This window comes from Mobula hypostoma, chromosome 10 (assembly GCF_963921235.1).
Source record: "Mobula hypostoma chromosome 10, sMobHyp1.1, whole genome shotgun sequence".
Taxonomy (NCBI): domain Eukaryota; kingdom Metazoa; phylum Chordata; class Chondrichthyes; order Myliobatiformes; family Myliobatidae; genus Mobula; species Mobula hypostoma.
The window spans coordinates 127598155-127742333 of record NC_086106.1 but is presented as its reverse complement, the minus strand read 5'-3'; positions in this window follow the sequence as shown (position 1 = coordinate 127742333).

Here is a 144179-nt window from a genome sequence, read left to right as displayed (position 1 = left end):
TAGAGATGCTGCTTGGCCTGCTGCATTCACCAGCCACTTTTATGTGTGTTGCTTGGTATCCTGGTAAATCTTTTTTGCATCCTCTCTTAATCATCCTTATCGTTCCTATAATGAGATGACCAGATCTGAACACAATATTCCGTGTGGTCCAGAAGGTAGTTTGATTAGTTTGCAGGTGAGAAAGCCAGTGCAGCAGAAGTAATGGATGGAAGGAAAAGAGGAGAGGAGGACACCACTCAGGCACTTAATACTTCTCTTCAATCAATTACCTCATAGCAGATTTACAGCTCAAATCCATTTGTCTGTCTTGATTCCATATGATGATTTGGACCAGTTCCCAGAAATTTGGACTTTAGGTTTGGAGAAATAATTTTAAATCCTACTATGGTAGCTGGAGAATCTAAATGTCAAATCCAAGAGGGCAGAGGTTTAGAGTGAGAGAGGGAAAGCTTAAAGCAGATGTGTGAGGCAAGTGTTTGTAGACAGAGAGTGCCAGTGCTTGGAACACACTGCCAGGGAAATAGTGGAAAGGTATGATGATGACATTTAAGGGGCAGACCTATAAACAGAAAGGGAATGCACCCGCTAGAGTTTAGAAGACTGTGGGGGGATCTCATTGAAACCTTTTCAATATTGAATATTGAAAGGCCTAGATAGAGCGGATGTGGAGACAATATTTCCGATAGTAGAGGAGTCTGACCAGAGGGCTCAGCCTCAGAAGAGCTGAACAGAACAGAAAACTGGAGAATCTCTTCATCTAGACAGTGGTGAATTTATGGAATCCATTGACACATATTAGATTAGATTAGATTCAACTTTATTGTCATTATGCCGAGTACAGATACAAAGCCAATGAAATGCAGTTTGCATCTAACCAGAAATGCAAAGAATAGTGTTATTTACAAAATAATTGTGAATAAAAAGTAAGTGCTACAGCACACAAATATAAAAGTACTGAGACAGTACAATATGGATGCAATACTGCTTATCGCTGTGATGTGAGGTTCAGTAGGGTCACAGCCTCAGGGAAGAAGCTCTTCCTGTGCCTGCTGGTGCGGGAGCAGAGGCTCCTGTAGCACCTACCGGATGAGAGGAGAGTAAAATGTCCATAGTTAGGGTGAGATGCATCCTTGATAATGCTTTTCACCCTGCGCAGGCAGCGTTTATGGTAGATGTTCTCAATGGGGGGCAATTGGGTGTCGATAATCCGCTGGGCAGTTTTCACCACACGCTGGAGTGCTTTGTGGTCCGATACGGGACAATTGCCATACCACACTGAGATGCAGTTGGTGAGTATGCTCTCAATGATGCAGCAGTAAAAGTGCGTCAGTATCCTGGGACAGAGGTGAGCTTTCTTGATGCTCTGCAGGAAATAAAGGCGCTGTTGTGCCTTTTTGACCAGGGTGGAGGAGTTCAGGGACCAGGTGAGATCCTCGGAAATGTGGACACTAAGGAATTTGAAGCTTGATACACGCTCCACTACAGCTCCGTTGATGGGGACGTGATGTAGATGGGAATGTGAATGTGGCTCCTAGCATGCCTGAAGTTCACAATGATCTCCTTGGTGTCCTGGGTGTTAAGGGCCAGGTTGTTGTCGGCACATCACGCGGCCAGGTGTTAGACCTCGTCCCTGTAGGCTGTCTCGTCATCCCCTCTGATCAGGCCAACCACCATACTGTCGTTTGCGAACTTGATTATGGAGTTAGAACCATGTACAGGAACGCAGTCATAGGTGAAAAGGGAGTACAGAAGAGGGCTCAGCACACAGCCTTGAGGCACGCCGGTGTTCAGCGTGAGGGTGGAGGAGGAGAGGTTGTCTAACTTAACAGATTGGGGTCTGTTAGTCAGAAAGTCCAAGGTCCAATTGCAGAGGGATGAGCTGATACCAAGCTGGTGAAGTTTGGCGATCAGCTTGGAGGGGATCACAGTATTGAATGCCAAACTAAAGTCAATGAACAGCATTCTGACATAAGAGTTGGGGCTGTCCAGGTGGGTCAGGGCAGAGTGAAGTGCCGTGGAGATGGCGTCCTCTGTTGACCTGTTGGTGAGATCGGGTAGTGGGCAGACATGATTTCAGATGTGATAGAACCAGTCTCTCAAAGCACTTTGCAATGATGGGGGTGAGTGCAACTGGGCGGAAGTCATTCAGGCCCGTGGCAGTGGAATGCCTCAGCACTGGCACGATGGTGGCGATCTTGAAGCTTGTGGGGACAACTGCCTGGGCCAGGGACAGATTAAAAATGTCCGTGAAGACCCCAGCCAACTGCCCTGCACAGACTCTGAGCACATGGCCAGGTATTCCATCCGGACCAGCTGTCTTCCGTACATTCACCCTGCTCAGGGTGGCACAAACATCGGAGGTGGAAAGTGAGAGAGGCAGTTCACCAGGTGAGAGATCCGCTCTGAGGGTGACCTCCTTGTTCTCTCGGTCAAAGCGAGCGTAGAAGTAATTGAGCTCATCAGGGAGGGAAGCAGAGCTGGAAGGGGGCACAGTAATAGGTGGTTTGAAGTCTGTAATGACCTGTGTGCCATGGCACATGCGCCGGGGGATATGGTGTGGAAGCCAAGTTATTGAGAACATTTAAGGCAGACATTGATAGGTTCTTGATTAGTCAAAGGTTATGGGGAGAAGGCAACACCCTTTCCAGTTCACTTATCACTCAAATTGATCTACTGATGATGCAATAGACTCTGCCCTCCATTCTGTCCTGTCCCATGGAGAAAATGGGGTTTCATATGCCAGACTGCGCTTTACGGACTTCAGTTTGGTGTTCAACACCATCATACTCCATCACACTCCAGAAGCTGGTGGAGAAACTGTCCTCGCTGGTTCTTCACACCTCTCTCTGCAATTGGATACTGAACTTCTTAACAGTAAGGCCACAGTCAGTCCCTGTGGGCACCAACGTCCCTTGTCCGATTACGCTGAGCACAGGCGCTCCCCAAGATGGTGAACTCAGCCTGCTGTTGTTCACACTGCTGATGCACGACTGGGTCGCAGGAGCCAGATCAAGCCGTATCATTGCGCTTCTTTCTTTCTCAATCTTTTTATTAAGTTTCAGATTAATATACATAACAATATTAATGATACAAGGAGATCGGTGTAACACTAATAACGGTTAACGTAGACAAATGTAATTCGAGTAAAATATATAATTCAAGCCTCCCAATCACTGAGTAATTGAACATGAAAAAAGAATTTTATAAAGAACCCCCTAAACTAAAATAAAACAAAACAAAACTGGGATGTCCTATTCCTTTGGATTTTTCATTAACTCCACTCCTCCGTAGATAAACAAAAGATTTTTTAAAAAGAGTTCTGATAGGGACAGCTTACATCATATGAAAATGTTGAATAAATGATCTCCAGGTTTCTGCAAATTTAACTGAAGAATCAACCATATCACACCAAATTTTTTCCAGGTTTAAACATAATATAGTTTGAGAAAACCATTGAGAAGTAGTAGGAGGATCAGAATCTTTCCAGTTAAGTAAGATGGATGTTTTAGTCTATTAGTGTAACAAATGCAATCAAACAGCAAGCTGAAAAGGATAAATGACCAACATCTGTCACTGGTAATCCAAAAATTGCAGTAATAGGGTGAAGTTTTACATTAATACACAAAACTGTTGAAATAATATCAAAAATACCTTTCCAATATTTATCTAAAAGAGGGCAGAGAGGCCACCTCAGAGTTACATCTATTACACACAGGATTTCGATGTCAGTAAAAATGAACTAATTTATCCTTAGACATATGAGCCCTGTGGATTATTTTAAATTGTATCAGTGTATGTCTGGCACACATTGAGGAAGTATTAACCAGTTGAAGAATTTTCTCCCATTTCTCTATAGGTAAAGATACCTGAAGTTCTCTTTCCCATTCATTTTTTTTATTTTATCAGATGTTTTTTCACAATTAAATCATACAAAACTGCTATTAAGCGCTTCTGATAAGGATTTTGTAATATTAGTTGGATGGAATATTGGAAAGTTAGGTAAAATACCATTCAAAAAACTTCTAATCTGCAGATATCTGAAAAAATGTGAACTAGGCAACTTATATTTATTACATAATTGTTCAAACGACATGAAACAATTATCCATGGATAAATCATGAAAGCATGCTATTCCCCTCATTTTCCATAAGGAAAAAGCTTGATAAATACCAGAAGGTTGAAAGAAAAAAATAGATATAATAGGACTAGATAAATTAAATTTGTTCAATCCAAAAAATTTACGAAATTGAAACCACATTTGTATTGTATGTTTAATTATTGGATTAATTATTTGTATATTCAGTTTGGTTAATGCAAATGGGAGCGAAGCTCCTAAAATAGAAACTAATGAGAACCCCTGCACAGACTTGCCCTCCAGGTTCACCCATCATGGACAATGAGTTTTATCCCAATCTTGCATCCAAAACATTAAATATTGGATATTTATTGCCCAATAATTAAATCTAAAATTCAGCAATGCTAAACCACCGTCCTTTTTTGATCTCTGTAGATATTTCTTACTCAATCTAGGATTTTTATTCTGCCATATATATGAAGAAATTTTAGAATCAATAATACCAAAAAAGGATTTAGAGATAAAAATTGGTACAGTCATTTTAATAGCATTAATTCGAGCAATCAATGATAAGGATAGTGGGGACCAGTTAGTAAACAACTTTTTAACATGGTCAATTAAGGGTAGAATGTTGACTTTAAATACATCTTTATATTTTTTTAAGTAATTTTGACACCCAAATAAGTGAAATAATCAGTAATTAATTCAAATGGCAATTGTCTATAAATTGGAACTTGCATATTTAATGAAAAAAGCTCACTCTTATTAAGATTTAGTTTATAACCAGAAAAACTACTAAACTGAGCTAATAGTGATAAAACTGCCGGGATGGATTTCTCTGGGTTTGAGGTATATAGTAACAAGTCATCTGCAGACAATGATACCCTTATGCATCTCCGTCCCACAAGTAATTCCAAATATACTAAGTGAATCACGAAAGGCAATTGCCAAAGGTTCCAAAGCCATATCAAATAACAAAGGACTTAACAGACAACCCTGTCAAGTACCTCTAAAAAGCCTAAGAAAGGGGGGATCTCTGATTATTGGTAACTACGGAAGCCAAAGGTGAATGATATATCAATTCAATCCAAGAAATAAATGTTGGGCTAAAGCTGAATCTCTCAAGCACATTAAATAAATATTTCCATTCAACTCTGTCAAATGCCTTCTCGGCATCAAGCGAAATAATACATTCCAGAACTTTAGATGAAGGAGTATACTATGCAATGTTCATTAATCTCCTAACATTGAAATACGAAAAGTGATTTTTAATAAATCCTGTCTGGTCATCAGAAATGATTTGTGGTAGTATCTTTTCCAATCTATTTGTTATTATTTTAGAAAAAATTCTGGAATCTACATTCAACAAAGATATAGGTCTATATGATGCACAATCAGTAAGGTCTTTATCCCTGTTAGGAATTAAAGAAATGGATGCTTCATAAAAGGATAGCGGTAATTTACCTACAAGTAAGGCATCCTTAAAAATTTTACATAGCCATGGTGAAAGTAAATTTGAAAAAGATTTATAAAATTCTACTGTAAATCCATCAAAATCTGGTGTTTTTCCAGTATTCATTGCAAAAATTGCTTTCTTAATATCATCTTCCGTAATGGATGCATCTAGTTCTAAGCGTTCATTAAGTGGTAATTTAGGAATGTTCAATTTCCTGAAAAATTCATGCATAATGGTAGACTCTTCAGAAAATTCTGATTGATATACGTAGAGAGGTATAAAATTCTTGAAAAGATTTATCAATTTTGTCATGATCAATCGTCAAGGTACCATCCCATTTAGAAACTTTACTAATCAAACGTTTCGCCGAAACATCTTTCAGTTGGTCTGCCAATAATTTACCTGATTTATCACCATGTATATAAAATTGACTCTTAGCTTTAAGTAACTGATTTTCAATCGGGGAAGTTAATAATATGTTGCATCTGAAATTCAACCCTCTTTTTATAGAGTTCTAGATTAGGAACAACAGACTACTTTTTATCAATTTCTTTAATCTTATCAACCAATGTACATATTTCATTATTAATTCAGTTTTTTGAATCCAGCAGAATATGAAATAATTTGCCCACAAATATATACTTTAAAAATATCCTACAATATTCCACTGGAAATTTCATCCATAGAATTAGTTGAAAAGAAAAAATCAATTTGTTCTTTAATAAAATTGGCAAAATTTGAATCCTGAAGTAAAGTGGAATTGAGCCTCCATTGTCTAGCACTAGAAATTATGTCAGTGAATTTAATTGATAGTTTCAGAGGTGCATGATCAGAAATAGTAATTGCATCATATTCATATGCAATAATAGATGAAACTAATTGAGAATCAATAAAAAAAATCAATTCTCGAATAACTATAATATACATGGGAACAAAATGAGAGCTCTTTCTCATTAAGATGTAAAAGCCCCCAAACATCTAAGATCCTGGACTCAACTAAAAAGGAATTAATAAAAACAGTGGATTTGTTTGGAGATATTTGATTAGGGGCAGACCTATCCATCAAAGGTTTCAAGAAACAATTAAAGTCTCCACCCATTATCAATTTATATTCATTTAAATTAGGAAAAGATTTAAATAAACGCTAAAAAAAAGTCAGGATAGTCAGTATTTATATTATAGGCATCCGTTAGTCTCATGAGACTATGGATTTGCGCAAGGTTGTATGGAAGACCAGCAGTTGCCCATGCTGCAAGTCTCCCCTCTTTACGCCACTGATGTTGTCCAAGGGAAGGGCATTAGGACCCATACAGCTTGGCACTGGTGTCATCACAGAGCAATATGTGCTTAAGTGTCTTGCTCAAGGACACACACGCTGCCTCAGCCAAGGCTCCAACTAGCAACCTTCAAATCACTAGACGAACGCCTTAACCACTTGGCCACATGCCAACACAGTATTTGGTGCATAAATATTAACCAAAACAACTTTTTGATTATAAAGTAAGCCAGTGATTAACAAAAAATCTACCATTCGGGTCTGAAATTGTTTCATAATGAACAAATGAAATCGAGGAGTTTATAAAAATAGAGACTCCTTTTACCTTAGATTGTGAATTAGAATGATACTCTTTTTCCTTCCAAAACCTAAAAATACATTGATTATCCACCTTCCTCACATGAGTCTCCTGAGCAAAGATAATCTGAGCATTCAGTCTATGAAAGACATTAAAAATCTTCTTCCAATTAAGTGGATGATTCAAACCATTTACATTCAATGAAACAAAATTACATTATCCATTTTACTACAATAAGCCAAATAGTATGCAAAGGGTTAACCTTACTGCACGGGAAACCCATGACTCAGGAAGAGGAAAAAGTTTAAAGAGGAACCGGAATCTACGACACTTCAGACATATTTGTAGTTTCAGAACATCTCAATTGGAAAATACTAATCTAAAAGAAATACCCTATCCACTAGCCTGAAAAAAAAACTGGCCACAGCCAGCCAGTATGATAACTAATCCCAAATACATTACCCCCAACTCTCATGAAGACATAACTCCAAATGGAAGGAATGTAACAAACTACACACAGACAAAACATTATGAGAGAAATATCAAGAAAAGGACAAAACAAATATTGAAAAAAAAGAACCCAGTCATTGAGAGACATTTTGAAAGGCAAAATCTTGAAAAATGAAACAAAGTACAATCTTACTAATATTTCAAAAAAAAACAGTCAAGTCAAAATATTAAATGAAAAGTTAAAAATACTTACATAAAATAAAAAAGAGAAAAGAAATCTTAACATAAAAGCATAATAAACATCTATACTCCAAGAAAAATACAAGTATAATCCAACCAAGAATGAGAATTCCCAAACTTTAAAGGCAAATCTACACATTAGTTTTAAACTAATAGACAACTACTTTCAAACATGAGAAAGCAGCAAATTTATTAAACAGTTGAAAATTAGTCAAGCTCTTCAAGAAATTGACGTGCCTCCGTCACTGATCTAAACCATTTACTTGATTTATCTGGCAAAACAACCCTTAAACCTGCAGGGTGTAACAACGCAGGGTATAATTTCTTTTGGTATAATTCCGACATCACTGACTTAAAAAGAGACCTCTCTTGTAACAACTCTGCACTAAAATCTTCCACCAAACCAAATTTGAGATCCTCATACTCAATGACTCCTTTCCGATGTGCATCTCGAATTAACTGCTCCTTAGTATGCGCATAGTGGAATCGTAGAACAACTGCTCTGGGTTTTAAATCTTTCAGAGATTTAGAACGATGAGCGCGATCTAGTATAGGGGTGTTAGAAAACACTTCAGTACCGAATACCTCCATTAAAAATTGAGCAAAAAACTTAGTGGGATCGCCACTTTCAATATCCTCACGAAGTCCAATAATCCGTAGATTCTGTCTACGACTGTGATTTTTCCAGGTCAATAATCTTGGCTTTATATCGTTCCAGCATTTGAGTGGTCGAGAGTACTTTCTTCTCCAACGAGCTCAGTCTGCGGTCTCTTTGTCTGCCATTTTCATCAAGATCTGAAATTAGTTGTTGTTGCTTTTCATTCTCACATTTAATTGCTCCGTGTTGATCTTCAATGTTGTTTAACTTTATCTCGAGATTAGAAAATATTTTATCAAATTTATCAAGTTTGCCATCCGAAAGCCTGGATATAATTTCGAAAGTCAGTTGAGCCTGTTTAGATTGTTTAGGGTCACCTCCTTCTCCTCCATTTCCACTGTCGGCTTCCTTGCTCTCGGTTCGTGCCTTTTTCCCTCTGGTTGCCATTTCCAAATATTAAAAATTAAAATTCAAGCATACAAAAATATTGTAAAGACTTCAATGTGAATACTAAACAGGTGGTAAATAAATGTAAAAAAGAATGGAGCAAAGTCAAGTGCGACTTACTCCATCTAGTGCTTCAACAGAGTCTTCGTATCATTAAGTTTGAGGATGACACAGTAGTAGTTGGCCGATGAACGATGACGAGATGGAGTACCGGGAGGAAGTTGAGTGGCACGTGGATTGGTGTGAGAAGAACTACCTAAGCCTGAACATGGAGAAGACAAAGGAAATCATTGTGGACTTCAGGATGGTGCAGACAAACCATCGCCCTCTGCTAATACATGGCTCTTCTGTAGATAGAGTTAATTTCCTCAAGTTCCTGAGAGTTGACATCATGGATGACCTCACCTGGTCCCATAATAGCACCTCCTTACCTCCTTGACAAGAAGGCACAGCAACGCCTCTATTTCCTAAGAAGATTGAGGTAAGCGAGGCTGCTCTCCACCCCCCACCCCCTCCCATCTTAACTACATTTTACAGGACTACTTCTGGGAGCGTTTTGAGAAGTTGTATCACCATCTAGTATGGGTGCAATCAAGCACTGGACTAGAAGTCCCTACAAAGAACTGTGAGAACAGCTGAGGGGATCATAGGAGTCTCCCTACCATCCATCGAGGGTATTTATAAGGAGTGCTGCACACACAGGGACATTAATATCATTAAGGATCCTACCCATCCATCCAGCATTCTCTTGGACTTTCTACCATCAGGCAGAAGACTACGAAGCATAAAACCAAGACAGTCAGGATGAGAAACAGTCCCTTGCCCCAGGCCATTAGGTTTCTGAACTCCTGGCTGCATTGTATTAGGAGTGTCAGTGGTTAATCTGTTCCATAATTTACAAAATTTAATATAAATGCACTTCAGTTTGTTATTTATGTGAGATTCATCTGTAGGTTTTATCCTTACCTTCATAAGTTATCATGTGTTATGTGTGTTATGTGCTTTACATCCTGGTTCAAAGAAATATTGTCACATTTCTGTAAACATTATCTGGTTATAGATGTTATATAAATGTATATAATTAAATAACAATAAACTTGACTTGACTTGTCTTGAGAAACCAAGATGGAATGGTGAAGTAGACTCAATGGGTGGAATGTCCTATTTCTACTCCTAGGTCTTATGATCTTATGCTCTATATTGACCATGTACAGGAAGATGGGATTAGTTTAAATGCCATAATTGTTGGCATAAACATCGTGAGCTGAAGTGTCTGCTCCTGTGCTGTACCGGTCTTTGTTTATGTACCTATGCTCTAAGATTGAATTGACCAGAGTGGAACACAGGTGCTGGTAGTGCTAACATGGAACTATAGTAGTCCTGATGATGGGTCTCGACCTGAAATGTCAATAGTTCATTCCTATCCATAGATGCTGCCTGACCTACTGAGTTCTCCCAGAATTTTGTGTATGTTAATTTGAATTCCCAGCATCTGCAGAAGCTCTTTTGATTATGGAACTCTGCAATTACTGCAAAACCACAGCTAGTCCATGATCTCAATAAAGGAAGGAGATTTGCTGTTCTTACCTTGGTCCAGCTCTCTGAAATAGCATAGCAAGCTGCAAGGAATTCAGTTAGTGCAAACGCTATAACAGCTCAGAACATCATCTGTAAGGAGCTTCTACGTTCCTCCCTGTGTACTCAGAGGTTTCCTCCCATTTTCCAAAGATGTACCAGTTAGTAGGTTAATTGGTCATTGTAAATTGTTCTTTGATAAAGTTAAAATTAATAAAGGGGTTGCTGTGTGGCACAGATCATTGGGCTGGAAGAGTCTGTTCCGTGCTGTATCTCTAAATAAAAAATAAACATAATTAACCGCTCTCTGAGGATTTAACCTGAGCATGTTGTTCTAATGCAGGTCTATTAGTTTAACAGTAATTTTACAATAACCATAATGTGTAAAATAAGATCATGTTGCTATAAATGAGTTTCCTATTTCCTACATTCCCCGTGCTGGGCCAGTTGGGTTGCAGTCACAGTCAAAGTGAAAGTATTTGTGTTTTAGAAGAATGGTGGGGGGGGGGGGGATCTCACTGAAACCTATCAGATTTTGTAAGGCCTAGATGGAATGGATGTGGAGAGGGCTACAGTGGGTATCCTACATTGGGTGAGTCTCGGACCAGAGGGCACAGCCTCAGAATAGGACGTCCCTTTAGAACAGTGATGAGCAGAAATTTCTTTAGTCAGAGGGTGGTGAATCTGTGGAATTCATTGTCACAGACAATTGTGGAGGCCAAGTCATTGGGTATATTTCAATTGTGATTGATCAGTTCTTGATTAGTCAGGGCATTAAAGTTTATGGAGAGAAGGCAGATGAATGGGGTTGAGAAGGATAATAAATCAGTCACGATGGAATGGCAGAGAAGACTTGATGGGCTGAATGGCCTGATTCTGCTCCTATGTCTTATGGTCCTATGGACTTACTTTGACTTTGACTCTGAAGTTTGACTTTTTCTTCAAATTAGTGTGCATTGGCCAGTTGGGCTGAAGGGCTAGTTTCACTGACTACCCAGAAGTCGATAAACCTGTCAGCTGGTCCTTGAACCATCTGCTAATCAGCATGAAAGATCTCAGAACAAGTAGATCAGAACAAAACTCTGCATTCTTACAAAGCACGATGGTGTACTTCAGATCAGGAGAAGGAGCTTCAGCATCAATTCCACATTCAGCAAACATAAGTACTAAAGAAAAATGCATTCATGACTATGATCACCTAGAAATGTTGAACAAAGAACACCTCCACCATTACCAGTGACTAATTCAATTTAATTAATTCCATGTGATATTGAAAAACTGCATAGGAATACCACATACATAATGAAATGAAAATAAAGCCAGCCCTGGTGTATTGACCTTCAAATCCCTGTCAAAAAGTAAAAAACATCCAGTGATCTAATATCTTTTAATACAAGAGGTTCTTCAAGTGCTGGAAATCCAGAGCAACACACACAAAACGCAGGAGGAACTCAGCAGGTCAGGCAGCTCCAATGGAATGAATAAACAGTTATAGTTTCAACCCAAGACCCTTCATCAGGAGTTGGCCTGAAACATTGACTGTTTATTCATTTCCAGAGATGCTGCCTGACCTGCTGAGTTCCTCTAGCATTTTGTGTGTAATGTCCTTAAAGGTAGCTTTGATCACCTACTGACTGGAAAGATTGAAAGTGTGCAGAGAAGAATAGCAAAGATATTGCAAGGACTTGAAGTCCTGAGTTATAGTGAAAGGTTGAAGAGGTTAGAATTTTATTCCCTGGAGCACAGGAGAATTAGGAGAGATTTGATAGAGGTATATACAATTATGAGGGAAATGGAAAGGGTAAGTGCAAGCAGACTTTCTCCATTGAGGTTGGATGAAGAACTAGAGGTCATAGATTGGGGGTGAAAGGTGAAATTCAGAGTTCAGCAGAGGAGGACAAAGGGCTTAATTAGGAAGGGGAAAAAAGATTATGAGAGAAAACTGGCAGAGAACATAAAAACGGACTGTAAAAGCTTTTATAGATATGTAAAAAGGAAAAGACTGATAAAGACAAATGTAGGTCCCCTGCAAACAGAAACAGGTGAATTGATTATGGGGAGCAAGGACATGGCAGACCAATTGAATAATTACTTTGGTTCTGTCTTCACTAAGGAGGACATAAATAATCTTCCAGAAATAGTAAGGGACAGAGGGTCCAGTGAGATGGAGGAACTGAGCGAAATACATGTTAGTAGGGAAGTGGTGTTAGGTAAATTGAAGGGATTGAAGGCAGATAAATCCCCAGGGCCAGATGGTCTGCATCCCAGAGTGCTTAAGGAAGTGGCCCAAGAAATAGTGGATGCATTAGTGATAATTTTTCAAAACTCGTTAGATTCTGGATTAGTTCCTGAGGATTGGAGGGTGGCTAATGTAACCCCACTTTTTAAAAAAGGAGGGAGAGAGAAACCGGGGAATTATAGGCCGGTTAGCCTAACGTCGGTGGTGGGGAAACTGCTGGAGTCAGTTATCAAGGATGTGATAACAGCACATTTGGAAAGCGGTGAAATGATCGGACAAAGTCAGCATGGATTTGTGAAAGGAAAATCATGTCTGACGAATCTCATAGAATTTTTTGAGGATGTAACTAGTAGAGTGGATAGGGGAGAACCAGTGGATGTGGTATATTTGGATTTTCAAAAGGCTTTTGACAAGGTCCCACATAGGAGATTAGTGTGCAAACTTAAAGCACACGGTATTGGGGGTAAGGTATTGGTGTGGGTGGAGAATTGGTTAGCAGACAGGAAGCAAAGAGTGGGAATAAACGGGACCTTTTCAGAATGGCAGGCGGTGACTAGTGGGGTACCGCAAGGCTCAGTGCTGGGACCCCAGTTGTTTACAATATATATTAATGACTTGGATGAGGGAATTAAATGCAGCATCTCCAAGTTTGCGGATGACACGAAGCTGGGTGGCAGTGTTAGCAGTGAGGAGGATGCTAAGAGGATGCAGGGTGACTTGGATAGGTTGGGTGAGTGGGCAAACTCATGGCAGATGCAATTTAATGTGGATAAATGTGAAGTTATCCACTTTGGTGGCAAAAATAGGAAAACAGATTATTATCTGAATGGTGGCCGATTAGGAAAAGGGGAGGTGCAACGAGACCTGGGTGTCATTATACACCAGTCATTGAAAGTGGGCATGCAGGTACAGCAGGCGGTGAAAAAGGCGAACGGTATGCTGGCATTTATAGCGAGAGGATTCGAGTACAGGAGCAGGGAGGTACTACTGCAGTTGTACAAGGCCTTGGTGAGACCACACCTGGAGTATTGTGTGCAGTTTTGGTCCCCTAATCTGAGGAAAGACATCTTTGCCATAGAGGGAGTACAAAGAAGGTTCACCAGATTGATTCCTGGGATGGCAGGTCTTTCATATGAAGAAAGACTGGATGAACTGGGCTTATACTCGTTGGAATTTAGAAGATTGAGGGGGGATCTGATTGAAACGTATAAGATCCTAAAGGGATTGGACAGGCTAGATGCAGGAAGATTGTTCCCGATGTTGGGGAGGTCTAGAACGAGGGGTCACAGTTTGAGGATAGAGGGGAAGCCTTTTAGGACCGAGGTTAGGAAAAACTTCTTCACACAGAGAGTGGTGAATCTGTGGAATTCTCTGCCACAGCAAACTGTTGAGGCCAGTTCATTAGCTATGTTTAAAAGGAAGTTAGATATGGCCCTTGTGGCTACAGGGGTCAGGGGGTATGGAGGGAAGGCTGGGTTCTGAGTTGGATGATCAGCCATGATCATAATAAATGGCGGTGCAGGCTCGAAGGGCCGAATGGCCTACTCCTGCACCTATTTTCTATGTTTCTATGTTTCTATGAAATATTTAGGTGGAATCTGAGGGGGAGCTTCTTCGCTCATAGGCTGGTGTAAGTGTGGATTAAGCTTCTAGTGGAAGTGGTAGCTGTGGATTTGACTGCAACATTTATCAGCAAATTGGATAGGTACATCGATGTGGAGGATGTGGAGGACTATGGTTCAGGTGCAGGTCAATGTGACTAGGCTCAAACAAGAGAAAATCTGCAGAATCTGGAAACCCAAGCAACACACACTCAATGTTGGAGGAACTCAGCAGGCCAAGCAGTGTCTTTGGAAAAGAGTACAGTTGACATATTGGGCTGAGATCCTTCAGCAGGATGTGACTAGGGTAATCAGTTTGGCATGAACTATCTGAGTTGAAGGGTCTTTTTCTGTGCTGTAGTGCTCCATAATGCTATGACTCCAATATAGTTGAAAGCCATAACAGCATAAGAAATAGAAGCAGGAGTAGGCCATCTGGCCCATTGAGTCTGTTCCTCCATTCAATAAGATCATGGCTGATCTGGCCATGGACTCATCTCCATCCACCTGCCTTTGCCCCATAACCCTTAATTCCTCTACTATGCAAAAATCTATCCAACATTGTCTTAAATATGTTTACTGAGGTAGCCTCCACTGCTTCATTGGGCAGAGAATTCCACAAATTCACCACTCTCTGGGAAAAGCATAATATCTATCCTAAATCTACTCCCCCGAATCTTGAGGCTATGTACTCAACATCTCACCTACCAGTGGAAACAACTTTTCTGCCTCTATCTTATCTATCCCTTTCATAATTTTATATGTTTCTATAAGATCTGCTCTCATTCTTCTGAATTCCATTGAGTACAGTCCCAGATGACTCAATCTCTCCTCATAGTCTAACCCCCTCACCTCTGGAATCAACCTGGTGAACCTCCTCTGCACCACAGTCAAAGCCTCAGTAAAGCTTCAAGTAGGGAGACTAGAACTGCACACAGTATTCCAGGTGCGGCTTCACTGGTACCTTGTACAGTTGCCTGTTCTTAAATTCAATTGCTCTAGCCATGAAGGCCAACATTCCATTTGCTTTCTTGATAGACTGCTATAGCTGCAAACCAACCTTTTGTGATTCATGCACAAACACTCCCAAGTCCCTCTGCACAGCAGTATGTTGCAATTTTTTACCATTTAAATAATAATCTGCTCTTTAAATTTTCCTTCCAAAATGGATGACCTCAAATTTGCCAACATTGAACTCCATCTGCCAGACCTTTGGCCACTCACTTAACAATAGACAATAGACAATAGGTGCAGGAGTAGGCCATTCGGCCCTTCGAGCCAGCACCACCATTCACTATGATCATGGCTGATCATCCACAATCAGTACCCTGTTCCTGCCTTCTCCCCATATCCCTTGACTCCACTATCTTTAAGAGCTCTATCAAACTCTTTCTTGAAAGAATCCAGAGAATTGGCCTCCTCTGCCTTCTGAGGCAGAGCATTCCACAGATCCACAACCCTCTGTGTGAAAAAGTTTTTCCCCAACTCCGTTCTAAATGGTCTGCCCCTCATTCTTAAACTGTGGCCTCTGGTTCTGGACTCCCCCAACATCGGAAACATGTTTCCTGCCTCTAGCGTGTCCAATCCCTTAATAATCTTATATGTTTCAATCAGGTCCCCTTTTTGCCTTCTAAATTCCGGTGTATACAAGCCCAGTCACTCCAATCTTTCAACATACGACATTCCCGCCATCCCTGGAATTAACCCAGTGAACCTATGCTGTACTCCCTCCATAGCAAGAATGTCCTTCCTCAAATTTGGAGACCAAAACTGCGCGCAATACTCCAGGTGAGGTCTCACCAGGGCCTTGTACAACTGCAGAAGGACCTCTTTGCTCCTATACTCAACTCCCCTTGTTATGAAGGCCAACATGCCATTAGCTTTCTTCATTGCCTGCTGTACCTGTAAGCTTACTTTCAGTGACTGATGAACAAGAACACCCAGATCTCATTGTACTTCCCCTTTTCCTAACTTGACACCATTCAGATAGTAATCTGCCTTCCTGTTCTTGCCACCAAAGTGGATAGCCTCACATTTATCAACATTAAACCGCATCTGCCATGCATCTGCCCACTCACCCAACCTGTTCAAGTCACATAACATCCTCCTCACATTTCATACTGTCACTCAGCTTTGTGTCATCTGCAAATTTTCTAATGTTACTTTTAATCCCTTCATCTAAATCATTAATGTATACTGTAAATAGCTGCGGTCCCAGCACCGAGCCTTGCGGTACTCCACTAGTCACTGCCCGCCATTCTGAAAAGGACCCGTTAATCCCTACTCTTTGTTTCCTGTCTGCCAACCAATTTTCTATTCATGTCAGTACCCTACCCCCAATACCCTGTTGGTCTAATCTTGCCCACTAACCTCCTATGTGGGACTTTATCAAAGTCTTTCTGAAAGTCCAGGTACATTACACCCACTGGCTTTCCCATGTCCATTTTCATAGTTACATCCTCAAAAAATTCCAGAAGATTAGTCAAGCATGATTTCCCCTTCATAAATCCATGCTGACTCGGACCTATCCTGCTACTGCTATCCAAATATGCTGCTATTACATCTTTTATAATTGACTCCAGCATCTTCCCCACCACTGATGTCAGACTAACTGGTCTATAATTGCCTGTTTTCTCTCTCCCTCCTTTCTTAAAAAGTGGGATAATATTAGCTACCCTCCAATCTGCAGGAACTGATCCTGAATCTATAGAACATTGGAAAATGATTACCAATGTGTCCATGATTTCTAGAGCCACCTCATTAAGTACCCTGGGATGCAGACCATCAGGCCCTGGGGATTTATCTACCTTCAGTCCCATCAGTTTACTCAACACTATTTTCTGCCTAATGCGAATTTCCTTCTGTTCCTCCATTACCCTATGTCCTCTGGCCACTATTACATCTGGGAGATTGTTTGTGTCTTCCCTAGTGAAGACAGATCCAAAGTACCTGTTCAGCTCATCTGCCATTAACCTATCTATATCTCTCTGTAACTCCCCATTGCTTCTGCACAATTTGCTTTTCCACTCAATTTAGTTTCCTCAGCAAACTTAGATACACTAAACTCGGTCCCCTCATCCAGATTGTTAATATATATTGTGCACAGTTGCGCACCCAGCACCAACCCCTGAGGCACACCGCTGACCACTGATTGCCAACCAGAGTAATACACATGTATTTCAACTCTGCTTTCTATTAGTTAACCAATCCTCTATCCGTGCTAATACATCACCCCCAGCTCTATGCATCCTTATCTTATAAATAAGTCTTTTATGTGGCACCTTATTAAACACCCTCTGGAAATCCAAGTAAATAACGTCCACCAGTTCCCCTCTATCCACTGCGCTCATTATTTCCTCAAAGAACTCCAGTAAGTTTGTCAAACAGGACCTGCCTTTGCTGAATCCATGCTGCCTCTGCCTGATGGATCCATTTATTTAATCACAGCTTCAAACATTTTCCCAACTACAGATGCTAAACTAATTGGCCGATAGTTACCTGCCTTTTGCCGACATGATTTTTTGAAGAGTGGTGTGACACTTGGCATCTTCCAATCAGCCAGGACCTGCCCAGAGAACAGAGAATTTTGGAAACTCATCACTAAAGCCTTTACTATAACTTCTGCCATTTCTTTTTGTGCCTGGGATGCAATCCATCAGGACCAGGGATGATTTAGGCCCATTCAGGCCTACCTTCAGGCCCACAAGTTTGCTCAGCACTACCTCTTTAGTGATAGCTATGATATTGGGTTCCTCACCTGCCATCGCATCCAAAACATCTCTCTTTGGCATATTAGATGTGTCCTCCACTGTGAAGACTGACACAAAATAGTCACTCAAAGCTTTGGCCATTTCTTCATTACCCAATATCAATTCCCCTTTCTCATCCTCCAAGGGACCTACATTCACTTTAGCCATCTTGTTTTGCTTTATAAATTATAAAAGCTTTTACTCTCTGTTTCTTTTCATAACCTAGCTTTCCTTTCTTTACTGCTCGCTTAGTGGTACTTTGTTACTTTAAAGTTTTCCCAATCTTCCATTTTCCCACTACTCTTGGCAACCTTGTATGTACAAGCTTTTAGTTTGATGCCTTCTTTTATTTCCTTTGTTATCCAAGGCTCGCTCTCCTCACCCTTACTGTCCTTGCTTTTAACTGGAATGTACTTTTGTTGAGCAGCTCTTAAGCGGCATGTTCAGTTGCATAAGAAATACTTGTCTTAATACGGTATCTACGTCAAGGAGCAAAATAAATGTCACTGTTGCTCCAGAGCCTTTGAAGGTGACAATTTCTACTGTTTACTTAATACAATATTGCTTCAAGAAGAATAAAAGCAAATAACTCTCCCAGAATTGATGCCATGCTCAAGGATATGCAGTCAAAACCTTTTTAGATTTGTTAGTGACTAAACGTGAACACCGTTCAAATTTTCTGTTGATTTCATGAATTTCCTGACAAGTTAGTCACTTGGGAGGCTCAGTTCCCTGGGTAGAATGTTCATCGTGCTCTGATTAATAACCTAGCATTTCATTCCCATCTTCACTAGACAGCGCAATCATTAACCGTAGTTAAAGCCTGCTTTAAAGTTGCAATTTAAAATGAGCACACTAATTAACATGGTAGGCTTTAAAAATCTGGGTATGTAAAGATGCTTGTGTTCAGTTCTCACGGTTTGATCTGCTGAGAACCTAAATATTGTAACTAAATAATTATCCAGATTTCTATTTAAAGCTCAACTTCTTGCTGAATACTTGGGTTATTCCAGAGCAACACAAAAAATGGTGGAAGAACTCAGGCTCAGTGGGGAAGGAGAGGAAGGGATCAAGTTGTAGGAGGAAGCCACTCAGTAATGATTGCAGCATATACCACCCCAGAGTGCCACCTGAGTGGCAACAGGTCTATTGATGTGTACAAGTACAATAGAAAAGTACAGAAAGCGTTGCCTAAGAATGAAAAGGCATTCAATAGTCTATTCTCGTAAGTATTTTTTTATTCCGAATAAAGTTTATTTTTGCTTACTTGCTTACTCTCCATTATGCCACTGCTGTTTAGAATAGTAATAAAGGTCCTCCTTCACTGTCTGTCCTTGGTCATCTTCTCTATTGTGCCCCAGGTGTGATTCAGGGTCCTCATTTTTACCTCTATGTGACGGTGCTATGTTGTCTTTGGTCTCCCGCATTTCCTCCACCTTTCACGGATCCATTGAAGTGTTGTCTTCATGATGGAGTTGTCCAATCCATCACGTGCCCAATCCATCTCTAACGTTTCCTCATGATGATTGTGGCCATATCCTTCTGATGACACTGAAGGAGTAGGACGCTGTTGGAGATCTTTCTTGGCGAGAAAATATGGCCAGAAATAACAAAAATAACAAAATAAAGAAAGCAACACACACAAAATGCTGGTGGAACGCAGCAGGCCAGGCAGCATCTATAGGAAGAGGTACAGTCGATGTTTCGGGTCGAGACCCTTTGTCAGGACTAACTGAAAAAAGAGATAGTAAGAGATTTGAAAGTGGGAGGGGGAGGGGGAGATCCGAAATGACAGGAGAAGACAGGAGGGGGAGGGATGGAGCCAAGAGCTGGGAAGTTGATTGGCAAAAGGGATGCAAGGCAGGAGAAGCGGGAGTATCATGGGATGGAAGGCCTTGGAAGAAAGAAAGGGGGAGGGGAGCACCAGAGGAAGATGGAGAACAGGCAAGGAGCTATAGTGAGAGGGAAAGAGATAAAATAAACAAACAAACAAGCAAACAAACAAACACACAAACAAATAAAAATAAATAAGGGATGGGGTAAGAAGGGGAGGAGGAGCATTAACAGAAGTTAGAGAAATCAATGCTCATGCCATCAGTTTGGAGGCTACCCAGACAGAATATAAGGTGTTGTTCCTCCAGCCTGAGTGTGGCTTCATCTTGACAGTAGAGGAGGCCATGGATTGCATCCCTTTTGCCAATCAACTTTCCAGCTCTTGGCTTCATCCATCCCCCTCCTGTCTTCCCCTATCATTTAGGGTCTCCGCTCCCCCTCCCACATTCAAATCTCTTACGAGCTCTTTTTTCTGTTAGTCCTGACGAAGGGTCTCAACCCGAAATGTCAACTGTACTTCTTCTTATAAATGCTGCCCGGCCTGCTGCATTCACCAGCATTTTGTGTGTGTTGCTTGAATTTCCAGCATCTGCAGATTTTCTCGTGTTTACGTTTTTAAAATAAAGAAGTATATTTTGTTAAATAAGAAAACCCAGCAGATCGAGCAACATCTGTGGAGATGAATGAACAGTCAGAATCAGAATCAGGTTTATTATCACCGGCATGTGATGCGTTGGGCCGAGACCCTTCTTCAGGATTGGAAATGAAGGGGGCAGAAACCAGAATTAGGTGGTGTGGAGAAAAGATGAAGTACAAGCTGGCTGGTGACAGGTGAAGCCAGGTTTCTCCTTATCTCCCTTAGCACTATGATAATAATCTCATGAAGTATTTTTTAACCCTTCACTCTTTGAAAGATGTATGTGCAAGTGTTGATCATGGCAAAGAGCAATCTCTCTAAGTTGTTGGACTGTCTATTGACAGTCAAAAAAGACCTAGCAAAAATCTGGGTGAATATTTTGGATATTCACTTCATAAAACCACTACAGGCTATAGATTGGAGATTGCATAACCGCTGAGGTGACAAATTAGAACTGGAATTGTAAATTGGTAAGTTATTTTTTTTATTGTCCATGATACACTGAGATACTTTACTTTATTGTCGCCAAATAATTGATACTAGAATGTACAATCATCACATCGATATTTGATTCTGCGCTTTCCGCTCCCTGGATTACAAATAGATAGTAGGTATTAAAAATTTAAATTATAAATCATAAATAGAAAATAGAAAAATGCAAAGTAAGGTAGTGCAAAAAGACCGAGAGTCAGGTCCGTATATTTGGAGGGTACGGCCCAGATCGGGGTTAGGATCCGTTCAGCAGTCTTATCACAGTTAGAAAGAAGCTGTTCCCAAATATGGCTGTACGAGTCTTCAAGCTCCTAAGCCTTCTCCCGGAGGGAACAAGGACGAAAGGTGTGTTGGCTGGGTGGGTCGTGTCCTTGATTATCCTGGCAGCACTGCTTCGACAGCGTGCGGTGTAAAATGAGTCCAAGGACGGAAGATATAGTGAAAAAATTTTCTTGCATGCTGTTCAGACAGATTATTTCTTCACATCAATGCATTGATGTAGTAGAAGGGAAAAGCAATAACAAATGGCAAAATATAGTAGAGTATTACAGTTACAGAGAAAGTGCAGTACAGGCAGACAAAAAAGTGCAAGACCATAACAAGGTAGATTGTGAGGCCAATAATTCAGTAGAGTAAGATGAATTCTTGGCCTCACAATCTACCTTGGTATGGTCTTAAGGAACCATTCAGTAATCTTACAACAGCAGGATAGAAGTTGTCCTTGAGCCTGGTGTTACTTGCTTTAAGGCTTTTGTATCCTCTGCCCGGTGGAAGGATAGGGGAACAAGTAAAGAATGTCCAGGGTGAGAAGGTTCTTTGACTATGTTAGCTGTTTTCCCAAAACAGAAGACAGGATTTTATCATGATAGTATGGTCAAAACATGTTCGGGAAGTAAGATTTCTGACCAGATTAAATGGAGACTAGAGACATTGGCAGAGCAGGGATTCCTCACCGCTTTTATGCTATGGACAATTACCATCAAGCAAGGGGTCTGTGGATCCCAGTTTGTGAACCCCTGGCTGGTAGAAGGTGAGAAAGTGGACTTCAGAGACAAGATCACCCATGATATTATTAAATAGCAGAGAAAAGCTTGACAGACTTTACGAATGACTCTTGCTCCAATTCCTTTTTCTGTCATAGTTCTTATATCTAGATGTATTATTGAAATGCACTTACATTTTAGTTGTGTCTTTTGCGTTGACATCAATCTTGCAATTTGTTGAATAAGGACAATTTCACTATCTGTTAATCAACTCACCCACTCAATGTTTCAGGAACAGCTTTTCCCCCTCCACCATCAGATTTCTGAATAGACAATGAGTCCATGAACACCACCTCATTAGTTTTGCTCTCTTTTTCACGACCAATTTAATTTTGTTTTATATGTTTCTTATTGTAATTTATAGAATAAATTTCAATGGCTGTTTGAGTGGTGTCACAGCAACAACCTTGCACTCAAAGTCAGTAAGATCAAAAAAATTGATTGTGGACTTCAGAAAGGGTGAGATGAGGGATCACACACCAGTCCTCATAGAGGGATCAGAAGTAGGAAAGGTGAGGAATTTCACATTCCTGGGTGTTAACATCTGTAAGGATCTATCCTGGGCCCAACATATTGATGCAGTTACAAAGAAGGCATGACAATAGCTTTATTTCATTTGGATTTTGAGAAGATTTAGTATGTCACCAAAGACAGTGGGTGAATTTCTACAGACATACTAGGGTGAGCATTTTAACTGGCTGCATCACCATATGGCATGGAGGGGCCACTGCACAGTATCGAAATAAGCTGTGGAAATTTGTAAACTCAGTCGGCTCTTTCAAATCAGTATTTAGTAAATGCACCTTTGGCAGCAATTACAGCCTTTATTACAGCAATTACAGTCTGTGTGGATAGGTCTCTATCAGCTTTGCACATTGGACATTGCAATTTTTTCCCACTCTTCTTTGCAATACTGCTCAAGCTCTAACTGATTGCATGGGGATCATGAGTAAACAGCCTTTTTCAAATCCAGCCGCAAATGCTCAATTGAATTGAGGTCCGGACTCTGACTTGGACACCCAGGACATTAACTTCATTGTTTTGAAGCCATTCCTGAGCAGCTTTGGCTTTAAGCTTGGGGTCAAGTATCAGTTCTCTTGCACACTGCATCAAGGTTTTCCTCCAGGGCTTCTCTGTATTTTGCTGTATTCATTTTCTCTGAACTCTACACCCCAGCCTGTAATAGCATCATCACTATGCTACCATGGGTATGTCCTCAAATAAAACCAACAGCGAGCAATGAAGAGCTTTCGGCAGCGGAAGTGGATAATGCAAATTGGTAGATGTCAAAATCTGGTACTGCTCCAGGAAATCAGCAGGTCAAGCAGCATTTGTAGAGGGAATAGACAGTCAATGCTTTTGATCGAGATCCTTCCATTCCAGAAGATCCTACAGTCCAGTCCAGCAGGGCTCTCCACAATATTATTTTTCAGCTTCTGTTCTCCCTGATATCCCTCAACCAGTTTCACATTACTGGTTTTACAGCTTGCTTTATGAAAATTGGCTGCCATGGTCACAATGTGCTGCCGACTGCAACTACCCAATGGGGAAAGCATCAGAGGCAGACTGTGGATGTGGTGTGTGGTCCTAATGATTGTCTTAGACATTTTTCTTGAAATCGCAAGATCCTGTTGGACATTGGTAAAATGGTGTACTGCAAGTCCAGCTCACTCGTTCGTTGTTGTGACCAACGGCAGGGGATCTGCGTGTCCTCGTTGTTGTGTGGGTCAGGCTCTCATGCCGTGGGGTCACCTGTTGCAGCTGCACAGCGGAGGAGACAGCAGAGGCAGTGTGACACGGTGTCTGTGCTGGGGTGGGGGTTGGTCCTCCTGACAGTCTTGCCCCCTAGTGTTCGGTCGAAGATCGAATTGCGTTGTCTGCAGATGCACTAACACCTGATGAAGACTGCAACGTGCTTGTTTTTTCAAAAGTGTGGCTCCAGGACAACATCTCATGCACTATCAATCTACACACCATGATACTCAGGGAATTGGACTATATCATTTCATTTTTTGTGACTGCTCTTGTAACTCTCTGTGCTATACCTGCCTTATGCCATATGCATTTGTTGGTACTGTGTTCATACCTTGGCCCTGGAACGCTGTTTCATTTGGCTGTATTCATGTGTATGGCTGAATGACAATTAAACTGGAACTTGAAGCATCTTAGGATAACCTCAAGCAACACACATAAAAATTGCTGGTGAATGCAGCAGACCAGGCAGCATCTACAGGAAGAGGTATAGTCGACATTTCAGTATTTGCCAATCAACTTCCCAGCTCTCAGTTCCATCCCTCTCCCTCCTGTCATCTCCTATCATTTCGGATCTCCCCCTCCCCCTCCCTCTTTCAAATCTCTTACTATCTCTTCTTTCAGTTCATCCTGACGAGGGGTCTCTGCCCAAAACGTCGACTGTACCTCTTCCTAGAGATGCTGCCTGGCCAGCTGCGTTCACCAGCAATTTTTATGTGTGTTGCTTGAAATTCCAGCATCTGCAGATTTCCTCGTGTTTAGGACAACCTCAAGTTGCTTTCGAAAAAGGAGGTTTCATATTATTTTACACTGACATCATTGATACTGTATCTGCAGAAACAACATGAGGTAAGTTATTACTAAAGCTTCAGTGGTAATGTTAAAGTCAAAGTCAAAGTGAATTTATTATCAAAGCACTATTATGTCACCATATACAACCCTGTGATTCATTCTCTTGCAGGCCTTCACAGTAGAACAAAGAAATACAATAGAATCAGTGAAAAATTATGCATAAATAAAGAACTGACAAGCAGCCAATGTGCAAAAGGAGATGAACTGTGCAAATACAAAATAACAAATAATAACAATAATTATTATTAATAATAAAATTGGTAGAAGTCATGATCCTTCCACTTTCCAATAGTTACTTTATTAGATTTCTGAATGCCAGTTCAAGCCAGAAAAGGATTTACCAGAATCCACTTAAATGTAAAATTCCTCACCTGAGGGAGAATGGGAGAAACTTTAATATTGAGAGGCTGGGTCGAGGAATTGGAAGTGCTATGAATTATGCTGACTGTAATAAGCTTCAGAATATTGCCAACAGTTTATTGTGCATATCAGATGGCCTTGCCTCAGAACTTCTCAACAACAAGAATTCAACAAAAATATGATGCTGCAGTTGCAGTAAGTCAATAATATAATCAGAGAAAACTGGATTTATTCAGCAGGTCAGGCAGTATCCCTGGAGTTAATGCCTGTGGCTGATAAATCTTTTACAGAAGTAAGCTATGCAAATTAGGATGTACTACTTTAACATCTTAATCATGGGACTGAGAAGTCTCCTATAAGACTATTGATTGTTGATGCAAACAGAACATTTCACTATACGTTTTATTGTACACTTAACAAATAAACTTTATTTTTAAATGGTTCACCAGTATGCTAAGATGGACTCTTGACCTCACAATCTACCTCATCTATGACCTTGCACCTTATTGTTTATCTGTATTGCACTTTCCAGGTAGATTATACATTTACTTCTGCATTCTTGTTGTTTTATCTTGTTCTACCTCAGAATAACGTAAAGATTTGATTTATATGAACAATGTCCAAGTCATGCTTTTCGCTCTGTCCTTACATGTGGCAGTAATAAACCAATTCAAATGTATTGTCATCTGAGTCTCTCTGTCTCCCTTCCTCTGTCTCCCTCTCTCCCTTTCTCCCCTCTCCCTCTGTCCCCTCCCTGTCTCTCTCTCTCTCTCTCTCTCTCTCTCTCTCTGTCTCTCTTTCTCCTTCTCTCTGCATTATTTATATATATGATAGCATTGTGTCTGGATGGCGTGAATCCCAAGGTCCTGAAGGAGTGTGCTGAACAGCTGTGTGGAGTTCTCCTGAGCATTTTCAGTCTGAGACTCCTAGAAAGGATTGCAACTATGTGGAAAACACCATGTGTGGTCCCTGCAAAGGGCCAAGCAAATGCAAAAGTCCTGAATGACTTCTTTCCTGTGGCCCTGATTTCACATATCATGAAGACCTTAGAAAGGCTGGTCCTGGCTCACCTCCAACCCTGGTCAGATCAGCCTTCGATCCCTTGCAGTTTGCCTATTAGGAGTTCATTAGAGTTGATAATGCTGTCATCTACCTGCTGAACAAAGCTTACTCCCATTTGGATAAGCGGGGCAGCACCGTGAAGATCATGCTTTTTTTGATTTATCAAGTGCCTTCAAAACCATACAACCTTCATTGCTGGGAACAAAGCTGTATTCAATGCAGGTTGGCACTTCTATTGCATCCTGAATAATAGACTACCTGACTGGCAGACCACAATTTGTGCAGCTTCAGTGCTGTGTGTCAGACATGGCTATAAGCAGCACTGGTGCCCCACAGGAGACTATATTGGCTCCCTTCCTGCTTACCCTGTATATCGCAGACTTTGAGTCATGTCATCTTGGGTGTACACATCGAGGATTGGAGGATAAATACAGGGCCCTAGTGGAGGACTTTGTCAAATGGTGCAAGCTGAATCATCTGCAGCTCAGCACCAGTATGACAAAGGAGGTGGTGATGGATTTTAGAAAGACTAAGCCTGCTCTGCTCCCTGCTACTATTGATGGTGAGGAAGTGGATGTGATGAGAACCTGCAAGTACCTGGGGTGCATCTATATTGCCAGACTTGAGTGGAGCTCCAACACAGAGGCTGTGTACAAAAAGGATCAGATTTGACTCTATTTCCTGAGGAGAGTAAGGTCCTTTGGAGTATGCAGGCCTCTCCTTCATATGTTCTACTGGTCTGTTGTCACCAGTACAATCTCTTATGTACTGGGACAATGGCATGAACATGGGTGATGCCAACAGGCTAAACAAAAATTGATCAGAAAGGCTGGCTGTTGTAGGAACCAAAATGGACACACTGAGCGCTATATGAGATCATTCTCACATTTGGCCATGAGATTCTATAATAAGTCAGCCTATAGCCGGGGAAGTGGTGACCCCCTCCTGTTAAACTGTTTGACGTAACTTATTTTTCATTCTTTCCTATTTCTCTTCTAATACTTGTATATCTGTGCACTTGAAATGCCACTGTAATTTCCTCTGGGATCAATAAAATATCTAACTATCTATCTATCTTTAGGCAGTCTTTGCTTTCCATTGAGAGAGATGGACTAATTTATTCCAAGTTAACCAGCGGACAGTTTTATGCATGGTAGATTAAATTTTAGTCATTTCAAATAATATTACTTTACTGACATGGAATAAATTGCTAATTTCTTAAACCTATTTTCAGTTATATTAATTAAAACATAGACAACTTATAGCATTAATATATTACAGAATATTTTAAAACAATATTCTGGTTTATATTCAGACTCTTTTATTTAACACATACATCAAAATATACAGTCAGTGACCCCTATATTAGTTACCTCGGGTACCTAATAAAGTGGTCACTCAGTGTATATTCATGGTCTTCTGCTGCTACAGCTATTTTGTACAGAGAAGAGGAGAAATTTTGTTAACCAGAAGGTTGTGAATTTGTGGAATTCATTGCTACAGATAGCTGAGAAGGCAAGGTCATTCGGTATATTTAAAGCAGAGGTTGAAAGGTTCTTGATTAGCCAGAGAGTCCAGGGCTATGGAGAGAAGGATGGAGAATGGGGTTGAGTGGGATAATAAATCAGCCTTGATGGAATAACAGATCAGACTCAAAAGGCTGAAGGGCTTAATTCTGTTCCTATGTCATAAGGCTCACAGTTTACTAATCCTAGCACGTATGTCTTTTGAATGTGGGAGGAAACTGGAACATCTGGAGGAAATGCACAGAGTTACAGGGAGAATGTACAAACTCCTTACAGACAGAAGGAAAATTAAACCCCCAGTCACGAGCAGCCTACAGAGAAGAAGTCATCACCCTGACACAGTGGTGTCAAGAAAACAACCTCTCCCTCAATGTCGCAAAAACAAAGGAGCTGGTTGTGGATTACAGGAGGAATGGAGATGGGCTAACCCATATTGACATCAATGGATCTGGGGTTGAGAGGGTGAACAGCTTCAAATTCCTCGGTGTACACATTACTGAGAACCTCACTTGGTCTGTACATACCGGCTGTGTGGTGAAAAAAGCACAAATTTCACCTCAGATGGTTAAAGAAATTTGGCATGAGTCCCCGATTCCAAAGGACTTTCTACAGGGGCACAATTGAGAGCATCTTGACCAGCTGTATCACTGCCTGGTATGGGAACTGTACTTCCCTCAGTCACAGGGCTCTGCAGATGTGAACTTCCCACTGGTCAGGACAGGTGCGTAAAAAGAGCCTGAAGGTTCATTGGGGACCCGAGCCACCCCAACCACAAACTGTTCCAGTTGCTAATTCATTTGGGAAACGGTACCTCAGCATTAAAGCCAGGACCAGCAGGCTCTGGGACAGCTTCTTCCACCAAGTCATTAGACTGATTAACTTATGCTGACACTATTATGTTTCTAAGCTATATTGATTGTTTGTTGCATATCTTACTGTACATACTATTTATTACAAGTTACTATAATTTTCACTTTGCACGTTCAGATGGAGATGTACCATAAAGATTTTTACTCCTCCTGCATGTAAGAAATAAAGTTAGTTCAATACACGTCGATGGGAGTAGGCAGTTTAAATGGTTCAGCACAGACTACATGGGCTGAAGTGCCTGTTTCTGTGCTGTAGTTTTTTATAATGCTATGACACTAAGCCCCTTAGCACTGTCCCACCCATACATAAACACTGTCCTCTAACCCCAGGGCAGCCCGTTTGCCGGCATTCAGCCTCCAGTGGACTCGGACTCACAGACACTGGGCTTTGACTTCATCAGAATTCGCAGAGACTCACAGAAACTCTCAGATGTCAGCTAAAGTAATCAAAAAACGCCGTTTTATGTTTATTTTTGGATTTTTGGAATTACTTTTTAAATATGACCAATCAGATTTGTTGATGATAGATGTTCCTTTCAATAACCATGAACGTGATAAGAATGTAATAAACAGGAGCAGGAATTGTCTGTCCTGCCTCTTGAGTCTGCTCTGTATTTCAATAAGATCCTGCCTGATCTGATCTTGATCACAGCTCTAATTTCCGACCAACTCTTCAGACCCCTTGACGCTCCTAAGAATTAAAGTCTGCTCTCTCAGTAATGTTTTCAAAGGTTAGGAATTCTTTCTGGGTTACAAAATTTCAATGAATCTTAAGAATTTTTTTCCTCACTCATCTTCAAAGCATGACTCCCTATTCTGAAATTATGATCTATTGCTTTGCCCATGAGAAGAAATAATTTTTCAGCATGAAATTGTCAAGTCTCCTCAGAATTACATGGTTCAAGAAAATAATTTCTCAAACTGTTAACTTCCAATAAATGTAGTTTATCTTGCTCTATTTTCCCCAGTCATTTTATACCCATGGATCAACACTACTTTTCAGAATCAGTATCAGATTTATTGTCATTGACTTCTATGATATGAATTTTGCTGTTTTGCAGCAGTGCAAAGATATAAAGCTGCCATATATTACATAATAAATAAATAGTGCAAAAGAACGGAATCATGAGCTAGCGTTCAGGGATTCATGGACAGTTCAGAAATCTGATGGCAGTCTGGAAGACAATTTTTCCTGAGACATTGAGTGTGTGTCTTCAGGCTTCTGCACCACCTCGAAAAGTGCCCATGTCCTGGATAGAGAGATCCTCAAAGATAGATGCTGCTTTTTTGCGGCACTTGAGGTCTCTTGAAGACGTCCTCAGTTGTGGGGAGCCTTGTGCCTGTGTTGGAGTTGGCTATCTACGACCTCTGCAGCCTCTTGTGATCCTTTGCATTGGAGGCTCCATATTATGCTACGATGCAACTGGTTAGAATCCTCTCCATTGTACACCTATTGAAGTTTGTAAGAAAACTTCTTAAACAAAAGATTTCATGAAATGGTGAAGAATCTGCTTTAAATGTTCTGGATTAACCTGGAGTCCTGATCTATTCAAGATTCAAGATTGTTTAATGTAAGTCCCTTTACAGAAGTTTAAAGGAGAACAAAATAATTGTTACTGTGGATCCAATCAGCCAAAAAAAGAGAACACAATAAAAACTAATAAATACTCAAAAATATAAATACGTAAGATAGCTTATACACATGGGTGGATTGCTTGCCTATAAACTGATGCCGGGCACAGGAGTGTCTGTACATAAGGTACAGGAATGAGTCAAGAAATGATAAAGTAGTGGCGGGGGGGGGGGGGTGTCAGTGAGTGGAGGTGTTGATCAGCTTTACTGCTTGGGGAAAGTAATTGTTTTTGAGTCTGCTGATCCTGGCATGGATGCTATGTAGCCTCCTCCCTGATGGGAGTGGGACAAACAGTCCAGGAGTGGGTATCTGAACATACAATTAATGACTTTATTGCCACACTAAAAAAAAGCCCTGTCCTTAAGCATGATGTCTGCTGAAAGATGGTTCAATGTAAAACTTCTTTATACTGACTTGGTTTCATTAATGTTCCTTCATATTTTTAATTGGAGAATATTATAATTATCACCATTTATTGTATGTGGGCTAGAAGGTGATTTTGTAGGTATTCTGCTTGTGGATTCACCATCTCTGCCAAATTAAGACTTTCACTTCACACCATGTGTCAATGATTCTAGTAAGCAACTGAGCATGAAGAAATTAGTTTGCTGACCTCTGTAAATCTCAGTCAATAATCCAGCCAATGTAATTTTATGCTCTCCGGTGGTGACTTTAGCTACCAGCCAGAAGCAAGCACTCATGGAAGGAGAGATAAAACATAAAATACCCTGCAGTTGTGACAGTACAGTCAAAGTGTCATACAACATTACAGCCAAGACAATGGCCCTTCAGCCCATCTAATCCATGCCAAACTGTTATTCTGTCCAGTCCAAGAAGTTAAGGGGAAGAAGTTCCCCTTAAAATATTTCACTTTTCATCCTTAACCCACAACTTCTAGTTCTGTTCTCACCCTACCTCAGTGGAAAAATCCTAATTGCATTTACCCTATCTATACCACTCATAATGTGGCATACATTTATCAAATCTCCCCTCATTTTCCGATGTTCCAGGGAATAAAATCCTAACCTATTCAATCTTTCCTTATAACTCAGGTCCTCCAGACCTGGCAACATCCTTGTAAAATTTCTCTGTACTCTTTTAACCTTGTTTACATCTTTCCTGTCGATAGGTGACCAAAGCTGCACACAATACTCCAAATGAGGTCTCACCAACATCTTGTAGAACTTCAAACTAACATCCCAAATCCTGTACTCCATACTTTGATTTATGAAGGCAATGTACCAAAAGCTCTCTTTATGACCCTCTCAACATGCGGCGTCATTTATATGGATCTGTATTTCCAGAGCTATTTCTTTTGCCACACTCCTCAGTGCCACACCGCTCACTGTGTAAATCCCCTGCTGGAATGATCTCCCAATTTGACCTGCCAGATCTGCTGGGTGCCTCAAGCATTTTTGTAGAGTCACAGAGTACTAAAGCAAAGAAACAAGACCTTTGGCCCATCTAGTCCATGCTGAACTGTTATTCTGACTAGCCCCGTTGACCTGCACCTGGAGCATGGCCCTCCATATAATGGTGCCATGTTTTTACCAGTCGAGTCCAGTAACAAGATGTCCACTGGATGGTTACATATGCATTATTTTGCTGTTGATCAGAATCACCAATAAAAACTGCTAAGACAGTCTATTCCACTCAGTTATCCTTCATATTAATTTACCTGTGACTGTTGTTTTTGTTTGTCCCACATTGCCAGCATTGTTTTTCTGTTTTCTCTCCTCTCTCATGATTCATCTCTCTCTCCATTCAGACCAGCAATGAAAAACTCTCTGTTTTGGCAAGAGCTACCTTCCCCCCATATAAGCCTTCTTCTTTCTCTCCACTGCTCACCCTCTGCACCTTGAAACACATTTATGCTTTCCTACTTTTTCATAAGACCATAAGGTAATAAGACATAGGGGCAGAATTAGGCCATTCAGTCCATCCAGTCTGCTCTGCAATTCCATCATGGCTGATTTACTATCTCTCTCAACCCCATTCTCCTCCCTTCTCCACATAGCCTTTGATGTCCTGACTAATCAAGAACCAGTCAACCTCCACTTTAAATATAACAAATGATTTGGCCTCCACAGCTGCCTGGGGCACTACATTTTACAGATTCACTACCCTCTAGCTAAAGAAATTCTTCCTCATCTCTGTTCTAAAGAGACGTCCTTCTATTCTGTGCCCTTAGATCCTTCACTAAAGATACAGAAGCAGAAATAGGCTATTTGACCCATTAAGTCTGATCCACCATTTCATTATGGTTGATCCTTTTCCTTCTTAGCCACAATCTCCTATCTTCTTGTCATAATCCCTCTTGTCTTAATTAATGAAGAATCTATCAGCCTCTGAGTCATAGAATCGTAGAGACATAGAGCCATAGAGAGGTACGACATAGAGACAAGCTCTTCCTGCCATATAGTCTATGCTGAAGCCAATTAAACTGCCTGCTTCCAATGACTTGCACTGGGGCCATAGCCCTTCATATCCTTATTATATACGTAACCATCCAAACTTCTCTTAAATGTTGAAATCGAGCTTACATGGACCACTTGTGATGGTAGTTCATTCCACCCTTCCACGACCTTCTGAGTAAATAAGTTTCCCCTCTTGTTCCCCTTAAAATTCTCAACTTTCACCCTTAAGCCATGACCTCTGGTTGTGGTCCCATCCAACCTCAGTGGAAAAAGCCTGCTTGCATTTACCCTATCTATAGCTTTCATTTCGTATACCCCTATCAAATTTCTTCTCAATATTCTGTGAACAAAAGAATAAAACCTAACCTATTCAGTTCAATTTTTTCTTGTAGCTCAGGTCCTTCTTGTAAATTTTCTTTTGCACTCTTTAAACCTTGTTTACATCTTCACTGTATGTAAGTGAACAAAACTGAACAAAATGTTCCAAATTAGGCCTCACCAATGTCTTAAACAACTTCAACATCCCATCTTCTGTTCTCAATACTTTGACTTATGAAGGCCTATGTGCCAAAAGCTTTCTTTATGATCCTATCTACCTGTGATGCCACTTTCAATGAATTATGGGCTTATATTCCCAGATCCTTTTGTTGTGAAACACTCCTCAGAGCCCTACCGTTCCCTGTGTAAGACCTACCCTGGTTGGTCCTACAGAAGTGGAAAACCTCACACTTATCTGCATTAAGTTCCAACTGCTATTTTTCCAACTAATGCAGATCCCTCTGCAATCCATGATAGCCTTCCTCACTGCCCACTACACGCCAAACTTGGTGACATCTGCAAATTTGTGATCCAGTTAACCACATTATCATCCAGATCATTGATCTGGACGATAAATAACAAAAGACCCAGCACCAATCCCTGTGGCACACCACGAGTCACAGTTCTCCTGTCAGAGAGGCAACCTTCTGTGACCACTGTCTGCTTTCTCCCAAAAAACCAATGCCTAATCCAATTTACTATCTCAGCTTGAATGCCAAGCAACTGAACCTTCTTGACCAGCTTCCCATGCAGGACCTTGTCAAACGCCTTGCTAAAGTTCATGTAGACAACATCCACTGCCTTGTCTGCATCCACTTTCCTGGTAACATCCTCGAAAAACTCATGGTAGGTTAGACATGACCTACCATATGCAAAGCTATGCTGACTCCCCTTAATCAGTCTATATCCATCCAAGTGCTTATATATTCGGTCACTTAGAATACTTTCCAATAACTTTCCCACAACTCACTGAGCTATAATTTCCTGGTTTCTGATTAGAGCCTTTTTTAGCCAATAGAACAACATTGGTACCTCTGGTACCTCTACTATCTCTAATGATGTTTTTGATATCTCTGCTAGGGTCCTGGCAGTTTCTGAACTTGCCTCCTGTAGGGCCCACGGGAACACCTTGTCAGGTCCTGGGGATTTATCCAACCTGATATGCCTCAGGATAATAAATACCTCCTCCTTTGTAATCTGTACAGGATCCATGGAGTTGAAACCGCTTTGCCTCACTTCTATAGACTCTGTATCAATCTCCCAAGTAAATACAGATATCAAGAATGCATTTAAGATCTCCCTCAGCTGCTTTGGCTCCACACATGGATTAATATTCTGGTCTTTCAGGGGACAAATTTTGTCCCTTTTAATCCTTTTGCTCTAAACATACTTGTAGAACCACTTAGTATTCTCCTTCACCTTGTCTGCAAGAGCAACTTCATGCCTTCTTTTAGGCTTCCTTATTTACTTCTTAAAGTGTTCTCTTGCATTTATTGTCCTCCATAATCACCTTATTTGTTCCTGCTTGCCTGTACCTGCTATGTGCCTCCTTTTTCTGTTAACCATGGCTTCTTCTGGTCAAGATGACACCAACATATAACTCTCCCTTGGTCAACATCTTCCAGATAGCTCATAGAAATATCTTTTTAACTACTTTTACATAGTTTTTTTTTAACCTTAAATGTGTTTCTGGGAGTATTAGAGGCTGCAATTTACAGTTTGGAGATCGTTTGAGTGATCCAGCACTTTGTTGACTCTGAAAAGATTCCAGGAAGCAAGCACATACTTCGACAGCCTTGATGTGAAGAAACTTTGAGACGGAGCATGAGCCAATGTTTGACTCCATTTGCTGGTTAAATCAGAATTTTGCTGGCCACCTCGACTGGCTATTCTGTCATATGCATTGACGACCATAGAAAACCAACCTGTGCAGTGAGAAAAATATCAGAGGTCTCATCTAGGGAGCATTGAAGTGTTGCTCTGTGATCTAAATCATTTACATAGAATTACTATAATTAACAGCTTTAAAGGTCTGTTTCAAGCTGTATTGTCTCAGAAAGAGAAGCTCACCTTTGCAGTGTAGATTTAATGCAGCTTCTTCATATGAAGCTATTGCACAGGATCAGAGAAAGCTGTAGATGGTTGTTAACTCTGCCAGTTCCATCATGGGCACTAGCCTGCCCACCAGCAAAGGCATCTTTAATAGGTGGTGCCTCAAGAAGGTGGCATCCATCATTCAAGACCCTCACCATCCAGGTCATGCCCTCTTCTCAATGCTATTATCAGTGAGGATATGCAGGAGCCTGAAGACCTACTAGGTTTCATCAACAACCACATGCTCAGTTCTTCCATCCTGAGGTACATTGTTAGTTCTTGATTGCCAAACTTAGAATTGACCCCTTTATACTAATCTGTGTTCTCAGCAAGTTGACAGTGTATCCAACATCTAAATTTTAGGGAGATTTTACTTCTAATATGCAGAAGATGAAGATCACTGTCTGATGAACAGTGTGGGCATGCTATGTTGATTTGAATTGAATTGACTTTAGTTCTTACATCCTTCACGTACATGAGGAGTAAAAATCTTTACATTATGTCTCTCTCTGAATGTGCAATGTGCAATCATAGTAATTTATAATAAATAGAACAGTCAATGTAACATAGAAATACACTCAAATTAGTGTGAGTTAAGCTGTCTGATGGCCTGGTGGAACAAGCTGTCCCAGAGACTGTTGTTCCTGGCTTTTATACTGTGATACTGTTTCCCAGATGACAGCAAATTTGAGTGAACTTTGTCTTTTCTCTTTGGAGCGACTGAGGATGAGAGGTGAACTGATAGAGGTGTATAAGATGATGAGAGGCATTGATCGTGTGGATAGTCAGAGGCTTTTTCCCAGGACTGAAATGACTGCCACAAGAGGGCACAGGTTTAAGGTGATTGGGAGTAGGTACAGAGGAGATGTCAGGGGTAAGTTTTTTACACAGAGAGTGGTGAGTGTGTGGAATGGGCTGCTAGCAATGGTGGTGGAGGCGGATATGATAGGGCCCTTTAGGAGACTTTTGGATAGGTACATGGAGCTTAGAAAAAGAGAGGGCTATGGATAACCCTAGTAATTTCTAAGGTAGGGACATTTTCGGCACAACTTTGTGGACCGAAGGCCTGTATTGTGCTGTAAGTTTCCTATGTTTCTATTTCTAATTGGAATAGATTGGGGTGACTCTGGTCTCAGTGATCCTTGGGGCCCATTTTTCATACCTGTCTTTGTAAATGTCCTGAATCATGGGAAGTTCACAGCCACAGTTGTGCTGGCCTGTCCGCACCACCCTCTGCAGAATCCTGTGATTAAGGGAGGTACAGTTCCCATACCAGGCAGTGATGCAGCCAGTCAGGATGCTCTCAATTGTGCCCCTGTAGAAAGTTCTAAGGATTTGGAGGCCCATACCAAACTTCCCCAACCACCTGAGGTGAAAGAGGTGCTGTTGTGCCTTTTTCACCACACAGCTGGTGTGTACAGACCACGTGAGCTCCTCGGTGATGTACTTGCCGAGGAACTTAAAGCTGTTTACCGTCTCAACCCCAGATCCATTTATGTCAATAGGGTTTAGCCTGTCTCCATTATTCCTGTAATCCACAACCAGCTCCTTTGTTCTTGCGACATCGAGGAAGAAGTTGTTTTCTTGATGGTGCTAGAATGTGTAGTGATACTTGCAGGTTGCCCTCACCACTTCCTTGGACATGTAGATTGTTAACGTAGATAGCACATTTCACTATATGCTTCAATGTACGAATGATAAATTCAGCTGTGTTAAGATTAGGCTTCTGAGTCCGATTAGTATTAGGGCAAAGACTGCTTGGATAGGTAACGGATTCGTCCCCCAGGATGTAAGATTACAGAACTCCCTGCCACCACCCAGTTCTCAGCACGTATGAAGCACCAGTAATGTTTACCGTTTACTTTTTAACTTGTATTGTAAATGCACCTTTGGCTAAATGTTAATCATATGGCATATATTTTATTATTTGTGGTAATATTACTTTGTGTTGAGTGTGAGTTATACGGACTGTGTTGTGCAGCTTTGTTTGGAGGAATATTGGTTCATTTGCTGGTAAACATGTTGGATGAGAAATAAATGCGAACTTGAACTTGAATCTGTTGCTTTTAAAAGTTATGGCTTAGACGACAGCTATTAATTGTTTAGTCACGTTCTAGTAAACTAAAGATTAGCTTAGCAATGCTGACATTGCAGAAATATTCACAATTAGATATGATATTTTCCCAATAATTTGAAAGCCTATTCATTATCACCAAAATAATTTAATTTGTTTAATCTTCCATTTGACAAAATGAGGCAAGATTATGCAAATAGGAAAATTCAAAAATTGCCCAGAGAAAGCTTACTAATTAAACCTTGGAGACAGAGGTAAAATTCCTACAGATTCTTACATTACTCTCACTCTCTAGTCCCTTAGTTGCCTATCATTCTCCCTCCTTTCACCTGGATCCACCTATCACCTGCCAGCTTTTGTTCCACACCTTCCCTCCACCTTTTTTAGACAACTACTCCCCTCTTTCTTTCTATCCTAAGAAGGGTCTCAACTTTGAAGCATTGACTGTCAATTTTCCTCCATGAATGCTGCCTGTCTCGTTGAGTATCTATCTACAATATTTTTTTTGTGTTGCTCAAAATATTGTATCTTTTTATTTTGTCCACATTCAGTGACACAATTATCATATAAAAATGGACCTTAATTGCCTTCAAATATTGCATGGTTTATTTGTTTACCGTACAGCATGATAAAAGTTTCCCCGATCTAACAAACCTGGGTCACCCATTTATTCCCATGAGACCAATTTATTCCCATGTGACCCATATGTCTTTGGAATGTGGGAGGAAACGGGAGCACCCAGGGAAACCCACACAGTCATGGGGAGAAAGTACCAACTCCTGGGCCTCTGGCACTGTAAAACAGTACACCAACGTGCCACTCTCATTTTGCCTTAAAGTAAAGATTACAGATTCTCAATAAAGATAAAACATATCTATTAACAGTTACCTTCAAATTTTGAAAATAGCTATAATTAACTACGTATGAATGTAATTGGGTGGCCAGGTGGAGATATGTCTCTACCAATCTCCTTCCCTCCACTGGCCTACAGGTCACCCTTGGGCAAGGTGTAGCACCTGCTCAGTCCCCCAATCAGGGTCACTTGACGCTATGGAGCAGATGGTGGATGGTCGCATGAGTAGCTGGTGCATATCACATGTCCTGGTTATGTGACCACTGATGACAGGCAGACAATCTCTGAAGAGTATTGATAATTTGCTGGGGTCACCAGTCTTGTAGAAGACACTGCCTAGAAGAAGGCAATGACAAACCACTTCTGTAGAAAAATTTTCCAAGAACATAACTGCCCACATGATATGATATGGCACAAAATGATGATGGCGATGTTGAATGACATAGCTTAAAGAACACAAAGGTTGAATGGAAGGCTAATTTGATGAATGGCTTACATTACATTCAATTTGTGTATGAAAACTAAAATATAAAGTAAGTAGATGATCCATTTGGACTCTGTACAGGACATTACTTAATTAAACTGAGGTCTTTAATGGAGCAGGAACTTCCTAATTTTCCTCCACATCTGATCAAATGTCCATTTGAGCAACACCTGTAATGCTTTATGATGATATTGGTTTCTCAAGGTCAATCTCATCTCCTGATCGCTGCTTCAGTTATTTTCTGATAATCCAGCCAGGGACAGACAGCAGCTAATTGAGCTGTCAATGCGATGTGATGTATTTTGACAGTGAGCCTGATCTGCAAGTTAATTACAGGTCGGAACTAAAACACCCGTCTCTTGGTCACAAAACAGTTGACACAAAGCAAATCGCTGCTGCAATCAGCTCAGCCCTGAAAGAGCGTGGGCTTGCAGCTGGAATGTGGACAAGCAGAAAGAGGAGAAAATCAGCTGATCAATCAGCCCAGCTTTCCAGTTTGCCTGAAGCACATTACTGCCGATAAATCAGTAATGAATTCTAGATTGCGTTGAATCAATATTGGTGTCTTCTCACAAGCCAACACACCCAAGCTCTGGTTCAATGTATTTAGAACGTAGAACAGTACAGCACAGGAACAGGCCTTTGGACCAAAATGCGGTGCCTAACCAATTAAATTAGTAATCAAATGATAATCTAAATTTATGACTTCTGCCCACCCAATGCCCATATCCTATCATTTTCCTCATATTTATGTGCCGATTTAAAAGTCTCTTAAAAATTTCTAGTGTATCTGCCTCTACCACTACTCTAGGCAGTGCATTCCAGGCACCCACCACTCTGTGTAAACTCTGTGTAAATGCCCCACCTCCCCCTCGTACCCCATCCGTTATTTATTTTTATACACACATTCTTTTTCTCACTCTCCTTTTTCTCCCTCTGTCCCTCTGACTATACCCCTTGCCCATCCTCCGGTTCCCCCCCTTTGTCTTTCTCCCCGGACCTCCTGTCCCATGACCCTCTTGTATCCCTTTTTGCCAATCACCTGTCCAGCTCTTGGCTCCATCCCTCCCCCTCCTGTCGTCTCCTATCATTTTGGATCTCCCCCTCCCCCTCCCACTTTCAAATCTCTTACTAGCTCTTCTTTCAGTTAGTCCTGACGGAGGGTCTCGGCCTGAAACGTCGACTGTACCTCTTCCTAGAGATGCTGCCTGGCCTGCTGCGTTCACCAGTGTGTTGTGTAAAAACCTTTCTGCCTCTACCACCACTTCGAGCAATGCATTTCAGGTAAAAAAAAAACCTGCCCCTCACATCTCCTCTGAAATACCCCCTTCTCACCTTAAATGCATGCCCTCTCATATCAGATATTTCAACCCTTGGAAAAACAATTTGTCTATCTACTCTATCTATGCCTCTCATAATCTTATTAACTTCTATCAGATCTCCCCTCAGCCCCTACGTCTCTAGAGAAAACTACCCTGCCAGAATTTAGCTTCATCAGGCAAGCCACAATATTCAGGGCACCAGCTTCCTACATAAATCTCATCTTCTCAGCTTATTTTATTATATTGGATTATATTGTCACGTGTACAGAGGTACATTAAACAATGTTTGTTGGCTCTGGGATTATACACGCTGGCGTTTAGAAAAATGAGGTGGGATCTCAGTGAAACCCATCAAACATTGAAAGGCCCAGAAAGAATGAATATAGACAGGATGTTTCCTACAGTGGGGGACTCCAGGACCAGAGGGCACAGCCTGAGAACAGAGGGACATTTATTAGAATAAAATGAGGAGGAATTTCTTTAGACAGAGAATGGTGAATCTGTGGAATTTATTGCTATAGATGACTGTAGCAATAAATGCCAAGTCATTGGGTATATTTAAAGCAGAGGTTGATAGGTTCTTGATTAGTAAGGGTGTCAAAGGTTATGGGGAGAAGGCAGGAGAATGGGTATGGCAGAGATCATAAATCAGCTATTTTGGAACAGCAGAGTGGACTCAATGGGCTGAATGGCCTAATTCAGCTCCTAGCCTGATGGTCTAACAGTATGTCTTGTATACTCTTCATACAGATCAAATCATCACAGTAGTGCATTGAGGTAGAACCAGGTGAAATAAAAGCAGAATGCCTGGCTTCTTCCCCCTTTCTTACCAGTCTTGAAGAAGGGTCTCAGCTCAAGTTGTCCACAGTTTATTCTTTTCCGTTGATGCTGCTTGACCTGCTGAGTTCCTCCAGCATTTTGTGTGGATAAATTATGCGTTGCTCAGTCCCGTCATCTGAAAGATAAACATTCTGAAAGATATATCCACCAGGAATAAGTTGATGTTTATATTTTGTGGATTGCAGCTGAGCTTAAGGAGACAGATGTTCAGTTCAGTTTCACTGGGGATGAGAGTCCAAGAGATTTCTGCTGTGCTGTCATTCTTCATAATATTGGAGTCAGTTCTAATGAAGTAAATGAGTGTTGATTGTAATCTGATGTTCCTCAAAGATATGCAAATTGAAGATTACAATTGTGCCATCTTCCTGCTTCACAATGCATGTCTTCATTAAAATCAGAAACATCTCTCTCACTAATCTTCCAAGTTCAAAGTTTAAAGTAAATTAACCTTATGAAAGTGTTTGAATCCACATTGGCATCTGAAAAGCAGCAAGCAACAGTATCACTCCCCCGCACTCTCCACTGTGTGCTGGTTCCTGCTTTACAGAGAAAAAAACAACTTCTCTAGCACTTCTAAAGCACAGTACACATTCTTTGAAAGCATCTTAAAAGTCAGTGAAGTACTTTGTAAAAGCTGCTTACAGTTGTAATGTAGGAAGTCTGAGAGCCATAGCAGAATTTCACACAAAACCTTACCATGATGTCTATTTTGGGGATATTAATTGAGGGGGGTAACGGATTGGAGATATGTTCATCCTTGGGCAAGGTATAGCACTTGCCTAGCCCCTTTGATCAGGGTCACTTGAAGCCGTGGGTGGACGTGATGGATGGTCCTTTGAGCAGCTGGTGCATATCACAATTTCTGGTTATGCGACCACTAACGCCAAGCAGACAATCCTGAAGAGAATAGATAATGGCTGGGATCACCTGTCTTATAAAGACACTGCTCAGAAGAAGGCAATTGCAAACCACTTCTGTAGAAATATTTGTCATGACCAAATTACTTGAGGGCTCCACGTCCACACACATAGAAATATCCAGCATGGAAGCAGACACTTCGGCCCACAAGGTCCATGCTGAACAAGGTACTCATCCAAGCTTGTCCCACCTGCTCATATCTGGCCCATCTCTCTCTAAACTCTTCCTATCTTTCCACCTGTTCAATGCTCTTTTAAAGGTTATTATTGTACCTGCCTCAACCATTTCCTTTGCCAGCTTGTTGCATATAAGAGGCATCCTTTGTGTAAAAGAAATTGCTAATCAAGTTCTGATTAAATTGCTCATCTCTCACCATCTAATTCAGATGTTCCCAATCTTTGTTATGCAATGGACCACAACCATTAACCATTTTGGGAATCCCTGTTCTAATTCTTGATCCTATAAAAGTTCGGGAAAGGTTATTGTTTGGGGTTCAATTTTCCATTTAGTGATCTTAGATTTGTTTGACTTTTGCTTCTGTCTTTTTTGCTTATCTCTTATAGAGGAATGGCTGACAGGCAGGAGGCAGTGAGTGGGAATATAAGGGGTCTTTTCTGATTAGTTCTGAGTGGTGTTCCTCAGGGGTCAGTATTGGGACCACTACTTTTCACATTGTTTGTCAATAATCTGCATAATTAAGTTGATGGCTTTGTGGCAAGTTTGCAGATGATACGAAGATCGGAGGAGGGACAGGTAGTGCTGAGGAAACAATACGATAGCAACAGGACTTAGACAAATCGGAAGAACGGACAAAAGAGTGGCAGATGGAATACAACGTTGGAAAATGTACGATAATGCACTTTGGTAAAAAGGAACAATAGTGCAGACTATCATCTAAATGAGGAGAGGGTTCAAACATGAGAGGTGCAGAGGGACTTAGGAGTCCTCATGCAAGACTCTCAGAAGGTCAATTTACAGGTTGAGTCTGTAGTAAAGAAGACAAATGCAATTTTGGTGTGTATTCCGATGGGTAAAAGCAAGGAGATAATGCTGAGCCCTTATAAGACACTAGTCAGGCCGCACTTGGAGTACTGTCAAACAGCACCAAATATCAGAAAGGATGTGTTGTCATTGGAGAGAGCCCAGAGGAGGTTCACGAGGATGATTCTGGGAATGAAGGCATTAACATATGAGGAGTTCTTGGCAGCCTTGGACCTGTACTCACTGGAATTTAAAAGAATGTGTGGGGATCTTATTGAAGCCTACCAAATGTTGAAAGAACTACTTAGGGTGGATGTGGAGAGGATGTTTCCTATGATGGGAATATCCAAAACTAGAGGGCAGAGCCTTGAAACTGATGGGCGACCTGTTAGAACAGAAGTAAGGAGGAATATTTTTAGCCAGAGAATAGTGAACCTGAGGAATGCTCTGCCACAAATCATGGTGGAATCCAAGTCCAAGGGTATGTTTAAGACAGAAGTTGGTAGTTTCCTGATTGGCCAGAGCATCAAAGGATATGGAAACAAGGCAAGTGTATGGGGTTGGGTAGGATCCGGGATCATCCATGATGGAAAGGTGGAGCAGAGTCAATGGGTTGAGTGGTCTAGTTCTGCTCCTATGTCTTACAGTCTTATGGTCTTATGCCAAGGGTTGAATTGGAAGTCCAGATGTTGAGACCTACTGGTTGGAGCCCGGGATTTGCGAATCTCTGCGAATTCACTGGGATAGTCGAAGGCCCAATACCTGTGTGTCTGAGGACTGGATCTGAGGCTGGTGGAGGCTGGAAGCTGAAGAAGAGACTGCCTTGGGGTTAGAAGACTGTGGATGTATATGCATGAGTGCAAGGGAGGAAAGGGCCTTATTTTGCTGTTGTTATCTTGTTGCTTGTTATCTTCTGTTTTGTTCTGCTGAGCATTGTGGGCACTGGAATGTATGGCTACACTTGTGGGCTGCCCCCGCCCCATCCTTAGGTTGTGTTGGTTGTTAACGCAAATGAGGCATTTCACTGTTTATCTTATACAGTCATAGAAAAGTACAGCATAGAAGCATGGCCTTCAGCTCATCTAGTCCATGATGAACCATTTGAACGGACTACTCCCATTGATATACACCAGAACCATAGTCCTCCATACCATACTATCCATATTCCTATCCAAACTTCTCTTAAAACATTTTGATGTACCTGTGATAAATAGACTTGAATCTCGAAAGCTGGAAAGTGATGGGAAATGGGACCCATGGGAATGGAGCATCTGACCTACTGATATTCACCTTCCTGGATTCCCACTGCTCATTTAGATGGTGTTAGTAAAGTTTATAAACTTACATAAAAGGCCATAATACCAGAAGACATTGGAGAAAAACTTAAGCCTTTTGGCCCATCAAGTCTGCTCCACTACTCAATCATGGCTGATTCATTTTCCCTCTGAATATCATTCTCCTGTTTTCTCCCTATATCCTTTGACTCCCTTACTAATGAAAAAACCTATCAACCTCCACTTTAAAATACCCAATTACTTGGCCTCCAAAGCCATCTGTGGAACTGAATTCCATAGGTTCACCACCCTCAGGATAAAAAATCTACACAATGGCTTGGAATCCATAGACATCTGTGGCAATAAGTTCCAAAGGTTCACCACTCTCCGTCTGAAAACAAAATCAAGTTCAAGTTTATTAAAATTTCTCTATATACATGTATACCACCAAACGAAACAATGTTCCTCCAGACCAAGGTGCACAAGACAGTACGGACAACTCACACAGCGCATAAAGTAATTTTACCAAAAATAAATTAACAAGTAATAAGGTGCATTTATGACAAGTTGAAAGTAAACAGTATCGTACTATTGGTGCTTCATACGAGATGAGACTTGGGTGGTGCCAGGGAGCTCAGCAACCTCATGGCTTGGGGGAAGAAGCTGTTTCCCATCCTAACAGTCTTTGTCCTAATTATGGTAAAGGATCAAAGAGATTGTTGTATCTCCTCACTTCTTTTTTTTAAATGGATGTCCTTCTATTGTAAGGTGGTGTCCTCTGGTTCTAGCATCACCTACTATTAGAAAGATACTCTCCCTGTCAGTTATGCTTGCTTTGCCATTTAGTAAGATCATGGCTGCTCTGATTGTAACCTTAACTCTACATTTCCAGCTATTCATGGAAGTTTCACCACTCTCTCTCCCTGCCTTTGCTTAACAAGAATCTATCGAACTCTGCCTTAAAAATATTCACTGACTGTGCTCCCAACCACAGTGCCCTTTAAGGAAGAGAGTCCCAAAGAGTGAAAATAAATGGTCTCATTTTTTGTCTTAAACGCACAGTCAATTGTTGCTAAATAGCAATCCAGATTCTAGATCCCCTGGCAAAAGGAAATCTCATCCTCCAAACCACCTTATCAACACTCCTCAGGATCTTATATTTCAGTTTGAAGCCGAAAGTCCCATACCAGCAGGTTCAAGGACAGCTATTTCCCAATACCACTCAGTTCTTAAACCAACCAGCACAACCTTAGCAACACACACTCAATCCTGAGGAGCTCAGCAAGTCAGGCAGCATCTATGGAGAGGAATAAACAGTTGATGTTTCAGGCCGAGACTCTTTGTCAGTCCTGATGAAGGCTCTTGGCCTAAATCATTGTCTGTTTAGTACTCTCCATAGCTGTTGCCTGACCTACTGAATTCCTCCAGTATTTTGTGTGTGTTGCTCTGGATTTCCAGCATCGGCAGAATCTCTTGTATTTATGCACAACCTTAACAGAGTTATAGAGTCATCGACAGTACAACACAGAAACAGGTCCTTCAGCCAATCTGGTCTGTGCCAAGCCATTTCAACTGCTACAACATTGTGACCACATTGAACACTTTTCTTTTGCTGTTCTATTTGCATTCTTTCTAATTTAATTTTGTATAACATAATTCATTTCAGAATTTGTGTGAATATTGCATGACAGATATGAGGTACCTATGATGCATACATGTACTTGTGTGGGTTTAACAGTAGCATGTCGGTTAGTGTGACACATTACAGCTCCAGTGATTTGAGATCAGTGTTCAATTCCCAACACTGTCTGTAAGGAGTTTGTGGCTGTGTGGGTTTCATCTGGATGCTTTGGTTTCCTCCCACATTCTAAAGATATTTAGTAACAGTTAATGAGTTATTGCCATGCCGTGTTGGCACCAGAATTATGGCGAGCCTTGCGGACTGCCCCCAGAACAATCCTTGGTCTGTACTCAAAACAACACATTTCACTGTACATGTGACAAATAAAGCTAATATTTATCGTTAAACATTAAACTCGACATTGGCTTTGACAATGAAATCCTGTCTCATTTTTCCAGACAAGTTAGGTCTGTCCAGATTTTCCTCATGAGCCAAGCTGCCCACGCTGGTGAGAATCTAATAAGCATTTCCTGAACAGTTTCCAATACATTAGCATCCTTCCAAAATGAGATCAAGACAGTACACTGTTCTCCACTTGCAGTCTCACTAAGATTTTGTAAAACTGAAACACATCCTCCTACTCTTTAATTCAATTCCTCTCCAAACAATAACATTCTCTGCATTTTCTTGATTATTTATTTATTTATTTTGCCGAATGATTTCCTTGGGATAAGAGTGAGCATTCTCCCTTGGTCATGGGGAGAATGTACAAACTGCTTACAGGCAGGGCAGGAATTGAACACTAATCAGTTATCACTGGCAGTGTAAAATGATGCACTAACTGCTGGTTCCCTACCATTAGGCTCAAGGACAACCTCTATTCCACTGTTATAAGTCCCTCATATGATAAGATGGACTCTTGACCTCACAATCTACCTCATTATGACCTTGCACCTTATTTTGTTTACCTGCTCTGCACTTTCCCAGAACAGTTACACTTTATTCTGCATTCTGTTACTGTTTTACCTGGCTCTCCCTCAATGCATTGCTGGAATGAATTGATCTGAATGAATGGTATGCCAGGCTATCTTTTCAGTTCATGTGAAAACAATAAACCAATTTATCAATTTAATTTGTTGTGGGCGAAATTTAGACTTGTTTCTTATTGAGTTAGACTTATGGATAATTATGTGTTTTATTTATAATAAAAACCTAACCTTAACTGTTAATTAAGTTTTCTGTGTAATAATGTATTTTGTTTGATTGCAGAAATCTAACAATCAAAACTTAGTTATTTAAATTTTCTGTAAAGTGCATAAGGCTGTTCTGAAATTAAGTTTGGGTGGATTAACTTCGTCTAGCCTCCTGGTGTGGATCCATTTCAGGCACCAACTACAGGCATATGGTGCATTGGCTTTCATTAGTTGGGGAACTGAGCTCAAAAGCCAAAAGGAGCTTTTGCAGCTCCTCGTAACTGGATTGTTCACACTTAGAGTACTGTGTACAGTTCTGGTCACCTCATTGTAGCAAGGATGTGGAAGCTTTAGAGAGAGTGCAGAGGAGATTTGGCTGACCGGTGGTGTAGTGGCATCTACAATGGACTTCGAAGTGAATGGTTCTGGGTTCGAATCCAGTCAGCTCCTTGCTCGCTTTGCGTCTGTGCTGGGTAGAGTGTCAGGCCAGCATCTCCTCTCGTAAAAAAAGGCAAATGCTAAAGAAACAGCAAGGTTGTTGCCTGATGCACCACAAATTGCAAAGAGAGACAATAACAGTAGAGGAGATTTACCTGGATGCAGCTGGATTAGAGAAAATATTTTGAGGATAGGTTGAACAAACTAGGGGTTTTCCCTTTGGAGTGAAGGAGAATGGGAGGGAACTTGACAGAGGTGTATAAAATAAGAGGCATTATCCTATTGTACTAGCCAGCACCTTCTTCCCTGGGCAAAATATAATAAGGAAGCATAATTAGGCTATTTGGCCCATCAAGTCTGCTCCACCATTTCACAGAACATAGAACATGGAATAGTACAGCATGGTACAGGCCCTTCGGCCCACAATGTTCTGCCGACCCTCAAACCCTGCCTCCCATATAACCCCCCCCACCTTAAATTCCTCCATATACCTGTCTAGTAGTCCCTTAAATTTCACTAGTGTATCTGCCTCCACCACTGACGCAGGCAGTGCATGCCACGTACCAACCACTCTCTGAGTAAAAAACCTTCCTCTAATATCCCCCTTGAACTTCCCACCCCTTACCTTAAAGCCATGTCCTCTTGTACTGAGCAGTGGTGCCCTGGGGAAGAGGTGCTGGCTATCCACTCTATCTATTCCTCTTAATATCTTGCATACAATATTTCATCATGGTTGATCCATTTTTCCTCTCAGCCCCAATCTCCTGCATTCCGCCATGTCCCTGCATGCCTAAATCAACAATCTATTAACCTCTGCCTTAACTGTACATAAAGACTTGGACTCCACAGTTGTTTGTGGCAACAAATTCCACAGATTCACCACTCTCTGGCTAAAGCAATTCCTCTTCATCTCCATACTAAAGGACACATCTCTATTCTGTGGCTGGGTACTCTGGTCTTAGACTCTCCTACAATAGAAAACATCCGCTCACATCCACTCTATTAAGGCCTTACACCATTCAATAGGTGTCAATGAGATCACCCCTCATTCTTCTGAATTTGAGTGAATACAGGCCCAGAGCCATCAAACGCTCTTCATATGACAAGCCATTCAATCCTGCAATCATTTTCGTGAACCTCCTTTGAACCCTCTCCAGGCTAATACAATGATAAATGGCTAATACAATAGGACAATTTTAAGGTGATTGTATGAAATTAGAGGGGGAAATCAAATGTAAGAGATAATTTTTTTTAAACAGAAAGTGGAGGGTGCATGGAACACCCTGCCAGGGGAAGTGGTAGAGACAGATACTTCAGGGAGATCTAAGAGACTCTTGGATACTAAATATTGATGAAAGAAAAAATAGTGGGCTACGTAGGAGGAAAGTGTTAGGGTGATATTGGAGCAGGTTGAAAAGTCAGCACTGTGCTGTAATGTTTTAAGTTCTATATGTTCTATGTACCAATTCTGTACTGGTTTTCTCATTCACTCCTACATGAAGAAGGCTCAATAACATGTAATCCTAACTCCATTTTGCTCTCTCCAGAAGTGCTGCTAATGTGACAGATGTTTACAGTGTTTTGCATCACACATTTCCAGCATTTTAGCTCCTTCTCCTGCTCTCATTCATCTCCCGCTATTTCTACAGATTCCAGTCAGGTAAGTGGTGATATCTAATGCTCTGTCACTGTTTCCCAGGGAGCTCCATCACAGGAATCAGAATCAGAATCAGGTTTATTATCACCGGCATGTGACGTGAAATTTGTTAACTTAGCAGCAGCAGTTCGATGCAATACATAACCTAGCAGAGAGAAAGAAAAAATAATAAATAAAATAAAACATAATAATAAATAAACAAGTAAATCAGTTACATATATTGAATAGATTTTTTTTAAAGTGCAAAAACGAAAGTACTGTATATTAAAAATGTGAGGTAGTGTCCAAGGCTTCAATGTCCATTTAGGAATCCGATGGCAGAGGGGAAGAAGATGTTCCTGAGTCGTTGGGTGTGTACCTTCAGACTTCTGTACCACCTTCCTGATGGTAACAGTGAGAAAAGGGCATGCCCCAGGGTGCTGGAGATCCTTAATCATGGATGCTGTCTTTCTGAGACACCGCTCCCTAAAAATGTCCTGGGTACTTTGTAGGCTCGTGCCCAAGATGGAGCTGACTAGATTTACAACCTTCTGCAGCTTCTTTTGGTCCTGTGCAGTAGCCCCTCCATACCAGACAGTGATGCAGCCTGTCAGAATGTTCTCCTCCGTACAACTATAGAAGTTTTTGAGTGTATTTGTTGAAATGCCAAATCTCATCAAACTCCTAATAAAGTATAGCCGCTGTCTTGCCTTCTTTATGACTCCATCAATATGTTGGGACCACGTTAATTCCTCAGAGATCCTCACAGCGAGGAACTTGAAGCTGCTCACTCTCTCCACTTCTGATCCTTCTATGAGGATTGGTGTGTGTTCCTTCGTCTTACCCTTCCTGAAGTCCACAATCAGCTCTTTCGTCTTATTGACGTTGAGTGCCAGGTTGTTGCTGTGGCACCACTCCACTTGTTGGCATATCTCACTCCTGTACACCCTCTCATCACCACCTGAGATTCTACAAACGATGGTTGTATCATCAGCAAATTCGTAGATGGTATTTGAGCTATGCCTAGCCACACAGTCATGTGTATACAGAGAGTAGAGCAGTGGGCTAAGCACACACCCCTGAGGTGTGCCAGTATTGATTGTCAGCAAGAAGGATATGTTATCACCAACACTGAAATGATTAACCCATACTCCATAGAAACAAACCCCTAGTCCAACCGTATCCATGCTAGCCATTGTACCCATCTCTAATGGTCCACTTTATGCACATTGGTCTGTGGTCTTCTATGTTTTGATGATTCATGTAATTGTCTAGAAGCTCATTTTGACAGGTCTTTTTTCTAAACATTCTATATGTATCATAATTTATTTAGAAATCATCATCGTCATCATCATCATTAGGTGCTGTGTCCTATGACATGGTCTCATGACCATGATTGTTCTTAGCAAATGTTTCTATAGAAGTCGTTTGCCATTGTCTTTTTCTAGACAGTGCCTTTACAAGACACATGATCCCAGCCATTATCAGTACTCTTCAGAGACTGTCTGACTGGCATAAGACCAGAAGGCCAGAAGACATAGGACGTAGGAGCAGGCTTAGGCCATTTGGCCCATCGAGTCTACCCTGCCCTTCATTCATGGCTGATCCTTCCTTTCCCCTCCTCAGCCCCATCTCCCAGCCTTCTCCCCATAAACTTTTATGCAATGGCCAATCAAAAACCTATCAGTCTCTGCCTTAGGTATACCCAATTACCTGGCCTCCACAGCTGCCTGTGGTAATAAATTCTACAAATTCACCACACTCTGGTGAAAGAAATTTCTCCAGATCTCTGTTTTACATGGATGCCCCTCTATCCTGAGGCTATGCCCCCTTGTCCGAGACTCCCTCACCATGGGAAACATTCTTCCCCATCTACTGTCTAGAAAATAGTCCCCGTTTAGAAAATAGTCTGTACATTTATTTCTGATACCAAAGTGCCTGGCCATGCATTTTCTACATTGTATTTCATTTGCCACTTTCTTGCCCATTCTCCCAATCTGTCTAAGTCCTACTGCAGTCTTCCTGTTTCCTCAACACTACCTGCCCCTTTGTATTATCTGTAAACTTGGCAACAAAGCCACTTATTCCATTATCTAAATCATTGATATACGAGGGGTGATTGATAAGTTCGTGGCCTAAGGTAGAAAGAGTCAATTTTAGTAAACCGAGCACATATATTTTTCAGCATAGTCCCCTCCTATATTTACATACTTAGTCCAGCGGTCATGGAGCATACGGATCCCTTCTTTGTAGAAGTCGGCATCTTGGACCTCCAGAAAGTGGTCCACAGCAGGGGTGATTGATCATTTCGTGGCCTAAGGTAGAAGGAGATGAGTTATACAGCTCTCGTTACTTGCATGTGCAGTTCAACTCTTTGAGTGATTGTTCAGTAAGTTTGAAGTTAATAACTCATCTCCTCCTACCTTAGGCCACAAACTTATCAATCACCCCTCGTACAGCATAAAAAGAAGCGGTTCCAACATCGACCTCTGCAGAACACCACTAGTCACTGGCAGCCAACAAGAAAAGGATCCTTTTATTTCCACTTGCTGCTTCCTACCAATCAGCTAATGCATTAACCATGCCAGTAAAATCCTGTAAACCATAGGCCCGGTGTCCACCCCGTCGTACAAAAAGAAACTTACAGTTCTGCAGGTCTTTGGGTACGCAGGTCGGGCTCTGTCCGTGCTGTGAAGTGGATATGGGGGCCAGGTTACAGAGCCTCTCCCGTAGTCTGTCCAGGACTGCTGTGGGTTCTTCCTCTTGCCCCCTTAGGGCTGGTATGAACTCTCCTGGGACAACCAGGGGCGCACCGTACACCAACTCGGCCGACGAGGTGTGCAGATCCTCCTTGGGCGCCATGCGGATTCCGAGCAGGACCCAGGGAAGCTCGTCCACCCAGTTAGGCCCCTCCAGGTGGGCCATGAGAGCCGATTTCAGGTGACGGTGGAAGAGCTCCACTAGTCCGTTTGACTGTGGGTGGTAAGCAGTTGTGTGGTGTAGCTGAGATCCTAAAAGGTTGGCCATAGCCGATCACAGGCTGGAGGTGAACTGGGCGCCCCTGTCGGAGGTAATGTGGGCCGGTACCCCGAAGCGGGCTACCCAGGTTGCGAGCAGTGCTCGGGCGCAGGATTCGGAGGTGGTGTCGCTGAGCGGGACTGCCTCTGGCCATCTGGTGAACCGGTCTATCATAGTTAGGAGGTACCGTGCTCCTCGTGACACTGGCAGGGGCCCCACGATATCCACATGGATGTAGTCGAACCTCCGGCGGGTGGGTTCGAATCGCTGCGGCGGAGCCTTGGTATGCCGCTGCACCTTGGCCGTTTGGCACAGCATGCACGTTTTGGCCCATTCACTGACCTGTTTACGCAGTCCATGCCACACGAACCTGTTGGCGACCAGCTGGACGGTTGTTCTGATGGAGGGTTGCGCTAAGTTCTGAATGGAATCGAAAACCCGCCGGCACCAGGCTGCTGGGACGACGGGGCGGTGTTGCCCGGTAGCTATGTCACATAGTAGGGTCCTCTCACCTGGGCCTACGGGGAGGTCTTGGAGCTGCAAACTGGAGACTGCAGTCCTGTAACTGGGGATCTCAGCGTCTGCCTGCTGTGCCTCTGCCAGCGCTGCATAGTCCACCCCCTGGGACAGGGCCTGTATGGTAGGTTTGGATAGTGCGTCCGCCACAACGTTGTTCTTTCCAGAGACATGCCGGATGTCCATCGTGTACTCAGAGATGTAGAGCAGATGTCGCTGCTGGCGGGACGACCAGGGGTCGGACACCTTCATGAACGCAAAGGTAAGTGGTTTGTGGTCAGTGAACGCGGTTAAGGGCCTACCTTCTAAGAAGTACCTGAAATGCCGGATTGCCAGGTATAGTGCCAATAGCTCCCGGTCGAAAGCACTGTATTTGAGTTCGGGTGGTCGTAGGTGTTTGCTGAAGAATGCAAGGGGTTGCCAGCGACCCTCGATGAGTTGTTCCAGCACTCCACCGACTGCTGTGTTGGATGCGTCCACCGTGAGGGCAGTAGGAACGTCCGTTCTGAGGTGCACTAGCATCGCGGCGTTTGCCAAGGCTTCTTTGGTTTTAACGAAAGCGGCTGCGGCCTCTTCGTTCCAGGTAATGTCCTGGCCCTTACCTGACATTAGAGTGAACAGGGGTCGCATGGTTCGGGCTGCTGAGGGGAGGAAACGGTGGTAGAAATTCACCATACCCACGAATTCCTGCAGGCCTTTGATTGTGTTGGGTTGGGGGAAGTTGCGGACCGCGTCTACCTTGGCGGGCAGCGGGGTTGCCTCGTCTTTAGTAATCCTGTGGCCCAGGAAGTCGATGGTGTCGAGTCCGAACTGGCATTTGGCTGGGTTGATTGTAAGGCCGAATTCACTCAGGCGGGAGTGGAGTTGGCGGAGGTGCGACAGATGCTCCTGCCGACTACTGCTGGCTATGAGGATGTAGTCCAAATAGATGAATGCAAAGTCCAGGTCGCGTCCCACCGCGTCCATTAGCCGTTGGAAAGTCTGTGCGGCATTCTTTAGGCCAAACAGCTTTCGGAGGAATTCGAAAAGTCTGAACGGGGTGATAAGTGCTGTTTTGGGGATGTCGTCCGGATGTACAGGGATTTGATGGTATCCCCGGACGAGGTATACCTTGGAAAAGGTCCTTGCGCCATGTGGGTTTGCTGTAAAGTCTTGAATGTGCGGCACAGGGTAGCGGTCTGGCGTTGTAGCCTCGTTCAGTCTGCGGTAGTCACCGCATGGTCTCCAGCCCCCCGTTGCCTTGGGCACCATGTGAAGGGGGGAGGCCCATGGGCTGTCGGACCGTCGTATGATCCCCAATTCCTCCATCTTCTTGAACTCCTCCTTCGCCAGTCGGAGCTTGTCCGGGGGAAGTCTTCGAGCACGGGCGTTGAGGGGTGGTCCCTGGGTCGGGATATGGTGCTGTACTCCGTGTCTGGGCATGGCTGCCGTGAACTGCGGTGTCAGTACTCATGGGAAATCCGCCAGGACCCTGGTGAATTCGTCGTCGGACAGCGTGATGGAGTCCAGGTGTGGGGCTGGCAACTGTGATTCACCCAGGGAGAACGATTGAAAAGTCTTGGCGTGGACTAATCGCTTCCCTTGCAGGTCGACCAGCAGGCTGTGGGCTCGTAGAAAATCCACCCCCAGGAGTGGTTGGGCCACGGTGGCCAGTGTGAAGTCCCACGTGAACCGGCTGGAGCTGAACTGTAGCTGCACCGTGCGGGTGCCGTAGGTTTGTATTGTGCTGCCATTTGCGGCCCTCAGGGTGGGTCCCGGTTCTTTGTTGCGGGTGTCGTAACTCGTTGGAGGTAAGACGCTGATCTCCGCGCCGGTGTCGACCAAAAAGCGGCGTCCCGACTGCTTGTCCCAGGCATACAGGAGGCTGTCCTGATGGCCAGCCGCCGTAGCCATCAGCGGCGGCTGGCCCTGGCATTTCCCGGGAATTTGCAGGGTGGTCTGCAGCGGCGGGCCTCTGTGCCCCACCGCTGGTGGTAGAAATACCATTGTTCGTTGGGCTCCTCACTCCCGTCGCCGGGTTTTGTAGGCTCTGCTGCCGGGCCTGGTCTGGTCTGCCGTTGGGCACGCGGCTTGGTGATCTGTGCGACGGATGCCCCTCTCTCTTTCCTGGCATTCCACAGCACATCTGCTCGGGCCGCCACCTCCCGGGGGTTGCTGAAATCTGCGTCGGACAGCAGCAGGCATATGTCCTCGGGCAGTTGCTCTAGGAACGCCTGCTCAAACATGAGGCAGGGTTTGTGCCCTTCAGCCAGGGCCAGCATCTCGTTCATTAATGCTGACGGCGGCCTGTCTCCCAAACCATCCAGATGCATTAAGCGGCGTGCTCGTTCGCGCCGTGAGAGTCCGAAAGTCCTTATGAGCAGGGCTTTGAATGCTGTGTATTTGCCGTCCTCCGGGGGCGACTGTATAAACTCCTCAACTTGTGCAGCAGTCTCCTGGTCGAGTGAGCTCAGCACGTAGTAGTAGCGAGTGGACTCCGAGGTTATCTGCCGAATGTGGAATTGTGCTTCTGCTTGTTCGAACCAGAATTGGAGTCGCAGCGTCCAGAAGCTTGGCAGTTTTAACGAAACTGCATGTACAGATGCAGCGTCGGTCATCTCTGGTCCAAATATCGTTTGGGCCGTCGGGGTCACCAATTGTAGCTACACACAGCGCTAGAATAACCACACCGAGTCGGTGAGTTAGAGTTGCGATGAAAGAGATTTATTCAAACTTCGCGGCCTGTTTTAAAGCCTTCCCGTTCCCGCCCTCCCTGGGGCGGGACTGCTGTGGGGAATGCATATTCCCAGACCCTTTCTGCGTGCAGGATTTTCCCCCCGCTGGTGAAGATGGCCTGGCGCCCTTTTTGGGGCCGGCCCTCTGCCTGCGCGCGCTGTTGTGAGCCGGTTCGTGGGTGCCAGAAAGTGGGTCGCCACACTATCTTCTTTCTTAACCAACTATCCTTTCTGAGTCATTTCTCTCCAGTCCCCATCCCCTGCCAAATTAGTTTAAACCCTCCCCGACAGCTCTAACAAGCCAGCATCAGTGGTCACATAAGACCATAAGACCATAAGACAAAGGAGCAGAAGTAGGCCATTCGGCCCATTGAGTCTGCTCCGCCATTTTATCATGAGCTGATCCATTTTCTCCTATTTAGTCCCACTCCCCTGCTTTCTCACCATAACCTTTGATGCCCTGGCTACTCAGATACCTATCAATCTCTGCCTTAAATACACCCAATGACTTGGCCTCCACTGCTGCCTGTGGCAATAAATTCCATAGATTCACCACCCTCTGACTAAAAAAATTTCTTCGAATTTCTGTTCTGAATAGGCGCCCTTCAATCCTTAAGTCATACCCTCTCGTACTAGACTCCCCCATCATGGGAAACAACTTTGCCACATCCACTCTGTCCATGTCTTTTAACATTCGAAATGTTTCTATGAGGTCTCCCCTCATTCTTCTAAACTCCAAGGAATACAGTCCAAGAGCGGACAACCGTTCCTCATATGTTAACCCTCTCATTCCCGGAATCATTCTAGTGAATCTTCTCTGTACCCTCTCCAACGTCAGCACATCCTTTCTTAAATAAGGAGACCAAAACTGCCCACAGTACTCCAAGTGAGGTCTCACCAGCGCCTTATAGAGCCTCAACATCACATCCCTGCTCCTATACTCTATTCCTCTAGAAATGAATGCCAACATTGCATTCGCCTTCTTCACTACTGACTCAACCTGGAGGTTAACTTTAAGGATATCCTGTACGAGGACTCCCAAGTCCCATTGCATCTCAGAACTTTGAATACTTTCCCCATTTAAATAATAGTCTGTCCGTTTATTTTTTCTGCCAAAGTGCATAACCATACACTTTCCAACATTGTACTTCATTTGCCACTTCTCTGCCCATTCTTCCAATCTATCCAAGTCTCTCTGCAGACTCTCCGTTTCCTCAGCACTACCGGCCCCTCCATCTATCTTCATATCGTCAGCAAACTTAGCCACAAAGCCATCTATTCCATAATCTAAATCGTTGATGTACAATGGAAAAAGAAGCGGCCCCAACATTGATCCCTGTGGAACACCACTGGTAACCGGCAGCCAACCAGAATAGGATCCCTTTATTCCCAAACTCTGTTTCCTGCCAATCAGCCAACACTCTATCCACGTATGTAACTTTCCCATAATTCCATGGGCTCTTATCTTGTTAAGTAGCCTCATGTGTGGCACCTTGTCAAAGGCCTTCTGAAAATCCAAATATACAACATCCACTACATCTCCCTTGTCTAGCCTACTGGTAATTTCCTCAAAAAATTGTAATAGGTTTGTCAGGCAGGATTTTCCTTTAAGGAATCCATGCTGAGTTCTGCCTATCTTGTCATATGCCTCCAGGTACTCTGTAACCTCATCCTTGACAATCGACTCCAACAACTTCCCAACCACGGATGTCAAGCTAACAGGTCTATAATTTCCTTTTTGCTTCCTTGCCCCCTTCTTAAATAGCGGAGTGACATTTGCAATCTTCCAGTCCTCCGGAACCATGCCAGAATCTATTGACTTTTGAAAGATCATCGCTAATGCCTCCGCAATCTCCACAGCTACTTCTTTCAGAACACGAGGGCGCATTCCACCTGGTCCAGGAGATTTATCTACCTTTAGCCTATTCAGCTTCCTGAGTACTTTCTCTGTTGTAATTGTGACTGCGCACACTTCTCTTCCCTGCCACCCTTGAGTGTCTGGTATACTGCTGTCTTCCTCAGTGAAGACTGATGCAAAATACTTGTTCAGTTCCTCTGCCATCTCCTCATCTCCCATTACAATTTCCCCAGCATCATTTTCTATCGGTCCTATATCTACTCTCACCTGTCTTTTACTCTTTATATACTTGAAAAAGCTTTTAGTATCCTCTTCGATATTATTTGCTAGCTTCCTTTCATAGTTAATCTTTTCTCTCTTAACGAGCTTCTTGGTTTCCTTTTATAAAGTTTTAAAAACTTCCCAATCCTCTCTCTTCCCACCAATTTTTGCTTCCTTGTATGCCTTCTCTTTTGCTTTAACTTTGGCTTTGACTTTTCTTGTCAACCACGGTTGCATCCTTTTTCCACTCAAAAATTTCTTCTTTTTTGGAATATACCTGTCTTGCACATTCCTCATTTCTCGCATAAACTCCAGCCACTGCTGCTCTGCTGTCTTTCCCGCCAGTGTCTCTTTCCAGTCAACTTTGGCCAGTTCCTCTCTTATGCCACTGTAGTTTCCTTTACTCCACTGAAACACCGACACATCAGATTTCGGCTTCTCTTTTTCTAATTTCACAGTGAACTCAATCATGTTATGATCACTGCCTCCTAAGGGTTCCTTCACCTCAATCTCTCCAATCACCTCCGGTTCATTACACAATACCCAATCCAGTACAGCCGATCCCCTAGTAGGCTCAACAACAAGCTGTTCTAAAAAACCATCTCACAGACATTCTACAAATTCTCTCTCTTGAGATCCAGTGCTGACTTGATTTTCCCAATCTACTCGCATGTTAAAATCCCCCACAATTATCATAACACTGCCCTTCTAACAAGCCTTTTCTATTTCCAGTTGTAATTTGCAGTCCACATCCCTGCAGCTGTTTGGAGGCCTATAAATAACTGCCATCAGGGTCCTTTTACCCCCGCTATTTCTTAGCTCAACCCATAAAGATTCTGCACCTTCCGATCCTATATCACCTCTTTCTAATGATTTAATATCATTTCTTACCAGTAAAGCCACACCTCCCCCTCTGCCTACCTTCCTATCCTTCCGATACACCGTGTATCCTTGGACGTTCAGCTCTCAGAGACATGCATCCTTTAGCCAGGTCTCAGTGATGGCCACAATATCATACCTGCCAATCTGTAGCTGTACAACAAGATCATCCACTTTATTCCTTATGTTGCGTGTATTTAAGTACAACACCTTAAGATCAGTATTTGATACTTTTTGCTTTGATTTCACTGCAATTTTATTGCACTGCAACTCATCCCAATGGCTACAAATTTGCCCCATCACCTGCCCGTCTTTCCTGACATCTTTACTGCTCACTATCTTAGATTTATTTCTGTTTTCCCCTTCCTCCGCTCTATCATTCCAGTTCCCATCCCCCTGCCAAATTAGTTTAAACCCTCCCTAAGAGTTCTATTAAACTTTCCCGTCAGGATATTGGTCCCCTTCGGGTTCAGGTGTAACCTGTCCTTTTTGAACAGGTCATACTTCCCCCAGAAGAGATCCCAATTATCCAAGAATCTGAAGCCCTGCCCCCTACACCAGTCTCTCAGCCACGCATTCATCTGCCTGATCCCACTATTCTTGCCTTCGTTAGCACGTGGCACAGGTAGCAATCCCGAGGTAACTACCCTGGAGGTCCTGCTTCTCAGCTTCCTTCCTAACTCCCGGAAATCTCTCTTCAGGACCTCCTCCTTTTTCCTATCTATGTCATTGGTATCAACATGTACCCAGACAACTGGCTGCTCACCCATCCCCTTTAGAATATTCAGGACCTGATCCGAGACATGCCGTACCCTGGCACCTGGGAGGCAACACACCATGCGAGTATCTCTGTCAGGCTCACAGAATCTCCTGTCTGTTCCCCTGACTATGGAATCCCCCACGACTATCGCATTTCTCTTCTCCCTCCTTCTCTCCTGCACAACAGCGCCAGGCTCAGTGCCAGAGACCCGGTCACCGTGGGCGTCCCCCGTCAGGTCATCCCCCTCAACAGCATCCAGAACAAGGTATTTGTCGCTGAGGGGGACAGCCACAGGGGTGCTCTCCTCTTGTGATATGCACCAGCTACTTATTCCACCACACACCGCCTGCTCCCATGGCTTCCCATGATCATGAACGGGGGGTTAAACAGGTGCTATCTCTTGCCCAAGGGCGACCTGCAGACTAGCAGAGGGAAGAGGCTCCTTGTACCTCCTTTGACAGAGACGTATCTCCACTCCGACATCCTTACTTAGAGATACAGCATGGCAATAGGCCCAATAAGTCTGTTTCACCCAATTACATTCCAAAGACCAACTAAACTACTAACCAATACATCTATTAGGAAATTGGAGTCCCTGGTGGAAATCTTTGTGGTCACTGGGAGAATGTAGAAACTCCTTAGAGACGGCAGTGGAATTGCACACCAATTGCTGACACTGCAAAGCAGTATGCAAACTGCTTTTTGTGAGAGATAAGTTTAAGTAAGGATAGACAGTAGAGGGAAATATGAGCAAAAACTCATTCAGTGATCTAAGAGTCATGCTGTATTCACTAAGTTGTTGTTATAAGCCAATCTAGTTCACTAAAACTCCTTCCAGAGAAGAGTATTTGCAACCTTCTGGAAATCTGGTCCAGGTGTGACTTGTCATTGATGCCTACCTCCTTGGATTGAGGCGATGAAGGGCGACCAATAAATGTTGGCATTACTAACATCTATATTTTCTGAATCTGGCTGTCAATGTCTGTTCTTCACTACAAACCACTTCTGAGAAGGTTTTATTGTTGACAAAACTGTTTCCACAGATTTAACATCTCTTAAATCTGTCAACAAGCTTGAGTGTCTCTGATATTCAGAAACATTTCAAATCTATTAATAATTAAATAAAGAAAAATTTAAAAGTCATGAAATGTCAGAACAGACAACTAAAACAAGCTAAAAGATTTCCAGAATCTCTTGTGTTTAGAAAAACTGGAAATCATATTTAAATATTAACAAAATGATTGAACTAAATATCAGAATCAAATATCGCTATGATGATTGTGTGTTCTAGTATCAATTGTTTGGCTACAATAAAGTATAAAGTATAAACCAATCGAAATATGAAATTTAGTTTATACCATATTTCCTCCTATTGTATTAATAAGGAAGGTGGTACACGAGCCTTAGGTCCCACACCATCAAATTCAGGAACGGTTATTACCCTTCAACCATCAGGCTCCTGAATCGAAGTAGATAACTTCATTCACCTCAACACGGAACTGATTCCACATCGTATCGATTCACTTTCAAAGACTCTACAACTTATATTCTCAGTATTATTTATTTATTTGCTCTGTTTATTTATTTTTACATTTATTATCAGTGGTATTTTTGTATCTGCATTCCCTTGCTCATTATTCATTTCTCAGTCTATGTTTGTTGCACTTTTTCATTAATTCATTGTATTTCTTTGTTCTACTGTGAATGCCTGCAAGGAAATGAATCTCAGAGTATATGCATATGGTGACACACATTTCTGACAATAAATTTACTTTCAACATTGAACTTTGAACTTTAGAAAGTATAAAATCTTCATTGTAGTAAATACGTTAAAGAGCAAGTTTCCCAGGTTATACTTAAAGATCTGCTTCACTTCAAGTGGACCTCAATAACCACGATGTTGGTAGCAAGCTCCAAAATTCAAATGCAATACTCAGCAAAAATCCAGCAAAGCCCTTGCAGAAATGGACCACAAAAGTAGATGGAAAAGTTTGCCTTTGTTAGTTGAGGCAATTACTGTAAGGGTACGGAAGTCAGGGTGCAACACTTGAAATTTTGCATGCAGCTCTGGTCACTCCATTACTGGAGGTATGTGGAAGCTTTGCAAAGGGTGCAGTTGGGCTGAGTTGTTTTCTGATCTTTGCAATTCACTTCTATAATTTAATGCTTTACTGGGCAAGTATTTTTATCCGCGCATTGTTATTTTCTCTCTGATCCATTTGTTAATTTCCTGTAGTTTCTTCTGCACTGCTTTCTGCTTCTTATCCTTAGTGCTGGTAACCCTGCACTGTATCACTTCTTCTAATCTATTTCTCTGTTCTTGGCCATCTATCCGCAGATATTCACCTCGTTCTTCTTTCATAAACCAATCGTATTTCTTATGGTGAGTAAGCGCATTAGTAATATGCATTTGGACCATAAGTTTCCTGTTCTGCCTGGCGACAGACCATGCCATTGGGTGATTGATTGGTGCCCTGTAACTGATGCTTCATGTTCGTATATTTTACCTCAAGCATTCATGGAGGAAGAAGAGCTGTTCCCGTGTGGGGGCTTGCCTGCTGGTGAAGTTCTCCTGATGGCGAACACATTTGAGCATTTGATAACCAGTGCTGTTGGATATCATTTGGAAAATGTGGTTGATGTTTGGGTGATTTGTTCCCTGATCTTGGCAACCTTGTGCAGATGATTAGCCAGGTGCAGTCTAGACTAGATGTAATGTGATTTAAAGAGCGGTTGTACTAACTTAGCTTGTTTGATTTGAAGCATCAAAGACTGAGGGAAGATTTGATGAAATTTTATTCAACTCTTGTGAGGGATAGGTAGGGAGGATTGTCTTTTCCCAAGGCTAGAAGTGTCAAGTACTGGAGGACATGTATTTAAAATGAGGGGAAAGGTTTCAGGGAGATGTGTGGGGCAAGTTTTCACACACGGAGAAAGGTAGATGCCTGGAATGCACTAACAGAAGTGGTAGTGGACGTAGATACAATAGTGGTTGTTAAGAGCTGTTGCACTGGGAAAGTTTATTTGTGTTGAAGCATTATCTGTTTAGGAGGCTGTCAGATACATGAAGAGGGTGGCGGGAATGAGATACGTCTCTACCGAAGGAGATTTAAGGCGCTGCTTCCCTCCTATAGCCTACACCTTGGGCAACGTGTAACACCTGCTTCACCACCCCAACCCCTGATCAGGGTCATGTGAAGCCACGGGAGCAGGTGGTGGATGGTCGTATGAGCAGCTGGTGCATATCACAAGTCCTGGTTACGCAACCATTGATGCCAGGCAGGCAATATCTGAAGAGTATTGATAATGGCTGGGGTCACCCATCTTGTAATGACACTGCCAAGAAGAAGGCAATGGCAAACCACTTCTGTGGAAAAACTTGCCAAGAATAATCATGGTCATCAAGACCGTGATTGCCCGTGGCATATGACATGGCACATAATGACAGTGATGATGCTGAGATTAATATGTATCCATATCGTATATGGATCATGAACACTTAGAAATATGTAAATATTTGGGGCTGAAGAGCTTGCTTCTGTGTTGTTCTGTGTTCAGCTGAGCCACCAAATTTGTTTCTCCCGCAGATACTGTAGGATTTGATTTCCCCATGATCTTACTTCAGATTTCCAGCTTCTACATGCTCTGAGCCAATATTGTAAGGAAATAAAAATACTTAATTCTGAATAATTTATCATGCTGGGACTTCACTCTGTTGTGCCACCATGAAGAGACAGTAATGAGCAAAATTATTGAAAAATTTCAGGCATTGTATTGGGGAAGTTTATTTGTGTTGAAGTATTATCTGTTCACTTGCAAGAATGACCCAAGGCTGTTATGCAAGGATCTGTCTTCGTTGACATATGATATTTAACATCCTTCTTGAAGAGATAGAAACTATTTATTTTCCCTAGGCTGCCTCTATTTGTTTCTCGACTAAATGTAATGTGTAGGTTTGATGCCCTTGGTGTGCTGCCTGCTCTCCTACATTGACATTGGTATTATTCCTTCTAAAATACCATGTTGCATGCAGTGCTCCCTCCCTCCTTCTGTGGAATCAGCTTGTCATGAATATGCATTCAGTGGACAATTTATTAGATACCACCTGCACCTAAAAAGTGGCCACTGGGTGTCAAAATAAGAATACGAATCAGGTTTTTAACATCATTGGCATATTTTATGAAATATGTTTTATGACAGCAGTATATTGTAATATACAATAATAAAACATACAAATTACGATAAAAATATATACAGGTATATCTGCATCTATTTATCTTTATTTTATATGCATATCTGAATATCTGCATATGTTGGAAATCCAGAACAACACACACAAAATGCTGGAGAAAATCAGCAAGTCAGGCAGCATCTATGGAAATGAATCAACAGTTGACATTTTGGACCGAGACCCTTCATCAGCACTGCGAATGGAGGGGGATGACACAAAAGTCGATAGATGGGGAGGGAAAGGAGGCTAGCTGGAAGGTGATAGGTGAAGCCAGGTGGGTGGGAAAGGTCAAGGGCTGCAGACGAAGGAATGTGATAGGAGAGGAGAGTGGACCTGAGAAAGATGGAAGGAGGAGGAGGAGAGAGGTAATAAGTCAGACTGAGGAATAGAGGAAGGGAGGAGGGAAATTGTTTTTACCATAAGGAGAAATCAATCTTCATGCCATTAGGTTGGAGGCTACTCAGATGGTATATAAGGTGTTGCTCCTCCATCCTGAGAGTGGCCTCAGATTGGCATGTCAGAGTGGGAATATGCAGTTTTATATCAAATATGTAGTGAAAAAGAGAACAAAAAAAAAGAAAAAATAGTGTTGAAGGGTCTCTGCCCAAAATATGTTATTCATTTCCACAGATTCTGCCTGACCTTTTGAGTTCCTCCAGCATTTTGTGTGTTTTGCTCAGGATTCGCAGCATCTGCAGAATCTCTTGTGTTTGTGAGGTAGTGAGCATGGGTTTGTTGTCCATTCAGAAATCTGATGCTGGAGGGGAAGAAGCTGTTCCTGAAATGCTGAGTGTGTGCCTTTAGTCTCCTATACATCCTCCTTGATGGTAGCAATGAGAAGAGGGCATGTTCTGAGTGATGGGGGATGTATATCACCTTTTGAAGATGGCCTTGATGCTGGAGAGGTGGTGGCCAGGACTGTGCGGCAGGAAAGTGCCTCAAGTTGTCCATGGTGACCACAATGTCTATAAAGATAAAGAAGAACTTTGATGATCACATGTACAGTACATTGAAACATAGGGTAATGTGTCCTTTGTATCAAAGACCAACACAGTCCGAGGATGCGATGGGGGTGGCCCACATGAGTCACCTCGCTTTCCAGTGACTCATACCTACAACTTACGGGGAGAACGTACAAACTCCTTACAGACAGTGGTGGGAATTGAACCCTAATCTCTAGCACTGTAAAGCGTTATGCTAACCACTCTGCTACTGTGCTGCCCTGAGCTTCCTGCGCTGGTGCCATTTACCTGCATTTGGCCCATATTCCTCCAAAACTTTTCTCTCCGTTTAAAGGAAAACTCTGATCTCAAACCTCTGCCGTCTTGCAGCTAGACCCACTCATGGAAAAGGCTTCTGGAGTAAACCCCAAGGAAACCCAGAGGGTATATAGCTGGAGTCTCTAAAGCAGGCTTATGTTGAGTTTAACGCTGATTGGCAACTCCTGAAATGTGGCGAGTGCAAAACTTTATTGGTCTCTGCTGTTCATTTGAATTCATCCGCTGTGTGGTGAGGGGAGCCTGCTGCGTTTTCAACAGCTTGCTCTCCGTATCGCACTGCCTTGGCTTGTGTATCAGTGTAGATGGCTAGGACACAACAAACACGGTTGAGCCTCAATTGAACTGTACCAACTTCTGTAGCCTCACTTGTCAGCTCATTCCACATACCCACCATACTCCACGTGAAAAATCTACCCCTTAGGCCTCCTTTAGGCCGGTTTAACGAGCAGAGCGGCGGCCACCCCTGCTGAAATCTGGAGGAAAACACACAGAGGATGCAGAGGGGGATCAGAAAGTCGAGGGAAGAGGACCGGGTCGAGACAACAGAGACTTATGGAGAAGAGGAGTTCGGTGGGTAATACCGTTCCAGCTGACCGGAAGTGCACTGAGAGCGGTAAGCGTAAAGGAGTTGGGTGCTTACTCATCTGGTTAACAACGGATGGTGCAATCCGGGTCATATTACGACCGAGGAACGTGTTTATAGACCGGATATCAAACTTCTTACTGTTGGACTTCGGCTACATTCCACCATGATACAACACTTGGCGGCACGGGAGATCGTTTCTGCCTGTGGCCATCGAGCGTGCAGCTCCTCCCGTGGAGGGTCAGACACCCTGAGCCAATAGACTGGTCCTGGACTTATTTTCCATCTGGCATAGTTTGCATTTTGTTGTTTGATTGTGGTTTTTGTATTGCTATATTTAAGCTCTATTCTTGGTTGGTGCGGCTGTAACGAAACCAAATTTCCCTCGGGATTAATAAAGTATATCTATCTATCTAAACATTTGCCCCTCACCTGAAATCTGTGTCCTTTGGTGTTAGACTTCACTATGCTGAGGAAAAGATTGTGACCGCTTATGCTATTATTTTATATACCTCTGTATATACTCTACAACCTCACACACTCCATGGAAGGCAGTCCCAGTCTATCCACTTTCTCCTTATAACTCAAACCTTCCAGTCCTGGTAACAGCCTGATGAATCCTTGCTGCATCCTTTGTGCCCCAGAACAACTGTTGTGGTAAACTCTTTACTGACTTGCTCAGTTCATGGACTGCACGGAATGAGCAACATGAGTTCTGCTGGAGGAACTCAGCCGGTCAAGCAGCAGGATCTGTGGGAGGAAAGGAAGTTTCAAAGTTCAGGTCAAAATCTTGCAAATGGGACCAGGTTTGGAGAGGGGAGGTGGCCAGTATAAAGGCAACACGGCAGCATGATGGTTAGTATAACACATTTAGTGCCAGCAAATTGAGTTCAATTTCTGCCACTGTCTGTGAGGAGTTTTGTACATTCTCCCTGTGACTGCGTGGTTTTCCTCTGGGTGCTCTGGTTTCCACCCACATTCCAGAAATGTTCAGGTTTGTAGCTTAATTGGTCATATGGGCACAGCTGGGCGGTGTTGGCTTATTGGACCAAAAGGCCCGTTACCGCACTATAGCTCTGAATTGAAAGAGAAAGGGCATGGTGAGATTGGTGTCCGTGGTAATTAGAACATAAGATCATAAGATATAGGAACGAACTAGGCCATTCACTGATTCTGCTCCGCAATTCCGCTGATGTATTATCCCTCAACCCCATTCTCCTGTCTTCTCCCCATAAACTTTGCCACTCTAATTAAGTACATATTAACATCAACTTTAAATATACCCAATGCCTTGGCCTCCAAAGCCATCTGTAGCAATGAATTCCACAGACTCACCATCCTCATAGCTAAAGAAATTTCTCCTCATTTCAATGAGGTTCAATTTCTTTAGTGGAACTAATTGGTGGATTGCGAAGTGGTGTAAGATGACAGGATATTCGGCCTGGTAGGGAAACCCAATCAGACATACAGGGGACACTTCCAGTCCCTCAGGGGCAATAAACTCTAAAATTCTCTAAATGAATTAGAAATACATTTAAACAGAGATGAGGTAATCATGTGCGGAAGTAATAGCGGAAATGAAGAACATTAGAAAGGTAAGCCTTAGTTTGAACAAGAACAATAATTAGAATCATAGAACACAGTAGCACGGAAACAGGCTCTTTGGCTCATCAGGTTCTGAGATTGGAAAGGAGGGATGGTTAGTATAAAAAGGAGAAGGGGAGCCCTAGGACCCACACCACCAGGATCAAGAACAGTAATTACCCCTCAACAATCAGGCCTTGAACCAATGGGGACAACTTCACTCACCCAACACTGAATTATTCCCAAAACCTATGGATTCACTTTCAAAGAATCATCATCTCATTTTCTCAATATTTTATTGATTATTTATTTATTATTATTATTATTATATCTTTGCTTTTGTGTTTGAAAAGTTTATTGCCTTTTGCACGTTGGTTATTTGTCCATCCTGCTGGGTGTGGTCTTTCATTGATTCGATTATATTTCTTGGATTTAGTGAGTATGCCCACAAGAAAATGAATCACAAGTTTGTATATGGTGACATTGATGTACTTTGATAATAAATTTACATTGAACTTTGTTGTGATTGGTGTCCAGAGTGTCTGAAAAATCACAAAGCAACTACTATCAACAGATCACTTGCAATACCAGAGGAAACAACACACTGGACCATTGCTACACTATCATCAAGAATGCCTACCATGCTATTCCACACCCTCACTTCGGGAAGCCTGATCACCTGGCTGTACTTCTACTCCCCGAGTATAGGTAGAGACTGAAGACTACAGCACCAGCAGTGAGGACCAAGAAGGTATGAACAAGGGAAGCAAAGGAGCACCTACAGGACTGCTTTGAACTGGTGGACTGGACTGTATTCAGGAATTCATCTTCGAACCTGGATGAGTCTGCTGCAGTTGTTACTGACTTCATGAAAACCTGTGTAGATGTGTGTGTGCCCACAAAGACTTACTGTGGGTGAACCAGGAGGTACGTCATCTGTTGAAGACTAGATCTGTGGCATTCAAGTCTGACAACCCAGACCAGTACCAGAAAACCAGGTATGATTTGCAGAAGTCTATTTCAAGGGCAAAGAGACAATTTCAAATGAGGTTGGTGGTGACACTGGATGCACAGCAACTCTGGCAGGGTCTGCAAGATATTACTTCCTACAAAGTAAAATCCAATAGCATGAATGGCAGCGATGCTTCACTACCAGATGAAATCAACACCTTCTACGCACGCTTTCAAAGGGAGAACACAACTACAGCTGTGAAGATCCCTACTGCACCTGATGACCCTGTAATCTCCATTTCAGAGGCCGATATTAGGCTGTCTTTAAAGAGAATGAACCCTCACAAGGCAGAAGGTCTCGATGGAGTCCCTGGTAAGGTTCTGAATACCTGTGCCAACCAACCAGCGGGAATATTCAAGGACAGTTTCAACTTCTCACTGCTACGGGTGGAAGTTCCCAGTTGCCTCAAAAAGGCAACAGTTATACGAGTGCCTCAGAAGAATAATGTGGGCTGCCTTAATGACTATCGCTGGATAGCGCTCATATCGACAGTGATGAAATGCTTTGAGAGGTTGGTCATGACTAAACTGAACTCCTGCCTCAGCAAGGACCTGGACCCATTGCGATTTGCCTATTGTCACAATAGGTCAATGGCTGATGCAATCTCAATGGCTCTCCACATGGCTTTAGGTCGCATTTACAACACAAACACCTACGTCAGGATGCTGTTCATCGACAATAGCTCAGCATTTAATACCATCATTCCCACAATCCTGATTGAGAAGTTGCAGAACCTGGGCCTCTGTACCTCCCTCTGCAATTGGATCCTTGACTTCCTAACCAAAAGACCACAATCTGTGAGGATTGGTGATAACATCTCCTCCTCACTGACAACCAACACTGGCGCACATCAGGGTTGCGTGTGGCTAGGCAAAGCTCAAATACCATCTATAAATTTGCTGATGATACAACTATTGTTGGTGGAATCTCAGGTGGTGACGAGAGGGCGTACAGGAGCGAGATATGCCAACTAGTGGAGTGGTGCCGCAGCAACAACCTGGCACTCAACGTCAGTAAGATGAAAGAGCCGATTGTGGATTTCCGGATGGGTAAGATGAAGGAACACATACCAATCCTCATAGAGGGATCAGAAGTGGAGAGAGTGAGCTGCTGCAAGTTCCTGGGTGTCAAGATCTCTGAGGATCTAACCTGATCCCAACATATCAATGTAGTTATAAAGAAGGCAAGACAGCAGCTATACTTTATTAGGAGTTTGAAAAGGTTTGGCATGTCAACAAATATATTCAGAAACTTCTATAATTAGTATGGAGAGCATTAGTGCATCACTGTCTGGTATGGAGGGGCTACTGCACAGGACTAAAGGAAGCTGCAGAGGGTTATAAATCTAGTCACCTCCATCTTGGGTACTAGCCTACAAAGTACCCAGGACATCTTTAGGGAGCGGTGTCTCAGAAAGGCAGCGTCCATTATTAAGGACCTCCAGCACACTGGGGCATGCCCGTTTCTCACTGTCACCATCAGGTAGGAGATACAGAAGCCTGAAGGCACACACTCAGTGATTCAGGAACAGCTTCTTCCCCTCTGCCATCCGATTCCTAAATGGACATTGAATCCTTGGACACTAACTCCCTATTTTTTTAATATATAGTATTTCTGTTTGTGCACGTTATTTTAATCTATTCAATATATGTAATTGATTTTCTTGTTAATTGATTATTATTTTTATTTTTTGTTCTCTCTGTTGGATTATGTATTGCATTGAACTGCTGCTGCTAAGTTAACAAATTTCACGTCACATGCTGGTGATAATAAACCTGATTCTGATTTAGGTGGTCTGAGGCGGTTCGAAAGATGAGGGGAAAACGGATCTGAATGGCCTGTTTCTTACAGAAAGGAGTTTCTACGCTCTTCAAGTGAATGCGTATTTTTCTTCTGGGTGCTCCAGTTTCCTTCCTTATTCTAAAGACAGATGGGTTATGGACATGCCGTGTTCGTGCCAGAAGCTTGGTGACACTTGCCAGTACAAGTCATGCCTATTTGATTTGATGCATATCAATGTATTTCACTCTATGTATGTATGTATTTACTCAGCGATACAGTGTGGAGTAGGCTCTTCCAGCGCTTCGAGCAGTATCACCCTAGCAACCCCACTAACCAAATCACGTAACCAACTAACCTACCCAGTATGTTTTTGGACTGCGGGGCAAAACTGGAGCACCTGGGGAAACCCACTTATTCCATGGGGAGGACATACGGAGACTCTTAAGAGAACAGCAGTGGAAATGAACTCAAAATTCTGGAATGCTCTGAGCTGTAATAACGTCGTGCTAACCATGTAGAAATGGGACGTGTTCTGCGTCATAACATGACACATGTTATTTGTCACATAGCATGTTTGATGTACATATGACAAATAAAGATAATCCGCCTTGATCAAAGGTAAATGTTTGCATCTGTTTATACAAATAATGGGTTAAATTGTGCTCTAATTTGAAAACAATAACAACATAATATGGTCACAGACAGATGGCCTTTATTCAGAATCAGTAGGTGCCTTGGCTCTAATCTACTGTTTATCTTCCCCATCTGTTCAGTGAATTTTATTTAATGTGCCCCTTTAGAAATAACTGCTCTGAAAATGTCAAGTATATTTTGTGGCATTTGAAGCCTCCGTTCTTTTTCAAGACACAAAAATAATGAAACCTTCACAGACTTCGCCATCGACCATGGCTCAGTGACTTCCACTCTGAATAGCAATGTGGAGTAACAGCACAAGAAAGGGCAGTAATTAAAAAGAACACAGACCCGGCACAAAAAACATGCATATACATCTATACATTAGTGCTCGGTGCTGGAAGGCTAAACTAGACTTGCCTGCTGTTATAAATACTTCGGAAATCTAGATCACAGCACTGCTGTTAATGCCAATTAGTTTCAATTGCTGTATACTACTCATTAAACACAAAGAACATTACAGTTTTATGGCAATTTTTCGACAGAAATTGAATTGACGTGTAGCCAAATTGCAATATATTTTGCCTCATATAATAGTCTTAGAAAACTACAGCACAGAAACAGGCCTTTTGGCCCATCTCGTCCATGCTAAACCATTTAAACTGTGTATTCCCATCGACCTGTACAGGCAGCAGAGCCCTCCATAGCCCCCAAGTCAAATATTGAAAGGCCTAGACAGTGTAGATGTGCAGAGGATGTTTCCGACAATGGGGGAGTCTAGGACCAGAGGGAGCAGGCTCAGAATAAAAGGATGTCCATTTAGAACAGAGGTGAAGAGGAATTTCTTACACCAGAGGGTGGTGAATCTGTGGAATTCATTACCAAAGATGGCAGTGAAGGCCAAGTCATTGGGTATATTTAAAGTGAAGGTTGATAGGTTTGTGATTTGAAAGGGTGTCAAAGATTATGGGCAGAAGGTAAGAGAATGGGGCTGAGAAGGATAATAAATCAGCCATGATGGAATAGCAGAGAAGATTGTCAAATGGGCCAAATGGCCTAATTCTGTTCCTATATCTTATGGTCTTATGGTCATATTGTGTTTCCAAGTTTCAACGTACATTTATTATGTAAGCATGCACAGAATGCAACACACAGAATATCAAACATCAAGCCAGTAATATTCAGTTTAGTTCAGTTTTGCGCCTCACCTCTATTCAACGCAGGCCACAGGCCATTGTTGGCTGAAACACTCGAGCTCCAGTCCACATCGACCATCCTGATCAAACTACTCAAAAACAGCAAAGAATAACCAGAATCCAGGAACTTATGGATTGTGAACTTTAAAATCCCTCAAAACAAGTTCCTAACCTTGCCAATCAATCCAATGCAATATGAGTCCCAAGATTCCTGCACTTCCCTCCAACAGCAGCTAGCAACAAGGAGGAAAGGACGAATCAAATGCAGGCAGATGGCGGCGAACACTTGCTGGTCTGCCACTCTAATGCTCGTTGACTTCAACCTCGATTCACCCCTCAATCGGAGACAAGCAATGGAGTCTCCAGGCCTCCGGGCTGCACACTGCACTCCAAAAAACTCTGAACTCCCTCAGAAACAGCAAAGCGGAAGATCACTGAAGTGGCCCAAAAGCACACCATCAAAATGCCAATCACAAGTTCTAATTGCAAACACTTGGTAGTAGAATCATATTTGAAAGAAGAAGAAGAAGAAGTAAAAGAAATATTTTCATGATATTCTCCCTTCTCCCATGCCAATGGGATGCCAACATGGGTCGCATTGTTCACTGGTGCCATCTTAACCTTCATGCAAAGAGCTTGTTATCACCAATGTAGGATGAATTCTAAGGATATTGACAAATATCATTTGCTTCAGACAATGAAAATATATAACATCTACGGAAAAGAGCACTGTCAACGTTTTGGGCTGAGACCTGCATATTTTATCTTGTTTGTGATCTATCTTCTACCTATTTATTTATTGAGATACAGTGTAGAACAGGCCCTTCTGCCCCTTCTGTCTGAGCCCTGCTACCCAACAACCTCCATTTAACCCCAGCCTAATCACAGGACGATTTACAATGACCAATTAACCTACTAACTGCTACATCTTCGGACTGTGGGAAGAAGCTGGAGCACCCAGAGAAAACCCCTAAGGAGAATGTATAGACTTCTTACCGATGACATCGGAATTGAACTCAGAACTCTGATGTCCCAAACTGTCATAGCATTGCACCAACCACTGTGCTACCGTGGAACCCTGATAGTTTACGCATTGAAGCGTTAAAAAATACTATATAAATAGAAGCAGTTATTGATAAATATTAGGGCAATTTTGAATTGAACTTACCTACAATTTGACATTTCTCATTTTAACCCTCACCAATTTCTATCAATGCACTATAAAAATCACCCCATGTGGATGCATACAACAGGAATTCTGCAGATGCTGGAAATTCAAGCAACACACATAAAAGTTGCTGGTGAACGCAGCAGGCCAGGCAGCATCTCTAGGAAGAGGTGCAGTCGACGTTTCAGGCCGAGACCCTTCGTCAGGATTAACTGAAGGAAGAGTGAGTAAGGGATTTGAAAGTTGGAGGGGGAGGGGGAGATCCAAAATGATAGGAGAAGACAGGAGGGGGAGGGATGGAGCCAAGAGCTGGACAGGTGATAGGCAAAAGGGATACGAGAGGATCATGGGACAGGAGGTCCGGGAAGAAAGACAAGGAGGTGGGGTGGGGGGGGACCCAGAGGATGGGCAAGGGGTATATTCAGAGGGACAGAGGGAGAAAAAGGAGAGTGAGAGAAAGAAGGTGTGTATAAAAATAAGTAACAGATGGGGTACGAGGGGGAGGTGGGGCATTAGCGGAAGTTAGAGAAGTCGATGTTCATGCCATCAGGTTGGAGGCTACCCAGATGGAATATAAGGTGTTGTTCCTCCAACCTGAGTGTGGCTTCACCTTTACAGTAGAGGAGGCCGTGGATAGACATGTGGATGCATCACAGCTGGCATGGCAACTGCTCTGTCCCTGACCACGAAAAAATGCGCAGAGTTGTGGACACAGCCCAGTATATCATGAAAATCGGCCTCCTCCCATGGACTCCGTCTACACTTCCTGTAACCCAACAGTCTCTCTTCTCCCTTCTCCCATCAGGCAGAAGGTTCAGAAGCTTGAAAATACGTATCTCAATGTTGTAAGACTATTCGAGGGCTCCCTAGTTGGACAAGATAGATTTTTAGCCTCACAATCTACTCCAACATGACCTTGAACCTTATTGTCTGGCTGCACTGCACTTTTTCTACAACTGTAACACTCTATTATGCAATCTGTTACTGTTTTGTCTTGTGCTACTTCAATGCACTGTTGTAATGAATTGATCTGTATGGTTGCTAAGCAAAATAAGCTTTAACCAGTAGACAATAATTACCAGCGGCACACAAAATACTGGAGAGTTTCATGGGTTTTCTCCTCATGCTCCAGTAACCTTGCACAATCCAAAGACGTACCAGTTAGTAGGTTAATTTGACCACAACTCTCTGCTGAATTTCTCCAGCATTCTGTTTGTGTTGCTCTAGCTTTCCAGCATCTGCAGAATCTCTTGTGTTCTAATTTACCAATATAATTTACTTCCTCACACAGAGCTGTGGTGAGTCAAGGAGGTAGCTTCCCGCTCGTGGCAGCAAGAAACAAGCCATGAGTCTATAAATCATATCCACGTTATATATTTTCATTGTCTGAAGCAAATGATATTTGTCTGGGGATCTGGTTCTCGAGCACCAGGGGATGTCCACACCTCGGAGGGCCGGCGTGCTACGTGTGCAGACCTCTGTAGTTTAGCCTGAGTCTGAATGGAGTTCAGTTTCCATGTGTGGCCAGTGAGGCTTGCTGTTGGAGAGGCAGGGAGAGACTTGCAGACGCAGCTCTCCTTATTGCAAGACTGCTAGCCGGTGGTGGAAGCTGTAAGTGAGAGCGACAAGAACTACCCACTACACTATCACACTAGTCACATCACAACAACCCTTTACTCCTATAATACTGATACATCTGACTTTAGATCTATCATATTATGATCACTGCCTCCTAAGTGCTCCTTTACTTTAAGCTCCCTAATCAAATCAGTTTCATTACACAACACCCAATCCAGAATTGTCTTTCCCTTTGTGGGCTCAATCACTAGCATCTTGTAGGCATTCAACAAATTCTCTCTCTTGGGACCCAGCGCTAACCCAATTTTCACAATCTACCTGCATTTGAAATCCCCCTATAGCTATTGTAACCTTGTCCTTCTGACATGCTTTTTCTATCTCCCTTTGTGATTTGTAGCCCATATGCTGGCTACTGTTCTGAGGTCCGTATATAACTCCCATCGGGGTCTTTTTACCCTTGCAGATTCTTAGCTCTACCCACAAGGATTCTTCATCTTCTGATCCTTTGTCACCTCTTTCTAAGGATTTGATTTCATTTCTTTACCAACAGAGCCATGACACCCCTCTGCCAACCTGCCTGTCCTTTTGATACACTGTGCATCTTTGGATATTAAGCTCCCAACCATGATCTTCTTTCAGTCGTGACTCAGTGATATGCACACAACACCGTGCCTACCCATCTCTAACCGCACTAAAAGATCATCTATCTTATTCTGTCTACTGCATGTATTCAACATATAACACTTTCAGACTTGTATTCATCACTCTTTTCAATGTTGTCCTCATGTTACACTGCAACTCATCCCACTGCAATTTTTTCCCTATCATCTGTCCGTCCTTCCTGACAGTCTCACTACACACTGCACTAGTTGTATACCAACTACACCAACCTTAACCTTATTACTCTCTTACCCTATTGCCAACACCCCTGCCAACTTAGTTTAAACCTCCCAAACAAATTTTGAAAACATGCCTGCAAGTATATTGGTTCCTCATGCATTCAGCCGTAACCCACCCTTTTTGTGCAGGTCATATCTTCACCAGAAAGATCCCGATGATCCAGAAATATGAAGTCCTGCCCCCTGCACCAGTTCCTCAGCCACACATTCATCTGCAAAATCATCGTATTCTTACCCTCACTAGTACATGGCATAGGCAGCAATCCAGAGATTACTACCATGGAGGGCCTGTTTTTCAGCTTTCTACCAAAGTCTCGAAATTCTTTCTTGAGTACCTTCTCTCTTTTCCTTCCTATGTTATTGGTGCCAATACGTACCAACACTTCTGTCTGCTCTCCCTCCCCATTTAAAATGCCATGGACCTGGTCAGAGAAGTCCCTGACCCTGGCACCTGGGAGGCAACATACCATCCGTGTTTCTCTTGCACTTCCACACAATCTCCTGTATCATCATCTAACTATGGAATCCTCTATCATTACTGCAGTCCTCTTCCCTCTGCATTGCATCTGAACCACAGCACCAGACACAGTGCCAGAGACCCAGTCTCTGCAGCTCCCCCGGGTAGGTCATTCTCCTCCCCCAGTAGTCTCCAAAGCGGTATACTTATTATTGAGGGGAATGGCCACAGGGATATTCTGCACTGGCTGCCCATTCAACCTAGATATGAAGTTTCATTCTCATTTCTGCTGCCTAGTTTGTGAGAAACGTGCATTCTTCCATTTATTACGCACCCTAGATCCATCTATCATTGGTGGCCTTGCCTTCAAAGCCTAAGCCCTGAGCTCTGGACTCCTGCTCTTCCATTGATCATTTTGTGAATATTTACTAAAATGGAGATTCCTAAGATGAATATGTTCATAGCACTTCTTCAATGCTTATCTATTTAATTTTGCTGGATTGATTGATTGATGTATTATTTATTCATCTATCTATCTTCTATCACAAAATGCTGGAGGAACTCAGCAAGCCAAGCATTGTCAGAAGCAAATCATCATCACCCATTGGCCTTCGAGAGAGATGGGCACCAACCAAAGGGAGTTATAGAGGCATGAGAGAGAGAGCTGGCCAGAGTTGATTGGAAGGGGACACTAGCAGGGATGATGGCAGAACAGCAGTGGCTGGAGTTTCTGGGAACAATTTGAAAGGCAGAGAATATGTACAGCCCAAAGAATAGGTAGTATTCTGAAGGCAGGATGATGCAATATTGATTCTAAGAGAAGTTAAAGCCAACAAAAATGCAAAACAGAGGGCATATTATAGAGCAAAAATTAGTGGATGATTAAAGAATTAGGAAGCTTCTATCAGCCAACAAATGTCAACTAAAGAGCCAAAAGGAGGGAAAAGATGAACTACAAAGGTAAAGTAGTCAATAGTATCAAAGAGGATACCAAACACTTTTTTCAGATATATAAAATGTAAAAGGGAGGTGAGAGTAGATATCTGATTGCTGGGCAATGAACGCTGGAGGTTTAGTAATGGGGAACAAGGTAATGGCTGATGAACTAAGTAAGTATTTTGCATCTGTCTTCACTGTGGACGAGACTTGCAGGATAGAATCCCCCTTGTCCCTACCTTCAACAGCATGAACCTTCACTTTCAAGGCATCATTCTCCGCAACATCCACCATCTCCAAAGGGATCCGACATATCTTTACCTCCGCAGTCTCTCTGCTTTCTCTAGGAACACTCCCTCCATGATTCCCTTGTCCAGTCATCCCACTCCCCTGATCTCCCTCCCAGCACTTATCACTGCTAATGTCCAAAGTTCAAAGGTGCAAAGGGCTCAGAGTTTCATTTTATTGTCAAAGTATGCATGTACAATACAACTCTAATATTCATTTTCTCCAGATAGCCATGAACTACAGAAAAACTATAGGAGGTGTTGAAAGAAAGGACATAAACCCACTCCACCTTGTGACACAAAAAAAGAAAAAGAGTAAGAAACAAATCTCGCAAACCCCAAACACCCCCACCTCGTCCCTGGCATAAAAATAACAGATCACTCATCCAGAAGCTGGCATCTAGAACATCAAAACCCCAAACCCACCCTCACAAAAAAAAAGCGACAATGGTATTAAACCCCCAACCCCCTTCCTCACAGAGAAGAACAGCGACAATGGCATCATACCCCCAATCCCTCTCTCACACTAAACAGATCGCCAACCCAGAGAAATACCAACAAGAACATCAGACCCCAAATCACCAGCCCCTCCCTTGCACAAAAGAGTAACACATTGCTCACCCACCAATCAGCAAGAAAGAAAGCACAGGAAACAGAAGGACCTCCTCCCTCATTTTCAGTCATCTAGTTGAGGCAACACTTCAACTGCAAATCTACTGGGGTTGTCTATTGTGTCCGGTCCTCTGGATCTGGCCTCCTCTACATTGGTGAGACCTGTCATAAATTGGGGGGCCACTTCATCGAACACCTCCACTCCATCTGACAAAAGTGAAACTTCCCAGTGGCCAAGTATTTTAATTCCAATTCCAATTCCCATTCTGACATGCTGGTCCATGGCCTCTTCTTGTTCTACAATGAGGCCACCCTCAGGGTGGAGGAGAAACACCTTATATTCCATCTGGGTAGCCTGCAACCTGATGATATGAGCATTGATTTCTCCTTCTGATAAAACAAATCTTTCCCCTTCCCCTCTTCTACTTCTCACTCTGGCTTCTTACCTTTTCTCACCTGCCTATTACCACCCCCGGGTCCCCTCCTCCTTCCCTTTCTTCTATGGTCCACTCTCCTCTCCTATCAGATTCCTTCTTCTCCAGCTCTTTACCTTTCCTACCTACCTGGCTTCATCTATCTGCTTCCAGCTATCCTCCTTCCCCTCATCCCCCTACTTTTATTGTTATTTTTCCTTTTCCTTTTCAATCCTGAAGAAGGATTTTGGCCCGAAAGTTTCCATCTTTATTCATTTTGATAGATGTTGCCTGACCTGCTGAGTTCCTTCAGTATTTTGTATGTGTTGCTTTGGATTTCCAGCATCTGCAGAATTTCTCATGTTTATGACATCGTTAAGTTGGACAACTTCGTCAAGCACCTCTGCGAGATTTCCCAGTGGCCACCCATTGTAATTCCTATTCCCAGTTCTGTTCTAACATGTCTGTATATGGCCTCCATTTCTGGCATGATGAGGCCACTCTCAGGTTGGAGGAGCAACACCTCATATTCCATCCAGGTAGCTTCCAACCTGCTGGCATGAACATCGATTTTTCCAACTTCCGTTAATATTTTTCTTTCTCTCCCTTCCCTCTGCTTCAATTCCCCACTCTGGTCTCTTACTTCTTCTCCTCACCTGCCTATCACATCCCCCTCATGCCCCGCCTCCTTCCTTTTCTCCCAAGGTCTACACCAGCGGTCCCCAACCACCGGGCCGCAAAGCATGTGCTACCGGGCCGTGAGGAAACAATATGATTTGGCGATGTGAGTCAGCTGCACCTTTCCTCATTCCCTGTCACGCCCACTGTTGAGCTTGAACGCACGTGAGGTCATTACCCATGCGTCATCCATGTTAGCGCGGGAAGGAGATCAACTCCTCAAGCTTGCAAATGACGGCAGGCTGAAAAGTATGTTTGACATAATATCTCTGCCGGCATTCCGGATCAAAGTCAAGGCTGAATATCCTGAGATAGCCACGAAAGCACTGAAAATGTTGCTTCCATTTCCAACGTATCTCTGCAATGAATGCAACGAGAACTGAATTGCGGAATAGACTGGAAATAAGGAACTCCCTTCGAGTATCGCTGTCTCCCATCACCCCTCGATGGCACCGTATTGTTGCAGGGAAACAATCCCAGGTCTCCCACTGATTCAGCGATATTGGTGTGTTGCAATGATTTTATATGTTCATACAGGGAAAATATGTGCTGTGTGTTTAATATCCAAACGTTACTTAAAATGTTACGATGCTATTGACTTACTTATATAACCATATAACAATTACAGCACGGAAACAGGCCATCTCTGCCCTGCTAGTCCATGCCGAACGCTACTCTCACCTAGTCCCACCGACCTGCACTCAGCCCATAACTTTCCGTTCCTTTCCTGTCCATATATCCAATTTTTCGTTAAATGATAATATCGAACCTGCCTCTACCACTTCTACTGGAAGTTCATTCAACACTTACTTCATGCTCCCCTGTCCTCCCCTGATAATTGACTTATCACCGTATTCATGCGAGGAAAATATGCGCTGTGTGTTTAATATTAAATTCGTTAGATAATCCCTTTTAGAAACGAAATTGAGTGTATTAGCAATTTATCACCTATATTCTGGTCGTGATAAACACCGCCCCCCCCCCCCCCGACAGAATCACCAAAAATGATTTGTAGAGAAAATTCGGCATGTTACATGTACGCGCATGCGCACTTATGCCCGCGGATGGCCTCATGGTCATTGTAGTCTTTCTCGGGGTAAACCCAACATGTGACTGCTACTCTGGTCCGTCGGCAACCCTACCTCCCTGCCCCCCCCCCCGTCGGCCGGTCCGCCAGTCCACAAGAATATTGTCAATACTAAACCAGTTCGCAGTGCAAAAAAGGTTGGGGACCCCTGGTCTACACTCCTCTCTTATCAAACTCCTTCTTCTCCAGCCCTTTACCTCTTCCATTGATCATTTCCCACCATCTTACTTCGTCTTCCCTCCCTACCCAATCACCACCCCCCTCACTTGGGTTCACATATTGCCTGTCAACTTGAACTCCTTCCACTCCCTCACCTTCCTATTCTGGCATCTTCCCTCTTCCTTTCCAGTCTTGATGAAGAGTCTCGGCCCAAAATGTCAACCTATCTATTTATTTCCATAGATGCTGCCTAAACTCCTCCGGTATTTTGTGTGTGTTGTTCTGGATTTCCACCATCTGTAGAATCTCTTGTGTTGTTAAGCTAACTTGTCAGCAATTCTACAGAACCTAACAATATGATTCTGACACAGTCACCACCACAATTGATGCATTTGCAAGTGAGCAGTCTCCACTTGATATCAGCCAGAAACACATGGCCTAGAATTGGCCCCAGTTCTGCAATTGGAATGAATCAAACGATCAGAAGTGACAACTGAGTTTGAAGACACGGTTGACAAGCACCGACATTTCTGTATCACAGTATCAGCATTTCCCAAAGCATATCACAGCCGATTAGTTCTATTTTTTATTTTATTTAGAGATACAGCTCAGTACAGGCTCTTCTGGCCCTTTGAGCAGCACTGCCCAGTAAACTAGTTATTTAACAGCGGCCTAATCACAGGACAATTTATAATGACTAATCAACCTACTACCCGGTACATTTTTGGACTGCAGGAGGAAATTCAGAGGATGGGCTTGACTGCCCCAATAGCTTCAGGTTACCCCAAGCACAAAATCTGCCTCCTCATTGGCTGCTGGTCTCGGGAGTGTCTAGGGATTGGTACACCAAGCCGAAAACTTTCCTTCATGCAGAGACACCACGCGATGATTCCTCCTTCTTCCAAGTTCATGGAAGGGTTATTGTTGGACAGCCAAGAGTGCCTGAGGATGAGAAGTACGTAAGGAGAGTCTATGATATGAAAACAAATGCTTTCCACATGCTCCCCTATCCTCATTCGCAAAACTGGTGTCTGCTGCATGATCTGCTCGGACCCAGGAATTCTAGGGAGGGGATTGGAGGTTACGGTCCAGATACAGGACAATGAGACTAGGCAGATTAATATTCTGGCACAGAATAAACGGACTGAAGTGCTGTACTGCTCTCTGACTCTAAAGTTTTTTAGTTGCAGGGAGTGGAGGTTGGGAAGGCAAGAACCGTCTCCCCTTTCCTCTGATACATGCACCTCATTTTCACCAATCAATCCTCAAGCCAGTAACAAAAGTTCACTTTCCATGAAGATTTTTCACAATTCTGAATATCTCTAATGTCGCAGTGCTTCAGCATTTCTTCTGTGACACCCCCTCAGGCCCAACTTGTCCATGTGTGGCCCAGCCAGCTAGCCTCATCTGCCAGTGCTTGGCCCATGGTCCTCGAAACCTCTCTGATCCATGTACTTATCTACATCGTTTTTAGATGCTGCTGTTGTGCCTTCCTTAGCCTTCCTTAGTTTAGAAGCTCCAACTCTCTGCAGTCTGGATAGCTGGCATGCTTTAAAGACTCAGGCCCGCTCTGCTAACTAATATTCAGTTTAATATTTCAACTGCACCTTAAGTCAGGTTCAGTGTTCAATTGTCAAGTCAATTTTGGATTCTTGTCTGGCATCTAGTCAAGAGCCCTGTCCTCATCTCAGTTGAAAGAGGGAGTAGTTTCAAGTTCCTTGGTATATACATCACTGAAGAACTCACCTGAACTATATACACTGGCTATGCGGCGCAAGAAAAACACAACAGTGTCTCTTCCATCTCAGGCGACTGAAGAAGTTCAGCATGAAACCCCAAATTCTCAAGACCTTCTACAGGGGCCCCATTGAGAGCATCCTGATGGGCTGTATCACTGCCTGGTGCGGAAACTGCGCATCTGTGATTGTGAACTTCCCTCTATTGAGGACATCTACAGCAGCAGGTGTATAAAGAAGGCCTGGAAGATCAGTGGGGACACCAGTCACCCCAACCAGAGACTCTTTCCTCAATTTCCACCTGGCAAATGGCACTGCAGCATTAAAGCCAGCACCAACAGTCTACAGGACAGCTTCTTTTACAAGCTATTAGACTTATAAATTCACATGTCTGTACATTGCAATGGAGTCATAACGCAAAGATTTTTACTCCCTCACGTTGTGGGATGGATGTATGATTTAAATAAATTAAATTCAAAGTCTTGCATTGTGTCTCAATTCTAGTCTCGGATGCTCCAGCACTTTGGTCTTAACCATCCTCGCCTACGTCTCTCGTCACAGTACGATTAAGCCTAACATGGACTCAGCAGGGTATTGGAGCTTCTTGTCAGATATGTCGAGCCACAGTGAGAAAACATCTAGACAGAGCCTGGAGATGCACAACCTCCAGGCTGCTATGTGCCAACTGCCTCAAAGGAGAAGCCAGAATTGCTTGGGTGAGGCTGTCGGTCGTGCTGCAGAGACAGTCCATCTTCTGATCCGAGAGGGATTTGGCGGTGACACATGTTTTCGCAGTGGCTTCATCGCACAGTGCTCATTGGTGTTTGAAATCCAGCTGTCCCAGTTTCTTACGGAGCACAAAAGGGTAGCCTTCATGATCTCTCTCCTCTCCAGGACAGCCCTGGCCTGGCCCACCACTTACTGGGAGCAGAGGTTGAAGATTTACACTGATTTGGAAGAATTCATAAATGCCATGAAGCGAGTGTTCTATCATCCTGCAGGAGCTAACAGATCCTCAGATCATCTGATGAAAGTGCGTCAAGGTAGTCAGTCAGCAGCCAGCTACGCAATTGAGTTTCGGTCTCTGGCTGAGGAGTGTGGCTTCTCGAAAGCCTGTAACAGCTGTAATGGAGACGGTTGAGATTGTCCTTCATCAAGTCTTCAGCGTCCACAGATTTCCGCAAGGCATTGTGTCAGATTGTGGTCCGCAATTCACGTCGCATTTTTGGAAGGTATTCTGTACTCTGATTGGGTCTACAATGAGCCTTTCCTCGGGTTTCACCTGCAATCCTCCGACAGTTTAAAGACATACTGTTTAGCAGGTTAATTGGTCATTGTAAATTGTCCTGTGATTAGGCTGGGGTTAAATAGGTGAGTTGCTGGGCTGTGCAGCTTGTTGGGATAGAGGGGCCTGCCCCATGCTGTATCTCTAAATAAAATAAAAAGGTGGCAAAAACATGGTGATAATTCTAAAAATGTGAATGCTTCTTCTTCAAGAATTAGAATGGAATATTTCTATTAAAGTAAATGGAGTGCGTGAATTTTCATACATTAAATGATTCTGAGGAGTAAAACAACAATGCCATAAAGAAAGCTGATATATAAACAAACTGATGCTAATAATAATTCAAAACCTGCAGGCACTCAACCATACATTTACATTACTTCCTGTAAATATATATATATAGCTGCTGCACTTTTTTATTTGACCCGTCACCCCATCTCATTGATATTTACGATATTAAAAAATCTGAGCCCTGGGCCAAATGTACGGATCGGTTTAAAATGAAAACTGCCAAACGAGATGGCATGTTAAAGCTAAATAGAAAACAATGAAACAGCCTGCAAATTTATAAAATTAGAACAAAATGTTTTGTTTGCAGAGTTTTTTGTTAGTATAGAGAATTCTTACTTACTAACTGCCTGTCATGCCATTGGCGTTTAGGGCAGCAATGAAGGTCCTCCATCTCTGTCTGTCCTTGGCCATCTTGTCTGTTGTGTCCCAGGTGTCGTTCACGACCCTCATTTCTGCCTCTACGGCGTGGCACCAAGTTGTCTCTGAGCTCTCACATTCCCTCCTCCCTTCAGGGCAGACAATGCTTACTCAGTTTTAACCTCATCACTTCCAAAGAAACACATTAAAATTTTGCTTCAGAAAGGAATTTCAACAGTTCATCAGAGAGAGTTTTATCTTTGTGGAGGGATAACGGGAAAGAGAGAGAGAGAGAGAGAGAGAGAGAGAGAGAGAAGAATTTTCAGTGGCTATACGCAAACACTTCCGAGGACTTATTGAGGCAATAAGTGGAGGAGAGAGCAGAGGTTGCTTAAATACAGCATGGAACAGGACATTCCGGTCAAACGAGTCGCACCACCCAGCTAACCACCTATTTAACACAGGACAATTTACAATGACCAATTAACCTACTGACCAGTATGCTTTTGGACTGTGGGAGGAAAGTGATGCACCCAGAGGAAACTCACGTGTTCATTACTTACAGTGCAAAATTGAATGCAATCAATCTAATAGCTGCTGAATCGATGGCATAAAAATGAAGATAAAAGGAGATATAAGATACCATAGATGCTGGAGTAACAAGCAATCTCATAGACATAGTCATAGTCATACTTTATTGATCCCAGGGGAAATTGGTTTTCATTACAGTTGCACCATAAATAATAAATAGTAATAAAACCATAAATAGTTAAATAGTAATATGTAAATTATGCCAGTAAATTATGAAATAAGTCCAGGACCATCTATTGGCTCAGGGTGTCTGATCCTCTAAGGGAGGAGTCGTAAAGTTTGACGGCCACAGGTAGGAATGACCTCCTATGACGCTCTGTGCTGCATCTCGGTGGGATGAGTCGCTGGCTGAATGTACTCCTGTGCCCACCCAGTACATTATGTAGTGGATGGGAGATATTGTCCAAGATGGCATGCAACTTGGACAGCATCCTCTTTTCAGACACAACCGTGAGAGAGTCCAGTTCCATCCCCACAACATCACTGGCCTTACGAACGAATTTGTTGATTCTGTTGGTGTCTGCTACCCTCAGCCTGCTGCCCCAGCACACAACAGCAAACATGATAGCACTGGGCACCACAGAAGGAACTGAAGGAACTTAGTGTGTTAGGGCAGTACAACAGCATATTGGATAGCATAATGCTTTAGAGTGGCAGCTGCAAGATTAGGGTTTAATTCCTGCTGCAGTCTGTAAGGAGTTTGTATTGCTGATATTTGATTATTTTACCCACTAATATTTTGTAAAATAAAGGACTGCAGGTGTGGGAAATCTAAAAGACTGCATGGTGACCTTATTTTCTTCGGCCTCCGTTGGTAAGGGTCAACCATGGATGTTGTGTCCTAGCTGTCTAGGTGTGCAAGCCAGGGCAGTATGATATGGAGAGCAAGCTGTTGCCTACGTGGTGAGCTCCCTCTCTCCACACAACTGATGAACCCAAAGGAATGGGTGAGACCGATACAGTGTGGCATCAGTAGCAATACAGGAATTGTCAGTCAGCAATGAACTCCACATAGGACTGCCTTAGTGACTCCAGCTCTGGGTTTTCAAAAGTTTCAAAGGCTTTAAACATAGAAACATAGAAAATAGGTGCAGGAGTAGGCCATTCAGCCCTTCAAGCCTGCACCACCATTCAGTATGATCATGGCTGATCATCCAACTCAGAACCCTGTACCTACCTTCTCTCCATACCCCCTGATCCTTTTAGCTACAAGGGCCATATCTAACTCCCTCTTAATTATTGTCAAAGAACTGGCCTCAACTGTTTCCTGTGGCAGATGAGTTGACGAGCTCCATCTGCCGAAGGCAACTAGTTTTAAGGTGCCAGCCACCTGCCTCTGCCCCTTCCCATCAGAAAAAATGATTCCGCCAGGCTTGGTAGCTAAACCACATGTGAAGGCCGGGAGCCGGACTTGGTTGTCAGAGGCTATTTGAAGCACACACTAGTGGGAGGATTTAATAGGTAGTGGGAGCTTATCCCCAATACTGACCCTGGCTATAACAACCTTAAGTAACCTTATGGAGGTGTATGAAATGATGAGGGGTATAGAAAGGGTTAAGTACACACTGTCCTTTTCTCAAGGAATGGAAAACACAAACTTGAGGGCATGGGTTAAGCTGAGAGGGGAACAATTCAAAATAGACCTGAAGGGCAACTTCTTCCCATTGGGGATGGTGAGTATAAAGAACAAGTTATCAGGGAAGTTGGTAAGGCAGGTGGTGTTCTGCCAAGCTTTGTGGGCATGCTATGTCGATGCTGGAGTGTGTGGCAACATTTGCGAGCTGCACCCAGTACAGCCTACATTGGCTGTTAATGCAAACAACGCATTTCACTGTATGCCTCATTGTACACATGATAAATAAACATGTGTTAAATAAATGGGTCTGAATCTGATTCTGTATTTAATTTATGTATTTCTTGTGAATGCTGCTTACCTGATACTCTGCGCCTGTGATACTGCTGCAAGTCAGTTTTTCATTGCGCCTGTGCACACATGGACTTATGCAGATAACAATAAACTTGACTTTGACTGTGATTTTAATAGAATTATTTAAAGTGGAGCTGGAACATGCAAAAGTCTGAAAGCACATCCCACCAGGCTTAAAAACAGCTTCTACCTCATTGCTGTAAGAAAATTGAATGATTACCGATTGTGATAAGACAGACTCTTGACCTCACAATCTACATCATTATGAGCATGTACCGAGGAGGAATCAGATTCAGAACCAAATCAAGCTTATTATCACTGGCATTTGTTGTGAAATTTGTTCTGTTACAGCAGTGCAGTGCAACATATAAAATATACTTTACAGTATTTTAAAGAAATTTACAGTATGCATACATATAAATGTGAAGTGCAAAATAAGAGCAAGAGCAGTGAGTTAGTATTCAACTGTTCATTCCCTTCATAGATGCTTCCGGATCTGCTGAGTTCCTCCAGCACGTTCTGTGCTCAGCTTCAGTATAGAAGGTGTCCCTTCAGAACAGGGATCATGAGGAATTTCTTTAGCCAGAGGGTGGGGATTCTGTGGAATTTCTTGCTGCAGGAGGCTGTGGTGTTCAAATCGGTGGGTATGTTGAAAGCAGAGGTTGACAGGCACTTGATTAGAAAGGGCATCAAAGGCTACAGGGAGAAGGCAGAAGAATGGGGTTGAGAGGGATAATATATCAGCCATGATTAAATGGCAGAGCAAACTCTATGGGCCAAATAGTCTAATTCTGATTCATAGTCATAGTCATACTTTATTGATCCCGAGGGAAATTGGTTTTTGTTACAGTTGCACTAACCAAGAATAGAGTATAAATAAAGCAATATAAAACCATAAATAATTAAATAATAATATGTAAATACCAGGAAATAAGTCCAGGACCGGCCTATTGGCTCAAGGTGTCTGACCCTCCAAGGGAGGAGTTGTAAAGTTTGATGGCCACAGGCAGGAATGACTTCCTATGATGCTCAGTGTTGCATCTCGGTGGAATGAGTCTCTGGCTGAATGTACTCCTGTGCCCAACCAGTACATTAAGTAGTGGATCTTATGGTCTCCTGCTGTATATTGCTTCAGGTTTTCAGCATCTGCATTGTGCTCGTGTAGACCACAGGTGCAATTTGTTTACGAAAATCCATGTTGTCTAGAGAGTATGTTACTCATGAGAGATTGTAATTAACCATTTCAAAGTCAATGTCAAATTAAACATATTATCAAATACATTTATGTCACCATGACTCACGAGATTCGATTTCTTGTGGGTATTCACAGTAAATAGAAGAAACACCATAGAATCAATGAAAGACTGCACCCAATGGGACAGATAAACAACCAATATGCAAAACTATTACAATGCAAAAAAGAAGAAAAAGAAATAATAATAATAAATAAGCAATAAACATAGAGAACATATTGAAATTGAGTCCATAGGGTGTGGAAACAGTTCAGTGATCAGGAAAGAGAAGTTGAGTGAAGTTATACACTCTGGTTCAAGAGACTAATGGTTTAGGGGTATTTAACTATTCCTGAACCTGGTGATGTGAGTCCTGTACCTTCTTTATGATGGCAGCCGCAAAAACAGAGCATGATCTAGGTGGTGGGGGTCCTTGATCATGGATGTTGTTTTCTTTTAACAGCACTCCATGTAGATTTGCTCAATGGTGGGGTGGTCTCTACCTGTGATGGACTGGGCTACATCTACTACTTTTTGTAGAATTTTCCATTCCAGGACATTGGTGTTTCCATACTGGGCTGTGATGTGACCAGTTAATATACTCTCCGCAACACATCTATAATGTTCGTCAGAATTTTAGCGGACATGCTGAATCTTTGCAAGCTTCTAAGAAAGAAGGGGTGCTGCTGTAATTTCTTCATTGAATAATGGAGTACTAGAACATGACAGCACAGAAACAGGCCCTTCAGCCCATCTAGTTTGTACCAATATGTTAATCTGCCTAGTCTCATGGACCTGCATCATAGCCCTCCAATCCCCTCCCATCTATGCACCTCTCCAAATTTCTCAAAAATATTGAAATCAGACTCACATCCATCATATGAGCTGGCAGCTCATTCCACATTCTCACCACCCTGAGTGAAGAAATTCCCCCTCATGCTCCCCTTAAACTTTTCACATTTCAGCATTAATCCAAGACCTCCAGTTCTAGTTTCACACAAACTCAGTGGAAAAAGTCTGTTTGCATTTACTCAATCTATACCCCTCATAATTTCGCATGCTATGCCTTTATCAAATCTCCTGTCAATCTTCTACGTTCTAGCAAATAAAGTCCTAACCAATTTAACCTTTCCTTATAGCTCAGGTCCTCTGTTCCTGGCAACATTCCTGTAAATTTTTTCTGCACCCTTTATTTTTTATTTACATCTTTCACTGAGGAAGGTGGCCAAAACTGGACACATTACTCCAAACTGGACCTCCCCAATATGATACAATTTCAACATAGCATCACAACTCCTGTACTCAATATCAATACAATGATTTATGAAGGCCAATATGCCGGAGGCTTTATAACCTTATCTACCTACAACTCCACTTTCAAGGAATTATGGATCTTTATGCCCAGATCCTTTTGTTCTACTACACTCCTCAGTGTCCTACCGTTCACTGTGTAAGACCTACCCTGGTTGGTCCACAAAGTGCAACATCTCACATTTGTCTGCATTAAATTCCACTTCCCATTTTTCCAGCTGGCCCAGATCCTGCTACAAACTTTGCTCGTCTTTTTCTCTGTCCAGTACACACCAAATCTTGATGTCGTCCACAAATTTGCTGATCCAGTTCACCACATTTTCATCCAGAACAGAACTTCCTTTCTGTACCCCTAACCAATGAAACCCCTATCACTACAGCTTGCCTCACCCCCTGAATCACAGAGCCAGACTCAGAGCCAGAGCTCTGAATGCTGTGGTTTTCCTCTGCTGGGACACCTGCTCCTCCAAGAGCATCCGAGGCAGTATACCTGTTGCCTAAGAGAACTGCCACAGGGGTACTCTGCACTAGCTGTCTATCCATTTCCCCCTCCTGACAGCCACATAGTTCCCTGTCTGTCCTGTCCATCAGTCTCTCAGCCTCCTAAATGATCCAGAGCTTATCCACGCCTTAACACGATCTGTTAGAAGCTGCATCTGGATGCACTTCTTACAAGTGTAGTCGAGAGGGATACAGGAGTTCTCCCTGCCTTTCCACATATGCAAGAGGAGCATTCAAGTCTTTTGTTTGTCAATAGGCATCCGTTAGTCTCGTGACACCATGGATTTGTGCCTTGGAAGGTTTCCAGGGCGCAGGCCTGGGCAAGGTTGTATGGAAAATCAGCAGTTGCCTATGCTGCAAGTCTCCCCTCTTCACGCCACCGATGTTGTCCAAGGGAAGGGCACTAGGACTGATACAGTTTGGCACCGGTGTTGTCGGAGAGTAATGTATGGTTAAGTGCCTTGTTCAAGGACACAACACGCTGCCTCAGCTAAGGCTCGAACTAGCGACCTTCAGATCACCAGACCGATGCCTTAACCACTTGGCCACGTACTTTGCTTGGCAATAAGAAAGAATAAATAACAAAAAGAAATATCTACCTACAACCTCTTCCTGCTGAAGACTATAAGCCAAAGAGTTAACTCCATATTCTAACAATGGTTGACTGACACATGGCCACTGTCTCAATGGCTGCTCCACTTAACACCTATCTTTTTTTCTGGTCCTTGCCAAGTGCCATGTCTTCTCGGGAACTGTGGCGCACAAAATGTGCCGATTGCCCCACTCATTTCCTTTCAACTCTATCTCCTTCATAATGTAACTTATGAGCTGGACCCAATGGTAACACCAAACAATTTAATGTTACTGACCCTCTCCACCTCTGATCCCCTGACGAGGACTGGCTCATGGATTTCCAGTTTACTTCTCCTGAAGTCGATAATCGGATCCTCCGTCTTGCTGACATTGAGTGAGAGGTTATTGTGGTGCCATCAGTCCGCTAGATTTTCAATTTCCATCCTGCCTCATCTCCATCTCTTCGCTGTCCAGATGTTCCAGAGTTGAGTGGAGCCAATGAAACAGCATCCACTCAGGAGACAAACTGGACCAGGTCGAAGTCACTTCTCAGGCAGGAGCTGATATGCTTCATCACCAACCTCTCAGAGCACTCCATCACAGTGGATGTAAGTGCTACTGGATGATAGTCATTGAGACCTTTTTCTGAGACACCAATATAATTAAGATTGAATTTTCAATCTTATTAAGGTTCTAACTATGTTTTATATAATATATAAATATATTTAATTCCAGGAAAAGGCCAGTATCATCATGAAGGATTATACCCACTCTTCTCATGGACTGTTTGTTCCGTTCGCCACTACTGTATCATTTCCTGTCAGTCACATTAGGTACAGATACCAGTGTGGCTAGGCACACTTTATGGACATTCAATCAATCTAAGTATATACAGTAAGCTCTCTTATCTATTTAAATTTATTGTGTTTTTTATTATTTGTTCCTCTCTGCGCCTTGTGGTGCATTGGGCGGCAACCTTGTCATTTCTTCAGCATTTCTCCATCTTTACAAGGCCATGCTGTTAGCTCAACACTCAACCCGGCACAGATGGAAAGCATGCTTACACTTTTTTATTATTATTATTGTGTTCTTTGTCTTATTATTGTTTTCTTTTCACTGCATCAGATCCAGAGTAACAATTATTTCATTCTCCTTTACACTTGTGTATTGGAAATGAGATTAAAGAAGCCTGAATCTTAATGGTCTAATTATGCTTTGTACAGTATAATCCATAGTTACGATGTGTGAGCCGGTTACCTGAGGGGCGGTTTGCACAGAAACAAAAATGTGCTGCAAGGAGCTACATTTGACAGGAAATCTGAATAAAAGTTTTTCCTTAACTATTCAAAGGTGTTTGAACCAACCAAATGGCATGACAGCTTGGTCTTTACTTTAAATAGTCTGTGTGAATGCATTCACTCACAGTAGTACTGCTTGGAGCGAACTCCTTGTTACGGTGATAGCTGTCATTACAAGCTCCCATTGGAATATCCTCATTGAGAATGTAGTGTGTAATCACAGCAAGTTAACACTTCCTTCGTGAAGACAGTAATGGAATTGGAAAGGGATTAAAAGGTTAATGAAAGTTTGCACATTACCCATAAACAAACTAAGCACTTGTGGCTCTCAGATCTTATCTCTACAATAATTAATTCAAATCTTTGGACTTAACATTTGTAATTACGTGAAATTAACTCTCCTGGGAAAAAGCATAACAGCTTATTTTTTTTTGCCTTCTGTTGCACTGAAACTTCTGGGTTTGGAAACCAATTCAAATTCGTGAGCAATACTGAGGGCTGGCTCAACTGACAGAGGCAGCAACGTTCTGCAGTATCGTTAAGTTCAAGTTCAAGTTAATTGACATTTAAACATACACATGTATACAGCTAAATGAAACAACTGTCCTTCGGGGACAAAGGTGAAAAACACAATACATACAGTTACACACAACACATACCAATACAATGTCACATACAGTCACAAATAATATTAGCACAAGTTCCTGAGTGTCATGGCCAGATGATTAATGATGCATGGGATGTTGCCCTGGAGCCACGCTTCTGCAAGAACAACCACGCAGCAGTTGCTCATCTCTTGCAGCCGCAAATGAAAGCAATCCAGCTCATCTTCCAGGGAGCAAACAGTAGAGGGCAGCACTGACAGGATGGCCAACCTGCAGGGGCCAGCCCCTAAACCAGCACAGATTCTAGTGCACCCACCATTTCTCTATTCTCACCTCCTCGTTGCCCCAAATATCTCTTTCTCTCTCTGCTGCCTCAGGTAACCTCTTTTCCCCCCAGTTTCCCCACACACACACTTATCTTCCCATCATTATCCTCTTTCTTTTCCCTCCCATGCTCACTCTATCTGCCCATTGCCCACACACCCCTCCCTCCAGGGCCCCTTTCCCCCATGTTCCCATCTACCCTCCCCACCATTCTTGCTCCACCTTCCTCTCCTATCCGTCAGAAGTAAATACCAACAGAGGTGATAGGTGAGGCAAATTCTCTACTATCAGATTCCATCATCTTCAGAACTTTGTTACCTTCATCTATCACCTCTGTTGCTATTTACTCTGCCCTCTCCCATCTGCCTGTCACCCTTCCTCACCTAAATCCACTCTAAGACATGGAAGCAGAACTAAACAATTTGGCTTATCATGTCTCCTCTGCCATTTGGTTATGTAAGATTTTTTTTCCCCTCTCTACCCCATTCTTCAGCCTTCTCCCCATAACCTTTGACACCCTTACTAATCTTCCTCCGTTTTACATATACCCAATGACTTGGCCTCCACAGTTGTCTGTGGTAACGACTTCCACAGGTTCACCATTATCTGGCAGCTGTTGCCTCATCTTTTTATACTGACTATCTCCCCTCCGTCCTTCAATCCAGATGAAGCATCTCAATCCAAAATCCCCATCAATGAGCACATTGCTGTCACAGGAAAGCAGCAACCATCATCACGAACCCCCACCACCAAGGACATGCTCTCTTCTCACTACTGCAATTAGGTAGAAGGTTCAAGAGCCTCAGGGCTCATACTACCAGGTTCAAGAACAGTTATTACCCCTCAGCCATCAGGCTGTTGAAACAATGGGGATAACTTCACCCAACTTCACTTGCCCCATCATTGAAATGTTCCCAAAACCTATGGACTCACTTTCAAGGACTCTTCATCTCACGTTCTCGATATTTATTGCTTATTTATTTATTTATTATTGTTATTTCTTTGTATTTTCACAGTTTGTTGTCTTTTGCACACTGGTTGAGTGCCCAAGTTGGTGCAGTTTTCCATTGATTCCATTACAGTTATTATTCTATTACGGATTTACTGTGTATGTCAGCAAGAAAATGCATCTCATGCTTGTATAAACTGTCATATATTAGATTAGATTAGATTATGAGGACACTCAGTCCTTGTTTATTGTCATTTAGAAATGCATGGATTAAAAAAATGATACAACATTCCTCCAGAATGATATCACAAGAAAACACGGGACAAACCAAGACTAAAACTGACAAAACCACATAATTATAACATATAGTTACAACAGTGCAAAGCAATACCGTAATTTGATAAAGAGTAGACCATGGGCACGGTAAAAAAAAAGTCTCAAAGTCCTGATAGACTCATCATCCCACGCAGGTGGCAGAAGGGAGAAACTCTCCCTGCCATGAACCTCCAAGCGCCGCCAACTTGCCGATGCAGCACCATTGGAAGCACCCCGACCGCAGATGTCTAAGTATATGTACTTAGACAATAAATTCACTTTGAACTTTGACTCACTGTTTTTTCTACAGAAGCTGCCTGACCCACTGAGTTCCCCCTGAGTTTGTTTGGTTTTTTTTTGCTCCCCTCTCCTCTCTCTGAAGGTCTTATTGGATTGTTCTGAAGAAGCTGCAGAAATTCATGCTTGGTGTTCCACTCAACATCAGTAAAGAAATAATATACATTAATTCTCACATTGTAGAATCTTAGTGGAAAAATTGACTGATTCTCTTTTTCACAACTGTATCTAAACTGCAACAAGCAAGCAGAAGGAGAAAACGTTTTGAAGGTTCTGCCATCCTACAGGATGCCAGCGTCTTGCAATCAATTCCCGCTATTGTCTGTAAGCAGATTTACATTCTCCCCGTGACAGAATTGGTTACTCCCGGTGCTCTGGTTTCCTCCCACATTTTAAAGACATTTGGGTTAGGAGGTGTAATGGGAAATGAGATTCACAGGTTCGGTGAGGAGAGACTCAGAAGCAATAACTAGGTTAGCTATTTATTAACTAAGCCTTCAGTAAACCCTTCAATCTAAGTTTGGTTACAGATACTTACCTAAATTGAGAGCCTGAAGCTGCAGGAAAAAAATAGACACTAAACACAATGAAAATACTTATTTAAACTGTGCTCACAGGCCCTCCTCACTACAGCATAACACCCACTGTTTACTGTTTCTGTGGCACCCTTGTCTACCTGGTCCATGGCAACCTGAGAGGAAAAGCAAGCGCATGGTTATTGCGAGCTAGGTTTAAACCCTACCAGCGCCGTGACATCATCAGCTAAACAGAGGCTAGGAGGGGGGACTGTAATGCTCCTTTCATGGGCCAGTCCCCACTTCTTCACAGTGGAGCAAGTGAGTCAAGACACTTACCCCAACAGGTTGGAGTCACTTGGGTGTAATCTAGTGCCATGGACATGCTTGGCTGGTAAGGCCTGTTATGGTGCTACAGCATATCATTTAATAAAGCTAAGAATGAAGGTCTTTCTGGTTGACTTTCTAACAGAGTGACTTTCTTGCAGAACCTCATACCCATGATTCTCTTCATACCCAAGTGTTCTTCATTCTGTATCTATAACAGGGGTTCCCAAACTTTTTTTATGCCATGGACTAATACCGTTAAGGAAGGGATCTGTGGACCCCAGTTTGGGAACCCTTGATCTATAATAAACCAGTTCCTCATTATTTGTTACAGATTGTGGTGTTAGCGTCTGACATTGAGGCTTTCATGTTTTGTAATGTTGGAACTGAGGGGTGAGGGGTGGAGGTGTTTATAACCATGAGCTGCATAAATAGGCTGAAAAAGCATAGGCTTTTTCTGAGGGCAGGGGTATCAAGTAGTGGAGGGCATACAGTAAATTTCAGGTGAGAAAGGAAACATTTAGAAGGGCCTGGAGTGGTAACTGTTTCACAGTTATATGGAATGAGGTGCCGGACAAAGTTATTGAAGCAGGTGCAATGACGTGGATTAGAGGGATACTGATCAAATTTTTGTTTAAATTTAAGGTTTTTTAAGGTTTCTGCCTTTCAGTAACATTTTAAAATTGTTCCAAAAGATGTTGACTGCTATGATCTGTCAAAGGTCATTGAGCGTTACAACGCAGTACAGCCCCTTTGATCCATGATGTTCTGCCAACTTTTTAACCCACTCTAAGATCAATTTAACCACTTTCTTGTGCTTTATTTTCTTATCATCCATGTACCTATCTAAGAGCTTCTTAAATGTCCCCAATGTATCTACCCTCTACCTCCGTTCTTGGCAGGGTGTTCCATGCATTTACCACTCTTTTCTGATATTGTACCTATACTTTCCTCCAATCAGCTTAAAATTATGCTCGCTCTTATTAGCCATTTATGCCTTGAGAAAAGGTCTCTGGCCATCCACTCAATCTATGCCTTGTATCATTTTTACACCATTATCAACATTCTTTGGGTAAATAAAGAGATCTCATCTCAGCATGGGACACCAGACACCCAGCTCACTCCTCCTTTAGAGAGGGCATGAATGTCAAACTCAAGGTCAATTGGTCCTGCAGGTGCTATGGAAGATTGGTAAAACGCTCCCTAACCCAAACTGATCCATGGTCCACATGGTCCTGTGGAAAGGACTTGGCCCAAAATGTCGACTCGATATTCCTTTCGATAGATATTATCTGACCTGCTGAGCTCCTCCAGCATTTTGTATGTATTACCATAGGCCTCAGTGTAACTTCTAACTGCTGATAATCAAATTAGCAAGAGTGAAATTATGATCATAATTCGTGTGAAATTTCGACAAACTGAAGAGTGCTTATGAGCCTTCTGGATAAAAGGCCACTTGTATTCTGTGAGGTGGTATAATTAACAGGATAGCAAACTTTTATTTAGTTTAAAAAGCTGTTTAAACAAAATGTTAGCATGGTAACTGTCTTCCTGAGGGGAATTAAAAATATAATTAAAGCTGAAGATATTTCAGTGGAAATGGAAAATTTGCAAAGTGTTGGGAGTTCGGGCCAATGAAAAGATGAAAACATGCAAGTGTTGGAAATCCAAAACTAAAAGTAGAAATGATGGTAATACTTAGCATCTTCTACATCCTCAGTGAGAGAAACAGAGTTCAGTTTCAGATTGCGATTGAGATTAAGATTCAGTTTCCGATCTGGATTTAGATTTGAAAAGAGATCGAGATTTATTTATCGCACGTGCATTGAAGCATTCAGAAGTGTGTCAATTGCTTTAACAGCCAACACAACCTTAGCCTGTGCTAGGTGAAGCCCATAGGCGTCATCACAATTCCAGCACCAACACAGCACACCCACCTTGATCAGCAGAACAACACGAGCAACAACAACAGATAAACAGCAACAAAAGCTCCTTTCCTTCTTCCCGTCCTCCATCACCCACTCACAGGCACAGACTGTCCACCAACTGCAGAATAGGCCACCAGCCTCCAGTGGAATTCGGGACGCATCAAAATTGGACCTCGAACTTTCCCCGTGGACTCGCAGACTCACAGACCCAGGGCCTTGACTATCAAACTTCAAGGTTCAAAGTAATGCTCAAAGTAAATTTACTGTCAAAGTACATATATGTCACTGTGGCGACCCACTTTCTGGCACCCACGAACCGACTCACGAAACAGCGCGCGCAGGCAGAGGGCCGGCAGCAAAAAGGGCGCCAGGCCATCTTCACCAGCAGGGGGGAAATCCCGCGCGCAGAAAGGGTCTGGGAATATGCATTCCCCACAGCAATCCCGCCCAGGGAGGGCGGGAACGGGAAGGCTTTAAAGCGGGCCGCGAAGTTTGAATAAATCTCTTTCATCGCAACTCTAACTCACCGACTCCGTGTGGTTATTCTAGCGCTGTGTGTAGCACATCGCTACAATTGGTGACCCCGACGGCCCAAACGATATTTGGACCAGAGATGACCGACGCTGCATCTGTTCACGCAGTTTCGTTAAAACTGCCAAGCTTCTGGACGCTGCGACCCCATTTATGGTTCGACCAAGCAGAAGCACAATTCCACATTCGGCAGATAACCTCGGAGTCCACTCGCTACCACTACGTGCTGAGCTCCCTCGACCAGGAGACTGCTGCACAAGTTGAGGAGTTTATACAGTCGCCCCCGGAGGTCGGCAAATACACAGCATTCAAAGCCCTGCTCATAAGGACTTTCGGACTCTCACGGCGCGAACGAGCACGCCGCTTAATGCATCTGGATGGTTTGGGAGACAGGCCGCCGTCAGCATTAATGAACGAGATGCTGGCCCTGGCTGAAGTACACAAACCCTGCCTCATGTTTGAGCAGGCGTTCCTAGAGCAACTGCCCGAGGACATTTGCCTGCTGCTGTCCGACGCAGATTTCAGCAACCCCCGGGAGGTGGCGGCCCGGGCAGATGTGCTGTGGAATGCCAGGAAAGAGAGAGGGGCATCCGTCGCACAGATCACCAAGCCGCGGGCCCAACGACAGGACAGACCAGACCAGGCCCGGCAGCAGAGCCTACAAAACCCGGCGACGGGAGTGAGGAGCCCAACGAACAATGGTGTTTCTACCACCAGCGGTGCGGCACGGAGGCCCGCCGCTGCAGACCACCCTGCAAATTCCCGGGAAACGCCAGGGCCAGGCGCCGCTGATGGCTCCGGCGGCTGGCCATCAGGACAGCCTCCTGTACGTCTGGGACAAGCAGTCGGGACGCCGCTTTTTGGTCGACACCGGCGCGGAGATCAGCGTCTTACCTCCAACGAGTTACGACACCCGCAACAGAGAACCGGGACCCACCCTGAGGGCCGCTAATGGCAGCACGATACGAACCTACGGCACCCGCACGGTGCGGCTACAGTTCAGCTCCAGCCGGTTCACGTGGGACTTCACACTGGCAGCGCCACACCTGGACTCCATCACGCTGTCCGACGATGAATTCACCAGGGTCCTGGCGGATTTCCCATCAGTACTGACACCGCAGTTCACGGCAGCCATGCCCAGACACGGAGTACAGCACCACATCCCGACCCAGGGATCACCCCTCAACGCCCGTGCTCGAAGGCTTCCCCCGGACAAGCTCCGACTGGCGAAGGAGGAGTTCAAGAAGATGGAGGAACTGGGGATCATACGACGGTCCGACAGCCCATGGGCCTCCCCCCTTCACATGGTGCCCAAGGCAACGGGGGGCTGGAGACCATGCGGTGACTACCGCAGACTGAACGAGGCTACAACGCCAGACCGCTACCCTGTGCCGCACATTCAAGACTTCGCAGCAAACCTACACGGCGCAAGGATCTTTTCCAAGGTAGACCTCGTCCGGGGATACCATCAAATCCCTGTACATCCGGACGACATCCCCAAAACAGCACTTATCACCCCGTTCGGACTTTTCGAATTCCCCCGAATGCCGTTTGGTCTAAAGAATGCCGCACAGACTTTCCAGCGGCTAATGGACGCGGTGGGACGCGACCTGGACTTTGCATTCATCTATTTGGAGGACATCCTCATAGCCAGCAGTAGTCGGCAGGAGCATCTGTCCCACCTCTGCCAGCTCTACTCCCGCCTGAGTGAATTCGGCCTTACGATCAACCCAGCCAAATGCCAGTTCGGACTCGACACCATCGACTTCCTGGGCCACGGGATTACTAAAGACGGGGCAACCCCGCTGCCCGCCAAGGTAGACGCGGTCCGCCACTTCCCCCGACCCAACACAATCAAAGGCCTGCAGGAATTCGTGGGTATGGTGAATTTCTACCACCGTTTCCTCCCCTCAGCAGCCCGAACCATGCGACCCCTGTTCACTCTAATGTCGGGTAAGGGCAAGGACATTACCTGGAACGAAGAGGCCGCAGCCGCTTTCGTTAAAACCAAAGAAGCCTTGGCAAACGCCGCGATGCTAGTGCACCCCAGAATGGACGTTCCTACTGCCCTCACGGTGGACGCATCCAACACAGCGGTCGGTGGAGTGCTGGAACAACTCATCGAGGGTCGCTGGCAACCCCTGGCATTCTTCAGCAAACACCTACGACCACCCGAACTCAAATACAGTGCTTTCGACCGGGAGCTATTGGCACTATACCTGGCAATCCGGCATTTCAGGTACTTCTTAGAAGGTAGGCCCTTAACCGCGTTCACTGACCACAAACCACTTACCTTTGCGTTCATGAAGGTGTCCGACCCCTGGTCGTCCCGCCAGCAGCGACATCTGCTCTACATCTCTGAGTACACGATGGACATCCGGCATGTCTCTGGAAAGAACAACGTTGTGGCGGACGCACTATCCAAACCTACCATACAGGCCCTGTCCCAGGGGGTGGACTATGCAGCGCTGGCAGAGGCACAGCAGGCAGACGCTGAGATCCCCAGTTACAGGACTGCAGTCTCCGATTTGCAGCTCCAAGACCTCCCCGTAGGCCCAGGTGAGAGGACCCTACTACGTGACGTAGCTACCGGCCAACCCCGCCCCGTCGTCCCAGCAGCCTGGCGCCGGCGGGTGTTCGGATCCATTCACAACTTAGCGCATCCCTCCATCAGGACAACTGTCCGGCTGGTCTCCAACAGGTTCGTGTGGCATGGACTTCGTAAACAGGTCAGTGAATGGGCCAAAACGTGTATGCAGTGCCAAACGGCCAAGGTGCAGCGGCACACCAAGGCTCCACCGTAGCAGTTCGAACCCACCCGCCGGAGGTTCGACCACATTCATGTGGATATCGTGGGGCCCCTGCCAGTATCACGAGGAGCACGGTACCTCCCAACTATGATAGACTGGTTCACCAGATGGCCAGAGGCAGTCCCGCTCACCGACACCACCTCCGAATCCTGCGCCCGAGCACTGATCGCAACCTGGGTAGCCCGCTTCGGGGTACCGGCCCACATTACCTCCGACAGGGGCGCCCAGTTCACCCCCACCCTGTGGTCGGCTATGGTCAGACTTTTAGGATCTCAGCTACACCACACAACTGCTTACCACCCACAGCCGAACGGACTAGTGGAGCGCTTCCACCGTCACCTGAAATTGGCTCTCATGGCCCGCCTGGAGGGGCCTAACTGGGTGGACGAACTTCCCTGGGTCCTGCTCGGAATCCGCACGGCGCCCAAAGAGGATCTACACACCTCGTCGGCCGAGTTGGTGTACGGCACACCCCTGGTAGTCCCCGGAGAGTTCATACCAGCCCTAAGGGGGCAAGAGCAAGAACCCACAGCAGTCCTGGACAGACTACGGGAGAGGCTCGGTAACCTGGCCCCCATACCCACTTCACAGCACGGACAGAGCCCGACCTGCGTACCCAAAGACCTGCAGAACTGTAAGTTTCTTTTTGTACGACGGGGTGGACACCGGGCACCGCTGCAGCGGCCCTACGAGGGGCCGTTTAAGGTGATCAGGAACAACGGGTCCACGTTCGTGCTGGACATTGGGGGGAGAGAGGAGGTTTTCACGGTGGACCGACTCAAACCAGCCCATGTGGACTTGGCGCAGCCGGTCCAGACTCAGGCACCGCGGCGCAGGGAGACCTCCCAAACAGAGGCCGATCCAGACTGTGGACATTGGGGGAGGTATCGCCGGTTCTGGGGGGGGGGTTATGTGGCGACCCACTTTCTGACACCCACGAACCGGCTCACGAAACAGCGCGCGCAGGCAGAGGACGGGCAGCAAAAAGGGCGCCAAGCCATCTTCACCAGCAGGGGGAAAATCCCGCACGCAGAAAGGGTCTGGGAATATGCATTCCCCACAGCAATCCCACCCCAGGGAGGGCGGGAACGGGAAGGCTTTAAAGCGGGCCGCGAAGTTTGAATAAATCTCTTTCATCGCAACTCTAACTCACCGACTCCGTGTGGTTATTCTAGGGCTGTGTGTAGCACATCGCTACATCACCATATAAAACCTCGAGATTCAATTTCTTGCAGGCATACTGAATAAATCTAAAGTAGAACAATAACCATAATAAAAATCAATCAAAGGCCACACCAAGGTGGACATTGAACTAGTGTGAAAAAGACAACAAACTGTGCAAATATGAAAAAAGGAAATAATAAAAATGAATAAATAAATAATAAGTATAAAGAACGTGTCATAAAGAATCCGTGAAAATGAATCCATAGGTTGTGGGAGCACTTCAACGATGGGACAAGTGAATTTATCTTGTTTGGTTCAAAAGCCTAATTGTTGAGGGGTAGTAACTGTTTCCAAACCTGATGGTGTGAATCCTAAGGCTTCTATAAATTCTTCCCGACAGCAGCAGCGAGCGGAGAGCTTATCCTGAGTGGTGGAGGTCGCTGATAATAGACGCTGCTTTCCTACAACAATGCTTCAAGTAGATATAGGACCAATAGATATATTGGTAGATATAGGACCAATAGCAAATGACGCTGGAGATATTGTAATGAGAGATGCAGAAATAGAAGAAGAACTGAATGCGTATTTTGCATCAGTCTTCACAGTCGAAGACATCTGCAGTATACAGAACATTCAAAAGTGTCAGGGAAGTGAAGTTTGTGCAGTGAAAATTACAACTAAGAAGGTGCTCAGGAAGCTTAATGGTCTGAGGGTGGATAAATCTCCTTTACCTGATGGATGCACCCTCGGGTCTGAAGAATTAGCTGGAGAGATTGTGGAGGCATTAACAATGATCTTTCAAGAATCGATAGATTCTGGCATTATACATGATGACTGGAAAATTGCAAATGTTACTCTGCTATTTAAGAAGGGTGGGAGTTAGCAGAAAGGAAACTATAGACCTGTTAGCCTGACATCAGTGGTTGGGAACTTGTTGGAATCGATTGTTCAGGAAGAGATTACGGAATACCTGGAGGCACATAACAAGATAGGCCAAAGCCAACATGGTTTTCTAAAAGGAAAATCCTGCCTGACTAACCTACCGCAATTTTTTGAGGAAATTACAAGCAGTGTAGACAAAGGAGATGTAGTGGATGTGGTATACTAATGCGAGGTCTTTGACAAGGTGCCACACATGAGGCTGCTTAGCAAGATAAGAGCCCATGGAATTTCAGGCAAGTTACTAGCATGGGTGGAGCATTGGCTGATCGGTAGAAAACAGAGTGTGAATAAAGGGATCTTATTCTGGCTGGCTGCCAGTTACCAGTGGAGTTCCACAGGGGTCGGCGTAGGGACCGCTGCATTTTCCGATGTATGTTAATAATTTGGACTATGGGATTAATGGATTTGTGGCTAAATTTGCTGATGATACAAAGATATGTGGAAGAGCAGGTAGTGTTGAGGAAACAGAGAGCCCCAGAGAGACTTAGATATTTTAGGGGAATGGGAAAAGAAGTGGCAAATGAAATGCAATGTTGGAAAGTGTATGGTCATGCACTTTAGTGTAAGAAATAAATGGGCAGACTATTATTTAGATGGAGAGGGAATTCAAAATGCAGAGGTGCAAAAGGCCGTGGGAGTCCTTGTGCAGGATACCCTAAAGGTTAACCTCCAGGTTGAGTCGGTGGTGAAGAAGGCAAATGCAATGTTGGCATTCATTTCTAGAGGTATAAAACATATGAGCAGGGGTGTGATGTTGAGGCTTAAAAAGGTAGTTGTGAGACCACCCATGGAGTATTGTGTGCAGTTTTGGGCTCCTTATTTTAGAAAGGATATACTAACATTAGAGAGGGATCAGAGAAGAGTCATGAGAATCATTCCAGGAATGAAAGGGTTACCGTATAAAGAGCATCTGGCAGCTCTTGGGCTGTATTCCCTGGAGTTCAGGAGGATGAGGGAGGATCTCATAGAAACAATCTGAATGTTAAAAGGCCTTAAAAGATTAGATATGGCAAAGTAATTTCCCATGGTAGGGGATTCTAGGACAAGAGAGCACAACTTTAGGATTGAAGGATGTCCTTTTAGAACTGAGATGCAGAGAAATTACTTTAGTCAGAGGGTGGTAAATCTGTGGAATTTGCTGCCGCGAGCGGCTGTGGAAGCCAAGTCATTGGGTGCATTTAAGGCAGAGGTAGACAGGTTCTTGATGAGCCAGGGCATCAAAGGCTATGGGGAGAAGGCAGGGGAGTGGGGATGACTGAAAGAATTGGATCAGTCCATGATTGAATGACAGAGCAGACTCGATGGGCCGAATGGCCTGTTTCAGCTCCTATATCTTATGGTCTTAGATGCTCAATGGTGGGGAGGGCTTTACCTGTGATGGACTGGGCTGTATCCATTACTTTTTGTTGGATGTTCTGTTCAAGGGCATTGATGTTTCTATACAAGGCTGTGATGCAGGCAGTCCGTGTACTCTCCACCACATATGTATAGAAGTTTGTTAATATTTTATATTTCATGTCAGATCTTGAGGCTTTGACATTGTGCACGTGGATCCCCCGAATCAAGGACATCATCAAAAGGTAATACCACAAAAAGGCAGACATCTACGATGAAGAACCACCATCACCCAGTACATGCCCTCTTCTCACTGCTACCATTAAGCAGGAAGGACTGGAGCCTGAAGACAGAAACTGAACATTTTAGGAACAGGTCCCTCCCCTCTGTCGTCAGATTTCTGAACGGACAATGAACCCATGAATACTACTTCACTATTTATTTATTTATTTGTTTGTTTATTTATTGTTTCTGCTTTTTTGGTTTATCTATATATATCAATGTGTTGTGTTTCTTGTTGTAATTTTTCGGTTTTTTATTACTATATATTTCAATGTACTGCTGCCACAAAACAATAAATTTCACAACATCTGCTGGTGATATTAAACCTGATTCTCATTCCGATTCTTCCAGACTCAGTGACTTTGCACTTTGACCTTTGGGATCAATGTTTCTATCGACCCCAGAACCCGTTGAAGTTCTCAATCTTCAGGCCTTGAACTCCAGACTTGCTGCTGCTGATTTTTTTTTTTGAGTTGTACTGATAGTTCTGAGGCCAATTAAAAAGATCGGGTATTGGAAACTACTAAATTGGATGTTGACTACTGAAGGTGGTAACTTGCCTGATCAGAAGGTGAGATGCTGTTCCTGGAGCTCACGTTGGACTTCACTGGAATGTAGACGTGCCTCATGACAGAGTGGTCAGGGTGGAGGGTTACCACGACAGCCAACTAGAAGCTCCAAAATGGTTCTGTAAATGGTCACACAATCAGTCTTTGGTTTCTCAAGCGGGAGGCAACTTGTGGTGATGGATATATTTTTTAAAAGTAATGTTATTAAAAATCAGATATTGATGAAATGGCCTTCAGAAATATTTAATTTCCATTAATAACCTCAAGGGCTGCAATATTGTAAAGATATTAGCATATTATTGTCACATATACAGTGAAAAGCTGGTCTTGCATACTGTTCATACAGATCAAATCATTACACAGTGCACTGACGTAGAATAAGGTAAAACAATAACAATGCAGAATAAAGTGTTACAGTTACAGAGAAAGAGCAGTGCAGGTAAACAATAAGGTGCAAAATGATAAGGTAGATTGTGAGGACAAGAGTTCATCTTATCATACAAGATGTCTGTTTAAAAGTCTTATAACAGTGGAACAGAAGCTGTTGTTGAGCCTAGTGGTACGTGCTTTCAGGATGTTGTGTCCTCTGCCCTTTGAGGGGAGAAGAGCGAATGTCCAGGGAATCAAAATGGTGTCCTTGATTACTTTGGCTGTTTTACCGAGGAAGTGAGAAGTGTAGACGGAGTCCACAGAGGTGAGGCTGGTTTCTGTGATATGCTGAACTGTGTCCACAAGTATCCCTTGCAGTCATGTGCACAGCAATTACTGTACTAAGCCTCGATGCTTCTGGATAGGATGCTTTCTATGGTGCATCTGTAAAAATCAGAGTAAAAGGGGATATGCCAAATTTCAAAGTTCAATGTACATTTATCACCAAAGGATGTATAATCTATACAACCTTGAGATTTGCCTCTCTACAGGCAGCTACAAAACAACAAAACCCAACAGAACCCTGTTTCCGTGCTGTAATTGTTATATGGTTAATATAAAGACCATCAAACACCTAATGCAGAGGGGAAAAATATTGAGCAAACGAAAGCAAGCAAACAAATGAAGTTCACAAAAGTGAATCCACAGATACAAAGCCTGCTCATTGCTGCACCCAGTCCAGAAGCCCTTTAGTTGCAGGCCACAGTATTATTTCAGTGCAGAGATGAATAAATCTCACCAAGCAGCGAGCTGAACTGGCCTGTCCCTTGCCTCCGGTCCTGGCACCCTGACCTTTTCAATATGGGCTGGCGCTTAAATTGTCCAAACCTAGGGTTGTTTCTCACTCTCAGGCCCAGGCCCTATCACTTTGATAAGCTCTATGGTCTGGGCCTCGTTTCTTTGTTTGGGCCCGGCATTTAAATCGATTAAATCTAGGGTCTTTCCTCAGTCTTAGGCCTAGGCCTTCATCCTGCCGCCTCAACTCTGCATCGCCTCTGCTCACCTCGCCTCAGGTCTGCCCCATCAAATCGCCTCCAAGTACGCTCCAACAATGTCCAAACATTGGCCTATTCCCTGCTCCCAGGCCCTGATACCTAGATTTGGCCCATACATGCCATGGTGCAATCGTCCTGCACATCCAACATTTCAGTTTCTTTAGGATCCTTAGGGAGTCCAGAAGCCATGAGTTTTTATGGCCATAGCATACACTCTGTTAAATAACCTGATACTGAACAATTTCAAACCAGGAGATAAATATGGAAAATAAATGTTCATCTTGCCTGTGACTTTACAAAGTGAGAATGAATATACATAGTCACTTAGCTGGATGGTTGAATTTGGCCTGTTTTAGACTTTATCAAACAATTTCCAGGATTTAGCCTCTAACAACAGAATTTTTGCACAACTTATACATCCATTATTTGATTTTCAAAAATGACAGCAGACCGTCTTCTTGTTCTTTATGCTGCATAATTGAAAATATCACATGTAGTGATGTCTGAAAGCTAACATGTTCCTAGAACTGCACAGCACCTCGGCAAGAATCAATACCATTCTTGTTATTGAAGCGGAAAATGCTGGAACGAGTCAGCGGGCCAGGCGAAGTCTGTGGAGAGAGAAGCAAAGGTAATGTTGTGAGCAGACCAACATCACTATCGATTGCGCTCGCTTGTGTAGCTCTCTGCATCATTATCACGGCCCAAGGTGAAGAGTGCGAAGGACTGAAAAAGTGAGAGGCTGCAAAACACAGAGGGATATCTCCGTGGCTCTTTGTTGGAGCTGTGGATAGATTGGTAAGCTAATCAAGCATGTGGATGATCGCTGACTGTGGAATCCTTTTCCCTGCAGTGAAATGGGATGATATTGATGAGGACATAGAAAAGAACAGCACAGTACAGGCCCTTCAGCCCCTGATGTTTCCGAACTTTTAACCGGCCTCTCCGGTGAATGGTATCTGTAATCTGTCAAGTAGGGGACTGTGCACAATTCTGATTTGATGGAGACGGACGTGAGAGTACGGAGGAACATCTGGAAAACTTCTGAAATGCCAGCTTCGCTGCCGCTGCTACTGTGTGGTAACCGGAATCTCCGGAGCAGAAGGCCCCGAATCCTCAGCTTTGCTTGTTCAGTGGCCGGGGTTAGGTCGAAGGCGCTCGGGAGGCTGTATCGGAGGGGCTAGTTGGAGGCTCGAAGTTTTCGGATGGACGGACTCAGTGTGGGCTGTGGTCAGCTGCTTCCAAGGTATCGGCAAGTTGACGGTGCCTGGAGGTTTATGGCAGGGAATTTCTCCCTTTTGCTGCCACTATCGGGGACTCGGGAGTCAATCAACTTGGGGACTTTGAGACTTTTTTTTTACTGTGCCCATGGTTTGTTCTTCATCGAATTATGGTATTGCTTTGCACTGCTGCAACTATATGTTATAATTAAGTGGTTCTGTCAGTGTTAGTCTTTGGTTTGTCCTGTTTTCTGTGATATCACTCTGGAGAAATATTGTATCATTTCTTAATGCATGTATGCATTTCTAAATGACAATAAAAGAGGACAGAGTGTTCTCATAATCTAAAAATCTAAAAAAATTAATTTAATGCTTTCCTCCCACATAGCCATCCATTTTCCTTCCATTCATGTGCCTATCTAAGAGCCTTTTAAATGTTCCTAATGCATCTGCTTCTACTACCATCCCTGGCAGGGTGTTCCATGCACCCACCACTCTCTGTGTAATAAACCCCACCTCTGACATCCCACCTACACTTTCCTCCAATCATATTAGAATTATGCCCTATTCTATTAGCCATCAACATCTTGAGAAATAATAGCTCGCTATCCACCCTGTCTATGACTCTTATCATCTGACATCTCTATCAAGACACCGCTAATCATGCTTCATTCCAAAGAGAAAAGCCCTGGATTGGTCAGCCTTACTTCACAGGACAAGCTCCTCTCATCCAGGCAGCATTCCTGTCTGTATTCTCCCCAAAGCTTCCACATCCTTGCTGTAATGAGCTGACCAGAATTAAACATGATACTCCAAGTATATTAGTCCGTCATACCTACTTCACCACAACCATCGGGCAGCACATTCCAACCACCACCACTGTGTGTTTATAAGTTTCCCATTGCACCGTCCTCTAAGTTAGTGTGACTTAACTTTTGCTTCATTGGCGACAGGCAAGATTTCTCAGTGGCCACCCATTTTAATTCTTTTCTCCATTTCGATATGGCATCTACTGCTACAATGAGATCACTCTCGGGTTGGAGAAGCAACACCTCGTATTCCATCTGGGTTGCCTTCAACCTAATGGCATGATCATTGATTTCTCAAACTAATGGTAATTTATCCCCCTCCCTCTTCTCTTTGTCCATTTCCCGTTTTGGTTCCTTTCCTACATCTTCTCTACTCTTCACCTGCCTGTCACCTCTCTTCAGTGATCCTTCTGCTTCCCTTTCTCCCATGGTCCATTCTCCTCTCCTATCAGATTCCTTCCTCTTTGGCCTTTATGTTGCCCACCTGTCATCTTCTAACGTCTCAATCCATCCCCCTCACCTAGCTTCACATATCACCTGTCAGCTACTATATTCTGTGATGTCAACCATTCTTTCTCGTTGCTTTTTGTGTAGGGGCTGTGGGTTTAGAGGTCGATGTTCTTGCTGTGATTCTGTTAGTTTGTTTGTTAGGGATTTGGGGGCCAATGTTCGTGTTACAGTTTGTGCAGGGGTAGGGGTTTGGAGGGGGTATTGCCATTTTTTTTGCAAGGGGTGGGTGTGGGTGTGGGTTTGCTGTTTCTCTTTGAACTGACTTCCCTGGTTTCTCTTTGCTTCATGGCCATCTGGAGAAGAAGAATCTCAGAGGTGTACACTGCATACATATGCTGATAATAAATTAATGTTTAATCCTTTTGAACCTATGCTTTCACCTCCCCCCTCCCACCTTCTAAGCCCTTCCTTTCTAGAAACACGGAAAACCTACAGCACAATACAGTCCCTTCGGCCCACAAAGTTGTGCCAAACACATCCTGACCTTTGAAATTACTAGGGTTACCCATAGCCCTATATTTTTTCAAGCTCCATGTATCTATCCAAAAATCTCTTAAGAGACTCCATCGTATCCGCCTCCACCACTGTTGCACCATTCCACACACCAACCACTCTCTGCGTAAAACACTTACCTCTGACATCTCCTCTGTACCTACTCCCCAGCACCTTAAACCTGTGCCTCTTGTGGCAACCACTTCAGCCCTGGGAAAAAGCCTCTGACTATCCACATGATCAATGCCTCTTATCATCTCATACACCTCTATCAGGTCACCTCTCATCCTCTGTCGCTCCAAGGAAAAAAGGACAAGTTCACTCAACCTGTTTTCATAAGGCATGCTCCCCAATCCAGGCAACATCCTTGTAAATCTCCTCTGCACCCTTTCTATGGCTTCCACATCCTTCCTGTAGTGAGGCGACCAGAACTGAGCACAGTACTCCAGGTGGGGTCTAACCAGGGTCCTATACAGCTGTAACATTACCTCTCGGCTCCTAAATTCAATTCCATGATTAATGAAGCCCAATACACCATATGCCTTCTTAACCACAGAGTTAACCTGTGCAGCTGCTTTGAGCATCCTATGGATTCGGACCCCAAGATCCCTCTGATCCTCCACACTGCCAAGAGTCTTACCATTAATACTATATTCTGCCATCATATTTGACCTACCAAAATGAACCACTTCACACTTATCTGGGTTGAACTCTATCTGCCATTGTTTAGCCCAGTTTTACAACCTATCAATGTCCCTCTGTAACCTCTGACAGCCCTCCACACTGTCCACAACACCCCCAACCTTTGTGTCATCAGCAAACTTACTAACCCATCCCTCATCCAGGTCATTTATAAAAATCACAAAGAGTAAGGGTCCCAGAAAAGATCCCTGAGGCACACGACCTCCATGCAGAATGTGACCCATCTACAACCACTCTTTGCCTTCTGTGGGCAAGCCAGTTCTGGATCCACAAAGCAACATCCCCTTGGATCCCATGCCTCCTTACTTTCTCAATAGGCCTGGCATGAGGTACCTTGTCAAATGCCTTACTGAAATCCATATACACTACATCTACAGCTCTACCTTCATTAATGTGTTTAGTCACATCCTCAAAAAATTCAATCAGGCTCGTAAGACATGACCTGCCCTTGACAAAGCCACGCTGACTATTCCTAATCAGATTTTGCCTCTCCAAATGTTCATAAATCCTTCCTCTCAGGATCTTCTCCATCAAGTTACCAACCACTGAAGTAAGCCTCACTGGTCTATAATTTCCTGGTCTATCTCTACTCCCCATCTTGAATAATGGAACAACTTCTGCAACCCTCCAATCCTCCGAAACCTCTCCCATCCCCATTGATGATACAAAGATTATCATCAGAGGCTCAGCAATCTCCTTCCTCACCTCCCACAGTAGTCTGGGGTACATCTCATCTGGTCCCAGAGACTTATCCAACTTGATGCTTTCCAAAAGCTCCAGCACATCCTGTTTCTTAATATCTACATGCTCAAGCGTTTCAGTCCACTGCAAGTCATCACTACAATCGCCAAGATCCTTTCCCATAGTGAACACTGAAGTGAAGTATTCATTAAGTACCTCTGCTATCTCCTCCAGTTCCATACACACCTTCCCACTGTCACACTTGATAGGTCCTATTCTTTCATGTCTTATCCTCTTGCTCTTCACATACTTGTAGAATGCCTTGGGGTTTTCCTTAATCCTGCCCACCAAGGCCTTCTCATGGCTCTCCTAATTTCCTTCTTAAGCTCCTTCCTGCTAGCCTTGTAGTCTTCTAGATCTCTAACATTACCTAGCTCTCTGAACCTTGTGTAAGCTTTTCTTTTCTTCTTCACTAGATTTATTACAGCCTTTGTACACCACAGTTCCTTTACCCTACCATAACTTCCCTGTCTCATTGGAATGTACCCATGCAGAACTCCACACAAATATCCCCTGAATATTTGCCATATTTCTTCTGTACCTTTCCCTGAGAACAACTGTTGCCAATTTAAGCTTCCAAGTTCCTGCCTCATAATTTCCCTTACTCCAATTAAACGCTTTTCTAACTTGCCTATTCCTATCTCTCTCCAAAGCTGTTTTAAAGGAGATAGAATTATGACCACTATCTCCAAAATGCTCTCCCACTGAGAGATCTGACACCTAACCAGGTTCATTTCCCAATACCAAATTAAGTACAGTCTCTCCTCTTGTAGGCAAGAAACCATCCTGAACACAACTAACAAACTCCACCCCATCTAAACCCCTTGTTCTTGGGAGATGCCAATCGATATTTGGGAAATTAGAATCTCCCACAACAACTCTGTTATTATTCCACCTTTCCAGGATCTGTTTCCCTATCTGCTCCTCGATATCCCTGTTACTATTGGGTGTTTTATGAAAAAAAACACCCAATAGTTATTAACCCCTTCCTATTCCTAACCACGACCCACAGAGACTCCATAGACAATCCCTCCATGACATCCACCTTTTCTGCAGCCGTGACACTATCTCTGATCAAGAGTGCCACGCCCCCACCTCTTTTGCCTCCCTCCCTGTTCTTTCTGAAACATCTCAAACCCAGCACTTGAAGTAACCATTCCTCTCCCTGAGGCATCCAAGTCTTTGTAATGGCCACCATATCATAGCTCCAAGCTCATCCGTTTTGTTCACAATACTCCTTGCATTAAAATAAACACATCTCAAACCATCGGTCTGATGCGTCCCTTCTCTATCACCTACCTATCCTCCCTCACACACTGTCTCCAAGCTTTCTCTATTTGTGAGCCAACCGCCTCTTCCCCAGTCTCTTCAGTTCGGTTCTCACCCTCTGATAATTCCAGTTTAAACTCTCCCCAGTAGCCTTAGTAAACCTCCCTGCCAGGATATTGGTCCCCCTGGGATTAAAGTGTAACCCATCCTTTTTGTACAAGTCGCACCTGCCCCAAAAGAGGTCCCAATGATCCAGAAATCTGAAACCCCTGCCCCCTGCTTCAATCCCTCAACCACACATTTATCCTCCACCTCATTCTATTCCTATACTCACTGTCACGTGGCACAGGCAGTAATCCCGAGATTACTACCTTTGTGATCCTGCTTCTCAACTTCCTTCCTAACTCCTTGCAGTGTGTTTTCAGGACCTCTTCCCTTTTCCTACCTGTGTCATTGGTACCAATATGTACACGACCTCTGGCTGTCCTCCCTCCCACTGCAGGATATTGTGGACGCGATCTGAAACATACTGGACCCTGGCACCTGGGAGGCAAGCTACCATCCGCGTTTCTTTCCTGCGTCCACAGAATCATCTGTCTGACCCCCTAACTATAGAGTCCTCTATCACTACTGCCTTCCTCTTCCTTTCCCTAGCCTTCTGAGCCACAGGGCCTGACTCTGTGCCAGAGGCACGGCTACTGTTGCCTCCCCCAGGTAGGCTGTTCCCCCCCCCCCAACAGCACTCAAACAGGAGTACTTATTGTTCAGGGGGACAGCCACAGGGGTACTCTCTAGCCTCTGACTCTTCCCCTTCCCTCTCCTGACTGTTACCCACTTGTCTGTCTCTTCAAGTCCTGATGACGAGAGCTATGGATGGTGGTAAATCCAAGTGCAGACTAAGCTCCAGACTAGCAAGACAACACAAACAAAATCACAAAGAAATGAAACTCCTACACTTGAGCACTTAAGAACAGGCTTTCCATGAAGGAATGTGGCAGGCAATAGTTGGCAGTCTGAATCTTAAAGAGACAGCAGCAGCTAAGCCTACTCTGGGGAATTGGAGCACTAAAACTTGGATGCCTGTCACTGCTCAGTCGGGACCCTGGCAGATTTTCCTCCATGGATGCTGCTTGACCTGCTGAGATTCACCAATGTTTGGTGTGTATTTCCTCACACGTTAACTCTATTATGGATTTATTGAGTATGACCACAAGCGACTGAACCTCAGGGTTGCCTGCAGTGACATATTTCAGAAAATGTGTAGTTCAGGAGGTTGATGGTTGGATTGAGTTTCCCTCTGATCTTGGCAATCCATTTGCAAATGTTTCATTACCATACAAGGAGACATCATCAGTGTGCTGTTCATTTGTGGTGTATCCTCCAAATGCTTAACCTTTATATACACAACCGATCAGCAACAAAACCAGCTCCCTACATCACAATTGAGTTTCCATAATGATGACCAATCGGCTGATTGATTAGTATATAAAGGTTAAGCATTTAGAGGACTCGCCACAAATGAATAGCACACTGATGATGTCTCCTCCTATGGTAATGAAATATTTTCAATTAGATTGCCAAGATCAGAGATCAACTCAACCCAACCACGGTGACATATATGTACTTTGATAATAAATTTACTTTGGACTTCTCCCTGAGCCCCTCCACACTACAATAGTATGCCTTTTGGTATTCGTCATTTCAGTCTGGGTCAAAGAACTGGTTGTCGACTCTATCTGTGCCTCTCATAAATTTATTCTTCACCCTGGTTGATAATACGATGAGTTAATCCATTATAGTCTTGTAAACCTTCAACAGAGGCAAGCAAAGTAAAAACAATAGAAACCACTGAACTTGTAGGTCCCAGAGCAGCTAAAAACTGCTTCTGAGCCCATTTTTACAGAGCATCATGAAGAATGTCCTGACCAGCTGCATAAGCGTCTGGTATGGGAATTGTAAGGCATCTGACCACAAGTCCCTACAAAGGATTGCGAAGACTGCTGAGAGGAACTTTGGGGTCTCACTTCCACCCATTAGAGATATTTATCTAGATCACTGTATATGCAGGACCCTTCGCATTTTCAGTGATGATTCCCATCCATTCACCAATCTATTTGACCCCCCCCCCCCCCCCGTTCCATCCAGGCCATGAGACTGCTGAACTCTCTGAACTCTCTGTCACCATCCCGGTCTTATCACAAATGAAGTGCCAGGAGCGCTACACTGATTACTTTTTAACCTGTGTTATAAACACACTTTATTATTTGTTAATTTATTTGTGTTAATATTACTTTATGTGAGTTATATGTACTGTGCTGTGCACCTTGGTCTGAAGGAACATTGTTTCATTTAGCAGTATACATGTGTATACCAGCCCCGACTAGGAGTTGAGGATGCCATCAACTACCTGCTGAACCGTGTCTACGCCCACCTGGATAAGCCAGCGAGCACTGTGAGGGTCATGTTTTTTGACTTCTCCAGTGCATTCAACACCATCCGCCCTGCTCTGCTGGGGGAGAAGCTGACAGCGATGCAGGTGGATGCTTCCCTGGTGTCATGGATTCTTAATTACCTGACCAGCAGACCACAGTACGTGTGCTTGCAACACTGTGTGTCCGACAGAGTGATCAGCAGCACTAGGGCTCCACAGGGGCCTGTCTTGTCTCCCTTTCTCTTCACCATTTACACCTCGGACTTCAACTACTGCACAGAGTCTTGTCATCTTCAGAAGTTTTCGGATGACTGTGCCATAGTTGGATGCATCAGCAAGGGAGATGAGGCTGAGTACAGGGCTATGGTAGGAAACTTTGTCACATGGTGTGAGCAGAATTATCTGCAGCTTAATGTGAAAAAGACTAAGGAGCTGGTGGTAGACCTGAGGAGAGCTAAAGTACTGGTGACCCCTGTTTCCATCCAGGGGGTCAGTGTGGACATGGTGGAGGATTACAAATACCTGGGGATACCAATTTGCAATAAACTGGACTGGTCAAAGAGCACTGAGGCTGTCTACAAGAAGGGTCAGAGCCGTCTCTATTTCCTGAGGAGACTGAGGTCCTTTAACATCTGCCGGACGATGCTGAGGATGTTCTACGAGTCTGTGGTGGCCAGTGCTATTATGTTTGCTGTTGTGTGCTGGGGCAGCAGACACCAACAGAATCAACAAACTCATTCGTAAGGCCAGTGATGTTGTGGGGATGGAACTGGACTCTGACGGTGGTGTCTGAAAATAGGATGCTGTCCAAGTTGCATGCCATCTTGGACAATGTCTCCCATCCACTACATAATGTACTGGGTGGGCATAGGAGTACATTCAGCCAGAGACTCATTCCACTGAGATGCAACACAGAGCATCATAGGAAGTCATTCCTGCCTGTGGCCATCAAACTTTACAACTCCTCTCTTGGCGGGTCAGACACCCTGAGACAATAGGTTGGTCCTGGACTTATTTCCTGGCATAATTTACATATTACTATTTAACTATGTATGGTTTTATTACTATTTATTATTTATGGTGCAACTGTAACGAAAACCAGTTTCCCCCGGGATCAATAAAGTATGACTATGACTTGTTCCGCTTACACCAGGAAGATACAGTGGCTCAGTGGGTAATACTGCTTTTTCATAGCTCTATCACCTGGGTTTGATCCTGTTCCACATGCAGTTTACCTGCTGTCCTTGCACCCAGCCACACACTTACAACTGTGCGGCCAAGCACAGGTTCAACGCTATGCTCAAGTTTGCTGATGACACCACCTACATAGACCGAACCAAAGCAGGTGACGAATCAGCGTACAGGAGGGAGATTGAAAATCTGGCTGAATGGTGCCATAACGACAACCTCTTACTCAATGTCAGGAAGACCAGGGAGCTGATTATTGACTTCAGGAGAAGGAAACCAGAGGTCCCTGAGCAGGTTCTCATTGGAGGAACAGAGGTGGAGATGATCAACAACTTTAAATTCCTCAGTATTATTATTTCAGAGGACATGTTCTGGGCCTAGCATGGAAGTGAAAGCAGAGCAATGCCTTTAGTTCCTTAGGAGTTTGCAAAAAATTTAACATGACATCTAAAACGTTGACAAACCCCTATAGACAGTATAGCGACAGGTATATTGACTGGTTGCATCATGGCATGGTATAGAATCACCAATGCCCTCGAATGGAAAATCCTAATGGATACTGCCCAGTCCATCATGGGTAATGAACTCCCCACCACTGAGTACATCTACACGAGCCGTTGTTGCAGGAAGGCAGCATTCATCATCAATGCCCCCCCACCACCCAGAACATTCTCTCTTCCCACTGCTGCCATCAGGAAAAAAAATACAGGAGCCTCAGGACTCATACCACTTGGTTCATTTGCAATTATTATCTCTCAACCATCAGGCTCTTAAACCAAAGTGGATAACTTTGCTTAACTTCACTTGTCCCATCATTGGAATGTTCCCACAAATTGTAGACTCGTTTTCATGAACCCTTCATCTCATGTTCTCAATATCTATTGTTTATTTATTTATTTATTATTATTTTCTTTTTGTATTTGCACAGTTTGTTATCTTTTGCATACCGGTTGAATGTGATCCTTTATTAATTCTGTTATGGTTATTATTCTATTATGAATTTATTGATAATGGTTTTCACTCACTTCCCAAAGACTCAGCTAATTCCATCCTGGGCAAAACTCTCTCTAGGTCATGCCTCAATGAGGCAGCATCCATTACTAAGGCACCTCACGTTCCATTTTCTCATTACAACCATAGGGGAGGAGGCACTGGAGTTTGAAGATCCATACTTACGGATTCAGAAACATTTCTACCCCTCCACAATCAGATTGCTGAATGGTCCATGAATCTATGAACACAACCTCATTGTTCTTTCTGTTTTCATTATTGACTTTTTAAAATAATTTGTAGATTTTATCTTTTTGTAGTGTACTGTGGATTTAAGATAACAAATAATGTGCCATCTAATGCCAATTCCTCCTGGCTCTTATATCCAAAGTTCAAAGTTCAGATTAAATTTATTATCAAAGAACATATACAGTATGTCACTATATACAACCCTGAGATTTATTTTATTGCAAGCATTCGCAGTAGAACAATGAACTTCAATAAAATCAATGAAAAACTACACAAAGACCAACATTCAATATGTAAAACAAGGCAATCTGTGCAAATACAAAAGAATTAATATATATACATGAATAAACAAACAAATAAATAATACTGAGAACATGAGTTGGAGTTGTAGAGTCCTTGAAAGTTTGTCCATAGGTTGTGGAATCAGTTCAGTGTTGAGATGAGTGAAGTTATCCATGTAGTTTCAGGAGCACAATGGTTGAAGGGTACTAACTGTTCATCAGCCTTGTGATGTGGGACCGAAGTCTTCTGTACCTCCTTGTCAATGGCAGCAGCAAGAAGAGAACATTGCCTGGATGGTATGTATCCTTGAAGATAAATGCTACTTTCTTGTGGTTCCACTCCCTGTTCTCAATGACGGAAAGGACCTTTCTTTTGTTGGACTGTTGCATCCACTACTTTTTGTCAGCTTTTCTATTCTTGGGTAATGACGTTTCCATACCAGGTCATGATACAATCAATCAGTGTAGTCTTCACTGTACACCTATAGAAGTTCATCAAAGTTTCAGATGATTTGCTGAATCTGTGCAAACATCTAAGAATGTAGAGGCACTGTAAGTATCTGGCATCAATCATTAAGGACTCTCCCCATCTGGAGCATGCCCTCTTCTCATTACCACCATCAGAGAGGAGGTCAAGAGCCTGACAGCACACATTCAACAATGGAGGAACAGTATTCTCCCCTCTGCAAACAGATTTCCGATTGATTCATGAACCCACAAACACGACCTCATTATTCCTTCTCTTTGCACTGTCCATTGATCTTGTAAATCATAATAATTTGTGTCTTTTCTGAAAAACAATAAATTTCACATCATCTAAGTCAGTGATAATAAATCTGATTCTGATTCTGTTTCTTATGGGGTGGCACAATAGCATGGAGATTAGCACAATCTGTCACAGCAACACCTCATATACCATCTAGGTAGTCCCTTGGTATGAACATAGAATTCTCCAACTTCTGGTAATTCCCTCCCCCTCCCTTCCCCTATCCCTATTTCACTCTGCCCCCTCCCCCAGCTGCCTATCACCTCCCTAATGCTTCCATCTCCTTCTACTACCCATTGTGCTTTCCCCTATTCCTTCTTCACCTTTCCTGCCTATCACCTCCCTCTTTCCCCTCCCCCACCCCTTTATCTTTCCCCTTACTGGTTTTTCACCTGGAACCTACCAGCCTTCTCCTTCCCACCCTCCCCCCATCTTCTTTACAGGGCCTCTGCCCCTTCCCTCTTCAGTCCTGACGAAGGGTTCCAGCCCAAAACAGTGACTGATCGTTTCCACAGATGCTGCCCGACCTGCTGAGTTCCTCCAGTGTGTTGTGAGTGTTGCTTTGACCCCAGCATCTGCAAAGTATTTTGTGTCACAGCTCAAACTGGTCACAAGAGGGAGGCAGAGGTGACAAGGCCATACCCTTCATGCTCACCTGCCTATTAGGCTAATTATTAGGTCATTGTTAACATCTGAGGCTTCTTTGTAGCCCTATATAAGTTCCTTGTCCCTTATTTATTTGCTAAGTTTAATAGTGATCTTTTGTCTTTGGATGGTTGTCTAGTTTCTAGAACTCTGCTTAATGACTTTTGGCTTTTAACTTTACCTGAGTATTTTAGGATCCTCTGCCTGCTAAGGAATCTGGTAAAGGCTTGTTGAATTTTTTCTTCTAATTTTGTGTGACTTTTTTCTGCAGCTGGGTATATCACTATTCAGTGTGTGATAAGTTAAAACTGAAGGAGTTTCCTAGTCAACTGTAATGTAATTGCTTTAGAATGCTAGCAGTCACTGATTAGTGTATGATTTCTGCTGCCCTCTAAGGTGTTTACATGTTCTCCCTGTGACTGTGGGTTTCACCTGGGTGCTCCACTTTCCTCCCACATTCTGAAAATGTGTAGGTAAGGCTTAGTGAACTAGGGCATGCTATTTTGGTTCTTTAAGGTTGTTATACCTGAGAGTTGTAATAGATGTAAGGTGTTACTGCCTATTAAATGCTCTGAATGGTGTGTGCCTCAAATAGCCTTTGACAGCTAAGTCTAGCTCCTGGCCTCCATGTGTGGCTGATGTTAGTAAGCCCAGTGGAACTATTTTGACTGACAGAAGGGTCAAAGGTGGGTTACTGGCACCTTGAAACCAATGGCTTTGGGTAGATGGGGCTTGTTAGCTGTGGTTGGCAGCTCATCTGGGAGAACATAATCTGTAATAGAAACATAGAAAATAGGTGCAGGAGTAGGCCATTTGGCCCTTTGGGCCTGCACCACCATTTATGATCGTGGCTGATCATCCAACTCAGAACCCTGCACCAGCCTTCCCTCCATACCCTCTGATCCCTGTAGCCACATGGGCCATACCTAACTCCCTCTTAAATATAGCCAATGAACTGGCCTCAACTGTTTCCTGTGGCAGAGAATTCCACAGATTCACCACTCTCTGTGTGAAGAAGTTTTTCCTAATCTCGGTCCTAAAAGGCTTCCCCTTTATCCTCAAACTGTGACCCCTCGTTCTGGACTTCCCCAACATTGGGAACAATCTTCCTGCATCTAGCCTGTCCAATCCCTTTAGGATTTTATGTTTCAATCAGATCCCCCCTCAATCTTCTAAATTCCAATGAGTACAAGCCCAGTTCATCCAGTCTTTCTTCATATGAAAGTCCTGCCATCCCAGGAATCAATCTGGTGAACCTTCTTTGTACTCCCTCTATGGCAAGGATGTCTTTCCTCAGATTAGGGGACCAAAACTGCACACAATACTCCAGGTGTGGTCTCACCAAGGCCCTGTACAACTGCAGTAGTACGTCCCTGCTCCTGTACTCGAATCCTCTCGCTATAAATGCCAGCATACCATTTGTATTTTTCACCGCCTGCTGTCCCTGCGTGCCCACTTTCAATGACTGATGTATAATGACACCCAGGTCTGGTTGCACCTCCCCTTTTCCTAATTGGCCACCATTCAGATAATGATCTGTTTTCCTATTTTTGCCACCAAAGTGGATAACTTCACATTTATCCACCTTAAATTGCATCTGCTTTGAATTTGCCCACTCACCCAACCTATCCAAGTCACCCTGCATCCTCCTCACAGCTAACACTGCCGCCCAGCTTCGTGTCATCCGCAAACTTGGAGAAGCTGCATTTAATTCCCTCATCCAAGTCATTAATATATATTGTAAACAACTGGGGTCCCAGCACTGAGCCTTGCGGTACCCCACTAGTCACTGCCTGCCATTCTGAAAAGGTCTCGTTTATTCCCACTCTTTGCTTCCTGTCTGCTAACCAATTCTCTATCCACATCAATACCTTACCCCCCCAATACCATGTGCTTTAAGTTTACACACTAGTCTCCTGTGTGGGACCTTGTCAAAAGCCTTTTGAAAATCCAAATATACCACATCCATTGGTTCTCCCCTATCCACTCTACTAGTTACATCCTCAAAAAATTCTGAGATTCGTCAGACATGATTTTCCTTTCACAAATCCATGCTGACTTTGTCCGATGATTTCACTGCTTTCCAAATGTGCTGTTATCACATCCTTGATAACTGACTCCAGCAGTTTCCCCACCACCGACGTTAGGCTAACCAGTCTATAATTCCCCGGTTTCTCTCTCCCTCCTTTCTTAAAAAGTGGGGTTACATTAGCCACCCTCCAATCCTCAGGAACTAGTCCAGAATCTAATGAGTTTTGAAAAATGATCACTAATGCATCCACTATTTCTTGGGCTACTTCCTTAAGCACTCTAGGATGCAGACCATCTGGCCCTGGGGATTTATCTGCCTTTAATCCCTTCAATTTACCTAACGCCACTTCCCTACTAACATGTATTTCACTCAGTTCCTCCATCTCACTGGACCCTCTGTCCCCTACTATTTTTGGAAGATTATTTATGTCCTCCTTAGTGAAGACAGAACCAAAGTAATTAGTCAATTGGTCTGCCATGTCCTTGCTTCCCATAATCAATTCACCTGTTTCTGTCTGTAGGGGACCTACATTTGTCTTTACCAGTCTTTTCCTTTTTACATATCTATAAAAGCTTTTACAGTCAGTTTTTATGTTCCCTGCCAGTTTTCTTTCATAATCTTTTTTCCCCCTTCCTAATTAAGCCCTTTGTCCTCCTCTGTTGAACTCTGAATTTCTCCCAGTCCTCAGGTGAGCCACTTTCTCTGGCTAATTTGTATGCTACTTCTTTGGAATTGATACTATCCCTAATTTCTCTTTGTCAGCCACAGATGCACTACCTTCCTTGATTTATTCTTTTGCCAAACTGGGATGAACAATTGTTGTAGTTCATCCATGCAATCCTTAAATGCTTGCCATTGCATATCCACCGTCAATCCTTTGAGTGTCATTTGCCAGTCTATCTTAGCTAATTCACATCTCATACCTTCAAAGTTACCCTTCTTTAAGTTCAGAACCTTTGTTTCTGAATTAACTATGTCACTCTCCATCTTAATGAAGAATTCCACCATATTATGGTCACTCTTACCCAAGGGCCTCTCATGACAAGATTGCTAATTAATCCTTCATTGCTCAAAACCCAGTCTAGAATAGCCTGCTCTCTAGTTGGTTCCTCGGCATGTTGGTTCAAAAAACCATCCCACATACATTCCAAGAAATCCTCTTCCTCAGCACCTTTACCAATTTGGTTCACCCAATCTACATGTAGATTGAAGTCACCCATTATAACTGCTGTTCCTTTATTGCACACATTTCTAATTTCCTGTTTAATACCATCTCCGACCTCACTACTACTGTTAGGTGGCCTGTACACAACTCCCACCAGCGTTTTCCGCCCCTTAGTGTTATGCAGCTCTACCCATATCGATTCCACATCTTCCCAGCTTATGTCCTTCCTTTCTATTGCGTTAATCTCCTCTTTAACCAGCAACGCCACCCCACCTTCCCTTCCTTCATGTCTATCCCTCCTGAATATTGAATATCCCTGAACGTTGAGCTCCCATCCTTGGTCACCCTGGAGCCATGTCTCTGTGATCCCAACTATATCATAATCATTAATAACAATCTGTACTTTCAATTCATCCAGCTTGTTACGAATGCTCCTTGCATTGACACACAAAGCCTTCAGGCACTCTTTTACAACTCTTAGCCCTTATACAATTATGTTGAAAAGTGGCCCTTTTTGATGCTTGCCCTGGATTTGTTGGCCTGCCACTTTTACTTTCCTCCTTACTACTTTTTGCTTCTACCCTCACTTTACACCCGTCTCTCTGCACTGGTTCCCATCCCCCTGTTGTAAACTAACCTCCTCTCGCCCAGCCTCTTTAATTTGATTCCCACTCCCCAACCATTCTAGTTTAAAGTCACCTCAGTAGCCCTCGCTAATCTCCCTGCCAGGGTATTGGTCCCCCTAGGATTCAAGTGTAACCCATCCTTTTTGTACAGGTCACGCCTGCGCCAAAAGAGGTCCCAATGATACAAAAACTTGAATCCCTGCCTCCTGCTTCAATCCCTCAGCCACGCATTTATCCTCCACCTCATCGCATTCCTACTCTCACTGTCGCGTGGCACAGGCAGTAATCCCGAGATTACTACCTTTGCAGTCCTTTTTCTCAACTCCCTTCCGCTCCCTATATTCTCCTTTCAGGACCTCTTCCCTTTTCCTACCTATGTCATTGGTATCTATATGTACCATGACCTCTGGCTCCTCACCCTCCCACTTCAGGATATCTTGGACACGATCAGAAATTCCTGGACCCTGGCACCAGGGAGGCAAACTACCATCCGGGTCTCTGGACTGCGTCCACCAAGTCGCCTATCTGACTCCCTTACTAATCTCAAACCTTTGCTGCCTTGTGGCTATACTGACTCATGGGGAAGGCTTTGGGAGTTAAATGTTGAGGGGAAGGGGGCAATAGCCAGCTCTCCATACTGTACTACCCAGGCTTCTATGTCTAGACAGCTAAGATGTATCCATGGTTGACCCTGACTGGTGGTGGCGCCTCTACTTTGTTATCAGAAATGTGGTAACACTTGCAGGTTGTCTCTGCAATCCTGGCTGGTCTGATGCAAATGACTCAAGTTTTGATGTTTCAAGGTACATGTGACAAACTATTAAAGCTAATCTTTGAATAAATTGACAGCTGTAAGTTGCCCATTGAGTAAGAGTAGTAGGAAAATCAAGGTGGAGTTGATGGGTTACAGGATGGGTCCCCAATTTTATGCAATGGACCCTTACTGTTAACCAAGGAGACTGGATCCCAAGCCTGGTATCCCTGATTTACAGAGCAATATGTTGGAAAATGAGTGATCACAAAAAACTAAACTGCTGGACACATCTATGGAGAGAAATGGGCATTCAAAGTTTTGAATGAAAACCCTTCAAATAGCTAGTATAAGGAAATGAGGGAAGGGCAGGTGTAAGCTGTCAAGAGATGGGTAAGGAAGTGTGATAAGATGAGGATCTCAATCTGAATTGTTGATTGACTGTTTTAGATGCTGCTTGACCCACTGAGTTCTTCTACCAGCAACACAATGTCCTGGAGAAATGGCTTTGACTTAAAGCGTTCTGTTCCTTCACTATTGCTGTCTAAACAGCTGAGGGAACTCAATGTATCAGTGTCATTCCAGGTTTCCAGTATGTACTCCTGTGAGTATGTCCAGCAAGCTAGTTCTTTTATGCATCAGATTCCAGTTTGTGCAAGCTCTCCTGTCTCAGAGGGAGAGAATGGTTGAATGTCTCCCTTCTGTGCCATCATAAAAGTGAAGAAATGATCCATAAAACTGCTGAGATACATAAACCCCATCTGCTCAGCATTTCTCTGAAGAGATGAATAGTGCTCTGGGAATATAGATCCATAATTCCTTAAAAGTAGTGTCACAGGTAAATAGGGTCATAAAGAGGTTTTTGACACGTAGGCCTGCATAAATCAGTATTAAATACAGAAGATGGGATGTTATGTTGAAGTTGTATAAGATGTTGCTGAGACCTAATTTGGAGAAGTGTGTGTCGTTCTAGTCACCTACCTGCAGGCAAGTTATCAATAGTGTTGAAAGAGTGTAGAGAATTTACAAGAATGATGTCAGGCATTGAAAACAGGTTAGGAATTTATTTGCTAGAGTATAGAAGAATGAGGGGAGATTTGAGAGGTATACAGAATTGAGGGGTATAGATAGGGTAAATGCAAGCAGTCTTTCCTCTGAGGCTGGGTGAGACTGAAAAATGAGATCATAGGTTAAAGATGAAAGGTGAAATATTTTGGGGAAAACTGAGGGGGAGCTTCACTTGGAGGGTGGTAAGTGTGTGGAATGAGCTTCTAGTGGGTGTAGCTTCGACTGCAACATTTGGTTTGGATGGGTACATGGTTGAGAGGGGTATAGATGGCTATGGTCCAGGTGCAGGCCGATGAGAAGGTAGGATAACTATTAGGTGTGGACTAATGTGCTGAAGGGTCTGTTTCTCACCTATCGAGCTATGACTGCAATTCTACATTAGTACAACTGTGGGAGTGGGGGAGGGGGGGTTGTTGATGAAAGATATAAGCTGTGATAGGTATTGTGTCCAAACGTTGCAGAGAAACAAAATGCAGTCATAGCAGAGCTGAACTTGCTATTGCACGGATTGCACTTTAGCAAGATGTGCTCTTACAAAAGAATTAAAAATAGCCTGCTATACCCTGAAGATTAACAGAGGATTTATGAAATAATAAAGCTGATTATAGGGATGAGGAATATTGGAGCAAGAGCAATCTTAAGGCCATCATCTTAAAATTAGGGCTGAGCCACGCAGGAGCAAAACCAAAATTCCCCATGAAGCTAAATAAATCTGGAATGTTTACTGGGAAAATGTGTGGAATCTGGAAGGTGTTTAGGGAGATCTCATTCAGTAAGAACATCAAGCACTTTGGAGCAAATTGACATGCACCAAATGCTGGAGGTGCTCAGTAGGTCAGGCAGCATCCACGGAGGTGAATAAACAGTCGCTGATTCAGGCCGAGACACTTCATCAGGACAGGAAATGAAGGGGGGAGATGCCAGAATGTGGTGAGGGGAAGGAGGACAAGTAGCTGATAGGCGAAGCCATGTGGGTGGAGGATGAAATAAGAAGCTGGGAGGTGGTAAAGGACGGGAGAAGAAGGAATCTACTAGGAAAGAAGAATGGACTGTAGGAGAAAGGGAAGGAGGGGGGGTATCAAGGGTTGGTGATAAGTGGGTGAGGCAAGAGGTCAGAGTGGGAAATTGAAGCAGAGGGAAGGGAAAGGGGTTTCAAAAAAAAAAGAAACCAGGAGTTGGTGAAATTGATGTACTTGTCATCAGGTTAGCGGCTAATGGCAGGAACAAAGATTTCAACAAAGTTAATGTAAAAATTGTGCAGGATCACAGTGAATGATGGAACAGTCACAGGTGAATATACTCTGGGGTTGAGAGTTCCAATTGTTCATCAGTTTTGAAAGAGAAAAAATCCTTTTCATTTGGTTTTGGTTTTTGCAAGGCCCACATGCATCAACAATGGATTTGGGCAAGGACACAGGATGTGATATTCTAACTTTCTTGAAGAAGTGATGTTTGTAATGGACTGATCTGTATGAACAGTATGCGAGGCAAGCTTTTCACTGTGCCTCAGTGCATGTGGCAAAAATAATGAAATGATCTATATGAATGGAATGCAAGAAATATTTCTCGTTGTGATCCACCTCACCAAGTTTCCCCTGCCCCCCTAACCACTTTATGATTTCCTGTTGGTCATCATATGTACAGACACTCCTGTGTCTAACATTACTTTTTGGACATGCTATCAATATATATGCACTATCTTATGTTCTTGCATTGTTTTTTATGTGGCATCAGGCAGACAGTGTGGGAGCTGCATGGCCTCGGTTGTAGCAAGGACTAGGCCCCAAGCCATGCTATCACCTGTTTACAGCTGGCCAGGAGAGAGGCCGTGCGCTACAGTGGAGGTGGTGTGGTGCAGTGTCCAAACTGTAGTTGTTGCTGCCCCCCAGTGTTCACTCAGCAGAAGACAAGCTATATTGTGTTCAAATGCAGAATGCTGCCACATTCATGGACTTGGATCTTGGTGTTACTGTATTTTACTCATACCTTGTATTGCTATGTATATTGTGCTGTGTGTGACTGGTATTGTGTTTTTCACCTTGGCTGCTGAGGAATGCTGTTGTTTGGTTGTTTTCATGTATGATTGAATGACAATTGAACTTCTATTTGAACTTGAACCAGAGTAACAGTTATTTCATTCTCCTTTACACTTCTGTACTGGAAATGACTTTAAACAATCCTGCATCATCTGTCGGATCGCAAGTGGATAATACTTTAGGATTCAGAGCACGATTTGCATGTGATACTCATCTATACTTGTCCTATCATTGAAATGTTCCCACAGCTTGGCCTCGTCCCTTATGTTCTTGATATTTAGTGCTTGTTTATTTGTTATTTTTTTCTATTTGCAGTTTCATTTCTTCTACAACTTAGTTGAACACCCTCATTGGGCGGTCTTTCATTAATTCTGTTACCATTATTTTACAGATTTGAGTATGTCCACAAAAAATGAATGTCTGGGTTGTATAAAGTAACATGTACTGTACTTTAATAAATTTACTTTGTACTTTGAGTTCATGTAATTTGATTTTGCCTATTGCCTTCAGACTTTGAATGCATATAGGCTTGCAAGCTCTGACACTAAATGAGTACATTTATTCTCATAGTGAACATGAACAACTGAGCCATCTGGTATACTGCACATGATGGGACCAGGCAGATGCAGCAAATAACAAGCAGCCCAACACCACTTCTGTGATAGACGTCAACTTTCCCAGCAACAAAAATATCCCCAAAAAATACTTCTTAAAAATTCATGTTGGGCAAAGTTCCATCCCTTTTTGAAAGACATGATTTTTTTCCTATTCTCTTCAAAGTTCACAAAGCCCTTTAAATCTACATGAAGCTAATTTATAAATAATCTAAATACCAGATTAATTAAACTTCTCAATTCTTTTACTTTGTGCAATTTGATCTTTGCTGTTAAACATAGTTCACACTTTGAAAATTAAATTTTAATTGAATCCGCAATTCATTTTACACGCCATGTTTCTGTATCTAGCTCCAGCTCTACAAAGGCACCATGGTGGTATAGCAGTTAATGCAACATTATTACAGCTTGGGGCATTGGAGTTCAATTCCGGCATCTGCAAGGAAGCTTGTACATTCTCCGCAAATGCGCGTGTGTTTCCTCTGACACTTGCATTAATGTTTTCTGCTTTGAAGTTCAAGTGTGGTGCTTTGTGATTCAACCTAGCCACTCTTAGCTCAGGGTTATAGTCAAGACAAAAATTAAATCATCAAGCAAGATTTAAATCGAGGATATGAGCAGAAGTTCAGTGCCATCTGAATCTTTGAATCTCCATCTGCATACATTTGACCGGTCTCCTTCCCTCTCTCTTGCTGCTGCCAGTGGAAGGGGCAGGAATCCTGGGCTTTAGGCAAGGGTTGATTGGCATGTTTGTGGATTGGATTTGTTTCTAGAGTACTACCGTTCATGCTATGTGTCACAAACAAAAGAAAATCTGCAGCTGGTGGAAATCCAAGCAATGCATACCAAATACTGGAGGAGCTTAGCAGGCCAGGCAACATCTATCAAAACGAGTAAATAGTCGATGTTTCAGGCGAGACCCTTCATCAGGACTGGAGAAAAAAGATAAGTCAGGGTAAGAAAGTGGGTGGAGAGGAGGAAGAAATACAGGGTAGTAGGTGATAGTGAAACTGGAAGAGGTAAAGTAAAGAGCAGGGATGTCGACTGGCAAAAGAGATACAGGGCTGGAGAAGGGGGAATCGGATAGAAGGAAGAAAGAAGGGGGAAGAACACCAGAGAGAAGTGATGGGCAGGTTAAGGAGATAAGGTGAGAAAGGGAAGTGGGAATGGGGAATAGTGAAGGTTGGGGTGCCATTACTAGTTGTTCAAGAAATCAGTTCATTCCCTCAGGTTGGAAGTTACCCAACTGGAACATAAGGTATTGCTCCTTTAACCTGAGTTCAGCTTCATCACACAGTAGAGTAGGCCATGAACTGACATGCTGAAATGGGAATGGAAAGTAGAAGTAAAATTGGTGGCCACTGGGAGATTCCACTTTGGCAGAGGTGAAGTAGGTGCGTGGTGAAGTGATTTCCCAATCTATGTTGGTCTCACCGATATTTAGGAGGCTGCACTGGGAGCAATAGGCTCCTGGGTGAAGTGTCGCCTATCCTGCAAGGACTGTTTTGAGGCCCTGAATGGTGGTGAGGGAGGAGATGTAGTGGCAGGTGTAGCACTTGTTCCACTTGAAAGGATAAGATGCCAGGAGGGAGATCAGTGGGGAGGGCCGAATGGACAAGGGAGTCACTTAGAAAGTGATCCCTGTGGAAAGCAGAAACTGGGGGTTGGGGAAGAAAGATGTGTTGGTGGTGGGAACCCTTTGGATCTCCTTAGTTCTGGAAGTATGTGTCTCTTGTTACTTTTTTATTGCTGTTTTGTACAATTTTGAATGATAGAGCTAAATTAAACTGAACATTCCTAAACTGTTCCAAGGACTATGTGGTTTGATGTTTAATCTGTGTTCATCATTTTTTATTTGTGTCGTTTTTTCCCCACACTGGGTATTTGAAGTTAGAATGGGTTTCATGGTGTCTTGGTTTGTTTCTTGGCTGTTTACTGGAATACAAATCCCAAAGTTGCAGGCTGCATCCACACTTTAATAATAAATGTACTTTGAATCTTTCATAGTCTAAGAAGGTGTGTAACTCTCGGTTTGGCTAGCAGCTTGATATAGGGGATGATAGCCCCTGGCCCATTCAAACATAAGAAATCTAGTTTGGGCGGATGCTGCGCAATGTGTCCCCTGTTACAAATCAGTACCCCGAAATAACAAACAGTACACAATATGCGATTAAACGATTCAGCTTTATAACTCTTAATTTGACTATATGGTTAGTAAAGAAACAAAAGAGAAAGGGGCCCATTCTCACAAAACAGTCTAATGCACAATATTGGAGCTCTCTGATAAAGCTATTTGTCCACCATCGACCTCCTCTGATCGTCGCTGACCTTCAAACCCTCACTCCAAGTCCACTCTGTCCACTGGTCTACCAACTCTCTCCATTCACACCTTCTCTCCTCATCTCTCCCCAGCAAAAGACCGCGCATCCCTCTCCCAGACACAAGAAAGAACAACATCTTGCTCATTGGTTAACATGATCCTGCTATCTTTAGTCATAGCCCAAACATTGCTGCTACAGAGAAACCATTACTTTAGCAGTAAAACCTTACAGCACGTTACACTTTCTCCTCCCACCAAACTTAGTAATGTCCTCATGACATTGAGATAATTTGCTGACCCTTCCTGCCAAACACAAAGCCCAATCCAGGTGTAAAAGGCAGTGACATAGCTCCCCAAAACAGTAGGAGTTACACTGTTCCCCTGGTGCTACGTAGGCCAGCCTATCCGGTGGTCTTCTAATTCTGATACCTCCGCACCTCCTCATCTAACTCTTCAGGTTCAGACACGACTGGGGATACTTCCGGTTTACCTGATGAGGCCTCCGATCTGTCACTTTTGCCCATCTGCAACTCGGAACCCACTGTCCCGTGGCCAAGCCCCGCTTCCTCCCCTGCAGAGTCCCGCTGCAACCCAGGCTGCCCACCGATAGCCCCTCCCCCCCCCCCCCCACTTCACCTGACTCGGTGGGAGAAGGGCCAGGAGTCTCATTCTCAGTCAATGGGGAGTTGAAAAAGGTGGCATTTACCACACCTCCAGGTCCTCATCCCCTGAATCAATATCCCTCTCAGGGGTGGGGGCCAGCCTAACCTCGCCTGCTGAGGGCCCTGCAGCTGCCCTGCGTTTCTGCAGAGTCCTCTTACTAGCTGTAGATTACAAGTCGGGCTCTGGGTCTACCTGCACCTCTTGACCCAGGGGCAGCAGGTGGTTCTGATGGGGAATCTTGACAGGCCCATTCCCATCCTCTGGTTTCACCCGGAAAACTGGTAGGTTTGGTATCTGACTCTCCACCGCATAGCCACCCAGCGGTCAACCAACTTGCGCTTCCCAGGTAGCCCCAAATTCCTTATGAGAACTTGGTCTCCTGGCAGGAGTTGGGAGAACCTCACCTTTTGATTGTACCTCCTCTTATTTCCTTGATTCTGCTTGCCAGCATATTCATAAATCCTTTTTAGCTCCCTTCTCAAATCACACATACTTCAGATGAGTCTTTGGGCACAAGTCCAAAACAAAGGTCAATGGGCAAACAACACATCAAAGTTGCTGATGAATGCAGCAGGCTAGGCAGCATCTCTAGGAAGAGGTACAGTCGATGTTTCAGGCCGAGACCCATCGTCAGGACTGGATGGTCTCGACCTGAAACGTCGACTGTACCTCTTCCTAGAGATGCTGCCTGGCCTGTTGCATTCACCAGCAACTTTGTGTTGCTTGAATTTCTAGCATCTGCAGAATTCCTGTTGTTTGTGTCAATGGGCAAACTCGCCTTGCACCCAAACATCAAATAATATGGCGAGTACCCAGTAGCTTCATTTCGTGTACAATTATAACTGTGAACCAGATGCCCAATATGTTGACTCCACTTGCTCTTCCTGCTGATCTCCAGGGTCTCGAACATGTCTAGAAAGGTTCAATTAAACTTCTCTGGCCGGGGATCACCCTGCGGATGATAGAGTCGAGGACTATGCCCTTCGACTCCAAGTATGCCCAGTAACTCATGGGTGAGTCTGCTCTCGAAATCCAGTCATCGGTGTATCCACCTGGGAAGGCCATAATAAATGAAATACTTCTCCCATAACACTTTTGACTTCTCCCATAATACTGTTGCCACTGTAGACACCCTCTGGTCCTTGGTAGGAAAAGCCTGAGCATATCTGGTGTAGTGGTCTGTGATGACTAAGACATTCGCTGTGTTGTTGCCATTAGGTTCTATGGACAGGAAATGCATACACACCAGGTCCAGGGGCCCTGCACTCCACAAGTGGGACAAGGGGGCCACCTGCGTAGGCAGTGTCTTCCGCCATATGCATCGAATGCACGCCTTGCAGTATTCTTTGACCTCTGATTTCATCCGGGGCCAGTAAAACCGGTTGCTGAGCAATCCATAGGTCTTTTCCTATACCCAAATGTTCAGAATCATCATGAAGTGACTTCAACACAATCCTCCAATACTCCTCGGGCAGAACCAGCTGGCAACACCGAGGTCGGTCTGGGGGTGACATGACCTGGTATAAGATTTGGTTCTTCAACTTCAACCAAGGCCATTCTCACAGCAATGGAGGCACCGATGCATATTTTGTCTTCTCCACATGAGCCATGGCTCCCTTTTTGACCGCTGCCCAAATGGTACCAATGCCCAGATCCTCTCACTGAGCAGCTGCCACTTCTCCAGAACTCAATTCCCGCAGCTAATTTGTCTTCGGAGTAGTCAGGTTACAGCAAACCTGGGGGATGGCGTCATCAGAAGCTCTTAATTGATCCACAGCTCAGTCCTGTCCCTCCTTTTCCTCTGCCTTCACGGTGATGGCAAACTGACACATGGCCTTCACCCCTGGGGCAGGAATGCTCTCCCACTCCTCGTCCCTGTCCAGTCCCTCATGCGCCCGTGGGGACAAAGCATCCGCATCAATGTTCCTGCCTCCAGGCCAGTACTTCAAGCTGAAATCATAGACAGACAACACTGCCAACCACTGGCCTGTGGCATCCAGTTTCACTGAGGTCAGGATACAAGTTAGGAGGCTGTTGTCTGTCCTTACCTCAAACTTAGCCCCTCAGCTTATCCACCACCACCCGTTTCAATGCCAGAAATTCCAACTTGTGCATGAGATATGCTCCCTCATCCTGGTTTTAGTAGTCTAGCAGAAGTGTTATGAATGAATTGAAGTTTGTCAATAGATTGCTTTGAAAGGCCAGTAAAAGGTGCATTGCAGTAAGATGATCTTGATATGAAGGCATAATTAGAGTATAGAATTGTTATTTTTCTTTCAGTTTAACTTCCCTATTCTTGCTTACAATTTTTAGACTCCAGTGTGTGTGCAATTGTTCAGTGAATTTTTAGTAATTGTGTGTAGTATAGTTCAATCTCTATTTTTCTAGAAGTTTCACTGTAACCAATGTCACACCATTGAACCTGATTATTTCAAAGTTCACTTGTTTGCACTGGAATGTCTTGTCATCCATCTAGTCCAAGCTAACATGTAGTATAAGGCAACTACAAATTCTTTGTTTTTTCATTATTTTTTTGTTCTTATAACATCCAAGAAATAGCCATAACCTATTTATGCCCTGATTTTCAAATCCAAGTTTATTGTCATCTGACTGTACATATATACAACCAAATGAAACTGTTCCTCCAGACTACAGTGCACCAACAAAATATATCTCACACAGCACATATAGCAAAATATTCCCATAAATAAGTTAATAAAATTTAATTTAAAAATACATTAGTTTGCAACAGTAAACCATAAACAGCTAGTGATGAGACCTTGGTAGTGGCAGGGTATTCATTAGTCTCACAGCCTGAGGGAAGAAGCTATTACCCAGTCTGACAGTCCTAGTCCTGATGCTCATGTACCTCCTTCCTGATTGTCGTGCCTGAAAGAGATTGTGGAATGGGTGGTAGAGTTGGATCCTGAAGAATGCTTCGAGCCCTTCATCTACAACCTTCAGTAAACACTCTCGACTTCAGAAGATCACAGTATCACTAGATCCAACACCACAAACTTGTATAACCGCCTTTTAAATGTAATTGTGCTCAGCACAGTCTCATTCTTTAACAGCTCGTTCCAGGGCCTGGAGTCACATGCAGGCCAGACAGAGATTGGTTATGAATTTCCTTCCCTCAAAAACACTATGCAGGATTCCCTAAAGGTTAGTTTGCAGGTTGAATCAATGGTGAGGATGGCAAGTGGAATGTTAGCATTCATTTCAAGAGGACTGAATAGAAAAGCAAGGATGTAATGTTGAGGCTGCATAAGGCACTGGTGAGGCTTCACGGAGTATTGCAAACAGTTTTGGGACCCTTATTTAAGAAAGGATGTGCTAACACTGGAGAGAGTTCAGAGGAGGTTCATGATAATGATTCCAGGAATGAAAGGGTTAACACGAGCAGTGAGTAGTGATTGTGGTTCTGGGCCTGTCCTTGCAGAAATTTAGGAGGAGGAGGGATCTCATTCAAAACCTGTTGAATATTGAAAGGACTAGAAAGAGTGGATGTGGAGAGGATGTTTCCTTCAGTGGGGAAGTCTAGGACCAGAAGGCACAGCCTCAAATTAGAGGGACATCCATTTGGAACAGAGAATAAGAGGAATTTCTTTAGCCAGAGAGTGGCGGAGGATTTATAATTAGTCAGGGTGTGAAAGGTTATGGGAACGAAAGTGTTGAGAGGGAAGTGGATCTGCCATGATCGAATGAAGGACCAAATGGCCTAATTCTGCTCCTATGCCTTGAGTTTTTTGTCTACTCTTATTACTGAATAAGATGGCTTTTAAATACGACCTGGTAAAACCAGCTATAGAAGAAACATATAAACAATCCTCATGGTCTTCTGCTGCTGTAGCCCATCCACTTCACTGTTCGACTTGTTGTGCAGTCAAAGATTTTCTTCTGCACACCACTGTTGTAACTGATGGGGATTTGAGTTGTTGCCTTCCTGTCAGCTTGAACCATTCTGGCCTTTCTCCTCTGACCTCTCTCATTAACAAGGTGCTTTTGCCCACAGAACTGCCAGTTACGGGATTTTTTTTTTGTTGCTTTTCGTACCATTCTCTGTATATTCTTGAGACTGTTGTGTATGAAAATCCCAGGAATCAGCAGTTTCTGAGATACTCCACCATCCCATCTGGCACCAACAATCATTCCACATCCAAAGTCACTGAGATCACGTTTCTTCCCTATTCTATGTTTGGTCTGAACAACAATTGCACCAATTATGTGTAATTCATCTGTAGATTTTATCTTATTTTTCTAAGTTATTGTGTATTATATGTACTACTGTGCTTCCCACCCATGTCTGGAGAAACATTGTCTCGTTTAACGGTATACACCCTATCCTCGTTACATGCATCTTCAGACTATGCGGATTCACAGTTATGCGAGGAACCTCTTTCTACCAACGTCTCATTATGTGCGTCCAAAATTCAGTTATGCGAGGAGCACTGGCTTCCCACCAATATAAGTCACGTGCGCACGCCTCAGTCTCACTGTTGGTATGAGAAGCACCGCTTTCCCGCCAATACAAGTTGTGTGTGATTACCTCAGTCTCTCTCCCGCCACTCTCGCATTGGTTTTGGCAAGGTGTGGATGCGCGACCTTAAACTTCTGTTGGTTTTACCTACGGTGCAGTGATTTTGCACTTGAAATATTTAACTATGCCTCCTAAGCATCTGATGTCATGTCCTGGGCTGTCAGCCGAGTGGCAGAGAACCGCTTTAACACTTGGAAAAAAAAAGTTGGAAATTATAAACAGTGCGGCATCAGCTGAAGGTAACACAGCTCTGGGATGCTACTGTCGGGAACAGAATTTTGCCTTTAAAGTTCCTTTGCTTGACAATGCGCCAGCCCATCCTAAACATTTGGACAGCATTCATCCTAACATAACAGTGCATTTCCTGCCGCTTAAGACAACATCGCTGATTCAACCACTCAACTGGTGTGATCCACATTCAAGGCGTGTGTATTATTTTTACCGCAAACTATCTTTCAGATGCTACAAGCAACAGACAATTTTGAAAATCTTGGGAGTTTACTAATGGTGAAGTACTGGTGGAAGTCAGAACACTTGCACAAATGGTGATGGACATGGACCCACGTTTAGGACAGTCAGCATTTCAGTTGTTCCCTGCCATCAACCCTTCTTCTCTACAAGCAAATTTAAAACAAAATGCTGCCAAGCAAACAACCCTCACCACTTTATTCCAATTGGTATCACCTTCTGCCGGCAGTTCTAAGAGTTTTGTGAGTCTTCCTTCACCCCTTGCTGTGCTTGTTATGATCCTGACGACCATAACTATCCACTCTATCCGTGTAAAGCTGCCTGACATCACAACAACCACTTATCTCCTGGAGCAAACACACCTGCCACTGTTGGTGAGTACTGTACACCCTCCAATATTAACTTTCCATGATTTATTACATTGAATATTACCTTCAATTGAGGAAATATAATACAAATGGTCTTGTAGTACTGCTTTTCTGTCGTATTGGTATAAAAATGTGAATAAATTACAGAAAACATATTTAGAAAGCCCTCTGGAATGCATCCCTATTTTATGCGTTTAAATAATTATTCACATTATGCGATTTCACATTATGTGTCAACTTCGAGGAACGTATCCCCTGCATATAGCGAGGATAGGGTGTACATGTATAGAGTTAAATGACAATAGACTTGACTTAACAACCGAATTTCTTGACCATGTCTGCATGCTTTTATGCATTGATTTGCTGCCACATGATCAGGTGATTAGATATTTGCATTAATGAGCAGGCATACATTAACAAAGTGGTCACTATATGTATATGCTGCTATTCACAAGTGAAGTGAATTACTTTGTGAAAGACACAATTATCAGTTGCCAAATGATTGACTGCTCAATCATAAACGAGAAAATCTGCGGGTGCAGGAAGTCCAAGCAACACACAAAACGTTAGCTGTTTGCAAGTAGATTGTAGTAGTACAAGCAACAGACACAAAATGTTAGCTGTTTACTCTTTTCCATAGATGTTGCCTAGCCTGCTGAGTCTCTCCCACATTTTGTGTGTGTTAACTGCTCAATCATGCCACCTTCAAGCATTGAGTCATTGGAGTAGGAGTTTAATACACAAGAAGGATTCCGATTCCTTTATTCATTACATGCACATTGAAACATGCTGTGAAATATGTTATTTGCATTAACCACTATCACAACCTGTGGATTCAGGATTGAAGTTTATTTATCACGAGTACATCAAAATATGTGGTGAAATGCGTCATTTATAGCGACAACAAACACACCCTAGGATGTGCTGGGGTCAGCCCGCAAATGTTACCACTCATTCTGGTGCTAAGGTAGCACACCCACAATGTTCAGAAAAACACAGAACACAACAGGCAACTAAACAATAACAGCAAAACAAGACTTGTTCCACCCTCCTACCCGTGTGCATACATAGCCCTCTAATCCCAGGACAGTCTGTATTCTTCAACCTTCAGGGGACCTGAATTTCAATGTGGATATGCAGAGATTGGACTTTCAGGTAACCCAGCAGACTTGCAGAGATTCACAGGCCTGGAGCTCCAACCAACAGGCTTTGGTTTCTGAACTTCTGATTCGACCCCTGGGCCTTGATGCTCAGCATCGACTCGAGGACCTGCTTATCACTCACGGACAACTTACTGACTAAGGATGAGCTAACCAGCAGCCTGTAAGTGTCACCACAGATCCCTGTACCAACATAGCATGCCCACAATGAAGGAGCTGTTCTATTAGTACCGTATTCCTCATTCTTCCTGGTTCTCCTTACTAGGTTTTATCTTATTACTTTCAGAATTATTTTTTTTATTTTTCATCAACTTTCTGGCTGTCCAGTCCATATCCTAATACTTGAATTGAAATCACAAACTAAGCTCCACATTCAGTGACATGTAGCTGCTATTGTGATTCAGGCAAGTGTGAGAATCAACTTGGTTACTACAACGTCCTGCAGTCAAACACGAGGAAAAAAAATCAGTGAAAGAAAGCTGCAGATGTGGAAACAAAATCCAGTCCTCATTGTTCAAGGTTCAAGATTCAAGAACGTTAATGTCATTTCTAGTACATATGCATAAAAGAGAATGAAATAATTGTTACTTTGGATCCAATGCAACGCCAAAAAATGCAGTAAGATGAGCACAATAAAAAAAAAATCAATAAATATAAATACTTGAGATAGCCAATATACAAAGATTGATTGCATGTCCATTTGGTGACCCTAGGCACCAGAGTGCCTTTGCATAAGGTGGAGGATAAGAAATAATAAAGTAGTGGTAGTGGAGGGTGTGGAAAGGTCGGTTAGTGGGTGGAGGGGCTTGATCAGCCTTACTTAGAGAAAGTGTAAGTGACAGTTCTCGAGTCTGGTGGTCCTGGTGTGAATACTACATAGCCTCCTCCCATGTTGAGGATGATGGGGAGGGAGAAACAGTTGAGCACCTTGGTTATCCATGGTCTGTTGATTCGGAATTCCGATGCCCAGTTGCACAATGATGTTTTTAGAAAGCAGATCAGGAGTTTGTTCACCAAGATCTGTGGGGCAATAGTGTTGAATGCCGAACTGAAATCCAGAAACAGCATTCTGACATAAGTGCCTTTGTTTTCTAGTTGTGTCAGGGCCAGGTGCATGGCAGATGCTGTCAGTGAGCATATTGGCGAGTGTCCAACACAGCCGGAACAGTTTTTCATAAGTGTCATTACCAGCCGTTCAAAGCACTTCATGAAGATTGATATCAGTGCCACCAGACAGTAGTCGTTCAGTGCTGAAGGTGTAGAGTTCTTTGGTACAGGGATGATTGTGGCTGATTTGAAGCATGTGGACAATATCCTGGGTGAGTAAAGTGCTGAAGTTTTAGTTCTCATAACATTATTATAAACACAACAGAAAATGATGGAAGCTTGCAGTTGGTCACAGAGAGAAACTGAATCAACCTTTAGGATCAAGGACCACTCCATCCCACCTGGAAAATAGAGTGGACAGGCAGAGCCTAATGCAGTAGAAGGAGTAAGGTTGGAGAGATTTGGTAAGATTTGGCATGCTCGGATGTAGTAGCTTCTACAGGGCCAACCAAAGGTGTGATTGTCTTTTTCAAACATATTCTTTCTGATTGCAAGACCCTGCTGGACATTAAGAACTTAAAGTTCTGTAGGTCTTCTCCATCAGCAAGTCGTTCATTGGTGGAAAAACTGAAGGAGCTGGACAACGTGGATTGTGCCGCTACCTGCATCAGAGAAGTAGTACACGAAGGTAGTGTGTATTCTAACAGTGAGTGATTGCCTTAGTCGCTTTTCTAGTGATCACAAACCCTGTTGGACATTGTTGATGTGGAATGCTGCAAGTCTGATTCACTGATTTATTGGCAGACAGTGGGGAAACTGCATGGCCATGGTCGTAGCAAGGACTGGGCCTCAAGCTGCAGTGTCGCCAGTGAGGCATGACTAGACATCTTCTGTCTAGCGAGACAGGAAGAAATTCTAAACCCGTGATGTCAGTCTGAGAATTTGGTTTCCATTTAAGTATTTGGGATCTGGAATGGACAGCCTGAAAGATTGTTAGAAGATTTAAAACAAAATCTAGAAGGAACAGAATTAAAAAAAAAAAAATCTGGTTAGAAAAACCAGGAAGAACTTGGAGTGTGGACTAATTGAACAGCTCTTTCATTACGGACATGCTATGTTGGTGCTGGAATGTTTCATGACATTTGCAGGCTGCCCCCAACACATAATTACTTAATTGACATACAGCATGGAACAGGCCCTTCTGGCCCTTTGAGTTGTGTTACCTCGCAACCTACTGATTTAACCCTAACCTAATCACATGTCAGCTTACAATGACCAAATAACCTACCAAATGGTCCATCTTTCGAATGTGGGAGGAAAGTGAAGCACCCAGAGAAAACCTATGCATTCCACAAGGACGACATACAAACTCCCTATAGGCAGCAATGGGAATTGAACCTGGGTCACCTGTACTGTTAAGTGTTAGAAACATAGAAAACCTACAGCACAATACAGGCCCTTCAGTCCACAATGCTGTGCTGAACATGTACTTACAGTTCTTAGGGTTACCCATAGCCCTCTAATTTTCTAAGCTCCCTGTACCAAGTTCCAAGTATTGCACTAACCATTAAGCTGCCACATTTGTTTTAATACAGAACAACACATTTCACTGTATGTTTCATTGTACATGTGATAAATAAATCTGAGTCTCAATCTTTCATAAGTATTAACCTGCTACTGCAATGATGCAATGCTTAACGATTCATGACTGGGCAGTCAATCATTTTGAATAATGATTGGCATATTACTGTCACACAGTGAAAAGCTTTACTTGCATGCCATCCAAACAGAATTTGTACAATGCCCAGCAGGGGTGTGTGAAAACAGTTACTTTCTAATCAGGGCAGTGATTGAGATTTTGAAGGCAGAGTTTTGCTGCAGTTTTTCCTGAGTTGAGGAGTGACCAGTCAGCTAGAGGGATTCATTAGAAAGGGCCAATGAGAATAATTCAAGTGTAAACAAGGAGGCCATTCTTTGAGCAGCCATTATTTGGAATGTGGCAGTCCTTAGAGTGGCTTTGGCTCATCAGGCTTAGGCAAGGTCAGGCTTGGGTGAGGTAGATTGTCTTGTAAGTTACTTTCTCTGTTCTCCTTTGTTCATTCCTCAGGAGAAGATGAGAGGAGGAGCGGGGGGAGAGGATGGCAGTACAACGCAGCTTGCAGCAGCCACTCTGGTGAATGATATGTTATCTGTCAAGTAGGGTGCCGTGCACAATCCTGATTTGATGGAGACAGACGTGAGAGCACGGAGGAACATCTGTGAAACTTCTGAAATGCCTGTTTCGCTGTTACTGCTACTGTGTGATCCAGAATCTCTGGAGGGGAAGGCCCCGAGTCCTCGGCTTTGCTTGTTGCTTGGCGGCCAGGGCGGGGTCAAAGCTCTAGGCAGAGATGGTGCTCGGTGTCGGAGGGCTGGTCGGAGGCTCGAAGTTTTCAGATGGACTCAGTCGGCCGCAGTCGGGTGCTTCCAATGCATCGGCAAGTTTGCGGCACTTGGAGTTTATGGCAGGGAGAGTTTCTCCCTTCTACTGTCTGCATGAGATGATGGGGCTATCGGGACTTGAGACTTTTTTTACTGTGCCCATGGTCTGCTCTTTATCAAATTACGGTATTGCTTTGCACTGTTGTAACTATATGTTATAATTATGTGGTTTCGTCAGTTTAAATCTTGGTTTGTCCTGTGTTTCCGTGATATCTTTCTGAAGGAACATAGTATCATTTTTAATGCATGCATTTCTAAATGACCATAAACGAGGACTGAGTGACCTCATAATCTAATCTATTAGTGCACAGTATAGTGACAATGGCTCCGGGGCTGAGTTTTGCACTGTGTGGAATGTGGGGAGTCTGGGAAATGTCCAGTGTCCTAGACAGATATATCTGCACCAAGTGCACTGAGCTGCAGCTCCTGAGAGAATGTTGCTCGATGACCATTGACTCATTTGGGAGAATGAGAAGATGATAGACAGGAGCTACAGGGAGGCAGATATTCTTAGTTTGTGGGAGACACGTATCTGGGTGACTGTCAGGACAAGGAGGGAAATGCACAACCAGCACAGAGTACACCTGTGGCAGTTCTCCTGAATAATAAGCATATAACTTTAGATACTATTGAGGGGGATGACTCGCCAGGAGGCAGCGACAGTAATCGGGTCTCTGGCACCAAGTCTGGTGCTGTGACTGAGAAGAACATGGTGAAGAGGACTGCAGTGTTGATAGGAGATTCCATAGTCAGAGGAACAGAGATGAGGTTCTGTGGGTGTGATAGAGACACCCAGATGGTATGTTGCCTCACTGGTGTCAGGGTCAGGGATATCTCATTTCGGGTCCATGGCATTCTCAAGGGTGAAAGTTGAGCAGCCAGAAGCCTTGGTGCATATTGGCACCAATGACATAGGTAGACAAGGTGAAATGGTCCTGAAGAGAGATTTTAGGTAGAAAGCTGAGAAACAAGACCTGCAGTGCAGTCACCTCTGGATTACTGCTTGTACCACATGTTAGTGGAGATAGTAATAGGATAATGTAGCAGATGAATGCATGGCTGAGGAAATGATGCAGGGGCAGGAGTTCAGATTTATAAATTGTTGGGATCTCTTTTGGGGAAGCTATGACCTGAACAAAAGGGAAAAGTTATCAGACGGGGTCCAATATTCTTACAGGCAGGTTGAGTAGAGTTCTTCAGGTGGGTTTAAACTAGTTTGGCATGGGGATGGGAACTGAAAGAGAGGGTGTGAAAGATGGGGTAGTTAGTTTCCAAACAGGGACTATGTGCATTGAGATCCCTAGCAAGGAGATGCTGATGATAGGGCAAAACTACAGACAATGGAAAAGGCGGGAAAAAGATCAGGAGAGGTGAACACAGGATGAAAGGTGTTATAATTGAATGTGTGCAGTATACAGAATAAGGTTGATGAATTTGTAGCACAGTTACAGATTGGCAAGTATGGTGTTGTAGGCATCACTGAATCATGGCTGAAAGAAGACTATAGCTGGAAGCTTAATGTTAAAGGATACACATTGTATCAATAGGAAAGGCAGGAAGATAGAGGGGTGGCGTGGCTCTGATAAATAATGAAAATAAATCTTTAGAAAGAAGTGACATAAGGTCAGAAGGTGTTGAATCGTTGTGGATAGAGCTAAGGAACTGCAAGAGTAAAAAGACCCTGATGGGAGTTATAGACAGACCCCCAAATAGTACTAAGGATGTGGTCTACAGGTTACAATGGGAGGTAGAAAATGTTTGCCAAAATGGCAATGTTACAATAGTCATGTGGGATTTTGATATATAGGTAGATTGGGAAAATTAAGTTGGTTCTGGATCCCAACAGGGAATCTGTAGAATGTCTGCAAGATGGCTTTTTAGAGCAGCTGGTGGTTGAGTCCACGAAGGGAAATGTTATTATGGATTGGGTTTTATGCAATGAAACAGATTTGATTAGAGAGCTAAAGGTAGAGGAACATTTAGGAGGCAGTGATCATAATACAATAGAGCTAAAGTCATATGTATCAGTATTACAGTGGAGTAAAGGGAATCAGAGGCATGAGAGGAACTGACCAAAATTGATTGGAGAGGAACACCAGCAGAAATGGTGGCAAACAGCAATAGCTGGAGTGTCTGGGAGAAATTCAAAAGGTGCAGAGTGTATGTGAGTGTATATATATGTGTGTGTGTGTGTATATGTGTGTGTGTGTATGTGTATGTATATATATATGTATATGTGTGTATATGTATATGTGTGTGTACGCGCACACATATTCTTTGGGATGTATAAGAATAGGAAGTATTCTAATGGCAGGATGATGCAACCTTGGCTGACAAGAGAAGTTGGATCAAACATAAAATCAAAACAGGGCATGAAATAGAAAAATAATTAGTGGAAAGTTAGAGGATGGGAGCTTTTATAAGCCAAAAGGAGGGAAAAGATTAATTATGAAGGTAAGCGAGCCAATAAGATCAAAGAGGATACCAAATGCTTTTACAGATATAAATATCTGATCGCTGAACAATGACACTGGAGAAGATGTAATGGTGAACAAGGTAAAGGTGGACAAACAGAATAAATATCTTACACCAGTCTTCACTGTAGGAGACTCTAACAAAACGGTGGAAGTTGCAGGAATCAGGGATCATAAAGTGTGTGAAGTTACCATTACTAGAGACAAGGTTATTGGGAAACTGAAAGATTTGAAGGTAGATAAGTCAACTGGACCAGATGGTGTATACCCCAGGATTCTGAAGGAGGAGGCTGAGAAGACTGCGGAGGCATTAGCAATGTTCTTTCAAGAATAACTGGATTCTGTAATGGTTCTGGAAGACGGAAAAAATTGCAAATGTCACTCTGCTCTTCAAGAAGGGAGGGAGGCAGAAAAAGGAAACAAGTCTCAGTGTACTTGGAGCCACATGATAAAATAGGCCATAATCAGCATGGTTTCCTTCAGGGAAAATCTTGCCTGACAAATCTGTTGGAATTCTTTGAAGAAATAATAAGCAGGATAGACAAAGAATTGGTTGATGTTGTGTACTTGGATTTTCAGAGGGTGCTTGACAAGGTGCCACACATGATGCTTAACAAGCTACAAGCCCATGGTATTGCAGGAAATATTTTAGCATGGATACAGCCGTGGCTGATTGGAAGGAGGCAAAGTATGGGAATAATGGGAGCCTTTACTGGATGTCTGCTGTGACTAGTGGTGTTCCACATGTGTCTGTGTTGGGACCAATTCTTTTTACATTATATGTCAATGATTTGGATGATGGAATTGGCTTTGTTGCATAGCTTGCAGACGATATGAAGATAGGTGGAGAGGCAGGTAGTTTTGAGGAAATGGGGAGACTAAAGACAGACTTAGGCAGATTAGGAGACTGGGCAAATAGGTGGCATATGGAATATAGTATTGGGAAGTGTATGGTCATGCAATTTGGTAGAAGAAATGGAATGATTGACTATTTTCTAAATGGAGGAGAAAATAGAAAAATCTGGGGTGTACTGGATTCCCTAAAGTTTAATTTGCAGGTTAAGTCTTTGGCGAGAAAGGAAAATATGATGTTAGCATTCATTTCAAGAGGACTAGATTATAAAAGCAAGCATGTATGTTGAGACTTTAAACTACTGGTGAGGTCTCATTTGGAGTATTGTAAGCAGGTTTGGGCCCATTATCTTAGAAAGGATATGCTGAAACTTGACAGTGTTCAAAAGAGGTTCATGAAAATGATTCCAGGATTTCATAGCTTGTCATATAAAGAGCGTTGGCTTGTTTGAGGCCTGTATTCACTAAAGTTCAGAAGAATGAGGAGTGATCTATATGTAACTTATCGAATGGTGAAAGGGCTTGGTAGAGTGGATGTGGAGAGAATGTTTCCTATGATGGGTGTGTCTAACGCCAGAGGACACAGCCTCAAAATAGAGGGGTGTCCTTTAAGAACGGAGATGAGGAGGAATTTCTTTAGCCCGAGAGTGGTGAATCTGTGGAACTAGTTGTCAGAGGAAGCTATGAAAGCCAAGTCTTTATGCATACTTAAGACAGAGAATAATAAATTCTTGATTGGTCATGACATAAAGGTATACAGGGAGAAGACAAGAGACTGGGGATGAGAGGGAAATTGGATCAGCCATGATGAAATGGAGGAGCAGACTCAATGGGCCAAATGGCCTTATTCTGCTCCTCTATCCTATGGTCTTATAGATGTGGTGTGTTCGTCCATTGTCAATGTCGATGAGGACCTTGACACCATTTGATGGTGTTGAGGCTATCACGTGATTTGGATTTAAGTGAGGGAGAGTTGCGCAGCATCAGCCTCGCTCTCTCTTCCCAATTCCCATCTGGATCCAGTGGCAAAACAGAGTCGAGACGGCTGGAGATGGGACTAGACAGCGGATGACCTGTATGTCTTCTGTGTCTTGTCCTGCTCTACATGTTCCACGACGCTTGCAGAGATCGCCACCTTGACCGTTGGACCTTCCATTGGTCTCGTCCGCTCAATCCGCCGGAATCTGTCTTCACATGCTGGGATAGACAACTTCCTATCTCAGTGAGGGTTTGAGACCCGTCGGCTACCCTCACCTGGTTTAGCCGGCTTGTCGAAGCCATTGCCCGGGTTGTGGCCACTGTCGCATGCAAACCGCTACGGGGAGCCACAGGTGAGAGCTGAGTGCCAGATGGGGACCAAAGGTGGACAAACCGCCTTGAAAAGGACATGACATGTTCCCCCACCAGAGGTGCTACCCCTCTCTGACACCCCATACACCCCAAAATGTGGTACAAAAGAATAAAATACACAACAGAATATCGAATATAATGGTTTTTGTTTGATTTTGAGTTTCAGGATGAAACAGACCCTTCTGGCCCAACTCGCTGCACTGCCCAGCAGCCCACTTATTTAACTCTAGCCAATCACAGGACAATTTACAATGACCAATTAACCTACTAACTGGTACGTCTTTGCAATGTCAGAGGGAAATGGAGAACTCAGAGGAAACCCATGCGCATGCAGGGCAGAACATACAAACTTTCTTACAGAGAATGCCAGAATTGAACTGCAGTCTGGGGAATGCCTCGCGCTGTAATCGTATTGAGCTAATCAGTACCATGGTGGCTCCAGAGTCGCATTTAGAGTGAAAGTGCAATGCAGGTGACAAGGGTCTTGGCCCAAATCATTGACTCTTTATTCACCTTCATAGATGCTGCCTGACCTCTAGCATTTTGTGTGTGTTACTCTGGATTTCCAGCATCTGCAGAATCTCTTGTGTTTATGGTGAATAATGTGAAATGTAACTGAGAGATCAGGAATTAATCTTTACCATGTAAGTGATATATTCAAGAGGATTGTAACAATGGGATAGAAGCTGTCTGTGATGCTGGTAGTGGGAGTTTTTTTTTTGGTCTCTTTGGCCTAATAGAATAGAGGAGAAGGGGAATAGATGGGATGGGAGAGGGCTTTCTGCCAGTTCATTTCATTGTTTTAAAAAAATGCATGTCATTTTCCATTTCTTTTACCACCTAGCATGGTTAAAACCAACTTGTACTACAGTAAATGCTGGTGAAACTCAGCAGGTCAGGCAACATCTACGGAAATGTATGAACAGTCGACGTTTCAGATCAAGACCCTTCAGAAGGACTGGAAAGGAAGGGAGAAGCTAACAGAATAAAAAAAAAAGTGGAAAGCAGAGCTTTCCAGCGGCCAAACATTTTCATTCCAATTCCAATTTCTGTTCTGACATGTCAGTCCAAGATAAGGCCACCCTCACGGTAGAGTAGCAACACTTTATATTGTGTCTGGATAGCCTCCGACCTGATAACATAAATATTGATTTCTCTTTCCAGGGTAAAAGAATTTTTCCTCCCCTTTCCCTCCATCTATTCACCACATTGACCTCTTAATTTCTTCTCAACTGCCTATCATCTTGCCCTGAGTCTCTTCACCTTCCCTTTTTTTTATGGTCCACTTATCTCTCCTATCAGATCCCTTCCTCTCCAGCCCTTTATCTTTCATAGAAAACCTACA